This window comes from Astatotilapia calliptera, chromosome 12, assembly GCF_900246225.1.
Source record: "Astatotilapia calliptera chromosome 12, fAstCal1.2, whole genome shotgun sequence".
In the NCBI taxonomy this organism is placed as follows: Eukaryota; Metazoa; Chordata; class Actinopteri; order Cichliformes; family Cichlidae; genus Astatotilapia; species Astatotilapia calliptera.
The window spans coordinates 24,362,039-24,500,775 of NC_039313.1; the positions used below are offsets into that span (position 1 = coordinate 24,362,039).

Here is a 138,737-nt window from a genome sequence, read left to right on the forward strand (position 1 = left end):
ACGTCAGCCACCCAGGCAGCATAAGACACACCGAGGTCCCCCACCTTGAACTGGAACACTCCCTTCCCTCTCATTGGGGCCAGATCACCGGTCACAGTCTTAAGTTGCACGTTAGTCGGTTGTACAGCAGCTCCGGTTGGGACAATATCGGGTCGGACCAGCGTTGCATTGGATCCCGTGTCCAGCAGGGCCGTACAGGACACCCCCGCAATCGTCACTGGAACATGGCAAAAGCCGCCAACCTGGGTCCAGCCCACAGTGATGGCCGCACCGGGTGGAGGTGGCGGTGGTGTGGGGATGTCGTTCTCCCAGGCCCGTGTACTCCCGCCTACACGGGCCCGTGGGCGTTTCCCTGAACCGCTGCAAGCTTGGGGCACTGCCTGATGAGGTGTCCGACTTGTCCACATCCCCAGCAGCTCTGAGGTCGGCGGTGTGGGCCAGCCCGAGGGGAAGGCGACTGCAGCGAAGCTGTCTGCACCAAACTGCACAGGCCCGCTGGCGTCTCCATCTGTTCCACAGGTGCTGACACAGCCCTCACCACGTGTGCGTCGTCAGCGCCCCCAGAGGATCCTGCAAGCATCTCCCTCTCCAACGCTAGCTCCAGGGCTGCACTGAGTGTGGCCAGCCGAGCAAGCTGAGTTTGCATGCGGAGCTCTTTAGGGCTCAGGGCCTGCAGGAACTGGTCCCGAGCTAACTCCGCCTGCACTGATGGTGGCATGCTGTCATACGCCCTCCGGCAAAGGCACTCGACTTCATGGGCCAAAATGCGGAGGGGCTCACCTGGCAATCTGCGTCTGTTGTGGAACTCCGACCTCAGCAGCACTGGTTGGTTATACTGCCCGAAGCGCCTCTGAAGTGCTCCGACCAGAGCATTATAATCTCCCCTCTGCTCCTCGGTCAGCAGCAGCAGGCATGCAGCTGCATCCTCACACAGGCACAAAGCCAATTGGAGAGCTTTATGTTCCTCAGACCAGCCAGCTGCAACAGCTAACAGCTCGAACTGTGCGATAAACACTTCCCATGGCGTCTTGCCGCTGAACTTAGGCGTTTTCATATTCGCTGCAGCTTGCTGGGCGCCGCCATGTTTGTTTACATCACGTGACGGCGCGCCAAGCGAGGTCGACTCCTTCCCGCCGGAATCGCGGCCGCTGTGCGAACAGTTCCCGAGCCTAGTCAAACCTGGAGAAAATCCAGCCTCGGCAGACAGCCGCAGCGCCGTTTCCCTCACTCCATGGGCGGGCGAGCGCGGACGAACCTCCCTCTCCTCCCTCTCCTCCGTCTCCTTCTTAATCCTGCCCGGCAACATCCTCGTCTCGTAACGGCAAGCGTCGCCGGCAACAGGGTCTCGGGCGTTCTGGGGTTCTTTTTTCTTTCTTCACTTCTGACACCAATGTAACGTTCACAAGAACCAGACGGTTGGGTCTCAGTTTGTCCGTTTATTCGGCACATAAGCCAGCGGGTTGTTAACTCAGGGGGAAGCGCTCTCGAACTACACCTCTCTTCAGCCTGGCACCCACACAGAACAACCAGGTCCCCCCACCCCTTCCTGTACACCACCCTCACTACTTCCTGCAGCCCAACCAAACATGAATCTTAAAGGAACAACAACAGTGTGCAGAGAAAACCAACATGTCACTGTCCAGTAACACTTAACCATCGTTACAATATATTAGGGGTGCAACGATATTCGTATTGATATTGAACCGTTCGATACAGTGCTTTCGGTTCGGTACGCATATGTATCGAACAATACAACATTTGTAATTTATTTTATCAATTTTCCTTCTGACGATGCTGTCTGTGTTGAGCGCTCAGTGAATCTGTGTTCGACTACTCCGCCTAGGCTGCACTGTAGAGCGCAGATCCACTGAGCGCTCAACACAGACAGCATAGTCAGAAGGAAGAGCGCAGGGCAAGCTAGCGAGACAGAAGTTAAGCTCTCCTTGCAAGATGGACCTCCCCCACTCTCATTCAGATCTGGCGTTTGGAATTATTTTGGTTTTCATGTGACGTATGACCCTGAAGGTAAGCGAGTCATGGACTAAAGTAAAACAGTATGTTGGATGTGCCATGCAATGCTCAATTACATTGGTGTGAACTAGTGTGTTAGCGCAGTTAGCTCGTTAACGTGTTGGCCGTCTAGCCCCATGCACGGAGCGATCGGCGGTAGCTCGTTAACGGAGATTTGCCGTGTTGTGGCGTTAAGGTCATTTCAACGAGATTAACCTGAAAGCACTAGTGGGAACACAACGAATATGACTGCACATTTATGCCGACATCATCCTAGTGCAAAGACAAGTGGAAGCAGAAAAAAAAAAGCAAGCATGCTACTAACTTTAGCCGAGTCATTTAGACAGCTGTTAGCACATGATTCTCCTTATGCTGCTGAGAATATAGCCCAGAAGAAGCGGATAGTATCGCTTTTATTTTGGAAAGAGCCATTTCTCTGTAATAAACTCTCTTTTCCAAAGATGAGTGATTCCTCAATCAGATACAGGGCTCGCAATATTGCTAGCCCGACGTCCCGGAGCTAGCGATTTTTTTCAGTCGGGCTACCAAAATCTTTCTCTTCCCTGCCCGTCGGGCTATTGTAGGAAGGAAAAATATATGTCAACGCTTTTGCATTCTTTCGGAAATGTAGCTGGGTAATTATGTCATTGGCATCGGTGAGCCACTGTCAATATGTGACATATGCTTTCACTTTGCAATCGTGCGAACTGTGTATAGAGAGCGACAGCACTGATCTGTGAGTGATGATAATTTGTGCACCAATTCCTCTGACATCGTCTTATTAATCGTTAGCTTACTATGCAAACATGACAAGTGAAATCTCCCGCAGCTTACACATGTGAGAGGTTGATCGCGCAGAGAATCGCTGAGCTTATGTGAGTGCGTGTGTAAAAGCATTTCAGTTCTGCTGAGCCAAATAAGACAGGTCATGGTGAAGAAGTGACAGCCAAAGAAAAGCTTACCACAAAACGGAGAAGTTATGACAAATCAGACTATAAGGCAAAAAGAAAGTGCAGCTTTATGGTTTCATGGACAAAAGAATTTCTGTGGCTGCAATATGATGAGCTAAATAACCAGGGCTGCACATAAGTGGTCCGCAGGTGCGCATTCGCTGTCAAAATAAAAAACACGCACAAGGGTTAGGGTTAAATTTAAAAACTGTACTTTTGAGTTAAAATATATATTTATAATTTTAATAAATGACAAATTAAAAATGCATGAACATTTTTTTGTATCGAAAAAATATCGAACCGTGACACCAAAGTATCGAACCGAACCGAACCGTGAATTTTGTGTATCGTTGCACCCCTAATATATATATATATATAAAAAAAGAAATTGTTTTGAACTGAATTATGAAATCTACTTAAATATGAACACCCTTTTCTAAGGCGCTTTCCCAAAGTTGCAAATTGTTTTACAGCTTCATAAAAAGTATATTTGAATAAAGCAGTGTTGTGTTTAGGCATCAGCCATTAGTTTAATGCATTTTAAAAGGTTAAAACATACAAAATTATGGCAAAGATGGAAAAGCAGTAGTTTCTGATGACTGACGTCACTTGTCGTCAGTTGTGTTCGTCATTTGTTTTTGTTAATGGTCGGCTGCTTTTTTTCTTTATATCGTGAGACAAGAAATGATGGTCCAGTGTATCCTATGTGAGAGAAAGTGATAAAGGGAACACTGAAGTGGCTTTCCTCAACATTTAGAGGGAATTTAACCAGGAATTGGTGTTATCAGCAAACTTAGCAGGCTGAATAAATACAGAGACCCACATATCCGGTATTTATTGTGTGCTATGGACTACTTTAAATCAAAATCGTTGAAAAGAAACTGGCAGCTCAAACATGTGGTCCATTTCAGTGATTCAAATTAGCAGAGATTAGGACTGGCATGTAGCGACTAGCTGCAGCTTCCTGTGTTGGGAAATCTGTCACTTATGTCTATAACGTTAAGCCATAGCGTATCCACTATGGCTTGAGTACACAGTGGATAATTATTATGAAGGGGGAAACTATCCATAGAGGGCCAAACCATTTTTTTGCACTAGACTGTAAACAAGCTTTTTAATGATATAAAGTTAACATTTTTACACTGGACTGTATGGGGACTGACTGGATTGAAGGCTGAAGCGCCTGTATGATGGTGTGGCAGTGAGTGGGGAGGGCTAGACTTCTGGAAGCCATTTGGAGTTGCTAAATACTTTCCTAGCTCAAAATAGTTTTTTTTTTTGGGTGGTCCAGCATGTTCTGACCAGGCAGCACATAAACAGGCAGGGTGGGACACAGTCATTTCCCATTGTTAAGCCGTTTCGCTCAATGCTGCTGTGTTGCAGTCTTCATTTCCTGCCTATCAGACAGGAACATGCAGGGTAGCCTAAATCTCACATTTTCTCCACTTATAAGTGAATGAAGAACTGTTGGCGTGGGTCAGGTATCAGATCCTTTTGGCAGGGTTGAAATCCATCTCTTTGCTTTCAGGGCAATCACCCATTACACCGCGTCTTGTTTCTTCGACAGAGGATTGGAATACATGCAGTTGCACATGGATTTCCTAATACACTCCATACATTTCATTTCACTCTGATACTACTGGTTCTGAAGAGCAGTGATCCTCAACCTGGTGGCTCCTTGGTGATGATGAAATCCTGTTATGTCTAGATAATCGGTCCACAGGCAGTGGGGCAGTCTGGCAGTTTATTTTCCAGTCTACAGCCTAAAACATCAAGAGAGAACTGAATCATGCACAGTGAAGACATAAGTAGTCAGATTTTAGCTGAAGAGGCAGTGCAGTATTAAATTATAAACAAATCATCCAACTAACAACTAACATTGTTTGTATAAGTGTTAAGTTTTTATTTAAAAACATCTCTGGTGGTCAGGGCCAGGAAGCTGGTAATGATACCACATAATGAGTTTGAAAAACATTTTTAGCCTTTGCACTGCATCACACAGTCTCCATGTATGAAGTGCTTTGGTTGCTCCAGTGGAGTAGGAAATGCGCTATATAAAAACCATTTACAATTTACCTTTGCTAGTCAAGGTAAGAACTGGCGAGGAGGAGCCCGTGCTGTGTAAGATTCCAGTCTGTAGTTAAATTGGCTGATGCAGTCCTCTGGCTGGCTCAGTCGGACTCATCCAAAACCCTGAGCCAAGTTTCTCACTATGTGTGCCTCTCTTTTGTGAATGGGCGGCAGCTCCCTCTGCAGGGGGCCTGGCTGCTGTTGCTGCATGGGACATCCCGTAATGCAAGCCACTCTCATCACAAGTTCCCAAGGGTCAGACCTCAAACCTCTGACTACCTAATATTTTGGTGTCTGCTCTTTGCTGTCTAAATTGAGTTGGAAATTTTTTTTCTCCGCCAAGTTTCCGAGGGCCCTGTATGGTGAGTTTATCTTACTGTATGGCTTTCTTATCATTTCTTTATTTTTTAATATTCTTTCCTTGTTTGGTTTTTACAGGACACAGTATGAGGCACATTTTCTTTTCTTTTAACGAGGATCTGATCTGTTTTCTCCCTTTCAAGGATAAATCTGTTTTTTTTGTTTCTTCACTTTCAACTTTCTCTCTCTTATCTCTCAGTATTTCTACTTGCAACATGAGGCCGCTGCTGTTTGGGATTCTGCCAATCAAGGAGAACTCTTTTGGCTCTCTATCTAGTGTAACTGTTGCACTCTGTCTTTTAACCCTCCTCCTGATGGTTATCTGGGGTCAAAAGAGTAAGAGATCCTTCTTCCACTTCCATCTTGACTCCCAGCTGGACCACACAAAATATCCCCCACCTCCTGGCCCCAAACCGTGGCCCCTTGTCGGGAATCTGCTCCAGGTCGGGGATCAGATTCATCTCTCTCTAACTGGGTTGAGGCTTCAGTATGGAGACATCTTCAAGGTACATATAGTTATATATAGTTTTTGTATTATTAGTTTCAGATCAACAGAGTGAGCATGAGTTAATTTATTTGTTTGTGTCATGAATCCAGCTCCGCCTTGGCTCTTTGACTGTTGTCGTTCTGAGTGGGTACAACACCATCAGGCAGGCTCTGGTTCGACACGGGGAAGCTTTTGCGGGGCGACCTAACCTTTTCATCTTCTCTGCTATAGCCAATGGGACCAGCATGACTTTCAATGAGAACTACGGACCTGTGTGGCTGCTCCATAAGAAGCTGTGTAAGAATGCCCTCAGGTCTTTCTCCCAGGCTGAGCCAAGGGGTTTTGGTGCCACCTGCCTCTTAGAGGAGCACATATGTGCAGAGGCTGCAGGGATGGTGCAGGTGATTCGAGAAAAAGCTGCAAAAGAAGAAACAGAGGGTATAGACCCAGCAACGACCTTGGTAACCTCAGTGGCAAATGTCATTTGTGCGCTTTGTTTTGGGAAACGGTATGACTACAGTGATAAGGAGTTTCTCACTATTGTTGATGTCAACAACGAGGTCCTGAAGCTCTTTGCAGCGGGGAACCTGGCTGATTTTTTCCCTGTGTTTCGCTACTTTCCGAGTCCATCTCTGAGAAAGATAGTCCAGTACGTTCGCAGGATGAACAGATTCATGGAGCGGAACATTGAGGAACACATTGACACCTTTGATAAGGTAATTAAGTATGCAGACTTACATGTAGGCAAGAATTTAGTTTAAATGGGGGAAAATGACAGTACAATCTATGCCATATAATCACTGTTTGCTTAAGTTCTATTTATTTCATTTTTGCACATGACTTACTGACATAAACTTCAGTTTCATAATAATCAGCAACTAGGCTTCTTAATGATTTGTGAATATTGCATTTTATTTATATTTTTTTTATATTATCTTAACTTTAACTGATCTTTTGCACAGTGACCTTTAATAGATGTCGCCACAGCCTTATGTTGTAAATAATGTGTCTATTGGTGTTGTTTTCTTTAGATCTGTGCCACTAATTTGCATCCCGGCTCTTTAATATGACATTGAACTCATACATTGGTAGCTATGATCGTAACTGTAGCCAAAAAAATAACTAACAAGTTCCATGTGATGGACCTTTTTTGTTCTTGTGGAGAGATGGCTAAAATGTTCGCACGCACTCTAATTAGGAATTAGCAACTCTACTGGAAGACACGCGTCTTACCACAATTGATTACTGTCCCTTCCCTAATTACTTTTAAGGTTTAAAGCAAGCTGGCAGTTAAAGTAGATAACTTTATATTTGAGCAGTGACAGCTGCTTGATGTTGGAAGGAGTAAAGTTATCTGTGTTCGCAGAACCGTATCCGGGACATTACAGACGCTCTAATTGCACTTTGTGAAGAAAGAGAAGAAAGCAAGGATACTTCGATGCTCTCTAACGACCAGATCATTCACACTGTCATAGACATCTTTGGAGCAGGTTAGGCAAACTACAAATTTCATATTATGATGCTTTTACGCTTGTATTATGCCAGTAATAAATCCTAATGGTGATAATGAATTTTCCCCCTTTTTTGTGGTTTTCCAAAGGATTCGACACCATCATCGCTGGTTTGCAGTGGAGCCTGTTGTACCTCATCAAGTTTCCTGACATCCAGGATAAAATAAACCAGGAAATAGGTGATGCCTTATGCTCCAATAAAACAAACTCATATGCTGTACAGTGTGCTCGGCTCTTCACCAAAGTCACCCATTGTTAGAAACTGGTAAATACACAGCTTACAGAGAATTCAGGGTATGCTAAATAGGAAAGTCCTCTCTTGTTCCTGCTCTGATGACGGACTCATAATCATTCTGTTTCTCATAGACCAAAAATAGGAGGTTGCTCCTTAATCGTTTTAAGTCCCACATCACTGATGAGCATAAGTCAGTAGTAAATGTAGTTCTTATCTATTAAAATATTCACCACAAATGGGATTCACACAGTTTACAAGAAACGGGTGGAAATGCACCTCTCATTAGCAGCTATGCACAGGCCATACATGAGCATGCAGCCGTCTGTGATGTCTGCAGTATCAGGGAGAATCCTTATTAAAAAGACTGAACAACGGCCAACCGAGCACGCTTTTTGGAGAGACAGAATCAGACCAGAGAAACTCACAAAAGATCAGTCCAATTTGCTGACGCTTTTTGAAGTGGGCTCAGAGAACTGGTGCTGTCTGTTCTGAGGCACGTTGTATTTTCACAGAGGGCGAGATGAAGCGAGAGAGAGAGAGACAGAGAGAACTAAGAGGAGGCAGGATGAATCAGAACAGGAGAGGGGTTAGAGGGTTCCCCGGAGACACAAAGGCGCTGACACGCAAGGCAGTGAACAGACATAGTCTGACATTATTCCCTTTTTCATCTCTTACATTTCATTTAATTAAGAGGCTTTAATTCTGTTGTTTACAGTACGGAAAGCCTTATTAGTGGAGCAATATTTGTAAAGTGGGGCGATCGTGGCTCAAGAGTTAGGAGTTCGCCTTGTAATCGGAAGGTTGCCGGTTCGAGCCCCGGCTTGGACAGTCTCGGTCGTTGTGTCCTTGGGCAAGACACTTCACCCGTTGCCTACTGGTGGTGGTCAGAGGGCCCGGTGGCGCCAGTGTCCGGCAGCCTCGCCTCTGTCAGTGCGCCCCAGGGTGGCTGTGGCTGCAATGTAGCTTGCCATCACCAGTGTGTGAATGTGTGTGTGAATGGGTGGATGACTGGATATGTAAAGTGCTTTGGGGTCCTTAGGGACTAGAAAAGCGCTATATAAATACAGGCCATTTACCATCTAAAGGATCAGCATATTTTAAATTGTAATTTTTTATGATGCACATGTGCATAAAGTTTTTACAAACTGAAAGAAAGCAAACCACAGCCTGGAAATCAGTTTATGTTAAGTTTAAATTAAAAAAAAAAAAAAAAAGACATATTATTAGAATACAAGAATAAAAATGAAAATAAAAATGTAAATAACGTTAACAAAATTGCAAGTTTATCACAACTTATGTCACATTTTTTTAGACCCAAAAGATGAGATTCAGATTATGTTTTATTATTTATCATTATTTTTTTAAGATGAGCATATCGGCAAACTCCAGCTGCCCAGGTTTTCCAACAAAGCCAAGATGCCTTTCACAGAGGCCTTCATATATGAAGTGTTTCGTCATGCTTCATATGTCCCTTTTACCATACCACACTGGTAAGACCTAAAGTTTTGACAGCAGTAAATTTGTTTTTTCAGCATGTAGATTGTTTTTTTTATCACTTTCCTCTGATTATATTTTTCCTCTCCAGCACCACGAGAGACATCACATTTAATGGGTATTTCATTCCCAAAGACACATGCGTCTTCATTAATCAATATCAAGTCAACCATGATACGTGAGTAGCCGAAAGCAGTAAAAATCTACTTTGTCTCGTTCTTTTTATCTTTTAAGACTATGGATTTTTTTTAACATTTTTGTTTATTTGTTAAAATGTTCATTCTTTCCCAGTGATCTTTGGGGCGATCCTGAGACATTTCGTCCACAGCGTTTCTTGAATCCATGTGGACTCCTGAACAAAGAGCTGACAGAGAAAGTCCAGATCTTCGGCATGGGAAAAAGACGCTGTCTTGGCGATGAATTTGCACGTTTGGAGATGTTTGTGTTTCTTACCACGCTTCTTCATGGGCTACGTATTGAAAATGTTCCAGGGCAGGAGCTGGATCTCAGCACTGATTTTGGTCTAACTATGAAACCACGTCCATATAGGATTACCATTTCCCAGAGATTTTAGACCGTCTGAAAACTCAAATGATGATCTTTCGGATGTTTTGGAATGTCACAGTGGAAATTAATTGTAGTTATTACTATTTTGTGCTCAGTTTGGCAAATGTGGTCAAAGCACAGACACAAAGATAAATATACACAAAGCGAACATGAGGTCATTTTACAGCATTCAGTCCATCTGCCTGCTACATTAGTATCTTAAGTGACTGGTCACAGTTTAAAACGGAGGAATGAGGATGAGTGTCACTGGCAGCAGGGTAAGCCACAATGACTTCATTAATAGTTTTGTAAATAGAAATAGAATAGACACTTTTAGCTGTTGTTAAACTTTTGTTTGTGAACATTTGATGAGTGCCTTCTTTTGGAAACTATGAAGGACAGACTTCAGCTGATAGCTCTTAATGAACTGTTTCACCTGAATATTACAAGTTGAATAACTTATTCTTATTGTAAATACCTGACCTCTATACGTCATGTTGAGGTAAAATAATATCACATAAAAAAAGTGTGCTATATAAACTACAAACATACTAACAAATATTCAAATTATCTCAAAGCACTAATACCACTAGGTTTAAGGCAGTTATTGTTTATAATGTATGCATAAAATGTTAACTTTTGGACTATTTTTGAAAGAAAAAGTAGAGCTGATGTTGGAAATTGTTTTTTTTTAAAGCATATACAGCCTACAGTTAGCCTCTTTCTATAGTAATTATAGAAAGAGTAAAACTGAGTCACATAAAACAGCTGCAGACAGTGGCTTTGTATAAAACATGCAATCTGAAAACAATAATGTGCCTGTGCTTGTGTAGTAATGTTTACTGGCTTTCTGTCTGTACCTTCACACTGTTCTGAGTGACTCATGGATGATGATGGCAGTGAGGCTGACTCTGAAGTGAGTAGGGGAGGACTAGCTCAGAAGGGTGCCTCCAAAACACAAAAACGAAAAAAACAATCTTATCTACCTAGATAGATATGTTAAGTACAGAAAACCAAGCTATGGAAATGTATTAAGTAAAGTAGAATGCAAGCATTTTAACCCTATTTTAATTTTTTAATAGATTATTTTAATAATAAATATTAACTAAGGATACATATTAAATAATAAATATTGTTTTCGTCACGAGATCTGTGTCACAGTGCCGTATTTTTATATTCCGTAGATTTTTGTGTACAAGTGGACAAATTTTCTTTGATACATTAACAGATTTTAACATTTCCTACAATTCCCCTGACCTTTGAACTAAAGCTTTAATTTTACAAACTCATCGGTATAACTCTTGTCAACAACAGTGTAACATTGCGTGCTATTGCATGTCTATTCACAGCCACTGAACTCACTGGCCACACACAAACACGTGCAAACTGAATGACCTACTGATTTCTATTCACATCTTCATTTACACATGGAGCCTTTTATTGTGGGGGCCCGTTTCTATACATTCATTAAGAAACCACACGCAATCCTCACAGCAACTGTCAGTAACTGCACTGTGATGTCTGTCCAACTAATTATGGCTAAATTAATATGTGAACATCTCTAACAATCTTTACTCATAACTTTATTCACTATTACGACGCAGAACGGTTCAAACATCTTCCTCTTCCACGCTCTGCCCAGATCTCAGTTTCATGATCACCTGGAAAAAAATACATTCACATTATTTTATGGTTTAATTCTAAATAGAAATGCACATATTTGAATAGCTGACTGTGAAAGTGGCATGCACCTCTTTCAGCTGGGCAATCTCTTTGCTTTCCACATTTCTCTGAGCGTTGTTGGTTATGGCCTTCACTCTTGTTGCATAACTGCAAAGTTCAGAGAGTTCAAGTGTTATTCTGTTGAGTTTTTTAGTGCTAAAATACAATAAAACACTGTTTTTTCTCTCTCTGTTACATAAGAGATGTGAGCGTCTCGTCAAGATTGTATTCTGTAGGAGAGGTGTTGACGATCATCAGAGTTTTAGCATTTCCACCCAAAGAGTCTTGCATCACCTGAGAGAGATGAAACACATTTTGGTTGAACTGCTTGTCTACGTTGGAGTTCAGAATTGAAAAACTAGAATACTGCCTTTTTAATTTATTACCTGTGTTAGCTTGCTATTCCTGTATGGCACATGGGGCAGTTCAGCAGATAAAGCTGAGATCACATCACCCAGTGCACTCAAAGACTTGTTAATGGAGTTTGCCTCCTGCACAGAGGAGAACATGGAAGAATTTAAAGAAGTCATGACAAATCTTTCAACCACTCACTGACCCATGAAACAAGATAGGAGCAGACCTTCAGCTGGTGGTCCTTGGCACCTGTTTTGGCTGCTCGCTCACTGCCTGCCAGGTCTACAAGGCTCAGCTTCCCACTGCTTACACTCCCATTTGTCAGATTCCTGCTCTCCAACATGATGCCAACAATAAGATGAGAGCGGGAACTCTCCACGTTCATCTCTTAAAAAATGACAAAAATACAACAGGACAAAGAAAGATGGATTTTTATATATTTCTGGTATTTTAAGAAGTGCGACTTCAGAAGATGCTGATTAATAATCAGTCCTCAGATTCTCTCTCTCTCTCTCTCTCTCTCTCTCTCTCTCTCTCTCTCTCTCTCTCTCTCTCTCTATATATATATATATATATATATATATATATATATATATATATATATATATATATATATATATATATATATATATATATAAGGTTTAGCATCAGCATATTGTTGCTCTGCTGCTTTCCAGATCTGTAATGATGTACCTAAATGCCACCCCACTGCTATAACTGTAACTAACACGATTAATCCAAACCAATTAGCAGGGCCCTATTTGAGGCTTTTGCACGGCATCAAGAGCTCACTGGTGGCAGAGATGTGTCGGTTTGCGCAGGCCTGCTGGAACAGAGCGTAGAGCTCCTGGGCACTGGAAGCCTCTTTTGTCTCTGCTCCTTGGGCGAACACAACTCCCTTTCTGTTCCTCTTGATCTCCACCCGCCTGGCCTGGCCATGGGATTGAGTGTGTACGTGGGCCTCACCAGCCTGGCTCGCAAAGAGGTCCTGCAGCCTGTCATTGTAGAGCTCCAGCATATAGGCTGAAACCTAAAAGGAAGCACAGTAACCAGGAAGAGAGGAACAAAGGGAAGCAACGTCTTTTCTCTCCCAAACATGGTTTGTTTATATGCTGGTGAAATAATGTCTGCTACCTTAAAACTGAATTTAGAGCTGTTCTCGCGCATGATATCAAACATGGCATTGAAAGCTCTCGGGATGATCCCGGGATTCTTCTGTTCCTTGTCCCCAACCATAGTGAAGGTCTTCCCTGAGCCCGTCTGGCCATATGCAAAGACACAAACGTTGTAACCGTCGATAGCTAACTGGATCAGCCTGTGGGGAAAAACATTTTCTTCAGCTGAAAGCATCAAAATATATGGAAGGCTTGATGTCAAGTTACCTCAGGAGCTACCTCACTGTTTCTACTTTTCCATCAACTCTTGAAATCTGTTTTTGAACATAATTTGCTCCCTTTCAATGCTACTAAATAGCCATAACATTACACAGCAGCAGAATCCCAAACTGAGCGAAACAGTCTACAGAGGTGGCACAGCAGCATGAGCAAATGCAGCATCAGCTGTCGTCTGTGTACTGGCAATGAAGGAATTTTATTTTGTCTAACGCATAAGAGCTCCCACTCATCACAAATCCCAATTTAACCCAAGCTTGAGTGCCTCCATGCAGCACATGTTAGGTAACTGTAGCTTTGGTTAGCCTGAGCTGGTACCTTAAAATAGTAGAAGCTACTTTTTAGATTCACAGAGGTTGCTATGATACAAATCTGGGACTCCCTGTGTCTGTTATGTCACATTGAATAAACGGGGCCGGGCCCCTCACCTGCTGGTGTCATGAAACAAGTCTTCCTGAGAGGCTTCAGCACTGAACACCTTGTCAAACTGAAACTCCCTTGGTCCACGAGGGGTTTCTACGGTGACAGAGTATTCATCTATTTTTTCCACAACGATGGCGCCACCCTGCGCAGCTTCGGCTCGGCTCGCAGGGCGAATCCGACAAAACACTCTAATTTTACCTGAAGAAACATGTTTTTCTTTTTAGTTTAGGTCGAAACTAAAATGCGCTACATGCAGTACAGACACACATGCATACCTTTCATATCTTCAACCATATTGTAATATTTTTTCCTCAGGGTCCTTTCTGAAGTGTAGTTCTCAATTATTTTCTTTTTCTCTTCTTTTTCTTGCTTCAGCTTGAAAAAAAAAACCATGATGATAAGGGAAGAGTTATCATAGTGAGGAATGCTTTACATAAAATCAAGTATTTACAGCACTTTGTGCTAAAATATTCTATAATCAATGTTTAGAATAACAATGGGGCTGCTTTGGTACCCTGTTGGACTGTTGATTTATAATATAAGTGATACCTAATGAGTAGCATGTATCTGTAAAAGCTCACTGTGGACAGATTAATGCCTCTGTCTGTGGTTTCTGTAGTGTTTGGGTGGACAGATCTGACCTGATGTGGTAAAAAACTAACCTGATCCTGCAGCAATAGAAGCTGCTGACCGGCACTCTTAACTCCACCCGTGGTTTGGCTTGCCTCCTGACCCAGGATATCCTCCAGTTCTGAAACTGCACAGTCTGAGTGGAGATGGAAAATAAAAGAGTGATATGTAAAAGACTAATTACTTACTACTAGTTACTAATATATTATGACAATGAGATGTACATTTTTGTTATATAAAAGAAGTGAAGAATGTATGTGATGTGACTATATGAATTCATTTACTATTACTGGCTGGAGCCAACATATTCAGGAAATATAAGATGTATTTACCATTCATCACAGGGCTCTCTCCATTTTTAATGCAGCCTAAAGCGATTTGACAGACCTCAATTTCCTTCACTGTTTCTTGCAATAGAGACAGATTTGAGTTGTATTTCTCTGACCTGTAAAATATAAGAAAACCTTTAAAGTAAAGTGTGTAACTTAACTTAAACCTCCTGACTACCCGCAATGCAAATTTGTCCTCTGTAGAGCACCTTTCTAAACCTGAATATCACCCATGCACTGCATACTAAAGAATTGCCTCCTTTTGGTATCTACAGAGGACATTTAGGGTTTTCCAATGATACCAGATGTGAAGGGGTGGAGCTTTGGGAACTTTAGTTTTTTCATTAAGGAACATGGCGGCCATCGCTGCAAGCACATTTTATGGGAAGAAGAAAAGTAAGTGCATAAAACTTCTTATTGAGCAATTTTTAGCTATAAATGTTGTTAACATATTTTAAATAAGTCTCTTAATAACACATTAAAACATAGTATGCTTAATTCTAACTTCATTTTAGTATAGTATTGAAGTGTTTAACAAATGGCCTCCGTAGTGGACATTTGTAGTCATTTCCTCCATTTTGTTCTGTTTTTTTAAATGACCAGAAAAGGAGTCCTTTTTAGAAGCAGAAAGAAATTTATTGCAGTTTGATGAGGGAAACCCAGATCTTGAGTTGTCTGGTGAAGAAGATCATAGGGAATAAGCCCTTGAAGAAGAAAGATGGAGGAGCATCAGGGATGGTACTCAGACCTGAACTTGCTGTCATTAAGTGGTTGGACAACAAGACAGTTGTCATGGCATCCTCTGCCTATGGCAATCAACCTCAGGACAGACGCACCAGATGGTCTAAGAAAAGCAAAAGGTTTGTCCATGTGCCAAGGCCACTGGAAATTGCTGAGTAGGCTATACTACCAATATAGGTGACGTGGACCTTGTTGCAGAATGTTGAGTTTCTACAGGATGGTCTCTCGCACTCAGAAATTGACAGTATGTGCAGTTCTCTACTTTTTGATCTGGCAATCACCAACTCGTGGCTTCAGTATAGCAATGACTTGCAGTTTTGGGGGAAGAAACCACTACAGTTCCTTGAGTTCAAACTTCTCCTTGGTGAAGAGTTGAAGCAAATATTTGCCATCAAAGTTCATTTTTACATGTTTGGCCTTCCAATGTCCTCTGCAGTGGACATGTGATATCTAAAAATATTTTAACTTTTTTTTCCCAAAAAATTATTTCAGTCTTCTAATTGCCTTACAAACATTGGGGGATTTAAAAAAAATTGATTGGACAACACTTTTTTTCCTGGTAGTCAGGAGGTTAACCTGATATTTTGAAATTAAGCAGTTATTACAACCATTAAGAAATCATTTTTTCCCTTTTCTTTCTTTTTTTTGTTTGTTTGTTTGTTTGTTTGTTTTTTTCAATTTCTAACCCCTCTTTGTCAGTGGCATCCTCTCTGTCATTGCTTTCTTCTTGAACATTCTTGAGTCGGTCCAGTTTGTTTCTGGCTGAGGCCAGAGCAACCCGATTGTCCTCAATCATCTGGTCTAACAGGGCTCTGGTTTCAGGCACTGCACTGCAGATTTCATGAGCCTAAAGAAAGAGAAATTGATGCAACAGCCTAAATAAATCGGGGAGGAAAAGAGATGATTTTTCTTTGATTTTGTTGCTGGCAGTTGATTTTCCACATAGTTTAATATTAACTAATGTGTGAGCAGCACCTTGTGTATGACGAGGGAAAGCAGAACGCCGCAGGGTGGCTGAGGCACCGGAGGAATGGGGCTTCTCTCTGCCTCCAGCAGTTCGGTGATCTCCCTCTCCCTCTGGTACAGGCTCTCCTTTAGTTCCTCTAGACGAGCTTTAGCGCCCTCCAGTGGTTTATCAGAATCACTGCAGTCCTTCATTAAAAAAGTGGGTTAGTCCACCAAACATAAATCAAAACAAAACAGAAAAAGCAACACTCTAAACTTTTCTTCTTATTGTACTTTTCATGCTTTATCCTTTATTTGAGAAACAAGCTGTCACAACAACAAATTCAAACCCACCCTTGTTTGTTGCTGTGCTGACAGTCCTTCAATCTCCAGGTTTTCACCTTCCCCTGTGGTTTCCTGCTGCTCCTGTGTGGAGACCACCAACATTTCTTGGACTTTTCCTATTTCTTGTCGGGCCATCTGTAGCTCCTGCAATGCTGCTTAAGGCAAAATGGTATGAATAATTTGTTAGGCACAAACATTTGGTGTTTCACAGACTTTAACATCATGGCAGATAAACTCACTGGAGGCCTGCTGACTGTGCAGGGCATCCAGTCTGTTGGAGAACAGTTCCAGCATTTTGCTCTAATTGAAAGAAAAGAAGAAAATCTATGTGATTATATTGTTAAAATAGACTCAATGTTCTTCTCAAATATAGCCACAAGAGTGTGCTCTCATTCAGAAGATCAATGATTGATGTAAGAGGCCATGAAGTCTGCCAGACTGCTATGCAACCTTTTCTCTGTGCCACTGCAGGGCCTCTTCCATGCTCCTCTTCCTCTCAGCTCTCTGCTCCTTCAGCAACAGCTCGTTTTGAGCTTTCAGGGTCTGCAGGAAACAGGAACACGAATGCATGTAAATATGCATCCGGCCACTCAATATTTCAGATGTGGATTACAAGGAATATGAACTGGAAAATTAAAAGTAGAAATGTACCACAACAAATTTGCAGTAAAATGAGCAAGATTAAAACAATAGCGGTGTTCATGTACGGCAAATAGGAGAAAGACTGCGACCTCAACTTTAGCCTCCCAGTTGGCTTTCTTCTTCTCCACCTTCTCCTGGTAGATGTCCAGGATTTTTCGCAGAGTGTTTAACTTGTTCTGATAGTGAGATCTGATCTTCTGCACGGTACAATCCTGATGAGAGAGGACCGTTGTCAGTACTGTTTTGTTTTAGTAGACTCCCTCACACAGACACTCACACACATCATCACCTGGTTCTCCTGCATTGTCATCTGGAAGTTCTCTTCCAGCTCCTGGACCATTTCCAGATGCCTTTTACTCATGCTTTCCATGTCCTTGGCTATCTGTTTTTACAGCGCACAGTCACTAACAGATATCAGATAGACACAAAAATGCATCCTGGTATCATGATCCTGATCAAATGCCTTCGAGGGCAACAGTGGCACAATCAAGGCAGCCATGTGAGTGTGAATGAGAGCAAAACAACAGTGTCTGACAGTGTCTTCATTGTGTGTTTGCATGCCCGCAACCAGCCAAAGCACTAAGTAAAAGGTCTGAAGAAATATTTATCATCCACTGAGAAAGAAGAATAAGCTACTTTGTCTTTTTTGACCATGCTAACATGCATCACAGGCTGATTGAGATTAGGATGTTAATTTTTGGTTTTTCTTCTTCTTTTTGCTATTTCACTTTGGAGTTGCCCAAGCAGGTCATCTGTTTCCATCTGCAGGTTCAAACAAACTAATTATATCCTTTCTTACTTTGTCCCTGAATCATCCAACCTGAGCTGTCTCTGTAACACATTAATCCGTGATACCTCCACTAGTGTAAAACTGGTTCTACTTCAAATAAAACTCCACTGGTCTGCACGACTGTCCTGTGATGATCCTCATTGTTTTACCTGAGCAATGCAGAGTTCAGCAGACTCATAGGGGATGTAGATCTTGCCACCTGGTGACTGCCCAACTTGATCTGCATCACTCCTGCCTGGCAGCTGAGATTCTGATGAGCCTGCAGAAAGAGCATGCTGCAAATGACTGTTTATTACAGAGAATGGGGCTTAGTTAAAGTGATAATTAGTAGCAAACCTATCTCTCTAGTGCCATGCACAAGGAGCATGATTTTAAATCTGTACACAGGTAAAGTTCTCAATGTATACTTGGAAATCATGTTAAAATGATGACTAAGCTTGTAAAAGCAAACGCACAAACTAGATAGACTGCATTGATCTACCTGTCTGCCAGTTCATGTTGGGCAATCAGCATGTGGCACATAAAACTTCACTGAAACAGTTTCTAAAAAGGGATCAACAATGCAGCCATGAATAATCTGCTTGTATTCCTATGTTAACTTGTGCTCTCTTTGTCCATTTATGTATATTCTATAGATAGCCAATTTAAGGTCTGCCTAGAGAATGAATTACAAATCAAATTAGGACATGAATGCAGGGGTGTGTCGCAAGATTCACAATTCATACTCCTCCCTGTATTAAAACTAACAATAATAAAAAGTAACTTTTCCACACTCCACCACACCCACTGTCACACTCGTCTCACAGCAGAGAAAGAAACTAAATTGCAAATTTAAAGTACTATTAAATTAACATATATGTTTTTGCTCTGAATCTGTGGTTCCCAACCATTTTGTCCTTTGATTCCTTAAAATGAAAGTGTTTTTTGTATTTTTCGCATGTATTTCTGTTTTTTTGTACTTAGCTGTTTTTTTTATTATTATTCCTGTCTCAGCATATCAGATATGATTTAGCTTTTGAGGTTTTCTGGCCTTAGTTTGGGATTTATAAAACCTAGCTACTCCTCATCCAAATGCAACAGTGAGATGCTGCTTTAACACTGATGCTTTAGAAATTTAATAATGTTGTGCACTATAAAACACGGTCACCTTCACCAGCACTTTTATTATTGCTACTTTACGTATTTTTTTTTAATTTTTTCGTGATTTGTCACAGACTGTTTTACATTGTTGCATTTTTTACTTTTACTTCAACGCAATTACTGTGTAAGCAGAAACTGAACACCCATACTGCAGGGGAAACACACACACACACTATAACCCCCATTTCCTCTCATACAATATCCTTTGTAGGATATTGTAGGTAGTGCACTTTTCTTTTCTTTTTCTTTTTTTTTACAGCACCTTGGTTGACCTCTTGTCCATTGTGTTTCCTTCGGCTGGCAGTGATCCAGCGCCTGAACGCGGCCCACCTCTTCATCCAAAGAGTTTGGGGATGAGCAACAGCTTGAACAGTTAAACACATGTTTTTGGAGAGTTGCAATCAAAACTGAATAGATATGAAAAAGCAGAAGGCACAGGTTCTGTAAGCACATATTGTCTATTGGAAGCTTTTTTTGTAATCCCTGTGTAAACATAAACAGTTTCCCTATTTTTTTTAAGTCGCTTAAGTGAAGAAAATTGTAAATTTTCACCCAACTATCTAATTATATTTATATAATTTATATATTTATATATACAATTTTCTTTGGATACACCTTCTCATTTAATGGTTTTACTTTATTTTCATGACTCTTTCACTGAAGGTACAAAACTATGAATGAACACATATGGAAATATGTAGTAAATAAAAGCATGTGAAATAACCCAAAACTAAGTTTTATATTCACTCTATGGTCCATTTCATCCCAAACCATCTCCACTGGGTTTAGGTCAGGGGACTGTGGAGGCCAAGCCATCTGGTGCAGCACTCCATCTCTCTCCTTCTTGGTCAAATAGGCCTTACACTGCCTGGAGGTGTGTTTGGGGTCTTTGTCCTGCTGAAAAATAATTGATGATCCAACTAAATGCAAACTTCCGCAGGATGCAGTGGTAGCCATGCTGATTCAGTGTGCCTTCAATTTTGAATAAATCCCCAACAGTGTCACCAGCAAATCACCACCACACTATCACACCTCCTCCTCCATGCTTCATGGTGGGAACCAGAGACTGTCCATTCACCTTTTCTGCCTCGCACAAAGACATGGCAGGACACTTTTCCTTAGTAGTGGTTTCTTAGCAGCTATTTGACCATAAAGGCCTCATTCACACAGTCTCGTCTGAACAGTTGATGTAGAGATGTTTTGCAATTTCTGAGACTGGTAACTCGGATGAATTTATCTTCAGCAGAAGAGGTGACCCTTGGTCTTCCTTTTTAGGGGCGGTCCTTGCGTGAGCAATTTTCCAGACTGACCGACCTTCAGTTCTTAAAGTAATGATGGACTGTCGTTTTTCTATACTTAGCTGATTGGTTCTTGTTATTATATGAATTCTAAGAGTTGTCAAATAGGGCTGTCAGGTGTGTACCAACCTGACTTCTGCACTACACAACTGATCTCCCAGCCGAAATTAAGAGGGCAAGAAATTCCACAAATGAACCCTGACAAGGCACACCTGTGAAGTGAAAACCATTTCAGGTGACTACATCATGAAGCTGCACAAGGGTTTGCAGAGCTGTCAGCAAAGCAAAGAGTGGTGACTTTCACAAATATGAAATATTAATCTGATTAATATTTAGAGTTATTAATCAGATTTCTTTCCGACGTAGTTTCATAGATCTTGCTTCATATATTTGACGTCTATAGTTAGTTAGTATATACACTTTACAAAGTAGTAAAAAATAAAGAAAAACATTCAATGACAAGGTGTGTCCAGATTTTTGACTGGTATTGTATGTATATATAGAATTAAATAGTAATGATACTTTACAGGTGGAAGCTTGTGAAATACTTTCATTGTTTGCTTGTCTACTTTTTTTTTTTTACCCAGCTTGCTTGTAGACCCACATAGCAAGCAGGTCTGGCCCAGATCTGGTATCAAGCTGGCACTGCTGGCTGACTTCTGGCATGATAAGACATATGTCACCCAGATATGGGCCAGGCCTGCCATAGATGGCACTGTCGATGTGATGGCATGCCATATCTGGCTCGATTGTGATTTGGTTTATGTGGCCGGGCTCATAGAGAACAGGTCTTCCCTGGATCCAGCATCAAGCTGGCACTTCTGACTGACCGGTGTCGTGGCAGAGTGTATGTCAACCAGATGTGGGCCAGGTCTGGCAATGATGGCACTATTTATGTTCCTATTTTCCTATTTTAGTTAGAAGACCCAAATGCCATGTTGCAATACTATACTGCTATGGTAGCCAACGTTTCAAATGCAGATTTGACAGGTTTGTGAGTGTACGCTTTATCCAAAACCTAGTGACGGTTTACTCGTCATTGCCTGTAGGTGGCTGTAGCTCAGGAGGTAGAGCAGGTCACCTACTAATTGGAAGGTTAGAGGTTCGATCCCTAGTTCCTCCAGTCTGCATGTCGTGAATGTGTATGAATGTAGTTAGGAAGCACTCGTTTTAGAGAAAGTGTGTAAATGTGGCATGTTGTATAAAACACACTGAGTAATCTGGGAGCATATAAAAGCATCAGGCACTGTCTGAACAGAGTTTCATCATGTTACTTTCGCACTATTATATTCCGGCACATGTTGTTATTACATGGCTTGCAGCTCGTGGCTGCACACAACTTACACATGGCCCACATACCGCAAAGAATGACGGCCGTTTGGTGGCCCAGATCAGGTTTGCCAGAGGTAATCCACACATGGGCCAGCACAGGACCACCAGTGTGTCTGCAACTGGCCTTGTGCTGGCCCATGTACTGTCAACATATATATATAAAAGGTAGCATAGAAAGGTTTAAAATATTATGTCACATTTGAACTCTGACCTCTCGTTCAAGCTCAATGCATTGATCTCAAGGTCAAAGTGATAATACAGTAATGCCATAAAGAGCATTTAAAAATGTTTCTTACTGTCATTGTTTGCATTGACAGCGTATATGCATTTATGGAATAATATATGGGGATTCTTAATATAACATTACTTTGGACCTTGGGCCTTTTCTTCAAGGTCAAATAAGGTTAAACCTCAATAAAATGTATTTTATTTTTTTCTTGAATGCTTAAAATTCTACTGCATCGGTTTGTATTGGGAGCATTCAGATTATGATACTGATATATGGGGATTCTTACTGTCACATTTCAGCTGGTATCCAAATATCATGTGACATTTGACCTCTGACCTCACTTTTGCATTTCACATCTGACTTTTTTTCAAGTTGGGCCCAACATGTTAACTATCTTTACACAATGTATTGTCAAGAGAATGAGCTGCCTAGATAGAAAAAAAATGAAGGCCTCTTGTTCTCCAGCCACCTCCTCCAGCTTATCCCAGGGAACACCAAGGCATTCCCAGGCCAGCCGAGTGGAGGAGTAGTGACTCTACTCTAAGGGAGCGTCCACCCATACAATACTATTGTCCTACAAGTAAATACTGCTCAGAGTGAGCTAACCTGGTTGAGGTTTGTACTCTCATGGCGCCTCTTTTTTATAACGCATTTATGATCATGTTATTGCACTTACATGGAAGGACTCTTGGGAAAAAGAAAACACATAAATCACTTGGAAACATTTCCATTTTATTTCTAAGATTCCAAACATGTCTTACATTTTTATGTTGAGTGATTCATGGTATTCAGTTTAATGTCTATTTACATTTCTGAAGGCTGCAATCAAAAAGTAGATTATAACACAATTAATATGTTCTAGTTAACTAAAAACTTAGTTCTGGCTTACTTTCTCTCTCAGTTCGAAGCTTTGCCACTCACACCCTAATCAAAAATATTCCACAAGTTGGCCCTGTTTGACAGCTTCATCATTCTCCGTGTCATGCCGAACCCATCCCACCCTCTCCCCTCTTTTGTTCCTCGTACAGGAATGTGGGTGTGTTGTAACTTTCCTCACAGAAACACCTTTCAGCAGAGAAACAGAAATTATGTCAGGAATTGGAGAGGAAGTTACTGGAATACAAACACAGTTATCCAGTTGAATGAGTCTAAAAGCAGGCTATAGAAGAGCCCAGCGGTAAAAGGCAGAAAACAGGGCAAAACTGAAAGTCAGCTGGTCTGACCTGCTGTGGTTTTCTCATACTGGTCAAGCTGTGTGTTGTGAATAATCGGGCATGGCCTTTCATCTTGAAGCTCTGGTACACTGCCTGGTAGCTCTTCCAGCATCTGCGCTGCCACAGGGACTTTAGCAACCCTCGAAGACACCACACGGTCCTCGGGGCAAGCAGACCTGAAAGTCGTCTCCCAGGCAACTGAGAGAAACATATTACATATGAACTTTAAATACAGACAGTAAAATGAAAAGATGAGGTATGATCCTTCCCTCCACTGCCAGACTTTTGATGGCTGTAGACAGAGAAAAGGTGAAAGAACAAAAAAGGAGGTGCAGCATGAGGACACACAGCTTTAAGGTACTGATAACATCTTCATGGGATATAAAGACCTTTAAACCCATGAGAATTCAACTGCACATAAAAAATAATTGTGAAAAACACACCTGGTGTGATTTCTATTCAGATGTAGTGGCTACCAGTTATTAATGCAACTGCCATGTAAGTCTGTGTACTTGTCAGTGAGTATGTGTGCTTGCATGTGCTTCGATCTGGTTCCACAGGTTCTCATATCTAGATTTTCAACCAGGTTCTTTTAGGAACAATGTGTTCTGTTTTTTTCAATGCACTGGCTGCTTCAATGCTTTACAAAGGAGGCAGCCAAGCAGCTGAAATATTTAACCCATGTCCAACTTCATCTGTCTGCCCCCAATACCCTCTGTCAGCTCTATTCTTATGTGATATTAGATACAACAACAACAACAACAACAACAAAAAACCCAAGGATGCTGTTTTCACCATGCATACAAATAAAAGCCATTAGTAATGGGACTTTGTTTTTAAACTCACATTGCTTGCCTGCAGGAGCTACAGATCGATGTCTTCCTACTTTCTTTCCCAGGAAGGTCAGTGAATAGGATCCACCCTCAGCTCCGGGAGAGTTCACGTACATTGTGTATATAAATATGTGGTGCAGGTCACTGCTACACTGAAAAAAAAGGCCATGTTGGATTTACTTCATTCAATAGTGGACATTGGTTGCACACAACTGTTTTGCTTTGGCAGAAACAACTGAGTTAAAACAACACAACTTATTCATATTCAATAAACCTGTACATTTTGTGTTGATAAAGCATAATTGAAACATGTTCAGATGAAGTAAGTTGAGCTCTTGGAATATTTTAATCCTTCACAATTTTGTCATTTTATTTCAACACTATTCAATAACTTTTACCCCAATACTACTTGGTCACTTAAATACTACATGTTGTAGCTATGATTTCAAGGCTTGATGCAGAATTTTCTGTACGTTTTTGTCCTTGACAGGTTACACCACAATAAATAGCAACAGCATACATGTGGTGTGTGTGTAGTTGTCTGCCTCTTATGACTCCAGTGATTTTCCTGCAGTTTGAAATCTTGTGCGATCTTGTGAATTTCATGAGTCCAGCAACTAACCACTCTTAAGAGCAAACACTTTGGCGACAGTGAGAAGGAAAAACTCCCTTTTAACAGGAAGAAACCTCCAGCAGAACCAGGCTCAGGGAGGGACGGGGCCATCTGCTGCGACCGGTTGGGGTGAGAGAAGGAAAACAGGATGAAAGACATGCTGTGGAAGAGAGACTGAGGTTAATAACAGGTATGATTCAATGCAGAGAGGTCTATTAACACATAGTGAGTGAGAAAGGTGACTGGAAAGGAAAAACTCAATGCATCATGGGAAACCCGGCAGCCTACGTCTATTGCAGCATAACTAAGGGAGGATTCAGGGTCACCTGGTCCAGCCCTAACTATATGCTTTAGCAAAAAGGAAAGTTTTAAGTCTAATCTTGAAAGTAGAGATAGTGTCTGTCTCCCGAATCCAAACTGGAGGCTGGTTCCACAGAAGAGGGGCCTGAAAACTGAAGGCTCTCCCTCCCATTCTACTTTTAAATACTCTAGGAACAACAAGTAGCCCTGCAGAGCGAGAGCGAAGTGCTCTAATAGGGTGATATGGTACTACAAGGTCATTAAGATAAGATGGGGCCTGATTATTTAAGACAGGGGTGTCAAACTCAAATACACAGTGGGCCAAAATTCAAAACTGGAACAAAGTCGCGGGCTAACGTTAATATTTATTGAAATATATTTATTCCTCCAGATATAAGAATGAATCTTTTCTTATGGACTCAAACACGTTTTGCTGAAAAACTGAATATGGAACAAGCAAAGCTTAATACTAAACAATATATATATATTAGCTGTATAATACCAGTAGGCCAGCTCTAAAAGTAATTTGGTATGGCTTCGCGGGCCAAATGTAATTAGGCTGCGGGCCAAATTTGGCCTGCGGGCCAGAGTTTGACACCTATGATTTAAGACCTTGTATGTGAGGAGCAGGATTTTGAATTCAATTCTGGATTTAACAGGAAGCCAATGAAGGGAAGCCAAAACAGGAGAAATCTGCTCTCTCTTTCTAGTCCCTCTCAGGACTCTTGCTGCAGCATTTTGGATTAGCTGAAGGCTTTTCAGTGAGTTTTTTGGACATCCTGATAATAATGAATTACATTAGTCCAGCCTGGAAGTAATAAATGCATGAACTAGTTTTTCAGCGTCACTCTGTGACAGGATATTTCTAACTTTAGAGATGTTGCGCAAATGGAAGAAAGCAGTCTTACATAATTGTCTAATATGTGCGTTGAAGGACATATCCTGGTCAAAAATGACTCCAGGGTTCCTCACAGCGTTACTGGAGGCCAAGGTAATGCCATCCAGAGTAAGAATCTGGATAGATACCACTCGGCCCTAAAAATTTCTAAGATTTTCAGGGCCGAGTACAGTAACCTCAGTTTTATCTGAATTAAGAAGCAGAAAGTTAGCAGCCATCCAGGTCTTTATGTCTTTAAGACATTCCTGCAGTTTAACAACTTGGTGTGTGTTACCTGGCTTCATGGATAGATAGAGCTGCGTGTCATCTGCATAGCAGTGAAAATTTATGCTATGTCTTCTAATGATGCTGCCGAGGGGAAGCATGTATAATGTAAACAGAATTATAGCACCGAACCCTGTGGAACTCCATAATTAACCTCAGTGTGTGAAGAGGACTCTCCATTTACATGTACAAATTGGAGTCTATTAGATAGATATGATACAAACCACTGCAGCACAGTACCTGTAATACCTACAGCATGTTCTAATCGCTCTAATAGGATATTATGGTCAACAGTATCGAATGCTGCACTGAGGTCTAGCAGGACAAGCACAGAGATGAGTCCACTGTCAGAGGCCATAAGAAGATCATTTGTAACCTTCACTAAAGCTGTTTCTGTGCTGTGATGAGCTCTGAAACCTGACTGAAACCCTTCAAAGAAGCCATTCCTCTGCAGATGATCTGTTAGCTGTGTGACAACTACTCTTTCAAGGATTTTTGATATGAAAGGAAGGTTGGAGATTGGCCTATAATTAGCTAAGACTGCTGGGTCTAGAGATGGCTTTTTGAAGGTTTAACTACAGCCACCTCGAAGGCCTGTGGTACATAGCCGATTATTAGAGATAGGTTGATCATATTTAGGGTCGAAGAATTAATTAATGGCAGGACTTCTTTGAGCAGTTTTGTAGGAATGGGGTCTAAAAGACACATTGATGGTTTGGAGGAAGTAATTATTGAAGTTAACTCAGAAAGATCAATTGGAGAAAAAGAGTCTAACTTAACATCAATGGTACTAAGAGTAACTGTAGATGATATTACATCTGTGGGATGATTATTGGCATTATTTTCTCTAATGATAAGAATTTTATTTGTGAAGAAGTTCATGAAGTCATTACTAGTTAACGTTAAAGGGATGGTTGGCTCAAAACATGACATTTTTGTGTTCAAATTACAAGGTAGCCTTTTTTAATTTAACAACCACCTAATTTATATTTTTCGGTATACCGAAAAAGGTAGAGGCAGCTGCTCGACTTGACTGAGATGGATGCCTTCCTCACACCACGATCCAAAGCACACGAGACTGAAATCCCATGCAGTGTCGCGAGATTAAACATTGATATATTATTGACTTACTTCACTCGAACATGATATGAACAATTTAATCTACCCTCTCTGCATATCATGTAGTTTCTACACTATATAGTTACACTTAACTTTAAATACACGCAAGATGCTTACATAAATCCAAGAGATGGACAATCCCTTTTTTTCAGTGTATTCTTTAGGTTGATCTCTGTTAAGTTGACACATGAGAGTGGACCCGTCTGAAACACACAAAAAGGAAAAATCATGTTGAATTTTGAAAGCTAAAAAAAAAGAACTTATAGACTGAAAATCCTCAAATATTTTGATCTATATCTTGAACTTTCAATCGCGCCCTCAAACTATGTGCAGATGTCTAAATGCCCACTCAGCAGCTTCACTCAAGGAGTGTAATCCTTCAGTCAGCCACTCCAAGCTACTATAAGCTGCAAGCTTCAGAACAGGAAAAACTGAAAATCCCAAACTTTCATTGTGGACCTATTTTTATTTTCAGATTCTCTCATTTCACTGTGCCGTATCAGGACAAATCTTCAGCTTCCTTTACTAAACTTGTGCAAATTTACTATAACAGCATCCACTAAACAGTAAAAATATGCAAATGAATGTATATTTAAATACAAAAAAGTAAAAAAAGAGAGAGAAAAAAGCAGAACTACCTGGTTGTCAGAGCAGCTCAGATCCCTTCGATGTGATTCAGGCCAGGGTGCTGCTGTGCTGATCAGGAGAACGAGATGATCCTGATCTCTTATGGGAACCAAACTCTAAACAGTCTTTAAATATTAAACCTGCAGAGATGGAGTTTCACCGGGTACCAGCTTAAACTCTGCACAGCCAGAGGGTAAAAAGATGCCATAAACAGTCCTCAGGTTTCCCGTGTGTGAGATAGAGATTGTAACTGGATGCTTCCTCATACTAACAGACACATATATAGGTTACACACACACTCTTCACTTGGGCTCTGTTTTTTTCTCTTTCTTTCCTTGGAAACCTACACTTTCCCAAATAAAGTTAATAAAACTGAAAACACACCACCTACAGAAAATAAGAAGAGAATGAAGACAAAATCAGAAATTCTTGCTAATAGAATTTATTTTGTAATAAAATCATATCAGTTGCAGCTGCTAATGTTGTCCTTTTGTCCTTGGCTGAGGGTCTCTGTTACAGTTTCCTTTTTTTTCTTTCTTAGACTGAGAAACTAATTTGGAACATTTGGCCCACAGCTTGAGCATCTGTTTAACACACCTTCCTTAGAGGTAAATCCACCCGTGATACCACTTTAATGAAAATGCAGCTTTGCCTGCTGTTTCCCTTTATTTCTCCACATTCGCAACCCTAACCCTGGATATCAAACTCACCCTTTTTCTCCAGTCTGGAAACTCCAACCAATTAATCACACAAGTCTTTCATCACTGGAAAATATCAGGACATATCGTATATGTAACAGAGGTTTTATTGCATGTCGCCACTAGCCTCTGGGAATTCGATTGTTCCGTCTGATTACAAAGTCTGACGGGGTTAAAATATTGTAATCACTGACAGCATTAACACTCTGTTGAGACATGCAGACTTCAAGGAGTATGACAACCTGACCCTGCTGTCATGACAACACAACACACCTCAGACATCACTCCAAGGCTTAGACTTTGGAGAAATTTTGAGGTCTTGGTTAGCTTGGTTATTCATACAGACAATGTAATGCTGGACTCCCACATAAATACATGACAGTAGTGCTGTCATACTGTTTAACGTCACTTGTTGCAAAGACAAGAGAAAACAGCAGGAACGTCAAAGACAGATATTTGATCTACCAACCAGTAAGACCAGTAGAGGTCCTAACATGTTTGACGCCCTGGACGAACACTCCCTTTGGCGAAACACACACACACACACAAACATATATATGAAGAGAGAGAGAGAGTATGCATAGTATGCAAACACTTAACAAACAGCCATCATAATTCATCATACAATGAGAATAGGACAAATCAACAACTGACAATGGTAAATGGCCTGTATTTATATAGCGCTTTACTAGTCCCTAAGGACCCCAAAGCGCTTTACATATCCAGTCATCCACCCATTCACACACAGGTGATGGCAGCTACATTGTAGCCACAGCCACCCTGGGGCGCACTGACAGAGGCGAGGCTGCCGGACACTGGCGCCACCAGGCCCTCTGACCACCACCAGTAGGCAACGGGTGAAGTGTCTTGCCCAAGGACACAACGACCGAGACTGCCCAAGCCGGGGCTCGAACCGGCAACCTTCCGATTACAAGGCGAACTCCCAACTCTTGAGCCACGATCACCCCGACAATGACTAATTAATATTGTGCTGAACACAGTCCAAAAGATTCAGTAAGCTACATCAGTGTCTGCGGTTTACTATCATAGCCAAGTGGCTAACAAACGTAAACAGAAGTTTTCACTATCCCTACTAATTAGTGTTATCTTGGTGTATCTCTGTTGTGGTCAGTGCTATCCTCTATGCTGTTGCATGCTGGGGCAGCAGGTTGAGGGTCACAGATGGCAACAGACTAAATAAACTGATCCACAAGCCCAGTAATGTTGTAGGGATGGAGCTGGACTCCGTTAGGGTGGTGTCTGAGAGGCAGATGTTGTCCAAGATAAGGACCATCTTGGATAATACCTCCCACCCACTCCATGCCATGCTGGCTACTAACAGGAGCACGTTCAGTGAGAGACTGAGATTACCAAAAAGCACCACTGAATGACACAGGAAATCATTCCTGCCCGTGGCCATCTCCCTGTACAACCTCTCCATCTAATACAATGTCAACACTGCAATAGTTACACCCTTTATCCATACGCTCTTTTCTACTCTATAATGTTCTTGTCAATTTTCTTGATATTTATTTATAATCACCTTTGTTAATCCTTGATATTTATAATTGAGTGATCTGTATATATTGGTACTATTTCTTAAATGTGTAAAATCTGTAACATAATGTATTGTTTGGAGTTTAGCCTGTTACTGTTACTATTTTTACACTTTCTTCTTGGAGCAACTGTAACCCACATAATTTCCTTAGGGATTAATAAAGAATTATGATTATGATTGTTTCAGGATACATGACCTGCCATTATCCAATGACACATCTGCTTATCTGTATCTTTTGCTCATTTCTCCTCCTCTTCTTTTCTCTTTTTTCTAAACTGAGCACCTGATGGCTTTGACCTTTTCTTGTCCATCTCCCATTGGTTTTAATTTTGCACTCCAGTATGAACAAACATCCCCCAACCAGAGGATCACCACAACATAACCTAACAGACCTACACCTTAGTTCACGGATTCACTTTGTCTAGGGTACCGGTCCGTGAGTCGTTTGGTACCGGGCCGCGAGAGTTGAGGCTCAGGCGTGAAATGTATAGTTTTCAGGGTTTTTATCGGTTTTCAGCGTTATTTTGTTATCGTTTTTTATCGTTTACTCGGTTTTCCTGGGTCTTTTCACGTGTGTTATGAATAAATTTTCTTTTTTTCGGTACCGGTACTAGTTTTATTTTGTTGTATTTATCCGCGACACCTTAAAGGCCGGTCCATGAAAATATTGTCGGCCATAAACCGGTCAAAAAAGGTTGGGGACCGCTGGTCTAGGGTGTATTTCTGGGTTTTCGCACAGCCCGAGATTCAAATTATAATTATAATGGGCTTGGATTTACAACATTATGAATGAAATTTGCTCTATTTTTTATTTTGCGGGTTGGTGCTCCAGCCAGCCAGAGAGTCCCCTGCCGCCCAGCCTTCTCCTCCCTGTGCCGCAAGCAGCAACCCAACCCTGAACACACCACTCCCAGATGTCCTACATGTCCACGAGATCACAATTTTTATTAACATTTTTTATACCTGGCACGTGATCGGCAGATGTTTTCAAGTAAGCAACGGGACTGTTTTAAATCTGCAGGAGGATCTGTTGCCAGCTCTCTACTGAATCCGGATGTTGCGTTTAGATTGCAGCTGCCGAGGGCACACAGCAGAGATTCAGCCCAATGGTAGCCGCGGAGGGCGGCGTGGGCTGGACCCGTCACTAGGAGTGGTTTGTGCTCGAGTATAAATACACGCTTTCTGTCACTACAACGCCCCTGGAAACTCGGTGAGACAAACTTCTTCTCTTTAAGGCAACACGGTAAGTCTTTTGACTCCCAGGAAATCTTTGGCGTTGTAGATTCTGAACTCAGCTGAGTTTGGAGCGAGATTTGATGGCTTTTGGTCTCCTCTCCCCGATGAGATCTAAAGTTGCAGCAAGGTATATTGATTGGTGCAACTTACGAGGCGGAGGGGAGTGTGAGGTTAACGTTTGTCTTGACGTGCTCGGCTGTCCCAACTACGTAGAGAAGTCAAATTCTATCATAAAATCAATCGATATAAATAGATATGTTCTATCCCACATTATAATGTATGTCCGTATCAGAGATGAGAGTGGGTGTGGCCAGGGTGTTTGCTACAGATGCTTGTCATTATAGAAAACTGCTTATTGTAAATCAGAGTAGATATCTGGACTTGCACTTGACCTCTCCAACAGCAGATAAAAGAAACCCCTTTTTTTTTTTTTTTAGTTTAATGCTTTAGAACTTAGAAGATTGCCAAAAGAGTCACTACTTTGAGCAACATTTACAAAAAACTTTATTTTTAGATGCTCCACTGTTTCTCACAAGGAGAAACAAAACTTTAAATGCTATGATAAATGTTCATATTTGGATCAAACACTGCTGACTTTCTCCTTCTCCTCCTCTCTTACAGACAGACCACTCCCCACCATGTCTTTCATCCAGGCCTTCTTGGAGCAGAGCGTTTACTTGGGCATGCCCGATGATTCAGTACGTAACACTGTGGTTCCAGTTGCTAAGGCCAAACACCCTGTTTTTCTTTTTTTTCCCCGTCTCTTCCTGTGGTATGCTAGGGTGGAAAAACTGATCTGGCAGTACAGCAGAGTAGAAAATCGCTGCGTAGGAGGTGTCGATATAAAAAGATTGAATGAGTTTAGATGTTGAAGAGAGGAAGGAAATTAACTAAAAAAAAAATGGTGGTAGATTAATTATAGAAACATCATTAAAGTAAAAAGGGGCCTGAACTGTAAAGATTATATGCACAGAGAATGATAACCAGAGAGAGTTTTGGGAATGTATGAGTCACTGAAGCCGGAATTTGAGCTCCTCCCTTTATAAACTCTGCAAACAGAACAAAATGGTACTTCTCCTTTCACCGATTTCTTAAAGTAAGTTTAGAAAAAGTTGCACAAGTTGTAGGATAACAGTTTGGACTCTTTCATTGTTCACTTCAGTCCAAACAGGGCATCTGCCAACATTTTAAAAGCTTTGTGTTGACATCTGAAATAATAAGGGAGGAACCGTAGGGGCTCCTTTTTTTTCTGCCTTAATTTCAAGGATACAGTCACTGGGTTTCAACACTTTTGTAGTTAAAACATTTGAAAAATGCACCCCTGTATCCCACCTTGTACATTCCTCTAAACTGCAGACAAGTATTTACCAAACACAATAATCTGGCACGTTTCAGGCTTTAAAGAATGAAGGAACGGTGAAGCCAGCGCTCAATTTCAACCCTAGTGGAGATGCAGCAGTCTTGGACAAGGCCATCAAGACAAAAGGTGAAGCTGAAATGCATGAGGGACGCTTTGGAGCGTGTGCGAGCATGCTTTGGTGTTGCAATGTGTATCGAAGTGTTAAGTACAGACTTTCTTGTCTTCCTTGTCAAGAATCTTAACACCCTCTGCTGGCCATCATATGTGATTACATTCTGTTCTCTGTGGGATCACACACACCAAACAATGAATGCTGAACAGTCATACTGCTGCAGAATGACAGGAATGCTTGTTTTACTCGCTTGTGCAGGTGTGGATGAGAACACCATTATTGAAATTCTGGTCAAAAGGAGCAACGAGCAGAGGCAGCAGATCAAAGAGGCTTACCAGAAGGCCAACGGCAAGGTAATGACAATTAGACAAACACGATCGGAGCAAGAAGTTCCAAAACTGACAGGAAACATTACTTCCTCTGGATCATACATTTAATCATCCGTTGATACCTCATAGCCTCTGGACACAGCCCTGAAAAATGCTCTGAAGGGAGATCTGGAGGAAGTCGTGTTGGCTCTGTTGAAAACTCCTGCCCAGTATGATGCCCAGCAGCTAAAACTGGCAATGAAGGTACACAAACACACATTACTAAGATGAGCACATTGACAGAAAAAGCTATTAGAGTACTTGACTACATTTGTGTAAATGCTTTCTCTGGTATCACCATGATCTCTTATTGTTGGCACATGATGATATCCACCCACTTAAACATATTAATCCTTTGTTTTTCTAAAGGGAGGTGGCTAAAAGGTGTTTAACTGGTTTTGTGAAGCATTAAGAGACTTTGTCTCAATCCTTCTATCTGTGCATCTCTGCCTCAGGGTCTGGGAACAGACGAGGACACTCTGATTGAGATTTTAGCTTCCCGAACCAACAGGCAGATCGTAGACCTAAAGAAAGTCTACAAGGAAGGTTTGTGCCAAAGTTCAAGCAACAATCTTCAGTTTCCAGAAGCTAAAATTTGAACAACGACACAAGTGTCAGTGGGAAAACTAATTCCACTTTTGCGATTACTTTGCCAAGAATACAAGAAAGAGCTGGAAGAGGACATCAAGTCTGACACTAGTGGAGACTTCAGGACGGCCCTCATTGCACTCTGCAAGGTACTTGAGTGTGTTTTATTTACTGATCTGTTGCAGGATCTCAAAATCATTTATTCTGTCATAGCACCAGGATGCTCTAAGTTCTGAAACAACATAAGACTCCCCACTGAAGCTGGAACACTGAGCTGATTATAAAAAGCAAACTTACTCCCTAGACATGCACACATACAGTCACGTGTACTCTCATTTGGATATCTTACAAACTCAGTTCACATTTTAAAGTTGAAAGCCACATTTTAATTAAATTTTGAGAAATGTGAAGCTTTCTTGGTGAATTCAGTGGCATTAAATAGAACATTGTTTGTGCTTACTGTGCTTTTTCAGCTTTCCAACTCTTAAAAATATCTATGATTTATTAAATTAGCTAATTAGCTAGTTTGATTCCATCAGTACACCAATCAATCTGTTTCTTCATATCGCAGGCTGCCAGGACTGAAGGAGTTTGCGAGCAGCTGGTTGACAGTGATGCCAGGGCTCTGTATGAGGCGGGAGAGGCCAGGAAGGGCACGAACTGCGCTGTCTTTATCGACATCCTAACCAGCAGGAGTGCCATTCATCTCCGTCAAGGTCTGTTTGATGCACCGTTAAGTATATATATTTTTTAAGTCTTATCTTTAACATCTCCTTCTTAGGAATAGCACCTAATCTGTATTCTATTTCAGTGTTTGATAGGTACAAAAAGTACAGCAAAGTGGATGTGGCCAAAGCCCTTGACCTCGAACTGAAGGGAGATATTGAGAATTGCCTCACAGCAGTTGGTAAAGTCAAACCTCTGTTTACGAAACCTCTAAACTCTATTACTTTAGCATTAAATCAGTATATTCTGGATGGACTGGATTAAAACTTTAAAAAAATATATATTCACAGTGAAGTGTGCTGGAAGCAGAACTGCCTTCTTTGCAGAGAAACTCTACTTGGCCATGAAGGTACAGTATATGTGCTGCTACAGGAACAACTGAATATTACAGGGAAAATAATTCACAAGTGGATTAATGTAGAAGTACTCCTTAATTTGGATGATGCCAATTGCCATTTGAAAAAACTGATTGGCTGTCAATGTGGCTCAGGTTTTAGAGCCAGTTGTCTGCTATTTAGTAGGTTGGATGTTCAGTCCCCAGTTTCTGCATCTATATATTGATGTGTCCTTGGGCAAGCTGTTGGTGAACAATGCTGGGCTGCTTTGGATCAGAATTTGCTAACTTTAGATCATTTATGTGAATTAGCCAATCTGCTAAGTCACATAAATAATAAACCACTCAGTCAGTGTCGGAAATAGGCTCCCATGAACTGGAGAAGTGTCCCAGCATGAGAAACTTGAGCCATGGACAAAGGAGTCTTCATGCATTTAATACATTTATCACTGGGTGAATGTCTGAACATAGTAGCATCATAATGCTGAAAAAGGGTATTCCTTTGCCCACTGGAGCTCCTTTTGACATGTTTGATCTGTTTTTACTAAACAAGATAACTAGGTGGATGGTTTTTAAGTTACAAACTGACTTTCATTTAGTCAGTTGCATAGATATAGAGAGTAAATCCCCTATAATTTGTCCAGTTCTTGAAGTTCTGTAGCAAAACAGCTCTTCGCTAAATAGAAATAATAGTCAAATCTAAAACCTTTTACTTTTAAAAATTCCCATTAATCTCATATTTCTGTTATCTTTTCCATATATAATATAATCAATGGTATGTTATAATATAAATGTTTCATGACTGGCTCTTTTCTGCCCTTCAGGGTAAAGGTACCCGCAAGCCTATCTTGACCCGCATCATGGTGAGCCGCTCTGAAATTGACATGAAGCGGATCAAGGAAGACTACAAGAAGAATTATGGCAAAACACTCTACCAGGACATTCTGGTGAGCAAACATCTAAAAGTTAAACCCATTCCAGATGTTCAGTTTTGAATGGATTGTGCATATGACGGTACAAAAATGTCAAAAGAAAACATGTAAAGATTTATGGATTTAAAAAAACAAAAAAAACAAACTTGTATTTTTCCCCATTTAGGATGACACCGCAGATGATTACGAGAAGATTCTGCTCGCTCTCTGTGGGGGTGAAAACTAACAGCCTATCGCTGGGATCAAAGCTCATACAGCAGAATATCCATGCCAGTGTACAACTGTGGAAAATCGCCTGTTATCTCTTAAATACATAATGTGCCTTTTGTGCTTGTGGAGACCTGACAAGACTGTCTTTCTTTGCAAGACGTCATGATAGTTAGATGATATTGGCAATGAGCGAATACTAACCTGGAGTTGGCAGAGCAGATAGGCCGTTTCCTTTCTGAGAAATCCTTTTTATTTCAGCGCAGATCTCATAGCATTATGCCAGAAGATCTATGTTCTAGACAGACTTTGCTTGCACTTACTAGGTTCTATAACTAAAGTCCAAAGAGAAGCTGATGTGATCACAGTGCAGCTCATGTATCCAGATCACCACATGCCAATAGCTTAATGTTACCATTGCTCTTGAAGGAGATTTGATGTTCTGCAAATAAAAGCTTTTTTTACTGAAGTGGTCTTGATTATTTATAAATTCATACAACACATATCAGACATGAGAACAAATAAGTGGTCAAGGTTTACATGCATACATTATGGGTGTGAATGTCTTTGAATTGTTATGTTTCCAGGGTGGAAGGAGTTGTGCTGAAGGTTCTACAATGTCTTTAACTGGACAAAGCCAAGGCCTATTGACTTGATCGTGATTGACAACTAGTAGTTTACTTTTGCCAGCATAAACCAGATTTGTTAGCGCTATTTCTAAAGGGGGGGAAACCCTGATAATTTATCATTTGTTATGAAAATTATACATAAGTACAAGTTATTTGGATATATCAACACTTTACCAAGGTCTGGAAGAAGACCCAAACTGTCACCCACAGATGACAGGAAATTGGTTAGGATGTTTAGGAACCACCAAGGGTCAAGCTTGTCATGAAATGGAAACTGCTGGAATGCCAGCGTCACACTCCTAAGTGAAGTGAGTTTTACATCACCATGAACTACAAGGGTGCCCACCAAAACAACAACCCTTGTTCCAGAATTGACAACCTCGAATGAAATTTGCAGCTTCCCACACGGACGAGCCAAATGTCTTTTGGAGATGTTTTATGATTGGATGAGAAATGAGCTTTCAGGCCATAATTACAAGATATCTGTTTGGAGGAGTAAATGTGAGGATTTCAAACCTAAGAGCATGATGGTGGTGGTGGTGGCATCATGCTCTGATCTAAGTCATTAAATATGTATTCTGTGCAATAAATCCACTTTGTAAAAAGAAAAGTTCAAAGAAATTATTAAAATTTTCATCTAATCTAAAAATTTCACCTAATCTAAAAAAACCCCCCCAAAAAACCAAAAAACTGAATTTCTCGGAGGAACCCAGCCAAGGGATTAATAAAGTTTCATCTAAAAGCCCAAATTACCATGACATACATTTCCATGACATTTTATATGATGTTGCCAAATATTTACACATTGGTAGTATGAGTACAATATGAATACATTTTAAATGAGTCTCTTAAGTCCATATAACGTGTTTTCCCATCATGTGCTATATAGAAATGCTGGTGTTGATTTGAAAACCGAGCCAGATGCAGAAAGCGTGTTCAGCCGTTATGTGATTACTAGATGGGTAGTAATGAAAATATCTTGCGTGGTAATTGTAAAAAACATTTAACCTCCTAAGACCCGAACTCTTGCATGGCATGCATTTTTTATTTTTCTTTGATATTTGGGCATATTGGGGCCCGATGAATGTAAAAACAAAGAATTACCAGATTTTTTTTTTTTTACCTTATTTTTGTTTTTATGAAAAATAAGAGCCACATATGAGGATATTAGTTTAAAATTTTGATAGAACAGTAGCAGTATAATGTCCTCGTAAGTGGATATCAGGCCCTTGTAGAGCAGAATTGAGTATTTTGGTCTAAATAACCCACATATGTGGACGCCAGGTCCTAGGAGGTTAAAAGCCGGTATATATCATTTCACGTCAAAAAAAAAAAAACAAGTTTAAATGATGGAAGAAACTATTCTTGGTTTAGCATCGCAGAAAGGGGGATTGTTTGGCCAGAATCTGGCAACCTCAAAGCTCATCCCGACTGAAAACAAGCGGAGCACCCTCTCCGGTTAGCTGGCACAGAGCTAACTAACTTTCCTTTAAGTATGCTTTAAGATTTTGCTTAGAACAGACGCTGATATTTTTCTAGTTACTTCCGGGTCAAAATAAAATTCCAAAAATAATACTGGACTTCTGATGAAATATGTTTTAAGCTAATCGCTTGAGTACGTTTAGCTTGAGAGCAAGCTAGCTTGCTAACGGTAGCCAGGCAACAAACTTAAATTGTGCACCTGTAGTGAAATGTAAACGATGCAAAGTCGTGTTTGAGTTGTGATGCAGGGTAAACGATGAACCAGATGCAATGACAACAGTACTGAACATGATTAGCACGAGTCATTGACTTTGAGGGGGCTCTCGTTAGCTGGGGCAACGTTGCTGGTAACTGAGCTGGGCAGAGAAGCAATAAAGCAGCAGTGAAGACCCAGCCTTTTAAGGCTGCCTGTATGAGCTGTGGACGTTCACTGTAACAACCTTTAATTTCACACTCTGTCTTTTATTTCAGGCCTGCGCACCTGGAACAACCAGTCCATTTGAGGGAGTCCCCTTTAATCAAAACAATGACGATGACCTGACCAATGGACCAAGCCAGTGTCTGCTCTACCACAGGGTCACGTTTGGGGATAGATCATGAATGACAAACTAGTGTTCTTGGGCCTGCTGTACTTTGTCCAGGGCATTCCCTATGGTCTCCAGTCATCGTTGCTTCCTGTATACCTGCGAGGAGCTGGGCACTCTCTCACACGCATCGGTTTTACCAAGATCCTTTACTTCCCCTGGGTACTCAAAGTCCTCTGGGCGCCTTTGGTGGACCGAGTTGGTACTAAGCGTCGCTGGCTGGTGGGAACAGTCTCTGGCCTTGCTCTAACATGCCTCTCCAGTGCTGCCCTGGCCCCAGAGGCACATATTTGGGGTGTAGCTGGAACCCTGCTGGCAATGAACACCTTGGCCTCTGTTCAGGACATTGCTGTAGATGGAGCTGCAGTGGGGTTGTTAAAAGGACGTGGGGAGCTGGGCCTTGGGAACACAGCACAAGTTGTAGGGTATAAAGCTGGGTCAGTGTTTGCCGGAGGTGGGCTGCTAGCTGTGATTGACGTGGCTGGATGGAGCTGGATGTTTATGCTGCTGACATTTGTGTATGCTGGTGTAGCCCTGTTTGTGTGGGGGGCCCCTGTGTTGGATGATGAGACTGTGAGGGGCCAGCAGGCAGACGGCAGCAAAAAGGGAGGGCAGGGAGCAGATGCTGTACGGCCGTGGAGGGTGTGGAGGAAGCTGCTGGCAGTGCCTGGCACACCTTGGACAGTTCTCTATGTGCTAACATACAAATTGGGTAAGTCTGATTATTATTCAAGCACTGGTTTAAGTTTAGGTAAAGTGATCTGTTGTGATAAATGTTCGCTTATTTTCCAGAAGGGCAATAATGCTCAGTATTTATTGTCAATGTAGTTATAGATTTGTTTTTTAATTGTTCTCTCATAGTGTATGGTTTTTTTTTCTTTTTAAAGCAGAATTTTCCTTTTTTGATATTTTCACTTATACACTTAACTGGCCACTTTATTAGGAATGCCTTGCTAGTACGGCTGCCACAAGCGATTATTTTGATAGTCAACTAGTCACCGATTATTTTTGCAATTAGTCGACTAATCAGATCATGCATCCATTGAACGTAAAACATACAGCTTATTGCACCAGCATGCATCTGCTCTTATATAAATATCATTAGCTTACAGGGCTCTAGACTAACTTTTTGCCATGGGCGTACCGGTACGCCTAACACAAATTTTATAATAATTTATATAATATAATGTGTTTTTCTGGATACACTGTGCTTTTTCAGCATTCAAAGATTGATGACACCGTGTCAGAGCACTGGCTATGAATTTCAGAAGGATCAGGCCTTAACTTAACAGAGAAGTTAGCAATAGTTCTTTTCCTATTACAGCTACATCCACTTCTGTCGTGCCTAGGCTGCTCACTAGGGCTGGGTATCATCACTGATTTCTATAATCCATTCGATTCTGGTTTTCAAAGTCCCGATTCGATTCAACTTAGCCTCAGACAGTCAGAAATATTATAATTCTGATCATTTATCAGTACTGACTTCATCAGAATTGTGAACATCACAGCAGATGCCTTTGTGTGAAAGTAACTGAGAATAAAACACAGAAAAACATGAAGGAGATTTTCCTGGTCTGGCTTTTTATAGCAGATAACCTTAAAAATATTCTACAATGTTCTGCATATAAAGTTTAAATTTCTTCAGTATTGAACAACAGAAAAAATAGGCTTTCTTGTCCGAGGTCATTTAAGTGAAAAAAAAGAAAAGAAAAAGACAGCAGCCGACAGCGCTGTAAACAACGGTAGACTGGTGGGTAATAAGCGAATGAATAATACAGAAAACAGAGATTGGAGACGGGAAACTGTTCTTGAAGTACAGAGAGAGAGAGAGAGAGAGCTAGCTGTGCATGGAGTGTGATTTTAATAGTCGTGGAAGCAAAACAGCAAAATTCATGACGACATTGATCAGCGTGTCCGTCTACGGGCTGCCCGAGAAAGACAAAGTTGATTCTGATGAGTCGGTCCGCTCTGTGTTTACGTCTTTGTGTGGAATCCGTGTACCTGCTCTCATTTGCTGTTTGGTTGTTGTTGAAATGGTTTTGTGAGCTTTAATCTGAGAATCTGGCATTTCTGGCCAAACACAGTTATATTTAAAAGTCTATTCAGGATTTAATGAATTGATATCGCTTTATTCAAGCTACTCACCTCCCACTCCCACCTGCACTTTCAACTGGACCACGGCCAATCAGAGAGGTCCCGCCCCTTACTATCTCTGATTGGTTTAGTCCACGATAGGGGCATAATATGTGTCTGTTGTTGACCACAGGGAAGGTTGCAGATTTTTTTATTTATTTTTTGCTACCCGAACAGTTGGTCGCACAGGTGCAACCAAATGGTTTTTTTTAGTCGCACCACTGAAAAATTTGGTCGTATTTGCAACCAAATTGGTCGCACTCTAGAGCCCTGGCTTCCAACTTGAAGTGTTTAAGGTACATGCTAACTAAAAATAAAGACAAGATGATAGTTTATTAAAGTTTAATGAAATCTGTAGATTGTTTCGGTGGAGTTTAATAAACTCAGTCTCGTCTGCTCCTTGCTATCTAAAATATAACAGGACACCGGAGTATATTCTCAAGCATCTCACACTTCTGATAATCAGTTGTCTGCTTGACGTTTATTCAGCTGTGTAAAAACTATAACTTTATTTCTCAGCCAAACCGATTTACTCAGGAACAAATAAAATACTAAAAAAAAAGCCAAACAGTAACATTTTTAAGTTATCTAAGTGACTTATATTACATGTTTAACCTGAGTAGCGAAAGACAGCAGTGGGTTTGAAAACGATTTGCTGGGAGTCCGGTGTTCTCACCGGCTCTAATGAGCCTTGAACCCCGGCTTGGTGCTGTTCCCAAACCAGGTGCAGATGTTTGCCGTCAGGACGCTCTCGATGGTGCAGGAGTAGAAGTTCTTGAGCACCTTCAGTGGCAGATGGAAGTCTCTAAGTCTTCTGAGGAAGAAGAGACGCTGACGGGCTTTCTTAACCAGGGTGTTGATGTGACAGGACCATGACAGGTCCTGAGTGATGTGGACACCCAGGTATCGGAAACTGTCCACTCTCTCCACTGGCGTGCCACTGATGATGAGGGGTTTGTAATTCCTCGCCTCCTTATACATGCAGTGCTGCCATCTTCTGTTTCAGTCCGTTATTACACTCTTAAATACTACTACTTATTCCTGCGTCTTCTGAGATCTTACAAAGCTTCAAACAACGCGTCGACTATCAAATCAGTCGTCGACTATGTAATCGTTACTAGTCGACTAGTCGTGGCAGCCCTACTTGCTAGTATCAAGTTAGACCTGCTTTGGCCTTTTGGAACTGTCTTAATTCTTCATTGATCTGGTTCATTAAGCTGCTGGAAATATTCCTCAGAGATTTTGGACCATATTAACTTAGTAGCATCACACAATTGCTGCAGATTTGTCAGCTGGACATGCATGATGTGAATCTCCTGTTCTACTACATCCCAAAGGTGCTCTTTTGGACTGTAATCTGGTGACTCTGGAGGGCACTTGAGTACAAAGAACTCCTTGTCATCTTCAAGAAACCAGTGTACCAAAAAGATGAGTTCACTATGGTCATATGGGTATTGACATAGTCAGTGTCAAGGTATTTTAGCCCAGAGAAGTGCTGCTCATTGGATATTTTCCCTTTTCCGACCATTCTCCATAACTTTAGACATGATTGTTTGGAAAAAAAAATCCCTGTAGATAAGCAGCTCCTGAAATACTCAGACCAGCCAGTCTGCCACCAACAACCATGACACATTCAAAGACCCTTAAATTCATTTCTTTCTGTTCACTTCAACTTCAGTAGGCTGACTCGATCATGTCTACAAGCCTAAGTTTATTGTGTTTCTGCCATATGATTGTCTGATTAGATATGTGCTAGTAAACAGTTGAACAGGTGTATCTAACAAAGTGGCCAGCGAGTCTATACTATTGCAGTGTCGGATTATTATATCAAAAAGTTTATGTATGAGTTTAGCAGTTTTCTCAGCCTTTGTATCATGTCAAAGGTAGGAAATACCTCTAACATGGTTTAACATGGTAAAAGTTGCAAGTGGAACCCGGCATGGTGGCACGGTGGTTAGCACTTTTGCCTCACAGCAAGAAGGTCCTGAGTTTAATTCCACCATCAGGTCTTTCTGTGTGGAGTTTGCATGTTCTCCCTGTGTTTGCGTGGGTTCCTCCCACAGTCTAAAGACATGCAATTTAGCTTGATTGAAAGCTCTAAATTGCCCATAGGTGTGAATGTAAGTGCGAATGGTTGTCTGTCTTTGTGTCATCCCCCACCCCCGAACCTAAAAAGGATGAGAATGGATGGATGGGTGCAAGTACAGAAACCCCACCCACCTGCTGCTCAACCTTCTGTTATTGATGAGAGGCCCATAAGCGCAAAGCTTAAAGGGAGGCTTGTTTAAGAGAATGGATGAATTGAGAGGCTGTACCAAGGCCCGGTATAGGATAAATAAGTATTAAACATAGAGCTGTATTTGATTATAATACCAATTTTAGAAATAAAAACACTTGATTTGTTTTTATTTCTTTTCTGTTCAGTCCAGTCTAACTTTCCAGAGGCAATAAAATGCAGAATTTTTAGAAACAAGCCCTTTTTCGTCCCAGTTTGAATTTCTGAAGTCGCTGCTGTGTTGATGTAGGGCCCAAAGATCACCACTAGATGTCTCTGGTGGTGTTTCTGTGAGTACTGCACTCACAAGCGCAGTGAAGAAGTTAGAGAAGTGATCCTTGCAAGGCATGTCCTGCGTGCACATTGGGAAATGGAGACGTTAGACAGATAAAGCAGTTGTTTTTAAAGTCACAGTGACACACATACAAAGTTGAGATGAAAATGCATTCTTAATTGAATGCACAGTTTTGAATTTGAACAAGTTTCTTCCAACAAGAAGCAAAGAAAAAGAAAAGAAAGGGAAAAAAATTAAAGTAGTTTTGAAATAGTTGAGCTTGTGTGTATGGGGGGAGAGAGAGTTGATGTGGCCAGAGTTTGGTGTTTGGTAGCAGAAGGGGATTATGTAAGGATTAGAGTGTCTTTGTGTCTGTGGCATTCAGAACCTGAAATGGAAGATGGCGCATCCTGGTGATGTGTGTTTCTGTGCGTGTGTTTACACTGTGCGTGGGTGGTGGGAATATAATTGTCTCCTCATATTTTCATAGTCTTGAGGTGTGTGTGTGTGTGTGTGTGTGTGTGTGTGTGTGTGTGTGTGTGTGTGTGTGTGTGTCTGTCTGTCTGTTTTGGGAGAGTGTTAAGGGTGGCTCAGTAATCGGATAAGCCCCAGCAGACGATACTACTAGACAAAATATGAAGGCTGGCTGGACCCCCTAATCTGTCTCGGGAGCATCCCCCTCCACACCCCACACTCTCTCCGTTACATAGCACACACACACACACACACACACACACACACACACACACACACACGTGCATGCCATTGGCTGATGCTAATGATAACAGCAATAAATGCCTTTGATATACATTTAAAGTCTTCTCACTTGTTAGGTTTTCATATTGGTTTGATTTAAACATCCCCCTTCTTTGCATTACAAAAAATAAATGGTTGTGTAATATTTTAGATTAGGCCTAGATGTGCCAGCATAATTGCCTATGTGAGACAGTATTGTTTTTGTTCAAGGGCTATGTGGGTATGTTTGTGTGAGACCGGTAATCTGCCTGTCTGAACCCCCAACTTCTCACACTCGCGCGCACACACACACACACACACACACACACACACACACACACACACACACACACACACACACACACACACACACACACACACACACACACATACGAACTTACACCCCTCTCCCTCATCTATCCCTAATGAACTCTGAGTTTGTGCTGCGTCCAACACTGTGGCCAATCATTGGCAGCCTTGTGTATGAACTGTGACCCCTGTGCCATCTGAGGCTACAGGCATGATGGGAGAACTGTCTGGGTAGAGCAATGGACGGAGGGAGCGAGGGGGAGGGAAGCAGACGGAGAAAATGGGGGAAAAAGCCAAAAAAAAAAAGAGACAAACAATGGTGGATATGAGTTCCAAATAAGCTCAGTGTTGGACACAAACATTTTGATGTCCTGCTGTCATCCAATATTCCCATGGTGCATTTGGTCACTTTGGTTGTTAGCAAACTTCCATGAGGTTCCTTTACATCAGTTCATTAAATATCGGATAAGCTGGAATTTGATCCATAGGAAAACACATTTAGCTAAGTCACGATACTACGAGTGCACGTGGCTAAACAAAAGAGTGTTTGGACATCAGTGTGGGTATAAGGCGAACTGATTTATTAGATACTATATGTATGTGAATGTGTTAAAGACACTAAAAGTCAGCTTTCTATCCTTGGAATACAGATGCTTTAGTGTGTATGAATAGATAAATATAGAGGAAGTTAAAATCTGATTGTGTGTCCATATAAGCACTTTTTGCTGTACAAGTGTGCCTGTGCCACCTTTATTTATAATAAGTAGAATTTTTAAATACTAAATAAATACATCAGAGCAGCAATTTGCAGTCCACCACTTGTCAAACAGAGGCCCTGTATGCTTGACAAGTGTGAACCCTGGTGACTTTCTCCAGGAAACAGCTCAGGTGTAAGGATGGATGGATGAACAGTAGAAGTGAAGCTTTGTTCCTGCTTTTAACTTTAGCATTTCCTGCTCAAAAAATGGCTTTGAGGATATATGAATTTAGGAAACATAATATGAGAAACTGCAGCAGTGTACTGTGATACAGCTCATTGGCACCATCAACTAATGCCTCCAGGATAACCACAAAGTTGCATCAATGCCTCAGCAATTTAAAAAATATATAAGGTTTGCAAGGAAAGAATTTAATGCAGCACTGCTGCATTAGATTTAGCTAGCAGATTTAGAGAAAAACTTGGAGAGAGAGTGGGGGTTATTTTCCAGAGGGAAAAGGAAGGCCTGCAGGAAGGGAGGCTGAAGGAGGGGATGAATTAATGAACAACCGCCACATGGCGCCCTGAGAAACGGAGAGCAAAATGGAAAGAGAAATAAACACATTTATCCATGGGTGCATGATCATTTTAGACATTTAAAGATATAAATCCTCCTTTTTACCACATGAACCACAGGTATTTATGATTGATTTGCCTTAATGAACTGAAATCAACATCAGCTGCCTTTATTAATTGACAACTATTGAGGATATTCCCCTGATTGCTTGAAATGCTTTAAAAACCTAAATGGAAACTGTGCAGCTGCCTTAAGATGGAAAGGATGTGCATAGTAATACTGCACTCAGAAAATAAACACAAGTGACAAGCATAAGCAGCCCAGTAATGTAGCAGGTTTGAGTTGGAGTGATGATGTATCGTTCAGTGTTCAGTGTTCGTGAGACCTACGGGCCATGGGGAACATCTGCATCGATCTGCAGGGACTTGTTTGTGTCAATAGCCTAATATACACAGGATTATATGTAATTGTGTTCAGAGAGGGTTCTGTTTACTCTTCTGTCCTGAGGGAACCCAAAGAGCTGAAGGTGTATGTGTGTGTGTTTATACCTATGTTTGTGTGTGTGAGTGTGTGTGTGAGAGAGTGTGTGTAGTGCTTTGCTGAGACATGTAGTATGTATGAACCTGTCTCCTTTTACCTTGCTTTCACCAGGGAGTGATAAAGGGTCACTAAATGTTGACTGTGTGTCCTCGGTGATCTCTCCTGGACCTGCTCTGCCAGCTCTTTTGTTTAAGGTGCAGCATGAATGTCAGCATTTCACCCCAATGTCCTCGTTGACCTTTTCCCCTCATCTCAAGCTTATCTGTCTGTGATCCCTATACGTATAACCAGTTATCCCCCGTCTGCTGCAAACACGCTTATACAGACAACCGAGAGGCTTAACTCTTTCCCCCATAAAGTTGACATTTGATGACCTGCCCTATATCCTTAATGACGCTTCTAGATATTTCTGTATATTTCAATAAATACGTGGTTTAATGACCAATAGTTTTCAGGTTTTTCCAAGGCTAGCCGATGCACTTCTCATGGACACACAGTCATTTTCTATAAGCAGGCCTGACATCTGACAGAAACCTCTCAGTTCAGAAGAGAGCTTCAAAGGTTATTCCTAGTAGACTTTTAAGGGGGTAAAGAGTTAAGGAAAAGTTGACCAGTTCAGTGAGAAAATCTCTGTTATGCATATTTTGGGCCCACTTGTCCTGCTTGATCTGATCACTTTTATCCTATGATGGCATGTTTTTGTCATCTGTTCTCCATCCATAGGGCACATGGGTTCACTGAATGGTTTTGATATCTATCAGAATGATATGAGTCATCAGTGTCATCGATCAATGCCAGGTTTTGTATTTTTGTTATTCGTTTGTGCACTGGCACTTGCTAGCCACCCACCCTGATTCATACTGTGTGCCCCAAAAAACAACAGTGTTACTGCTCCTGATGAAAGAGAGGAAAAGACACACCGGGGAGCTTATTTCCCACTTCCAGCACAAAGAGAAATAACAAAGTATACCAGCAGGAGAGCTTTGTTGTCTGCTGTAATTAACAGAAGTGGACAGATATCAGCTGGACAGCTAAAACAGTATTATGTCATAACATTTGCCTGGCTCTTTTTGATTTCTTCCAACTTCTTTATGTATGTTTAAAGTAGCTCATCTGTCTGTCCTGTACTCTTCACCTACAGTTTTTCTCTCACGGCCACTCACACCAAGAGCTAAAAATTTGAGGAGACATGATAAACTGTCATATGAATGCAATATTGATGGTAATAATTTCATGCTTTGATGAGAAAACAAAACATTCTCTTGCTTATCAAGAGATCGTTGCTTATCCCAGAGATCATTGTCCATCTGCACCACCCTACTATAGGGCACTTTTTAAATTAGTAGAATAAACAGAGCTTCCTTCATGCTGTCACTCTTAATGTTAAATAATGCTGTCTTTCTGCTCTCTCTGTAAACACTTTTCTTTGAGCCTGCCATTCCTCCTCTGTTTCCTCTTCACTAACCTCCTAACATTGTCTCTGTTCATCTGCCCCTCCTCCTCTTCCTCTGTCTCTAGCAGTCTCCATCCCTGTCCTATCTCTCCAGTCATGTTTAACTCATATCATTTTATGTATTTTATGTATTTGCCCTTTTCACCTATTTCTTTCTTCGTCCTTTTTTTCTTTTTTTTGTATTCCTGTTTTCTCTTAGTTTTTCACCTTTTCTTTATTTCTCCCTCCTCACTTTCTTCTTCTCTTGCCATCTCTCTCCTTCAGTCTTGTTCCATTCGTTCTGATTTTCCCTCCACTCTGTTTAATCTTAGCGGATGTTTAATGAAATCCCTGCTGAAATGGACAATTGTTGCTTTGAGAATATTTATAGAAAGGAATAATCAGCCTTGTTTTGTGTGTGTGTGTGTGCGTGCCTGCATGTTACCACCCCTTCCCCCCTTTAAAGAAATAATTAGTTGAAGGCAGGACTGTGAAAGCTCTGAGCTTTGAGCTGAACAACAGACAGACAGGCACAGGAGCGCAGAACCATGGGTAAACAACTCTGGCATCATGGGTACTGCTGCTGCCAGTGTTTACTTTATTATGACTAACATGGTTATTGCTCAGTTGATGCAACTCAGAACAGTTCAGCACAGAGGATGACAGATTAAAATGTGAGTAATGCACAGACATCACCCACGGAGTGCGTGGACTGAAAGGATTTTACTGTTTTTTGTAGAAATTTGCTGCTATACCGTTTAAGTTGCACTTGACCGCTGAAAAAAATGTGCCATACTGTAATAAACAATAAATTCCTGTGTCACTGTTCATGAGTGTAATCTCTATAAGATACCAATGATCAAAACTAATATGATCTCCAGTGTTTTGGTTTTTTTCCTCACGAGGTGCATTAAAGTTCAAGGATTTTAATGTCTGCAGCATCGTTGTTACCACTCATTTACTCAGATTTTCCCTTTTCGCCACCGTTTAATTGCTTTGACTGCAGTAAAATATGGCTTGGGTTTTCTTTGTTTGTTTGGGGGGTTTTTTGTTTTGTTTTTTACAACCAGCACTCAAAAATATTTACTTTATCAGGATGTAGAAAAAGGGAAAGCATCATGTCTTTACATTTGTGTGGCGGGAACCCAAAAACATTCTGCTCTGAATCTGAATTTGCTCCTTGAAGAATTGTCAAAATTGTTCTGAATCCATTCTATAATTAGTCAAACTTTTTTAGATTTATTGTAAAAATAGTTTTGAAATAGTGAGACATTGATTAATTTTTAGTGATGCATCAGTGTAATATTATTTTTCCTTAATTATTATTATTATTTATGCACAAGTTCTGGATATCCTTTGTGAAATTTAAACTTCTGGTTTTATGTGTTGTTAGTACATGTGACTTATTCATTTCAAGTTAGCAATATAAATCAACCACTATTAAAATCTGCACATTTTATGGGGTTTCCCTCCTTTGTGTGATGTAAGAAACCTTTTTAGATTTGCTGCAGTGGCAGTTCTTGGGTCAGTTTCGCATATTTTCTGAAGCACTAAACAACAAATATTTTACAGTCAAACACTTTTGTTTTAGAAGTAATCCTTTCTGACTAAATGACCTTTCAGGACAAGCTCGAACATGGTCATTCCCATCTCTGATAACCATATGCAAATTTCCAGCAGTAAAATATGAGTGACAGAGGAGGGAGACGTGGAGAATCCACGTTTCCTTCCCCGAATTTCCGCAGGCTTGTCACACCGCTGTTTCGGCAGTGACACTCTAATTCCGCTGCTGCACTCCCTACCTAGCTCCTCGGCTTTCTCTTATTATTTTTTTCATTTCAGTCTGTTTCATCTGTCTTTTTCCCCCCCCTCGTTCTCTATTTTTGTTTGTCTCCTGGCTGACTGAGTGAGTGAGTCGTCGGTTGTGTTGTGTCGTATTTGACAGCAGTCTGGGAGCCAAGCTGTCACTCATACAGCTCCTTGGTCCCACTGTCTTTCTGAAGTCAGTCTCCATTAATATAATAATGGCGTATAGTCGGCACCACTGAATATTTTACTGTAATGTTCAGCAGAACATTACCCCCACACTCAATACCACACAGAGAAAGTCTTACTGCCTGACAGAAACTTTTTATTTTGACTGAAAGGTCTTTGTGCGGTCTGTTTCATCTGTGGAAGTTTCTGTGTTTTTGTTGTGTTTTCCTTTTTGTGCTTTAGGAAAAGTGCTAGGCCCCCGTTTGATAAAGTGACTGAGGGTATTCTTTTTCTTGTCAGGCATCTATTATTGACACTTTCCAGGAATAGGCCTGGGTGCGCCACATGTTCCGCATTTGATTCTGCAGTCGTCATCCCAGGAAAACCATGTTTTATTTTTCAGTGTTGCAGGCTAAACAGTTTGATACAGCACCCTCATAATATTTGACTGTGATTGGAATAGGCATGTGTATTCAGAAAGTGTCTCTTATATTTACCGTTGGTGAAAATAGCAATGCTTAGTCAGATGTATACGGTAGATAATGCGTCTTTTACTCATTGTATCCTACAACCCCTAAACCACCACCCTGACCCTTCACCCATTTTAATTCATCATTCATTTGGACGTCTTCTTCTTGTCCACCTCTGTCTACTATCACTGTGTATGCAGGTGAGCAGGGTGCAGTAACCATGTTTCCTCTGTTCCTGTTGGATCACCACATGACTGCCAGGGAGCTCGGCTTCTGGAACGGCGTCATCGCCATGGGTTTCTCCATCTGCGGATCGTCCCTGGGAGGCCTGCTGCTCGCTCAGTTTAGGTAGCCTTCATCAGCACCATCATTTATCACTGGTTTCACCATGGCCTTTCTGTGGCAGAAATATTTTGTGACTCTTTTAAGTGGTCTCACTTTGCAAAACCCTTCAATTTAAGTGGCGTCTTTGGGGGGTGTTTGCCCTTGAAAAATGTGTAAAATGCCTGTGAAAAACTTTAAATTGCATGTTACTAACTCCACATTCTTCATGAAACTGTGTAATAGTCACCTGGGCTTGAAACTAAGATATTTAATCATGAACTAACCTGGCAGGTAGGTTTCTTCAGTTAATCGATTATTTAATATCAAGTGCTAAAGAGTACTGAAAAAAGTCCATCACCATCAATCCAAGAAGACATTGCAAAATCACTTTCTTATAGGTCTATCCATTTCTGTTATATAGTACTGTGCACTTTTTAAAGTGGTCTTGAACAATAGTTCTTTGGGTTTTCTGAAGGTCTATAAAATGTTTCTTGGGACATTGACTGCTTTGTCATTCATTTTCGGTCTCGTCCTTGAACCTGACCATTTTCAGAGTATGTTGTTGGGGTTTCTTATTTTTGTTTAGTTGTTTTTTGTTAAGCCACATAACACTGTCCCCTGAATCATTCATACATAAAAAAGACTCCTTACTCAAGAGATGAACCTGTAATTTTTCTATACATAACAGACAACTGTAGCAAAGAACCAATTTTAAATTGTAGCTTTAGGTACTTTGTTACAAGCAGGCTGTACCAAAAACACATAATTTTTACCCATTTCTTTCTTTGAATCCAAGAATAAACTGCAGAGATAATAGTTTGATAGGCACCAACAAGGCTATTCTGTTGTTTCAAAAATTGGAGGTGAAGATTTGATTTACTCTCTAAACAAAAATCTTAAACTATTACTAATGTAGTCAGAAAATACACAAAAACCACTGTAGATTCAAGTTTAAATTGCATAAAAGAGTTTATTGAAAAGCAGTTCCAATAAACCCAAAGCTCAGACAAAAAAGAGACAAAAATGCCCTGGGGGATGCAAACAGTAGACAAACAAAATCAAACCCTATTAAAGACAGACACACCGGGCGGTAGGAGGGGGGGTCTTAATTTATAGAGAATGGCCTACTGTGCCCTCCCCCTCCTGCCTCCATTCTAGCAGGTATTCAGCTCTAATAAAATGGTACTCTCTCGTTTGTAGTTTATTACTTTTAGCTAGGTCAGACTTCAACGTCATACTATTTGTCAAAACATTCCCCTTTGAAGAACCCATTCCCTTTTGATGTAGCCATGTGTTCTCATGATCACCATCCGATGAGCCCAGGTGTTAGTCTTGTTGGATGGGTTTCACATCTGGTGTCCAAGCATAACGCACACACAAAACAATCACCTCTTTAGTGCAGATACTTGAGCACAACATGTCGCTAACTTGTGCTCTGAACACTATGCATGTTGTGAGAGTACAGTACTGGGCCATTATATGGAAACTAAAGTAAAGTGTCCTATAGTGCTAATCTTTTATAATACTCCAGTATTTATTGTAAATTTATAATGACTTTGAGTATTTCCAGTGTTAATTACTTTTTAGTGTTTACTTCAGTAAAACTGAGACAAAATAATAGTCCAGTAAACACACTAATTAACTAAGGATGGTGAAATAAACAGTAGTAATACTTTTCACAGTATGCAGTGTTGCATAGGCCAGAGTGGTTTCATAACGTGAAATATCAAACAATTCTCAAAGAGCTATTAGCCTTAAAAATTGTGCTTTGTGTGTATGTAGTGAGTCCTTAAAAATTTGAGGAAACTGGTGAAAAAGTTCACTTCACTTGTTTCACCTACTGTTCACTGAAGCTTTATCAGAAAGGGTCTAAGTGGAAGAGTGGCTGTCAAGAAATTACTTACCCACCATTATTCGTCTGTGATTTTGTGTGCACTGACTGTCTCCTTTACTTCTCTATCTCATGTTTTAAGCCTCGTATCACTCTTTATATGGTTTGCAGTAATTTAAGTAAACACTGCCTTGTTTGAGAGCATGGGAACCCTCTCTCTGGAGCGTGGACATGAGCAGCAAATCCATCAGACAAACACTGATGTGTGCAAAGACACAATGCAAACACACACACAAGGACCCCTCAAGTTTGACACAATATCCACCTAGTTTTTTTTAATTGTCACCTTTACAGACAGGTATAAGATGCTAGACTTTCTGCTACAGGTGACAGACAGGTACCTGTTAGAACATTCAATTGTAAATTACAACAGTTTGAGATGAATAAACATTGTCAGGGGTGGGATTACATCAGGGATCTGCTCTTAGCCCTTACTTGTTTCCAATAGTGATGAATAGGTTAACAGAGGAGTCAGGAAGGAAGACTGTGCGCTATGGTCTTTATAGATGGTAATGGTGATCTGTAGTTAGAGTAGGGAAGAGGTGGAAGATAGACTTCAGAGGTAAAAGTATGCTCTGGAGAAAAGAAGAATGAAAGTCAGAAGCAAGACAGAATGCTTATGGAATGGAGAAGGGTAGTAAAGGAGTTTGAATACCTGGAATCAACCGTCCAAAGCAATGGACAGTAGTTCACAAGAGAGGTAAAGAAGAGAGTGCAGGAAAGGTGGGGTGGGTGGAGACGAGTGTTAGTGGTGATGTATGACAGAAGGAAAGTGGCAAGTGAAGGTTTGCAAGATGTTAGCAAGACCATCTATGATGTATGGATTGGAGATGGTGACACTAACAAAAAGAAAGGTGGTAGAGTTGAAGATACTCAGCTTTTCACCGGGAGTGACCAGAATGGATAGGATTAGAAACAAGTACATCAGAGGGACAGCTTAGATGCAGTTTGGAGACAAAAAGGGGCAAGATGGTTTAGGCATGTATAGAGTACAGATACTGGATAAGATTAAGTTGCCTGGCAGGAGGAAAAGAGGAAGACCACAGAGAAGATTTGTGGCTGTGGTGAAGGAGGACATGTGGAGGGTTGGTGTGACAGAAGAGGATGCTAGGAATGGGGTGAGATCAGGTGAGATGGAGGAAGATGATCCACTCTGGTGACTCTTGAAGGGAGGAGCCAAAAAAGTAATCTATAAAACTTTTTAAAGATTCGTAAAGTTATGAGATTTGTTAATTACTGTTTATACCAAAAACCTTTTCAGGAAAAAAAACAAAACCTGTCAATCTTACAATAATAAAAAAAGACAAATTTCCATAGACTCTGGTGTATTTGAATAAACATCTTTTGTGTTAATAATATGATTTTTAAACATTTTCCATGTTAAATACAGATGACATAAAATTGTGCCATTTGCACCTGACCACAGTTATGTAAGATTATTCGATCTGCCTATAGAATCACTTTGTAGGACGGCCCTGCCTATGGCCATTGTGATGCGATGGGAACTGTGACTAACAACAATACCTGGACAGAGGATATTATGTTAGTTCCCACTCCATGCAGTGATGTAGTCTTAATATAAATCCTTATTCTTGCTATTAATTCACATCTTTGCTGATTAGAACATTCTGCACCTATGTGCATAAAGTAATTAGCATATGTTAGATGTACATGGTATAATGACGAGCTAATGGATAAGCAAAGTCTCTGTTGCCCTGTTTTGTTATCTGCGTCAGTGCTGTATGAGTGTGTTTGCTTGCCTGTTTGTTGACATGTATCAGTTGCCATGTGCTCTCTCTTATGTCAGTCTGTTTGTCCTTTTTCTTCCACTTGGATTCCAGGCTTTCTCCACTTGTCAGGTGACACTAGCAAACACAAAGAAAGCCTCCAAAGGCAAAAATTTCTTTTTTTTTTTTTTTTTTAGGGAAAGTGCTTTCAAAAGATGTCATTGTCATACTTTGGCTTTTGATCTTTCACTCTCCCTCTCCATTTCACACCTATGTAACTTGTAAAGGCGGTAAAATCTTCACACCCTCACAACACAGAGAATACTCTCTAAATGTGTTATTTTGCACAAGATAGACAGATTTAGCCTGGAAATTATACCTTTAAATTTGTACAAGCCATCAATTTCATCTTTTTTTCATCTTCAATCTTTTTTTCATTTTGCAAGGTTTTGCACTGACCCAAAATATACTTAGTAAGTATTCTTGGTGATGTTTTAGGTTTAAAACCATTGTACAATAAAATTCAAAGACTGTACATTGGGAAATAAATCACTGGCTTCATCCAGTCTCAAACTGTCTTCCCCTGAAATGTATAGTAGTAATTTATTTGAACTGTGTGTAAAGCTCTGGGTTTGAGCGTGGGGGTTGCACATTCTCCCTGTCCCTGTGTGGGTTCTTTGCAGGTACTGTGGTTCTAGTTTTGTCTCATCCGACCAAAGGATGGCCTCCAGTCTGCATAATCTTTTTCCGGGTTGTCCTTGACATGCTTCACTCTGGCTTGAAAGTGTGTCTTCTGCAAAAGTGATGTTTTTACTGGATTCTCACAGTCCATTCCTGTACAGGTGGAGTGAATATTTCGTATAATCATCTCCTGTTTTGTGAGAATCAAGAATTCTTTTTCTCAAGTATGAACTGTTTTTCTTTTATTTTTGGTATGATGCTTTCTCATGTGACCGCTGAAGATAACCCCTTAGTTTTAACTTGATTTTACAAGCTGTGAGAATTAAAAAGTGAAATCACATCATTGCACAGCAGTGGTTTGTGCCTGTGGGTCTGTTATGACAAATGTGTAGTAGATTCAGTGTTAAAACTAGTTTCTGATTGTACGTACACTCAGCTCCTCCACTTGGTTACTACTTCTCATCACCTGCACGTACACACACATACGCACACACAGAAAGGGCTGTTAGTTAGGCTGGGCTGTTGTTCCTCCTCTAAAAGCTCCGTTGGAAGGTATATCCTCACTACCATCAGAAACGGCTGAGTGGTCAGTGAGTGACCCCCTTTACAACTGCCCCCCTGCAACCTGAGAACGTAGTTATTCTTATCTGGGCCTGGCCCGTGTGAGGTGGCAGCCAGGGAGGTTTCTTTTTCTCACACACACACATCCCTCAGCATCTCTTGAGAGCGCGTGATATGAAAGGCTGTCATTGAGAAGGGAGGCAAAGGAGCAACAGAGAGAAGAATGTCTTTAGCATGTGAATGATGCAGGATTGGTTTTCCAGTAGAGAGGTAAGGAAACGCTGGGTGCAGGGGGAAGAGAGAGCCAGATAAAGATACAGGGAAGAGTGAAAGAAGAAAGAGGGGGGGTCTTGAACAGAAATAAAAATACATTTAAATTAAAAGAGTTTATGGCATCAACTTGGGTTTTAGGTTTTGAGATGTTTTGAAACGCACAGGTTTTAATCCATTAATCATGTAATCAAATAACTTATCAATATAGTCGATAGCTCCGCTGGAAAATATAATCACGACAGCCCTGGTACAGATCTATTTGGGAACCATTATTTCTCCTCGTTTCCGGTCACATTTATACTGGCAGACATGTTTAAAGAGTCTGTCTGAATATGAAAGATAAATTCAGATTTTCTTACCTAACTAAATCAGATAACCTGTTTTGTGTGTCCCTTTCTTTCTCACAACCTTTTTTTAAAACACATAAATAATTACATGCAAAAAAACCCCATAAACACACACACAGTCCCTTGAGTGGCAGGTATCCTCTGAGTGATTGGCATTGTTAATCCCTGATGTCACACAACAGTGTGAGTGCGTGTGTGTGTTTTTATGTATGTTAACAGTGATTAATTATCTTTCTCATGCTGGGGATCTCCTTAGGTTATTGATTACGTCATGAACCAGACCCACAGGGGGATGATTTTCTTGCACTAACAGGGAATCAATTAGTGTCTGGGGACTTGTTTACTTATGCACGTGCACGTATGTAACTGTGTGCGCGCGTGCGTCTGTGAAATGCGAAGAAACAAACAAAGTGTCTCTAAATTTAATGATATTAGCTTGGAGTGGCTTTCATCAGGTATCACACTGCTCATCAATACACTTAAAAGTTAGTTAACAGCTCTTTGATGATCTTCTTGTTTGCTGGTTTTTCCTCAGCATCGGGGCCCTGATGCGGCGCGTGTTTGTGTTGCGAACAATCAGCATGGTCTTCCAGAGTTCTCTGCTCACTGTCCTCGAACCATCACCGCTCATGAAAGGTGAGAAGCAAACCCACAATAAGACAATGGTCACAAAGTAAATGATTTCAAAATATTTTAACAAATGCTACAATTCTGGATTATTTAGTCCGGTTTATGTTTGGTGCTCTGATGTAAATATGACAGAAGCGGGCAATGAAAACAAAGAGCTACATGTTTGGTCATCATGTCAATGAGCATATATGCAGTAATCAAATAAACAAGTGTTAATACTCACTGACCCGTATTAACCTAGAATCTTTATATTCTTTGTTTTAAGAATTGTGAATGGCAGTGAATAATATCACACACACACCAAACACAGTGAAGCTACAAAGCCTAACAGTGGCCACAGTTACAGTTTTATCAGCAGGGAATGAAGTCAGCAAAAATAATGCTGTTCAGTGCTTATGGCAGGCTCAGCAAGACACAAGCAATGATAGTCCCCAGGTTTACTGCAATGCTATTGTTTTATGGTATTTCTGCTAGTGCATTTAGGTTCTGGATATGTGTAAAATGAGTGTTAGTTCTGTGGTTAAGCAGCTGATATTTATTTATTTATTTGTTTCTTTGTTTGTTTATAGTGACAGTGACAGGAAAGTAACTTGATATTGAGGTTAAGTAAGACTTCGGTAGCAGGGTTTTACATTAGACATTTGTTGTGACAGGATAAGATGTAAATCTTTCAGTAGATTCATTCAGATATAATGCATTTCCATGTGCACTTGAAGCTGACCTGTAGTCATTGGCCTAACACGTCATCGCTCCAGTCGGATATATAACAAGAGACGTTTAGAAGTAGGGCTTCCAAAACCTTCTTCTTTAAACTGGCAATTTGTATAGTGTGTGGTAGGAGTGACAGGTGGGTCTGAAGTGAGGGGTGCGATTACATCAGGGATGGACCCTGAACCCCTTCTTGTTTCCAGTGGTGATGGACAGGCTAACAGATGAAGTTAGCTGGAGCCTATGGAGAGACTGTGATGTCTCCAAATAACATTGTGCTCTGTAGTGAAAGTAGAGAGCTGATGGATGAGAGCCTGGTTAGGTGGAAGTGTGCTCTGAAGAGAACAGAAGTGAAAGTCAGCAAAAGTAAGACAGAATACATGTGTATGAATGAGAGAGAGAGACAGGTATAATGATTTTAAATATCTCAAGTCAACCCTCCAAAGCAACAGACGGTACAGAAGAAAGGTGAAAAAGAGGGTGCAGGCAGGTTGGAGTGGATGGGGGAAAGTGTCAGGGGTGATTTGTGACAGGTGAGGGCAGCAAGAGGGAAAGGAAAGGCTTGCAACTTGGTAGTGAGTCCTTTTATGATGTGTAGTTTGGAGATGGCGGCCCTGACAGAAAGACAGGTGCCAGGTGCTTAGTGACCAGGATGGACAAGATTAGAAATGAGGATATCAGAGAGACAAGGGTGAGATGGTTTTGGCATGTGCAGAGGAGGGATAGTGGGATTATTGGACAAAGGATGCTGAACATGAAGCTGCCAGGCGGGAAGAAAAGAGGAAGATTCGTGATGTAGTCAAGGAGGACATGCAGAGTGTTGGAGTGACGGAAAAGAATGCAAGGGGTTAGATGGAGGCGAACAATCCTATTGGGATCCCTTAATGGGAGCAACTAAAATAGGAAGATTGGGGAAAAGAGAGTTGTTGAAATCATGAATGACTACAATATAAAATGTTTGAGATTTTGAACACTTTTTGTGTCAGCTGTATGACAAGTGAAGAACCCTTAGAAGGAAAAGTGGGTCAAGTTTGAAAGGTCAAACTTTGGATGTAAAGCCTGGTACTAATGTCACTGGCAGTTTCAAATGCTGTTAGACCTTGTGTTAACCAGTGGCCTATAGTTCAAGCGTTCAGTCTTAATGCATGACGTGGAGGACATCTGTAGGAGAGGTCTCCCTCCAGACAGTTATTCATTTATTAATGTCTGAATGACACATCTGATTGCGCTGAACAGCCGGTCGGGATTCACATTCACACCATTCATCTCCTCCTGAGCCTGTCTCTTACCCTATCAAGCTTCTCCAACTCAAAGTAGAGGCATCTCCCGCCTCCATTTTAAACCCAGAACAAAGATTTCAGGAAAACTTGACTAAAAACCCTCAAAACAGAAAAAAAACATTCAGTTTCAGATTTTTCAATATTACATGATAACCCTCCGCTTCCCGTTCTTCCAGTCTGATCAGTCGGTGTATCTTTTTGACTCCACCAGTCTTATGTCGCTGACTGAAGAGTCTTGCTCGGCAAAAACTCTGGCGGCTTGAGTGAATAATTCAGTGTTAGTGGGAGCAGAGACAGATAGGCTCTGTGGTTCCTCTGTTTCCCCACTAACACTGCTCTGCCACTTCCCCTCAGAGGATACACTACATGTGTTTTGGGGACTGGGACTGAGGGGGGGGAGCTGCACTTCAGCAGATTACCGTTTCTCGCTGCTTTGTCTCTCTGCTTTCACTTTAACATAGAATTGTAAAGTGAGTAGTGTAGCAGAGAAAACAACGTGTAAAGCTGCAAGCTTTCTGCCTGCTTTCAGAAAAGGAACTGCTGGGTTTTCTGTTGTCTTATTGTAGTTAGACTCAGATGCGTCAAGGCTGGTTTTGATCCATTTTACTTGCGTGTGTGTGCTTTCTCAGGTATGGCAGTCTTGAGCATGAGTGTTCAACACTTCCTGGGTGGTCTCATCACCACGCTCACCTTCACTACCATGATGCATTGCACTCAGAGGGCCGAGGAAAGCATTCAGGTAAAAAGGAGTTCTGTCCATTCCCGCCAACAAGCTCATTAACTAGCCCAGGGCTGCTTTCATGTACAAGTTTTGCTCTGTTGTCATCATCTTTTTTAATGTTTATTGCGTTGTGCTTTACTGTTAGGTCTCCTGTGGCTCAACAAGCCAACAATACAGTCTTTTCATTGTTTTCACCCTCTGTCTTCCCCCCCCCCCAACCACCTCTGTTTAGGTTAAATTATGTAATGTTAGCTCATTTCCTTTGGTTGTCAAAGTGATGCTGGAGAGGGAAATCTTTCAGCATTAAGTGCCATACCTTTTGTCACCTGTACCTGTCAGTTTTCATCAGCTGTTTCCACCTGGAAAATGTCAAGTTTCAGCAGCCCCAGTTTCCTTGCATTGCTGGCCCCCTTGCTGACATTGTCCCTCCTACTGCCTGTCTCTTTGTCATTCTCTAGTCTTTTAAACGCTCTCTTTTCCAACTCTGAATTTTTTCCTCTCCTTGCTCATTTTCTCCTCTTTGACATAACTCCTTTTGTCCCCGTCGTATCTGGGCCAGCGTTGCCTGGAGGTGATCGTTTTTCACACAGCCATTCAGACGTCACTCAGTCAATCTCTGAAGGTGACAAATTATCATTTAAATTGCTGTCAGTCCTAAAGTGAAAAAGAAAGATGAAGGGGAAAAAAATCACAAGCTGAAGCACAGACACCAGGATCCAGTTATGAAATTTAACTTAATGAAAGGAGAGAGAACAAGTACAGCATTTCACAAGGAGAGCAGAGGTTAATCTGAGAGATTCTCATGACACAGACTGGCTGTTTTTCTTTGTAGTGTCGGTGTGGGATTTTGGTCTGTGTGTACATACATGAGAGGAGAGCATTAGCTCACCTGCGCTTGGTGTGTAAATGTGTGCGTTACTGAAGGTAGTGCTATCCAGTAACAGAAAACTGATACTGTGAGTGCTTGTTAACGATCCCCAGGAGAAAGAAACCGAATCCGTTAAACAAGTTGCTCAGAATAAAGGCACTTCACTTAACTGTGGTTACACAGGCTCTCAGAGCGCTCTACCTCAGCCTGCAGACCACAGACCCCACTCACCACTCATCAGATTCTGATATGATTTTCAGTCTTTGTTTTTTTCCAGTGAGAAATGCCCTCAGCTGATTTAGTGAGCATGGTCCATTCTCCAAAATCTAAAAAAAAAGTCATAAATAAGAAAAGAAAAGACGGTAGTGAACTGCAGAGTAGAGTAGGGCGATATGGCCAAAAATATTTATCACGATATATATTTGAAAATTTGCGATAACGATATAACTGACGATATAATTGATGCGAGACAAAATACAACTCCACAACATTACTAGCGCAAAAAGACAACCTTCCATTTATTTTCACTTAAACAAGAAGCTGGTTTTTATGTACATTAAAGCTTTATAAAAATGTAACAGTGCAAATGCAAATTCCTTGCTGAAAGTTTAACCAAAAGGCATTTCCAGTAGAAATGGGCTGACATATCCTGAGCATAACCATGTATAATATCCACTGAAGTTAAAAAGAGGTGCTTTGCAACATTAAACTGCAGTGTGCAGTACGTATTTTTCGGACCATAAGGTGCACGGGATTATAAGGCACATTAAGTGAAACAAAGCAGTCAGATAAATCAAACTTTATTAAACTCATTCTTCTTGCTTCCTCCATTTCTGTACCATTGATTCATTAATGTTGAATTCTTTGGCAGCTGCTCTATTCCCATGTTGTTGCAGTATAACTAACCTCGTATTGTGGATGGATTATCTCAGTTGTTCTCCTGACTGAAGTTTGGTCCGTTTACAGCATCCTGCCATGCGATTGCATTTGTCTCTAACTATCAGGAACCTTAACGTTAACTTTTATAAGTGGAAAAGTGTTAGTGTTCGTCCTCCAGCTTCACTGTTTATGTTATGCTAACATAGCTGTGTCGCTAGCGATCACGTAGCACATCATTATATACCAGCTAGCTCAACTTCAGTAACCCTACAAACGTCACTGCTGTTTAGTTTCCTGTCTTCATTTATGTTGGAAGTGAAAGCAGAGCTGTACGTTTGAATTTTTTCAGAAATCAGTCAGAACATGCTATATCATGCTTAGGTAACTAGAGAAACTAGCGAGCTAACTTCCGCTAGCTTCTGCTAACTTCTAACTCCGTTAAATGTAATAAGTTTTGTTTTCATGGATGCCTGGAAGTTAAACTTCATAGTTACACCTGGTAAAGCAGCAATGCTGATCGTTTTATTAAAGATGAAAGAATTTAGACAGTTTTTAACTCTCAGTGATGCTGCAGTGTTGTTTGACCTGAAACATACGGAGTTTAGGACCCAGATTACTCCCAGATTTAAGAGCATCTTAGTCCGACATATACGACAATAACGACGGCCGCTTGCATGTTCTGCAAAAAAATGTGCTTTGTCGTGTATCTGACGGACAAACACCAAACCAGTTCCACATCACTGAAGTTGCACCATTTTTACAAACCAATTCTGGTTCATCTGTTTCACTCAACAATCTGCCATGTGTGAATGAAAACAAAGGCACTGCGCATGCGCATTTTACTCATATTCTGTCGCGATATTTCATTTTCCTATCATTGCCTAACATTATACCGGTATTACCGTGAACGGTATAATATGGCCCAGCCCTACTGCAGAGAATATTAAATGTTTTTGCTTTAACAAAAAACAGAAATCAAAGTGATCCCAGTTAAGGGTTAATCTGCTGATAAATTATTGGACTAACTGTCATGGCTCTGTTCCTACAGTAATACAAATAATTTGCAGGAAACACTTAGTCACTTAGTAAGAAACACTTACGAGTATTTCTTGCAGCACGGGACATTTAAGGGATTGTAATGTTACCCTTGTTTATCTCGTTGACAGTGTGCAAACAAAAGCACAATTCTGAACCCGACAAAGTTGTAAAAACGTCCTATAAAGTTAAGTGTGGTATCTTTTTCCTCTTGTAACACAAAAACTAATTTGTAGATAAAATATTTCTTTGTCAGATAAGATAAGATTTCTTTATTAGCCCCAGAGTTGGGAAATTCACAATTAACAGTGCAGGCTTCTTGTAAATGTATTCTGATTATAGGACTCGAAGCATTTGTTCTAATGAATTCTGCTTTTCTTAATTTTAATTAATGTGCTCAGGTAATGGTCTAGGTGTCACTAGAGTTCCATGTTTGTCAGAGCTACCTGCTGCTCTTGGGCAGAGGGAGGAGGCTTGGGGAGATTAGGTAATCTCTTTCCTTCTTGTTCTCCCTCTCTCACTCCGCTCTTGAAAGCCTAAGGCTGAGATCAGATAGCCTGCTTCACTTGGCCTTTTTCCATCATCTCAGGCCATGATCTCACGCTTTCTCTTCCAGTATTCCAGCATTTCGGATTTTTCTCTTCTTTTGCAGTTTGTTTTTCCCAGAAGTTTTCAGATCAAATCTCTCGCCCTGTTTCTCCCTGTAGTGGTTAATTGTGTTAACCATGTTAATGCCTAAGAGACAGAAGGTGATAAGCTGTGCTGGTGGATAGGATGAAGTCTCACGTTGTTGTTGTTTTTTTTTGTAACTGTGTGGCACTCTACTCCCAATACTGCTATCTCTTTTTACTCACAATGTGTCTTTCTTTCCCAAACTCTCCATTTCCCCTTCTCTCCTCTCACTTCCTTCTACTTTACCTTCCCCTTTTAATCTCTTTTCCCCTCATCCTACCTCTCGGCTGCCAATTCTCCCTGTAGGCGACCCACTACAGTTTCTTGGCTACTCTCGAGGTGCTGGGGAAGCTGATGTTCAGCGCTCTGGCCGGAGGCTTGGTGGATTGGTTTGGTTTCCAAGTTGCCTTCCTCTTCTTCCTCACCCTCTCTGCCGGAACGGCCCTGCACGTGTGGACAGCTACCTTCACCGGTGCTCTTAGGGAACACCAGCAGCCCAAATGAGATCAGGGTGAAACATCCTGGCTTAGGTTCTGAAACAGTGGTGAAATAATTTGAGTATTTGGACTCATTAAAAAGCTCTTGAATCCTGTTAAATGTAACTCACATGACTTCAGAAACTCATTTCAGTTTACGAGATCTTGAATAAGTTTATCTCAGCCATTTTTAATGGAAAATCAGCCATGCTATTTAAGTACTCTGTCACAGAGTTTTTTTCTTGTTGAGTGTTTTCTTAATTGCACATCATGTCCCTGGCAGATTTGCGATATTTTATTTTTGCATATATAAAGTCTTAAAAATACTGGAGTACGGCGAGGCTTGCAGATACTGGGTAGGTAAGGATTAGTGTGTAGAGTTTTCTGAAGGGAGGATGATGAGGTGTGGATAATGTTGGGCAGTTTGGAGTCTAAAAGAATCACTTGGAATCAAAGGGGAAAAAAAATCAAAGCCTTTTATAAAATCATCTGAGCTATTTTAATATTGTCATAAGACAGCAATAAGAGCTGTAGCCAAAAGCAATATTGCTTCTTTGTTATGCTTGTTCGGTCATAATGAACTGTATGTAAATTTGTTAATCATTCTCCTGGGTTGTATGGTTTACAGCTGTAAATGGAAAAAAAAATTGCTACCTCGTATCAACGCTGTATGGTACGATGCACAGGAGGCAAATACAGAGTAGCCAGACTGAGTAGAGCGGCAACACATACAACATGCTATCTAACAATTAACCAATGTAGAGTCATATTTACTGGGACTTTCTCATTAAAAAAAAAAAGAATTAAGAGTTACAGATTTAGTATTTACAGTCAGGGTCGTATATTATGGGGAAATAATGAGGACCATACAGCTCATGTAGCCCAGGAACGTGGATAAACTGTTTGTTACATGGCTGTAATACCCAAACACTTAATATTTTATCGTTTATTTATCCTAAAACTTGGGAAAATACTGTGTCACAGCAGCCAAAACATTAAGCACAACATAGCTTAAATAAAGTAGAATAGCTCTGTGAATAGCACAGTAAGGTAAAATGTTAAATTAAAGCTGAAAGTCTAAATTCAAATCAAATCTGTACTGCTTCGTTAAAAAAAAAAAATCCATTTGTGGACTTTTAGAGTAAAACTGCAAACAAACAACAAAGGGCGTCTCTGTCCAAACACAAGCCGACTGGACTGGACCTGACTGTATTCTGTTTCATTTCTTTGCAGAGTACAATACTCCTTAATACTTCTTTTCTTTTGTTACCAAATACATTCATCCTTCACTTGGCTTCTTGTAGGAAACCTCAGCCTTACACACTGCATGGTGCCATCTCGTCTCACCTTTGAATCGAACTTGTTATTAAAGAAAACTTGAATGACCAACATCACTGGGAAACTGCAGTTCTTGACAACATTGTACTTTTTTTGTGTTTTTTCATGTTAAAAAAATATCAAATGCACAATATTACACGCTCTATATGCTGTAACTCTTTATGGTACTGTATCCTATAGAAAATAATTTTCTCCAGTTATAATATACGAATGAAACAGCAATGTAGAATGTTTTTCTTACAAGGCTCGGTGAGAATAAAAGTAAAATCCTTCACATAGCTGAATGTAATAATAGAAATTAAGTCTTAAAATTCATTGTTGGACAACGATGGACTGGTTTTAAATAAAGGCAGTAACCTCAGCACGTTTATCTAAATAAAAAAAGACTGCTTTCACTCACATGGCACATAAAGGGATGCCATAGCACATCTGTACTCTTTTATCCATGTAGCCAGGTCCGATGACTTGTGGTACGTATAAGCAAAGCATATCTCTTGTCTCTCAGCTACTGTGTTGCCTGAGATTTGCACAAAAATAAAGCTGCTGAGTAAAACGTTGAGTCTATTTTTGTCTTCCTGTTATTGAATTTTATCACGTTTTTATTCTAGAAAAAAAAGGTCCTATGTGGTCTTTGAGGGTACACCTGCCTTTGAAAATCCACTTTTGACTTGTGGCAACCCTGAAAACCACACTGGCTCTCTGTTGTGTCCTAGCTAAGGGCTACAGAAGTCAATAGGCCCCATGTCACATGATCCCCAACCCCATACAGCTTTAATGACACAACAAATGCTATGAAGGAGGATTAAACCAGCTTACATGGCACCTGAATACACCTCCACTTTACACTTCTTCACCCACTGTCGTTATCTGGGCATTTTGTTGTCTTGCGGGATAAAGGGGAGAGTTTCAAGTGAGCCTTATATGTATCTGTTTAGTTAGGTCTCCATAAGCCTTTCCAAAGTTTGCACTTCTCTCCATAAAACAATCCCTTCTTTCCTTTAATTTTTCCTCAGAGATCACTGTAAATGATTTCGTATGAAGAAAGAGGTTTGAAACAACTGCAGGCAAATAATTTGTGAGCTCTATTTTAAAGCCTGTGCAGATGAGAGTAAAGAAAGGTAAGGAAGTGGTCTTGATCCAGCAGTGCTGATGAGAGTGAGACCTCCTACTGCAGTTGCCAGATTGCCACAAACCTCCCTGTGGTGAGAGTGAGCATCTGAGGGCTGACCTCCCTGCCACAGTTGCCCATTGTAGTGACAGACTGGTGGTTTTGATGTGCGTGTTGGTGCACATGTTAACTCCTAACTTTGTGGAATAAAAATCCTGGGAATTGCATAAGAGCTGTTGCCAACTCGACGACAAGATGGCTCAATTCATCAGGCATTTGCTGCACACACAGAGCTGTACCTATTCTTTGAATCAGCAGTGCTTTGTGTTAGTCCATGTGTGGATTTTGTTGAGCTGTTATCACCAGAGATGCATTCCCTATATGGGAAGGTAAGGGTGTTTTGTTTTTTTCCCTTTGCTTTTTATCAGCTGCGATTGTGTTTCGTTCATTAACAATTGGGTTGGGGCACAAGTCTGGTCACATCACCAACTTTATACCTGTATCACACAGGAGGCACAGCAAAAGGAGATGCCCCATTCACGCTGTGCCAAGCCTGATCAGCTAATCACAGTGTCACAAGACTCGCCACAATGACACCGAGACAATAGGAAACACGGAAATAATAAGGCGGATTTTATGCGCTGCCTAGAACGGAGAGAGTTCGCTGACAGTCACATCTCCTGCCTGGTAGAGTTACCTCTGGGGAGAGAGCGAGGGAGGCAGAGAATGCAACATGTTTTAATCTCGGCAAACAAAGGTGTTGTATCGCTTTTTTCTCCCTCGCTTTTGTGTCCGAGTGCTTCGGGGGGAGAGAGGTGTTGGCTTTTGGTGCTGCTTTTGTCCTGCGGTTGGCAGAATGGTCTTCTGGGAAACCTGAGTGGGCAGGTGGAGGAGCGATCAGCAGCATCAAGTGTCACAGTGTTTCCTCCACCGGTGTTTACTTTTTGTTTATTTGGAGAAAGAGAGTCACGGACACCTCTCTCTCCCTCTCTGTCTCCTTCTCCTCTCACTTCCAAGCTCATCTCTCCTTCCCACCGCTTTGTCTTTAGTCTTTGTATTCCTCTTCTGCCATCTCGACTAACTTCACTCTAGGACATTTTTTGATGGGATACACAAAGATTTCAGACACTTCCTGTTACCTGAAATAACCAAAGAAAGATTAGGGAAATAAATACCATCTGACCATTTAAAATGCATCTAATGTTGATGGTATAACCAAAATGCCAGCATATTAGTCTTCAAGGTATTATATGTGTTACAGAATACTATGTTTGCCTTCTGTCCCCAAGCATTTATAGGCAAGCTTTTATTCTAATGGTTATGAATGCGAAGGCCAGTTACTGTCCTGTTGGAGCACTTTAAAAACATATCATATTATCATATGGATATCTGTACTAATGGAAATTAAACTTATCAACCCAAACAATCAGTGTGAAAAATTATGTGGGAAATTTCATGCAGCAGTTCAAAATGATACTCAGTTTGTATGCCCCCTCATGCTTGAATGCATGCCTAACAAAGTCTGAGCATGACCCTAATGAGACGACGGATGGTGTCCTGGGTGATCTCCTCTCAGGTCCGGACCAGATCATCACTCCTGGACAGTCTGATGTGCAACCTGGAGGCACTGGATGGATCAAAACATAATGTCCCGGAGGTGTTTTGTTGGATTTAGGTCAGGTGAGCGAGGGGACCATTCTGTGATATCAAATCCTTCATCCCCCAGGAACTGCCTGTGTATTCTCGCCACATGAGGCCATACATTGTTGTGCACCAAGAGGAACCCAGGGCTCACTGCACCAGTGTAGGGTCTGACAGTGGGTCCAAAGATTTCATCCCGATACCTAATGGCAGTCATGGTGCTGTTACCTAACCTATAGAGGTCTGTGTGGCCCTCCATGGACATACCTCTCCAGATCCTCACTGACCCAACACCCAGGGCTGAACAATGATACAGGCAGCATAACGTTCTCGACAGCTTCTTCAGACACTTTGGCATCTGTCACACGCTAGGTTTGACTTGCTTACATCGGTTAAATGCATAAGGTGCCAGTAGTGGACCTGCCAATTGTGGTATTCTATGGCAAATACCAGTCGGGCTCCACATTGTCAGGCAGCGAGCACAGGGACCACTAAAATATGTCGGGCCTTCTTGCCAATCTGAGGTGCTTAGCAGGCTCTGGCAGCTGTTTCTCCTTGCATAAAGGAGCAGATGGCCAAATCCAGCTCTTCTAGAGTAACTACCTGTCTGCTGGAATGTCCTCCATGTTTGTGAGACTGTGCTGGGAGATACAGCAAATGTGGCAATCATTTGTATTGATGTCCCATCCTGGAGGAGTTGGACTACATGTGCAACCCCTGTAGGGTCCAAGTATCGCCTCATTTTACCAGTAGTGACACTGGCCCTAGCCAAATGCAAAAATAGTGAAAAACAGTAAGAATAGGTGAAGTGGGTAAAAATGTCCAAATCATCTGAAACTGATCAACAGCTTACTCTGCTACTTAACAGACCAGATCAATATCCCAGAGGTTTAACTGACTCGATGCTGCACTCTGATTAAAAAGAGTCTGAAGTGTCTAAATGTGAAGGGAGTAAATGCACAATCAGTAAGAAGTCTGACCATATACTGGAATACAGGAGAGCAACCCTACTTCTTGATTTGTGTCACCAACAATACATTTCCCAGTTTATGGTCTTTGTTGCTGGTTTCAAGTTTTCTTCAGTTCTTCAGTATTGCACAGAGTTTGATTGATTGATTGAATCTTTATTTTGAACATGTTGAAAAAGTATAACAACATAGAATTAAAAGAGACAAATAAACAAAGCAAAACAAAAGGAAAACGAGCAACCACAACTCCAAATAACTTTCATGTTCAAAAAGGAGCAGGAAGAAGCATAAGCTTATTTAATCCCACCCCTTTTCCACTATCTAGTAATCAATAGACTACGGAAATACTTCCTTGCAATTTCATTATGTCATGTGTATTTTTTTTTATTCTTTTTTATATATATATACATATATGTTTCTATCTATCCATACATACGTATATACACATACGCACATATACACATTTTCAATAACCCCATTAACACCTCAAAGGATTCACAATCTACAAATATATATATACCCATACCAACATACCCGTGCACCCGCACACACATAAAAATATTAGACAAGAACACCCTATCAAATCTCTACCTCTTCCCTGTACCCTGTAAAAACCATATCCTTAAACCGCTTTTTAAACTGCGCCATGCTCGGACATTGCTTCATATCTTTACTTAGTCTGTTCCACAGTTCATTTTGTATAGACTTGAAGTAGACTGAACACTGTTGTATTATAAAGACTATGAGATAAATGACATGAAAATATTTCACTCAATGTCATTTTTGAATGTTTCTGCATTTCAGCGACAGATCGCAAAAAGTTACTAAGACCAACAGTTTCAATTGCACAGGTCAATTTATGGGAGGCAACTACAGCAACTACACTATTATTTGGGGAGGAAAGTTTTAAATCGGTGAGGTTTGGCTGGACTAAATGTAAGTAGTCATTTCTATTTAATGTCAGGTTCTGTGAAGATGGAAAAAGATTTTCAATGTATTTTTATCAATTTATGACAGTTGACCACATTGCATGTAATTGCCTGATAGCAGACTGATTGCAGAATCTGTGTTGATGCACCAAAGCTGCCCTGAAGACATTAACTGACTGTTAGTGACCTAAGACCATGTTTCCCATCTTTGACGCATCCAATTCAAAAGCAAATTTGCAAATTCATTGCACAAGTTCACAATAATTTTTATTGTTCCCTGGTCAAAAACAATACAACAATAAAATTTTCTGTAAGAAACCCAGACAGACTGGTAGTCTTAAAATAAACCTTCAGTACTATATAATAAAAACAACCTCGTATGCAATGTCCTCTGTTTGCCTAAAACACTGCCGTTCCAACAATTCAAAGAGAAACCCTAACACACTCATAGGTTTTACAGGTTTAAGCACATTAGATATGTTGCAGTATTAATGTTCAAACTTCCAGGTGAAAGGCAATAGGAAAAAAAAGCAGAAGTGGAGCAGAAAGAGATTATCTGAAATGAGATATCCAGTGACTGAAGTGCTAAGAATGTGCAACAAATTAGTCTGATAATGCTGGCATAATATTACCTTATCACCTTACCCGAAAACACACATTCAACAAAAACTTTTTCCTGTGAAATGGCAAATGATCCATCTTTACTCTTTACTCTGTCTAATAAATAGGTATTGTATATTTTGGTAGGGGTTTTTTTTTTTTTTTAGCACATAGACATATTCAATGGGAGTTTAGTAATTTAGGTAAAAAGGAATCCAGTGATCTTCGTTCAGATGGTGCTACTGTGGGTTCCTTTTTGCTTTAACTTGAGTTTGCTGTGTTCAGAAATTCTCCTTCAGTTCTATTGAAAACTATTATTTTATGTTTTCAAAATTGAAACAATTTGTCTCATACACATACCAAATTTGTAAAACACAGCCAGCACATGACCATCTATCTTATTCTGTCATTTCAGGGTTTCTCATAATCGTGTTTTGGAGAATTTTCTTTTGGGGGAATTAACAGAAATTCAATGCAATTCATCAAAACACACACGCACATGCACATAGACACACACATAATCCCCTTAACTTAATTGAGAAACAGCCATTTTCCATTTTGATGAAAGCCTGAGTAGAGTTTTCAATTAGTTGCTTCTGAAGTGCTACGAGTTCACCTTCTGAGCAGCCGTCTGAGCAGTAACAACAAGCCCAACCTAAATGAATAACTTAATGTAGGGATAAACTGTATGTTGTGCTCCCATCTTATTATTAATACACAGCTAATTTTCATTCAGGATCTCTGCTCCCTGCCAACATAATCATAGTAGTCTATTTTTAGGAGCGGGGTTTTAATTGGCATGAATATTCCAATGAGAGACAATGAAGCGCGTGCTGAAGGCGGCAGTGTAAACAGGCATTGAAAGCACAAGACACCGAATTTCACAGACAACATTAGCAAGCCACACACCAAGTGTGTCTTACTCATAGGGTGAGAGGTGAAGTACAGCCTGATCGGGTTTTGAGTCTGTCGCACCCATACTCAGTTGGGTTGGTTAACCCAAGAAAATATCCCCAACACCATTACACCACCGGCCTTTGAACCCTTGATAGAAGGCAGGATATATATATATATATGTATATATATATATATATATATATATATATATATATATATATATATATATATATATACATTTATTCATAGATTCTTTGTAAACCCTAGACATGGATGTATGGGTATATCAGCAGTTTACTCAGAGCATCTTGTCTGATACTAACAACCATGCCCCATTCAAAGTCCCTTAAATCACCTTTCTTTCTAGTTCCAAGTTTAAACTTCATGTAATCGTCTTGATCAGAGCTGCATGTCAAAATCTATGTTGATGCTGCAATGTGATTATTATTATTCATTAGCTCAAATGAACAGAAGAACAGGTATCATTATTAAAAAGCAAAAATATTTGAGGATTCAGAAAAGCAAGCTGTGAGTAGCATCATAGCATGTTATTATCAGTATCATAGCTAGACTAGTTAATAGTTTGCATACCAACAGAAGACCAGTGTTGCTAATTAATTGCAAAAACAGTTTCCATAGCCGTGTACACCTATTAATACAAACCAACTGAGACACTGTCTTACACTTCAGGTAACTGAAAGGCTAAATGTCCTATGGTAAGAAGGTACTGATCGTAGTGTATTCATCGAGACATCAGACACATCCTGCTTCTTGTTCCTCCTGTCCATTCTCCCGATCCTGATAAGACTGGCACTCAAACATGTATTGATGGATTTGAAAAGTTTATATTTTCAGTCAAGAATAAAAAAAATTATATCTTTTGGTAAGTTTGGCTGACAATTTACCATTGGAGCCTGCTTGGTTTTAAGCATCTGGTCCTGTTTGTGGAAGCCAGGTGAGCAGCAGCCAACCAGAGGAAACTGATGTTACAGCAAAGGGGTGGTATAAAAAGGCATGAGCTCACTGAATGATCTGAACTTTTTTTCTCAAAGTTTGATGCGCATGTGTTTTATCACAGCTGTATTTCCTGCAATGCAGCTTTTGACGTTTAACAAATGAAAGATTTGCTCAGACTCAGAATAATTTCTCCTCAGTTGAATCCAGTGATCGTAGCATTTCCTCCACACTATTCTGATTTTACCGTGATTCTTTTTTAATGAAATTAAATAAATAAATGAAAAAATAACATTTAAAAATGAAATAATCTAAACCACATGTGTGAGAGTTTGAAGTGATTGGAGCTGCTCTGTGGCGAAACAGCCTCTGCTATCCAGTCGCTCGGTGACGGGCTGGGATGTGACAAGCTGCCAGCTCATATGGTGCCTAGCCTGAGTCACTTAGCTCTGGTCTGCCTAGACCCCTTCATCCTATACTCTTCCACGTCTTCACTATCTCTCTCTCTCCCACCACACACATACACAGCATCCTCTTCCCCAGCCTCATTTGAACCATTAGAGCCAGGACAGGAGAAGCCTCATTCTTGTGCACACACCCCACTTTTTCTCTTTCATTTTCTGTCATCTATTTTCTGACGCCTTTGGTACACTCCACCATCTCACTACTCTCACATGTGGACAACCCATGGAGACTAACTCCTGACCTGATGATGGAGCCTTTCTAGGTCGTCTGTCTGTCCATCCATCCAAATGTTGTCTCTACAATGTCGTGGTGAGTGATGGCTTAGGAGCATCACTGTAACTGCCCAGTTATTTGTGATGTCATAGTGTTATAAATTCAGCAGAAAGGCAAACTAGTAGTGCTTTTTAAATATATGATTAAAAGAAGGGTTTATGTTGATGGAAACGTAAAGTTGAACTGAGCCAAAATTGAAGGCAAAACTTTTCAGGCTTCTATTATCTAGCTTTGGTGAGCCTGTTAAAATCATAGTCTCAGTTTCCCATTCTTAACTGACAGGAGAGTCACTCGGTGTGGTCTTCTACTGCCGCAGCACATCTGCTTCAAGGTTTCACGTGTTGTGTGTTCAGAGATTCTCTTCTGCATACCTTGGTTGTAATGAATTTGAGTTACTAGTGACATCAACAAGGCATTTTCACCTTAGAGATGGTTGTGTGGGAAAATCTCAGCAGATCAGCAGTTTCCAAAATACTCAGCTAATGAATACGTGAGATAACCATGCCATGTTCAAATTCACTTGACTCACCTTTCTTCCTTTTTTGCTGATTTGGCTCAGTTTGAAATTCAGCAAGTGATCTTTGTCATGTCTACACACCTAAATGCATTTAGATGCAGCTATATCAGCTGATTCTGTTATTTGTTTTAAATTGCTGCTGAAAACTTATTTTACAGGTTAGCTTTAGCCCTTTATTTTTGGCTATAGTTTGCAACTATTTGCCTGTATGTGTGCGTGTATGTTGTAATGAATGTCTGACTGTATGGTTGATTATGTGTCTATATGTATGAGCATGTGTTTTTTGAGTAATCCTATACAATGAAAGTTATTATTATTATGCAATTGGCTGATTCGATTATTTACGTTAACGAGCAGCTAAAATTTGAAAATTTTTGTCCCCATCCTGAAAACGTGACTCGATGAAAGAAGCTGGTTAGGGCATCTGGTTAAGATGCCTCCTGGGCACCTCCCTTTGGAGATTTTCCACGCACCCCTAACTGGTATGAAAGCCTGCAGTAGACCCAGAACGGGAGAGAGAGAGATATCTTATCTGGCCTGGGAATGCTATGGGATCCTCCTCTGGAGGAACTGGAAGTGCAACCAGCAAGAAGGACATGTGGAACACCCTGCTTAGCCTGCTGCCACTGTGGCTTCACTTTGAATAAATGGAAGACAATGCATGGATAAAATGTCCATTCATTCTTAAAATAATATTCCACATTTCCTTTTGGTCTCGTATTGGACAGAATTCCAAGTCTTTTTGATGAACAACCTGTGTTTGATCTGTTCATCCACAACAACATCGCCTTTATTTGTCACTCTACACTTTTTACACTGCAGGACAAGCTGCACTTGACTATTTTTCCTCCACCTGTTATCTGCAATGACACAACATTAACACTATTGTGTGAACAACAGCAACAAGGCAAAATCAGACACACAAAATACAGTTAACTCTTGTTTTCTTTTAATGGATTTTATGCTTCTATCTATTTGCTTTATGATATAACCACTAAGAATCTGAAGCATTGACAAATTAAGACAAATTAAGAGCATGAGTCAGATATGTGTAAGTTTTAATTAAGCACAATTAACCATAACACCTCCTCCAGCTTGTCCGGGGGAACGCCAAAGCATCCCCTGGCCAGGCGAGAGATGTAATCTCTCCAGTGTGTTCCCCCAGACAAGATGGAGGATGGATGGATGGATGGATGGATAACACAGAACACCAAGCCTATTTTTAATCAACTAGGATAGGCCATTTAACATTTTTTCATTGCAGACATTAATATCTGCATCTTCATCTTTTTTCAATTTTCAGCATCTGCTATTTCCTGCACATGACTTGGATGTAATAAAGTGATAGAGTGAAGGATTGGTGGAGAACCATGGATTAGAAAAAGGAAGAAAATAAAGGCTAAAGGATAGAGGGGGAGGTACAGGACCATTACTGGGCTCTCTGGCATCATCAGGGATTCAGCCTTGGGTCAGAGCTACTAATGAATGTCTCTCTGCCATGCTCTCAATCTTCCCCAATCTCACATACACAACAATCATATTCAAAATGCACACTACATGTACAGTTACGCATTCATGCACGCTTGAGTGCTTTGAGCCATACAAGCAGACACATGTGAAAACCCAAGTGCACAACTACGTACACAGACACACTCACAGCTGAGCCGCCATGTCCAATCCAATAAGGTTTTCACACAGTGTTAAAAAAAACAAATAGCTGAATTTATGCTTCCTTCTGGGGTCTCAAACTGTTTCCATCTTAATTCTGGTGCAAAGCCATTTGTTGCGTACATGTTATTTTCTTGCATCGAAATCTCTTCAGTAACACAGCACAGGCCTGTTCATCCCATTTTCCTGTTGCTTCATGGAGAAACTAATCTTGTATTATCATTCATGTAAGTCTCGATGTGTCATCTGCAAGACAAAAGAAAAACAGTTTAGTCACCTATATCTCCATGTACCTTGAAAGCCACACCACTTGTGCATCTCTGCAGTCTTTCAGGGAAAAAGGGCTTACAGTGCCACGCTGCTGAGAAAAGCCAACTCATCCCCACCAGCATTTGTTGTGCTCCCCTTAATCTAATTCAACAGCTAGAACCACTGTGACAGCAGCTTCTTGCTTCAAGCACTAAATTATAGTCTTGCAGGGAAACGGCAGCAAAAATAAAGATGATATGGAGAATAAGCAAGAGTGGAGACAGAGCAACAGAGAAGATAATGCACGCGGATAAATTAAGATGGATGTGGGATAGAGAGAAACAGGGGCAAGTATACAACAGAGCAGGGGTGTATCTGGTGGGACCGTCAGAGAGACAGTGCATGGATTGATGTAGACAGCTGGACATGGGGTTTTTAATCTGTCTAAATAGGATCTGCCCAATGCAGGTTTTTCTCCCAAACAGCAGGCCCAGCACTGGGTTTGCGACAGCCAGACAACAACTCTCAGAAATGACACCACTGTTCTGCGTGTATGTATGTGTGCGACTGTGAGAGTGTGAAAGTAAACAAAATATATTTATGTGAAGAAGATGAGGGAGAGAAGCAAACGGTAAGACAGGCAGTCAAAATGCCTGCAAGTCTTGCTGACAAAAGTGTCACATAAACTTTGTAATTTTCATTTCGAGTTTCTACCTGATGCCAAACATTTGGTGATGCAGATTCATGGAGCTAATTTCAGTTGATGTCTGTGATGTAACGTAGATACAGCAGTGAAGATTCCAACTAAAAGCAAAGCAAATATCAGTTGAGTTTCCAGAAAGTCTGCAAAAGAAATTGTGCATTAATATGTGATTCTATCTACTGTCATTATGCATATAATTTGTCTAACTCCCTAGAATTAATGAAATAATACTCGAGCCAGGTGACAATACTAAGGAATAAGAGAGTGCAAGAAGATGCGATAATGACACGATGTAATAGGTGTCTGAAGTTGCAAAGGTCAATAGCCATGCTATTATTATCCCAAAGAAAACTCTGCTTCCAAACCTCCAAGTTTTTCATAGGTGAAAAACAGACTGCAGAAAATGAATATCATCATACTTCGTAGATATCTGTACTCAGAATCCTTTTTAGGGTGGACAGAAACTGGAAGAGATAACTGTGGCCACCATGACTTCATCCTCTGGTTAGTTCTGTTGTGAAACCTCAAGCTAAGAATTAAATTCTGGTTTGATGACAGGAGCACAGCACTTCACTGGTGGGTCACTTGTCAGTCAAGCATACCCTGCTTTATCCTTTTTTTATGACTACAGTGGAGAGTATAATTTATAAAAATACATTCAGTTTTCATTTTATTAGACTTGAAACAAGTTGCTGAGATATAAACTCCATCAGAAAAGTGCTTAATGCAGTCACAGAGTGAGAAAACTAACGGCTTTTTGGAAGCTTGACCCATTGTTCATAAACAGTAGTAGTGTTCTGTCAGGGGAAGCAAGGCAGCAGTGCTTGTCCAGTGAGATCAAAAAATAGGCATCGAGTAAAACATGCCAGCGTTCTGTCATAAAGCTTCTTGCTTGTTTGCATAAATCCTTGAAATTAGTGCCATCTTAAAGCTCCAGTTGTCTGTAGAAGCAGGTTTGCCACTGGAATCTACAGTTTCTGTTATTTTCATGGGCGTGTCCCTGTCCTATTACCAGAGGCTGAAGCTTGTCAAACTGAGAGGCCAGCTGCTGTTTCTGGCTGTTTGTATACACACGTGAGGCCAGTACAGGAATTATGTTGCCAGTAGTACATTTCTATGGATTGAGTTGTTTACATAATGTGGCACTACTGCTATTGCTAAAGTACCACTTCAAAAAGAAGGGAAAAAAAATGGGACTTTGGAGATTTGTACTGCAAGTCTATGCTGCTTGGTGAAACACATTATTACAACACTATAAGCTACTCTTAATCGTCATTGTATACAACCACAAAAACAAAATACAAGTTGACATTGCATTACCAGCTGCTGTTTTGTCCAAAAGTGGCTTATTAGTCCTGTGCAGGGCTTTTTGCAGCCCAGCAAAAAAATACAACAACAACAAAACAGAGAGAAATCATAAAAAGAAAAAACCTTGGGAGAAGAGGGGATTGAGAAAGAAAACAGAAACACATATACTTGCTAATTTTGTAGAAAAAGAATACAAATATCAGTAAAGAGTTTATTAGAGATTTCTGCCAGCGAATATATAGCTGAGGTTTAATGTGGGTACACGGGTATGTGTGGCACATAGTCGACTGGGTGTGTCAGCCTGCTCTACTGTCAACTCTTTCAGACAGGCTAACAGGCTCTTGGGTTCCAGGACGCAGAGATTGTGATGGGAACACAATTTAATTGGGGTAATCGGCGCGCTTTTAGGGACCTGCTTATTAAGGGAAACCCCTCACACAGACGGGCACCTCAGCAAAGGCAGACAGGCAAGCAAAGTGACAGCTCGGCTTCACCATCCAGTGTCTTTGCCCACATTCCTGCATCAAAGACCCCAAATCAGCGGGCAGGGATGCAGTGTATGATCGCTGATGTGTGTGCCGATGTGTGTATGTGACATCTCTGTAACACTAACAATGTTTAACAGTACTTAAATGTGTCAGTGATACAGTGCCTATGCCTGGAGATGAGAGGGCATAAAAGGTGTGGCGGTCACAGTAAATACAGACCTCCATGAAACGTCCCAACCAAAAATAAATTACATTTTTCTGAACATTGTATTTGGGTTTTTTGCCATGATGCAATAGTTAATATCAAAAATCAACTCAGAGGCTAAAAAAAAAGATTTGTTTAAAATCACAACCTACTAATTAACTTTTGAAACATGTCAGTGTAAATAAGTACCTTCAGTATAAAATCATAAAATCTTAATTCCCATAGACTGAATATGCTTTGGTTTTGTTTTACTAAAAAAAAAAAAATCTCACTGAGCATGCTCAGTTTGACTGAAGCCCAACTGAATCGGCAGACAACAGTTTAATTCATTGTTTAAGGTAACAATAACTGAGATTGTTTTATCTCGTCTCATCCGCATTAACGTAGTCATAAGAGAAAGGGCTGTGAGGATTAGACACTGTCTGACTCTGCCCCCAACACACACTCACCTACAAACTCATGCAACTCACGCAATCCTTTCCCAACACCCCACGTGCGGTCTTTTTCCTCTCCAATATGAACGAATCAGCCTCCATGTTGAAAAGTGTCGATACAGTAATCACATTTAGCATTATTTCAGTCTCCTCATTAGGGACAAACCTTCCTTTTAGTTTTTCATTTCTCTCTCCACATTAAATGTTTCTTTGTTTTTCCTCCCTCCCCGCTCTTCTCCCATTATCCATGCATTCCACATTAAAACTCTTTAGCGAGGTGGGAATCCAGTTTTCTGAATCCCATTTCCTGTCCTAACTCCCTCAACCCAACACAAAAGGGCTTTTATTTTATGCTGTGTTTTCGGTGGTCTTAGAGATGTTGCCCCATCCTGACTGAGGGTCAACACATATTGTTTATGAAAAACAAAAGGATGATGACGTGATGTCATGTCTAGACTCAATGCAAATGAACAAGGTTCTTAAAAAAAAATCTTGCAAGCTTGCGTACAGTATTTTCAAACCCATGTGATCACACACACACACACACACACACACACACACACACGGATATCTAATAAACCACACGCACACACACATACACACAGTAGCAGACAAAGTGGGAATGATTATGGTAATGATAATAATCATGGCTGTCATCACCGTCTCCTCCACCATGTTAAAAATTAATCTGAGTTAACGGTAATCCATGTCTCCTCATTAGATTACTGGTGTGGGGAGTGGAGACTCACAGGCCATCTGTACATCATTAACAGAGTCTCAGTGACAGCTCTCTCCTCTACTACTACCTTCCTCCATCTCTCTCATCCATCCCTTCATCTCACTCTGCGTTCCTGTTTGTCCATCTCATCCTGTACCACTGTCACTCGTTCTCCTCTTCCACTCCCTCATTATTCAGTGTGTCAGTCTATGTGTGTGTCACGTTCACAAATCAAACCCAGTGACAGAGAGGATTTAAAAGCCACACTGATGTGAGACTGTTTCTCGATCTCGCAGGGGTGTCATCATCAGCCAGCCTCATTATCAGCCCATGATGATGATGATGATGATGATTATTATTATTACTATTATTAAAACACATCTCTGTTAAGTCACTGGACACTGTTGCATCTGATGCTCCTGCTCTTACTCTCCTTCCTACACACATCACTGGTGAAACAAGTCCAAGCAAAGCTTTGATTCATGATAAAGGTCAAAGGTCAAGGTCAGCGCTGTTTGGAAGTGGACAGGGGTTTTTCTCAGAGACAATTTACTGATGGCTTTAATCTCCAGGAAAAGGTGATCTTTTTACATAACCGACTGGCTCCTCAGCTGCAAAAAAAGAGAAAATTTTGACACGTCCATCATCGAATGGTGTTGCTCATGTCACCGGAACAAGTACAGACAGGCAGAAAAAGAGAAACAGAGGAAGATGCTGCAAGACATATACAAAAAATGTCAATGACATTGAAAATGACATTGAATGGTGTTGAAATCTAGGCAATTCGCATATTTTATTTATTTTTGTAATGTTTGGCTGACCACATCAGGCCGTCAGAATATATATATATACATACATATATATATATATATATATATATATATATATATATATATATATATATATATATATGTAAAAAGACGTTTTTGGCCAGATAGTGGTTGACTACCCTGGAAGCTTCAAAGTATTGAACATTTCCCCAGAGGCTAACTCATCAGTAATGGGCTCCCAGATCAATCTCTCATGATGAATGCAAAACAACCATCATTTGCTAGTTAACTTGTGTGACTGTCTCTCTTTAAAGGCAGACATCTGCTGTGTAGCAACTAAGAAATTACTGTAGCTAGCCAAGAGCGAGTAAAAACCCCTTAACAGCAGTGTATCTTTAAAATATAGTTAAATGCATTAAAAAACACTATGAGTCTTGTTACATACAAGGAAAACTGAAGCAGCTGTTTCCCATGTATTCCCTCACAAAATTGAGGTGATTGAAGTATCTTTATAACACCTAAAATATTGTTAAATTCTTTAACAGAATTAGTGACTGCAGACTAGACAGATTCATAATTAAGCAAAAGAAAGTGGTGATGAGGATACACAGTGCAGTAAATGACTCCAAGGCTCTTGATAATTGATAACATCTGTACTTTCATTTCATTGCGGGGCAAGTCTCCTCTGCGGTCTGTCCTGCTGTGGGCAAACATTCTCCACAGTCTACTTATTTCCAGTCAGACATGCTTACTACAGGACAATGCCGAGGTTACACCAGTGAAGTGTTTTCTGTGAAGACTCGTGGAAATCACTCCCCCGGTTGTTTCCTGCCTGAGCTTTTGAACTGTCAAGACTCCCAAATCAAAGCATAATCTCACACAGCACAATGCGAAGCAGCCACTGAATGAAATCGACAGCAGAGTCCGTAAGACTCAGGTGTGGTTTCACATCGCTTTAACCTCAGCCGGTTCCCCGGCTATCTCATCTCGACAGGCGTTTGGGACGAGAAGCTCATCAACTTTTCCTGTGACATCTGCCAGTGAGGAAACTGTGAAAACAAACGGAGAAGTTCAGCTGCTTCTGCTGCAAGATCTTTTGTCTCTGTCAGCACAAATCTGTGGATTTTTTTTCTGCTAACTTTATGTTCAGCTTTTATTCTTGTTTCAAGGTGGAGCTCACAGCATTTGTGAGTGTGCACTCATGAGTGCGTGTGTTTGTGTATGTGTGTGTGTATATTGACAGATGGCTGTCATTGTGTGAGACCCGGTGTGCACATTCATATAATAGAGGCAGAGAAACATAGTAAACATATGTAGTGGACAGCAGGGTTCACTGACTGGAACTAAAGGATGCATGTTCAAAACACACGGCACACACACTTTGATTGCATCAATTATATCCACGCTCTGCAATATTTCAGCTGCATGTGCAATGCAGGTTGTGTGGCTTGTGTGTAACATGAGTAGCAGATAATCTGTATTTTTTGTAGGTTTTGTTTTGTAAATGAAAGCGAGATGAAGAGAATATCAGGGAAAAGACTGATACACCACTATTATGTATCAAAAAGTGACACAGCTGAGGAAATCTTTAAAACCACGAGGAAAGGAAACAAACTGAGAAGTCACCAAAGAAGTCTCTGGACCAACTAGCTTTTTGTATTTATGTATGTGCGTATGCGTGTGGAGGCCTCACCACTCCACTGGCCCTGCGCAGCAGCCTAACCGTTCCTGACAGCCAGTGGCTCATTAGAGCTGCTGTTCTGTGGTCCTACCTCCATCCGCCTGCTCCCAGTTTCCTGGACCCAGCCCGCAAAAAAAACAATAGGTGTGTGTGTGTGTGTGTGTGTGTGTGTGTGTGTGTGTGTGTGTGTGTGTGTGTGTGTGTCAGCTGGCTGTGCTCAGGCTTGAACCAGGACAGGCACAGGGGGCAGTGGGGAAGAGCGAGAGAGGGGGGGAGTCAAGGCCTATTCACAGGCACAAAGACATAATTAACCAAATTGGCAAATGGTTCGAGAAACTGTCTCTTGAACATTGTGTGCTAGCCTTCTGTTGCTATAGCAACTCTAAATTTGCGTCTACGTTTGTGTGTGTGTGTGTGTGTGTGTGTGCGCGCGCGCACGCGTGGGAGTTTGTTCAATGTCCACATTAAAAGTCACAAATGATTATCAATCACGTCTTCCAAGACCACACACGCATATTAATCATCCAAAAATGCTTCGGTTTAATGCTGCAAAATCATTTTTCTGACAAAAATCTAGTATGTTTTTTAAAGACTTCCCCTGTAAAGATTTTTAAAGATTACCCGATAAAGAATATATAAAAGTATTAAACAAACAGATGTGCTGAAAGCGTGTCTGTTTTTCTGTCTGCCTGCTTCATCCCTGTCATTAGAATGATGACGGAAAAGGCGGCAGCGTCACTCACGCTCTCACACATCTTCATCACAGGTGTGTGCGTGCGTGTCTGTGTGTCAGTCAGCTGACTCTTCCCCAGTTCGTCAATAAAACATTGATCACAATGACAGTGGGGCAGACATCAAGGACAAACTGTCCACTGATCAATGGATGCACGGCTGCTCTGTGCGTTTGTGTAAGTGCGTGCTGAAAGCTTTCCTACCACAGAAGATAACATTTCATATTCACACTGAAGCTGCATAAGAAATCGCTGTATCTATCAAATATAAATTTCACGGCTGTACAAAAGTTGGAAGTTAAGGATTTGTTCTTCAGAGCTGCACTAAATTTAATCCATAGAAAGTTGCTCTTCTTCAGAGTTACAGTAAGGTTGCAAGGTTTGTTTGTTTGTTTTTGTAAACTTGTCTTCCTCCCGACGACTCCAGCCCCGTTTTGAGGTTAGTTTCTGTAAAGTTGTGCCTTTTGGCACCAAGCAGCATTGTGGTTTGGGAGCTCGAAGCTTGGTTAAAGATAAACTTCAGGTCTGACTGAAGAGTTCACTCTTTCTCGCTCTCTTCCCCTCCCCTCTGTCTCTCTCCCTCTCTGTTTCTTCCCCTCCCATCCCTCGTTCGGCCCCCAGAGTCACAACAAGAAGCAGCAAACAGCTTGTGCATCCCTCGTACCAGGAGAAAATGCCCCATTTTCGTCTGTTTGAATCTGACATTTTTGGCACATTAAATATTGGACATTAATAAATTAAACGTAATGAACTTACATGAAAGAAGAAAAAAGTCCGTTGGTACAATGCAAGAAAGTATAAAAGGCAAGAGTGCAAAAGAAAGAAGCACAACAACAACAAAAAAGAAGGCTCAAACTTTTTTCTTTAATTCCAATTAGCTATTGCCTTCTGCAGCCATTGGAGATTATTTTTCATGTTCATTTATTCAAACAAATATTGAATAATTTATCGTGGAGGGAATAACAACATGAGAAATCACAAGCACTCAGTGCCAATGTAGGGAAAGAGGTCTGTCTATGAGGAGTGTGGCTGATGAGCGCGCTTAATAAGTGCAACTTATTGGTCATTTAATCTAATTAGACCTCCGCTGGGTGTTTTGTAACATTGAAATAATCATAACTGCTTGAAGATGCAGCTGATGCAGCTGATCCGTGACCAACAACAGCATCGATTTACTATTTAGTTAAACTTATTGGAAATTATGAACTACTGTGCTTTGATCAGTCATTACAGACTATTACCTTCCGTATCACTGATGGCATATTTACTGTAACGTTGACAGACTGCAGCCCATTATGTGTGGCAAGGGGCATGTGTTTCTAACACCTGTGTCTACTTTCTGGTGCGTGGTTCGGTCTCATTTGCGTCAGTGTGCGGATGTGTGTCAGTGGTCGGTACACAGTATGTAGGTCAGGGTAAGTGAAACCAGGGTCACACCCGACTATTTTGTTGCATAATACATTGACTTCCAAAGATCCCATAGCACTCGTCTCTGTGTTGCCTGCCGGTCCAGCTGCTGGGATCCCTGCAAAACTCCTGCTGTTGTGGTTTCAACCCTCGTGGCTAACAAGGACTTAATTATTGAAATTATTCAGCAAAAATTATGCTTTCAATTACCAGTTTTTACTACTATTACTTATTACTTCACTGTTTCCAAGTTTATAACCAAACGGATTGTTTTCTGATGACCGCCTCACACACTGCAGCACTCTGTTTTAAGGTTTAATCAAGTTTAACGCTACTGAAAATTTTCCGGATTAGAAAAACATAGTTAAGGTTATTGAACAACTTCGGCTAATAAAAGATGCTGATTTGAAACCGCCATGTTAAAGTCGAGGGGAGTAAAAGAAAACAAAAAACGGAAACAGTCACATTCTCTTAGTTTCTTTAAACATGTCGATGTCAATAACCATTTAAGAACATGAATGGATTGCAGGGAAACTGCAGTTTAGTAGTTTGGTAGCTTGGATGGTGATTTTTGCATCACCAAAATCATAGAGGGTGTTTGGTATATAATGGTAAATTGAGACGTTCAGACAAGCTTGTGCTTAAGGCGTAGCTAGGATTAGCATATGGCATACAGTTAAAGCGCCTGGTCTTGGTCACTAACCAGTTATTAAACCCAAAAATGAATCATTAAGACTAAAAAGTGCCAGTGTGGCTATGCTGAATAGCCACTTTGCATTAGTATTTTGTAATGTGCAGTGCTTGTAAGAAGAAGAAAAAAAGTACAGGCTTCTAAAAAACTTGCAAGGATTTAAAAAGACAGCAAAAAAAGACAGTTGCAGATCAGCTTTTTTGCCCATAGAACCTGTTTTAGGAGTTTGAAGCACTAACAGACTGGCCAAAAACTCAAAGAAAATAAATAAACAATGACATGGATGGTGACCTGCTCTTGCTTTTGCACATTGCAAATTGTATGCTCAAGGTATATTTGAATTGGGGTGCTAAAGCCCCAATTTTTACTTTTTGCATTGGCAATGAAGGCTTAAGTCATGTGGTATAAATCTTTGAATGTTGTTCCCAGGGCACTGCTTATTTTCACGTCCAGTGTTCTGCTTACATTGTTGATCATTCGCAGGTGTATAGAATCTAGAATCTGTTTCTAGTTCTCACGAAATAAACGGCACATAGCGTCATTATTTGTTACCACAACACATTGCCCTTTAACAATGAATAAAAACAGCAGACCCTCTCTATTTTGCATTTTTTTAAGACCGGTGTTTTCCCAGATGAGTATGCAGTACCATGATTTACAGCACCTTGTTAAAGTGAATAGGTGTGAGCTTCTTGGGTAATTTGTGAATTGTACATGGCAGCACCTATGAGCCTGTGTAGGCACCTCAGGACCAATTATCTCTTCCTCTCATCGTCCCATCTAAGCAAAAGACCCCATTAGAGGTCCATAAAGATATCACAGACAGACTAGAGACCAATTATGAGTCCCTGAACTAATAACAGGTACACCAAGTGACAATATGGACATCCAGTCTACATCTTTCTCTCATAACAGCTTGTGAGAGAGTAAGAAATTGTGACAAACAAATTCCCACGGCCCTTTCTTCACTGCTACACTGCTACACCTGTAGAAAGGCATAGATAGTTTGACTGACAGATCAATAGTGTTTCTGTGCATTTCCCTGTGATTAACGGACATTTTATCGTCATTAATCACTAACATTTCTTAGATTTTTATATCAAAAAAAATGCTGTGAAATTATTTTCTCCTGATGTTTTTTTTAGAAGTTTTAGATGCATCCCATGAATTTAATCACATTCCCAAAGCCAGCTGTGAGTGATTTTTATTTATGCTCAAGCATATCTGCGCCAAAAAGTGGATGCCAAAAGTGGCACCAGTATCCTGAATCTCCTACCCGCACCCAGTTACTCTGTCCAAACCTCCCTCTCACCCTCTGATGGATTGGCCATCTAGAGAGGGTAAGTCCAGGTCGGGTGCTCATCAATGAAAGAGCCATGAGACTCCGGTACAGCGATGAAACCAGAGGGGGAGGAGAACGGAGGGAGACGAATGGCAGCGATGGAGAAGAGGAGGAGACGGAGGGGGGGGAATGGACTTCAAAAAACAACAACGGCAAGAAAACAAACAACAGGGGGAAAAAAACAAGTGAGAGAAAAGAGAGAGGCGCAGAAGAAGCTCAGAAGCACCCAAGGTCCTCGAACTAATTAAGATGATTTGCATTTATTTATGAGGTTTAATGAGCAGCTTTTCAATGGTTTGTTTTCCCCTAATATGAATATTTCCTTTTCATTATGTTACATAGATGGAAAAACTCATTCTTTCCAATAATCACATCCTGCCCTTTCAGTATCTGTAGATACCGTAGCCATTAAATGTGTGTGCATTTATTTCCTACTCATAAACTTCTATCTATCTTGTAAGTAAATAAAACCTTGGAAGAATAACAACACAGGACATGGTACCCATGTTACATGTCACTATTTAGTACTCTTTTACTTGTTCCATCAGAATTCAGAGGGTAAGTAGCAGCCAGGTGCTGCTAAATCAAATGCACTAAATTAACTGATGATCACCAGTAAGTATAATTATCCATAAAAGCAGGTAATTGGACTTTAAACTTTGTTACTCTGGAGCCAAAATTCCCTCACAGTGATGTGAGAGACTGATAAAGTCATACAGAAAATAACAACTTCAAGTTATTGTTATTTCCTTATTAAATTTCGACAAGCTCCTGGGTGTACTAACACAGTACTGCTATCTGGCTCTGTCCCCAGGTGCTTTAAACAGGGGGTTATTCAACCTCTGCTGAAAAAGCCTAACCTGGATCCAACACTTCAGTCAAGCTACAGGCCCATCTCAAAACTTCCTTTTATCTCAAAAATCCTAGAAAAAGTTGTTTGGCTACAAGTAAAGAAAGCGCTGGAGAAGCATAACATTCTTGATAAATTTCAATCGGGTTTCAGAAAATTACACTCTACAGAAACAGCTCTGCTGAAAGTCACAAATGACCTCTTGATGGCTGCAGACAGGGGTGATTGCTCAGTCCTGGTTCTTCTGGACCTTAGCTCAGCTTTTGATACCGTTGACCATCAGATCTTAATCGATCGCTTAAACTGCACGGTAGGGATATCAGGATCTGTTCTAAAGTGGTTCACCTCATTTCTGGAAGATAGGACGCTTTTAGTTTCAGTGGGAAACTTCCAATCAGACGTGGCTAAGCTTCTATGTGGAGTTCCACAAGGTTCGGTTCTAAGCCCCCTATTATTTTCACTATATATTCTTCCCTTAGGCCGGATCATTAGCGGTTTCAAAAATATTTCCTATCATTTATATGCGGACGACATCCAATTATACATTTCTTTTAAATCTTGGGAATTAGACAAGCTATCCACTCTTATGGACTGTCTTAAGGAAATCAATCTTTGGATGACAAACAATTTTCTGCAGTTGAACGCAGACAAGACCGAGTGCTTAATCCTAGCCCCGGAGAATATCAAGCCACAGATTAGTCAACATCTGGGTGCTTTTTCATCGTCGATAAAAGCCACTGCCCGGAATCTTGGGATAATTTTCGACCAATCTTTGTCCTTTGATGCCCATGTTAAATCCGTGACCCGCTCTTGCTTTTTTCACTTAAGAAATATTGCCAAACTCAGGACTATTGTCTCCACAACCGAACTGGAGATGCTTGTCCACGCCTTTATCTCCTCCCGGCTGGATTATTGTAATGCACTCTTTTCCTGCGTTTCTAAGGCCTCACTAAATCGGCTCCAAGCGGTTCAGAATGCTGCAGCAAGGCTTTTGACCCATAGCAACAAATTTTCCCATATCACTCCTATACTAAAATCCCTGCATTGGCTTCCGGTTGAGTATAGATATAAGTTTAAAATCCTCACCTTTACGTTTATGTCTCTACAAGGTGGGGCCCCCATCTATATCTCGGAGCTTCTCCAGCCCTATTCTCCAAAGCGAACTCTTAGATCCACTGATAGCGGTCGTCTATCTATCCCACGGACTCGTCTGAAAACAAAGGGGGATCACGCATTTCAAACCCTGGCTCCTATACTGTGGAACGGTTTACCCCCCCCACTACGCACCATCGACACGGTGGCTTCTTTCAAAAAACAGCTTAAAACTCATCTGTTTAGACAGGCATTTGGGAAATGTTAATGCGTAACATGTTGTTTTATTTTATATTTATATTATACTATTGCTTGTTTGATATGCTTTTATGCTTTCTTTATGTTGCTATATTGTTTGTTTGACATGTTTTCCTGTGAAGCACTTTGTAACAGCGTTTTGTCTTAAAAAGTGCTATATAAATAAATTTTACTTACTTACTTACTTACTACAGTACTTCTCCTTGTCATCTCTTTGTTCAACAGTGAAATATCTGGATACTACAATCACCAATAGGTTGTGTGCACAAACTCATATTTTTCATGGTATAGACAGTATGTGATTATGTACAATTGTGGCAAAGGTTTGCATACACTTAATGTTGGCATGAATCTGCACTATTTCTTTGAACTATTGTTTGTTGTTAGAGACCCAGCTTTTCAGCAAAGTCCAAAAAATGCCAATTCGGTTGAGGTCAGAGTTTTGGGAACTCCATTCCAGAAGGTTAATCTGCCATTTCTAAACAACTGCAGATTCCAGGACCATGAGCTTAAATAATTGTACGTAAGTAAAAGTTATTCAGATGTGTCACCACGTTTCCAAAGACTGGAAGAAGATCCGAGATGAGTGAATATTGGTTATGATGTTCAGTAGCAGCCCAGGAACCATCAAGGCTCATGTCTGCCACAAACTGGACACTGCTGGAACACCAACACCATTATCCACAGTGAAGCCAGTTTTACAATGCTATGGACTGAGAGGGTACCAAGCAAGCATGGAAGCTCTGCTCCAAAATCAACACCTTCAAGCTTGACTGAAATTTGCAGCTGTCCACAAGTTTTATTGTCAGATAAAACAAAGCCGTTTGTTTGGAAGAGTAAAGGTGAGGATTTCAAAACTAAGAAAACTGTACCAACTGTCAAGCATGGTGGTGGTAGCATCATGCTCTGGGACTATTTTACTCCCAGTTGTACTTGTTTCACAAAGTGGCTGGAATAATGAAGAAGGACTGCCTCCAAATTCTTCAACTTCACCTCAAAACAAACTTAAACTTGGACAGATGGGTGTTCCAGCAGGACAATGATCCCAAACACATCAAAGCTGGTTTTGGATAAAGCATGCTAACATTAACCTTCTGGAATGGTGTTAAGAAGGCCCTGACCTCAACCCTATAGAAAATGTGCGAACAGTGCTTAAAAACTGGGTCTGTACCAATTGAAATGAACTCTACCAAAGGAAATTTTAATTAAATATTAACTGGTGTGTATGTGTATATTTAAACCTATACTTATACTTTATCTCTGTGTGGATAATGAGCTTTTTTTAATTTTTTTTCCTTTTTTTTTCAGAATTTTAACTCTTTGTGGTCGACAATCATTCAATCATCACTGAAAAAGAATATTTCAAAGAAATCATTAAAGCCTCAAGAGTACGATGACATCCATGCCAGTGATGAGTTCATGTAAACTGTAAGGTGCCACCAACAGTTAAAAGTTGCACTTTGGTGTGTTTTGTATAGATGTAAGAATACAATTTTGTATCGACACCAACTTTCCATTAATCCAAAATGTATAGAATCTGGATGTTCTGTACAGTGTTTGCATATGCCTTGATTTTTGATGAAATGTTAACAAAAACAACTGTACTTACGTTCATGGTCTTTGGCATCACACTGATGAGTTATTGACTTTTCATCCAGGACCATCATCAGAGTGATACGACTGCTATCTGCAGAACTAATAACATTAGTGCCACTCTTCTGTCTATTTTGTGTTTATTGCCTGTCTGTAAATGATCAGCACACTAACAAGAATCATCCATCTCCTTTAAATCCTGTACTCTTTTTATTTCACTTTTTGGGTTTACATATAGGACACTGGCTCCACAAATTCATCTGACTCTTTATGTCAGGACGGATTGATCGTTTCCAGCAACATTATAATCGCCACAAAAACAGGAGACAAAATCAATGAGCAATTCCCATCAGATGTTAATCACAATCCTGTTTACTTCCTGCCGTACAGAGGCACAAATCTCTGATCTTCATTAACAAAAGTCACATTATCTAGCCATACTGACCTGTACACTGGATTTCACTGGGAGACCCTGTGGCGGCGCTCAGGAATATGAATCAATGAATGAGAATTAATCCACAGTAACACTACTGAATGTGTATTCTGCAGCATGGTTGTGGATGCATGTGTCTTCTCCTCAGAGCTCAACCCTGCTGGCCTGCCCAACAGTCCCCATGACCATATGGCTGACTGTAATTATACATAATGTACTTCTCCATCAGGTTGGGCCTGATCTGGAGACTATATGTTGGTGAATGTGAGCTGATACCGTGTGTCTGTTTTAGTGGGTATGGTTATACAGGTGATCCCTCAGTTCATATACGTGGGTGCATAAATGTGATTTGTGCTGTTTCTTATGGTTTATATTCTCTGTAGGGGTTAATTAAAGAGAAAAACATAGTTACTATATAACCTAATCTTAACTGTCAGTATGATTAGGGTGGAGAATTGTTGGCGGATGTTACAAAAACATGTCGTATTCCATGTTTGCACTTTTAGAAAGATTTATGGAAAATGCTTTATTTGAAAGTGATTAGTTACTTAACTGCAAGGTAACGTTATTGTTTTGTGCGTGTCAGAACAAAGCTCGTGAAAATCCAGAGACTTGCTCAGTGAGTTTGGGTGTTTTTCTCAATCCTGACAGTTTTTGTTCAGAAAGTTAAAATAGGTGCATCTGGTGAGTTCACACATTGTGAATTTTAAATTATAACCGTCTCTGAATGTTTGACGGGATCCCTACCAATATTCCTCCTTTTCCAGCACTCTACTGTAAGCTTATGAATAAAATGTTGATTTGAATAAAATTAAGAAAATATGATTCAGTTACTAGGGAAATTTTTTTTTTCAAAAACTCAGTCATAACAATTTCTAGTTACCACTTTTCTTATGTCACTTGTGAGAGTTATATACATTAAATGAATAGCTTATTTGTAAGGAAGTGGTCTGATGAGTCAAAAAATGCTTTATGTAAAGATAAAACCAAACTGGCCATATTTAGTCCTGTTTGGACTTTATGATATCTGTCAGTTATAACAGTTAGAAACTAACCAAAAATCTTAAATTTATAGGTCATTGTTGTAATTAAACAATTATTTTTGTTAACTGTCACTTAATCAGCCTTGTATCAGTGCACTTTTTATTTTTATTTTTATTTTTTGAATTGATGTTGGTACTTTAAGGCCGTCATATTTACCAAGACTAGACAGCAGTTAACTTACGTTGAAAGAAAGACCCAGTGCATGAATAGAAAGGAGAAGGTGGCTCCTAAGGATGAAGGGGCGGCCTAAGAAGACAACTGAGTTGTGGAGAATATTTTGAAAACCGCCCCTGCTTTCTAAAACACACCCACCTCAGACACCGTGCTCTCATACTGCTCTCCTGTGTGTTTTATCAACATATATGTGTGCACAAGCAAGTATGAGTGTGTCTATGTTATGTATGAGTGCATAAATTTCATAAGACTCTGCGTGTGTCCATACTGCGTCTATGCCTTTGATGTGATTTATTCTGTAGCCTCTTCTTTCTGTGCGTGTGTGTGTGTGTGTGTGTGTGTGTGTGTGTGTGTGTGTGTGTGTGTGTGAGGGTGATGAGTTGTGACAGGTGTTGTGGCCGCTAGTGCTGCAGGAGAAGGCGGAGGAGGAAGAGGGGAGGGAGTAAACGAGAGCAACACAGATGATTATTTAATTACCGTCTAATACTGTGTACCCCTCCTCCTCCTGCTCCTCCTCCTCTCTCTCTCGCTCTCTCTCTCTCTCTCTTCCCTTCTCTCCCCATTCTCCTTGTCCCCCTCCCTCTAACCCACACACACACACACACACACACACACACACACACACACACACACACACACACACACACACACACACACACACACACACATCACTTCATCCACTCCCCCTTTTCATCCTTTCTTTATTAATGAACAATCCGGGCCTTTCTACAAATCCACTAGGGCTTACTGTACCCCCACCCCCCAGATACTCTGTGTATGTGTGTGTGAGAGAGTTGGCTTCTCCCTTTGGAGGATACCCCCCCCCCTCCCCCAACCCATACACACACACATCCCCCACAACACGCGCAAATACACAACACGCACACATGCACACACAAATTTCCAAACTAATCAGCGCATTCATTGATTCTAACTCTTTCTTGTGTGTGCGTGTGTGTGCGTGTGTGTGCGTGTGTGTGCGTGTGTGTGCGTGTGTGCGTGTGTGTTTAGGGCATTAACATATTTTATTCATTCATTTGTAAAAGAAAGCATTTGCATGTACATGTGTGCATGCTGTTATCTGCAGGTTCAGTATAATGCTCTTTTGCGTGTGTGTGTGTGTGTGTGTGTGTGTGTGTGTGTGTGTGTGTGTGTGTGTGCACTTTACATGCTCAGGTCCCTGTCTAATGACTGTATGATGACAGTGACCTGAGTACCTAATGTTACGTGTGTGTTGTGTCTCTACAGCCCAATTATGTGCTCCTTATAGCACACAGACATCCAGTACAATAGTCTGGTGAGTGCGTCCTGTGGCAGCAGGTCCTGCCAGTCTCCACAGTAACAACAGGGATGGGAGTCAGTGTGAGAGCAGAAAAGAAAAGACAGTGGGTCACGAAAGAGAAGAGTATCACCTTTCAAACACATTGATACACTATACTGCAGCATAAAACAGATAGACATGGAATATGGAAACTTGTAAACACACTACCAGAAACATATTAAACATATCATGCAGTTGTTTCAATATTCATCTCAACAATGATTTGAATATTCTCCTCCTACTCTGGCCTAAATTTCAGGAAATCTCTGTCTCTGTTGATATGAGTTCAACAAGAATGGCATCTATTCATATTTTAAAAAATAATAAATAATACAAATGATAAAGAATTGAGCCTAGAATAGCATAGACACCAAGGAATATACCTACGTTTTTTAAATAATAGAAATCACATCAGATAACGATGAAATCAAAGGTCATGTTCTTTTGATTGTGGATTACGTTTTTGTATTATCAATCATTTGGGCAAACTGCTTTTATAAAACAGTATAACTGCTATTATTTCTTCTTGTAATGGACTGAAAACCACATTAATCTGAATTTTTATGGGTTGATAACAGGTCAGTTTATTTTAACCCCAGTTATTCGTTGATAAAATGTGCATAACATATCATAATGGAATCGTAGCTACATATAAATACACTGGTAATACACTGGCTATTACTAAATATTGGCCCATATAATTCCTTTGTAATCATATAATGTGTGTATAAGACATAAAAATTGTAATTGTGGTGTTGCATTTCACCCTTCAGAGAGGGTTTGTCAGAAGAAAAAGGGGTCACTTTATCCTTTGATAAAACATTTCTATCTTGATGGAAGTAGTCTCCTCTAGGATGTCAACGCGCCCGTCCTTAGGGCTGAATGGTTTGATGGGTATGAAAATGATGTGAATCATATGCTGCAGCCTTCACAGGCAGATCTCAGTGTAAATGAATACCTGCAGCTATTCATTTACACTGAGATCTGACAATCTGAAGACTCTAGGTTGATTTCTTTTGGCAGACTGATGTTCATCACTCCAGCTCCAGAGACTTAAAGAATCAATGCCAAGCTTCACCAAAGCTGTCCTGACAATAGATGATGGCACAATATGGTGCATTTCCTTTTTCCTTTAATTTGTCACCTGTCTTTATATTAGGCAGAAGCATTAATATGTGGTAGCCAGTTCAGTCGCGCTGTTATATAATAATAAAGCGAGACAATGTCAAAGTATTTTAAAGCTGCTTCTCATATCTAGTCTAAATTAGCAGTGCTAGTATTCGATCACCACAGCTGAAGCTTTAAAGGTTTGCACTAAAACCCTTTTGCTGTCCAGCGCTCATCCTCTGCCTCTTCTCACCCTTCCACCATCTTTCTCCCACCTCTCCTCACTCTTTTCACTTCACTTTTCTGACCCCTGTCTTCCTCACCTCACCTCTCACCTCCCTGCTACATCTCCACACCTCTCCTCCTCACCGCAGCACTCTGAGCGTGCCTCTCACTTCCCCTCGCCTCCCTCCCTCTCCTGCACTTCCTCTTCATCTCACCTCCTCTCTTCTCTATCTTCCCATCTTCTTCTTCCCTTATCTCCCTTGTTAATAATTCAACAGCAGTGCACACATGAGTGGTCATCGCCCGAACTTCACAAAAGGGATCTGGAGGACAAATGAACCATAAGGGTGGCGGAATTAAAAACTTCCCCACGGCTCCACTACAGGGCCGGAGGAATCTGCCGCCTGCCTGGCTAACGCCCGTCTGTGCATCCTTTCCCTCTCTTCCCCCCACTAAATGTTAGCGCTCCTCTTTCATTGTGTTGTGGGAGAGAAGGACGCGGTTGGCTTTAAATGCTAAGTATGCCCTGAGTTTGGAGTTTGGGAGCGGGGACCGCCCAGTGACATTTTGTCTTTTCACACAGCTTGTTCTCCCATTAGAAACCTGCAGATGCACGACTTTGTGTTGATGAGGATGCACCCATTTGTGGTTCTCAAAAGACATTCGCATGCAAGCATATAAAAAGAAAATGTAAATTATAGATAACACATTCCACGACACGTATTCATGTGAATATAGCAGCTAATGAATACGTGAGATACCCTTTATACCTTCCAACCCACAGGGAATAAAAGAGAGGAATATTTCCTTTATTTATTAGTTATTTCATTTTATTCCCTAGCATATGGCTGTATTATAAACCTGGATAAGCCAGGTTTTGATAGGCTCCTTTACCACACATTCAGATAAATAAAAAGTATAAATATAAAGCTTTATGTTGATGAACTGGTGGTTAGATCAAACACTTTATGCTATCAATATTCAGTGAAAACTATTTGCTGATAAATGCTGTGATGACTGATGTCTTTATTAGTCATACAGAAAAGCACTGATTTGCACATTTTGAATAAAATGACATGGTACAGGTGAAGATTTGCCATGTTGCTGTGGGTCAGTATAAACGATCACTGAGGAGTCTGAGGATTTGCTGAAAAAGATACTTTTTGTTTGATGAGATAAAAAAAAAGGTGCAGAAAACCTTCTGAAAGGCCATGTATGCTTGTTTAAAAACACATGTTTCAGAGTTGAGTCGTATGTCCTTTTCTCACTCACCCAACCGTTCTCAACTGGTTCTGCCAGATTCTTCCTGTTAAAAGGGAGTTTTTCCTTCCTACTGTTGTAAAGAGCTTGCTCAACATGGCATCATCTGACTGTTTCTGTTTATATATTTGGCCTCACCTAAAGGTGACTGTTGCTGTGAACTGGTGCTATATAAATAAAACTGAATAAAATTTAAACTGAATAGTCTTCACAGACTTACTACACGGACAAATCATTACCAGTGTAGTAAAACATAAGGTAATGTATTACACATTAGTCATTACTCTTTGAAAGTAATGCATTATTTCACTTAAGGCCATTACACATTGGGCTTGTTGTGAAAAAGTGACATGAAATAAGAACTTTCCAGATCCATGTAACATATAAATTAACCAAACGTGTTGTGTTTTTGTGGAAAATGTCCTTAAAAAATGTACCGTTAAAAAACCGAAGTCGGTCCTGATTCTAAACAAGAAAAGGAAGAAATTCTGGGTTCATCCAATTCTCTAGAGCAGGCAGCAGCAGCAGGGAGGATTTGATGGTTTGATTCAGGAGTGGAATCACGGCTGCTTTGGTACATATTTCAGGATGTCAGTGGGGAAGTTTGAGCTCTTGTTGGCAACGATTGGACCACATCTGAGGAGTCATTTCCGAGATTTCCGAATGACCCGGAGCAGCTTGTAGCTGTGCATCTGACGTAAAATAGTATAATTTTACTATTTCCGTGTCATTTTATATTCAGCACGAGCACATTTTGAGCTTCAAGTTGTAGTTGTTGTTTGTTGTCAAATAAAGTAGTCTGATTGGTCAGATCTGTTTGTTGAAAAAAAATCCCCAAAATTGAGCTTGGTCTGAAAAACTAAATGCTGTAAATTCATTCCACAGAATTACACAGTTAGTGTGAACAACGTCAGAAAAATATTTTTAACTGGTGAAATATTTGCACGGATTTTACGAGTCTGGTGTGTAAAGGCCTTTTTTTACACCCTTGAGAAGATGATTCGTTATACTCCTCCTCATTCCATTGCTTTACTCTAACAAAGCCTGACATGCTCTGTCAAATAATTACCAATTAACAATAGAAACCTTAGCCTAGAGTCCCACGAACCAACACAAATCCCTATCCTAATGAGGACACATAGAAGCTCTTTTGTTTAGTCTTTAAGTACTAACTCAAAGCCAACAGCACAGTTAAAGCCCAGCCCAAACAGAACTTTACTGCAGCTCTGCTCACAGAAAGAGATACAGGTAGAAATGAAGACTTCAGCATCACAAGCATGGCTTCTCATTCTGCGTCTGTCACCTGTGGAGGATCAGGATCTGGCTGGCTGTGGTCGGCATACACTCAGCTTGAAAGGTTTGGGGAGTTTTTCCACCAGCAGCTTTGTGTTAGCATGCTGTCTTTTCTTGGAAAGAGTCAGTGTCAGCAGTCGATTCTGTGAGTGCAATTTTCAGTTTAAAGTAACATCTTACTTACATTTCTCAAAAGTTGTAGCTCTCCCCTGCCATTATCCTCCCTGCTCTACAAGAACCAGCTGATCTTAACTTTACCCGTTTTTGTTCAAATTTCATCTTATCCTTCATCTTGTGCAAAAGTCAATTCTCAATATATCCTGAATTTATCAGCTGAAGAACGCCTGTATGTGAGCTACATACCCAGAACAACAGACAAGGAAACAGTTACTATCTTTTTATTTATGTATCTGTCTGATCTGTGCCCTTTTGTTCAGTCCTGAATAAACTCACTCTAACATGCTACCTGACACCTTTAGTAAACCTTCACCACACTAATCCAACAGCTTTTTTCCAGTTTCATTTCCACACTCAGCCGGCGAATGATTCTTCTTTACTGGTAGAACAAACAGACTCGACACATATCTAAAAAGTTGCTAGAAACACCAAGCACAAACATGTCCACCTCAACTCATTCTGATGAAGGCATGTTCTCAGATGTAAGAGCTCAACAGCTTACATCTGCAACAGAGCTAGAGCTTAAATTAGACCCTGACAAGCATTTTTATGGCAGTGAGAGCTGTGCTAGAGGCGTTATGTTTCCTGGTTGTTCATCCATCCTTCACATTCTCTTGAACATGATATCGCAGTAATGCCTTGAGGGAATGTGACAAAATGTGGCACCAAATTAATCTGAACTCAGGGATGATTAATTTGAATTTGGTAGTCAAAGGTCAAGAAAGGAGTAAAGATGATTAAAAGTGATGACATTTGGTTCCAGAAAGTCCAAAGTTATTTTTACTCTATCAGGACCACTTCAGTCCAGTAGAATTATTCCATCTGCAGATATATTTTCCATATACATGTGGAAAGCCTGAGGTGGTGGAGAGCACCCCCCACCCCACCCCACCCCAACACGCACATACATCAAAAGCCTGAGGCAAGGAGAACAGCAGCTAGACCACCCTTGGGAGGTCTAGCAGGCATCAGTGACAGTAGACATGACACTGATTAGGTGGACACAGCATGAAAAAAGGAGCTGGGATAAAGGCAGGTTTCAAAGTGGCTTGCAGAGAAAGCAGCAAGCATAAACAGGGTAAACTGGCATAAATAGCGCCCTCTGTTTGCCAATTGCCAACTGAATGCTTACACTATGCTTCACTTCTCAGATATACCCCCCACACATGCATGTCATTGTATTTCCCAGAGTTCAGATCTGTCTTCTTAATAGATCTGCAGGGTTTTTTTCTAGAGTTTTTTTTTGTCTTTTTTTTTTCTTTTTGAAAATCAGTGTGTAATCAAGTGATGAGATGTATGGAGGCTGTTCAAAGTTTCGACTCTTCTTCCAGACATGACAACATGAGGGAAAAGTACGACTGCAGAGACTCCTGCCTGTGAGCATGTAAAGACACAAAACACCCAAACAACTGTTTTATTAGAAACATGGAAGCCAGTCTAATGGAAACTGATCAAATGACTTGATTTAAACTCCTGTTTGTTTTATCATCTCAGGTCATTTTCTTTCAGTGAGCAGGATCGTGGATATTACACAGGAACAAGTCTGTGTTTTCTTTTGCTGCATTTTTTTCAGGGGGGGCTTGTTGTACATAAACAGAACAAGTAAGGGGAAAAAATGAGTGACGCACTGAATGTCACTTGAGGAAGGAAGAGGAAGAGGTGTGACTTGTCCCAACATCCTTTGCATTTTACCACTGCAACAGTCTTGTCAGTCACAGAGTGAACAAGGAGGCATATGTCACCGCATTGTCGCTATGGCAATGACAAGCGCACTGATGACTCACTGTGACACATGGAAATACAACAAACAGACTGCTGGCCTACACACACATACAAACTGAGTCAGTGTAGCGAGGCAAGATCACGGCAGACAACACACACAAAAACAACACTGTAGCTTCTGCACAACAAAATGCGTGCACATACACAGACCTATACTTGTACACATTAGTGAGACAACAACAAAACGATGATGCATTCAGCCTTGTTATACAAAACTGACAATGTTACGATGGGAGAAGAGTCTCGAACTGGTCACATTGGGAACTGTTGTGTGACATCATATAACGGCGTAGACTGGAAACGTGGGGAAACTGCATTTTCTAATCGTTCGAATGATTCATAGATGCATTTGTGCACACACCTGCACAAATATCCACACACAGAAGTAGTTCATTTTTAATGCTACTGTTAGTCTTTTCTAACAGTGGCATTAATTTATCTAACAAGTATCAAGTATTTATATTTTTGTTTAACTTAACTAACTGGATTTTTTTCCCATTGCTTACATTTTTTTCCTAGTTCACCCCACATGAGCGATGGAATGAACTGAGCTGCCTCAACACAACCAGAAATCAGCACAATTTGTTTGACATTTAAGGAAATGTGCGTATTTGCTTTTTGATTCTAAGCTGTGATAAAATGAATCCACTATAGCTAAATTCGCCTGCTCACAAAATAGCACATTAATAGTCATGTCTTTGCAGACAGAGCCAAGCTGTCATTCCACAAGCTTTAAATCAACACTCATGATTCTGATTCCTGAGAAGTCTGCTCTATGCCACCCAAATGACCGCCACCCCAGAGCATTCGCTCCTCTCATCGTAACTTCTGAGTAGCTGGTCCTGCAAAACATTACGTGCAGCTATGTCGTCCCGCTTGATCACTTGTTTACCACAGTGTAAACTGGGCGGGTGGATGGCATACTTACGTATGCCATCGCACACTGATGTCACGATGCTATTCGCTGATTTTTGCTCGACCTGATTGTTGAGCTGATACAGCTCGATCGCAGCAAACCCCGCTGAAATTGACACTTCCCCAGTGTATAGTTCAGTATGGCTGCACTGAGTCATCTAGCTCCAGTTGCATCATGATGTTTTCTGATGACAGAACATTGGTGGGCCGCAACAAAGATCAAAAAGGTTACAAAGTAATACGTGATTACTAAATGTGAAGCAAAATTTCACCTTGCTTTACTCACGTGAATTCAGTTGTCACAGTCTATGGGGGAATTCAGCTTACGGGGTTTTTTTAGCAATGCAGCCTGAAGCAAAATTTTCACCAAAACTGAAACATTTTAACCCACATAAATGCAGATTTGCGTCAATTCAACTTTATGCTGCACACAAACTTCAAATCATATTTGCTGTGAGAGCACCCTAATCAGTTTTCTCTAACCTAAGGGAAAATGGGGCCATCCGTGCCCCATAAATGATGAAGATTGGCATTTCTAAGATGGGCAAAGCCACAAAAGAGGTTAGTGGATATGCACCAGTTTCCCTACATAAAGTCAAAAAAGGTGTTGGGTAAAACCTTTTGCTAAGTTAATATTCATTTTATTTTATCAGACCCACACATACCAAACCGAACTAAACATACCTCACTGTACTGTACTTACTTTTTGTACTTCACATTGAATACTCGCACATCTGTGCACGTTTAATACCTACTTGTAATATACCAGAAACATTCGTATTAATACTTATGTCATTTTATATTTATATTTATGGTTGTATTTATATCTCTGTATTTATCTATTTATATCTCTATTACTGCACTTCATTTATTACGATTGCTTTGTTGTCTATTGTATGTATGCTGCTTTGACAACTCAATTTCCCTCTGGGATTAATAAAGTTTCTCTGATTCTCATTCTGAAACCAGACTGGTGACGCTCATTTGGACAAATTTAAACCAAAACAACAGTGCCAAGATCCTCTAAAGTGGGTGATCTTCTTCCTGCGCCATAGTCCATGGGAATCATGGGAGTGTAATCCACCTCAGTGTAACCCAGCCACCAGTTTTACTCCACAAGTTTGACTCAAACAGCTCCTGTAGACAGGTGTGTTTTCTTATTCTGGGGTACAATAAAGCCCTCTTTCACTTTTAGATACCCTCTTTCTCTGAGACACAGCTGACCAATAAACAGTGCAAGTTATCATGTGGGTTTATACTAATGCATTTTACTCTGCTTGGATTTTTCTGCGTGTGAAAGGAAACCAAACCAATGAGACAAGACTTCAACATTGAAAAGTCATGAACTGATCTGGATCAAATAACTGTTGGTGGGAAAACACTCATAGTATAAATTTAAGGATTGACAGTCAAACAGTTTTTACTCCTCTCGTATAATCCCAGACATATGGTTAATATAATGCACCTTACTAATTCCACTCTAAACAATCTGATTTCAGAGTGTGCGTTACAGTCTACTGTGCTGTGCAAAGTTCATCAGCTACACTAATGCTTACATAAATATCTTGTGCAACCTATTTACAACCGTCTGTCCTATATTGCGATGTGGTCCGTGAAGAATCACATGTGGACAAAAAATGTTGAATTTTATTTTGATTTACAGAAAATTTGGATGAACGGTAATATGACAAACAGAACGTCTCTGCACCTGGCCAAGAAATAGTCCAGTGCATTGCTACCACAAGTAGCTACCTGGCTATTACGGGCTACTGTAGGTGTTTTCTTCTGTTTACGATCTTTATTGCTAAGAGAAGCTAACTCTCCTTGTTGTGGCTATTAAACAGACATATACACTATTAGTGTTAAGCTGGGGTCTCTAGCAAGAGCACAACGAATCTCAATTTGTGCAATATCTGTTCAACTACTCAGTTAATCATGTTTGATTTGGCAAAGTTAGCTTTACATCAACAAAACAATTTCATAAAATCAGTACTGTTTATCTGTAACAAATAGATAGCTATGTATGCAGCTATGTTTAATAAGCAAACCTTTATAGGTTGATAAAAACTTCAGATCTAGGTGCTATTTTATTCTCTACAGAAGACCTCTGTTGACACAAATTAGCTGAATATAAAGCATTTTTAAGAGAAAGGATGGGAAACACAAACAAATGTTTGATACTCTTTCCTTTACACAAACAAAAATCAGCACTGGCTAAGAGAGATTAAAGTGAATCGATAAAACCGTAATTTTCCTCGTTTTTGTCCCTGTAAAAAGGGTGTATGCAAAAGCAATGCCAGCCTGTGTGCATGGAAGCAATTTTTCACAATATTTGGCAGCTGCTGGTCTGACAATAATCACAGGGGTAATCTAAGACAAGACACCTGCCCTATTGTGAGGTGTAGAAGAGCAAAATTACTGCTAGTTTTCACCACTTCCTTAGTGGAAGTACACTGACAAAAAAATCACTTCATTGTCCATTTGGATGGAAAATAACTCTTTTGTAATCTTTTCTCAGAAAAGGTGTTTTTACTGTACATGAGTAAATCAGGCATAATAACTGCTCAGGCAAGAGGGGAAGAGTCAGGGTTACAGCTGCTAAGGAGCTGTTTTTCCAGGTTCATTTCAAATATATACTTCATGTTTGCATCCATGGGTGAGCGTGTGTGGTCTGGGAGCCCAGCTGTAGTGAGGCTAGACAGTCGTAAAGCGTTGCCTTCTGCCCTAAAGATACGCAGCGCCATCTAAAATGAGCAACCAGACTGAAGAAGGAGGGAAGGTTAGAGAAGAGAGAATTACAAATTCTGATAATAAGACCATGATATTTACAATCTACTTTAATTAATAATAATAATGGATTGGATTTATATAGCACTTTCCAAGGCACCCAAAGCACTTTACAATGCCACTATTCATTCACTCTCACATTCACACACTGGTGGAGGCAAGCTACGGTTGTAGCCACAGCTGCCCTGGGGCAGAGTGACAGAAGCCATATTGCGCCATCGGCCAGTAGGCGATGTCTTGCCCAAGGACACAAAGACAAGGACAGAGAGCCCGGGGATCGAACCAGCAACCTTCCGGTTACAGATGCGCTTTCCAACACCCTGAGCCACGGTCGCACACCCAGTTGTCACAATTGTAGTTCTGACATGCTTTTTCTACAATATTTCTCACGTCCTTACACTCTCTGTGTGTTTATACCACTCTGAATTTAGTCCTTAGGTCATGATCGGGGCAGGAGCTTGCCCCTCCCAGAGCCTGGTTCTGCTGGAGGTTTCTTCCTGTTCAAAGGGAAATTTTCCTTCCCACTGTCACCAAGTGCTTGCTTACAGGAGGTAGTCTGACAGTTGGGGTTTCTTTGTATTATTGCAGCGTCTTGCAGTGACTGCTGTTGTGATTTGGTGTTATACAATTAAGACTAAATTGAATTGAATTAAATGTTTGGTTTAGAGTTTGTACTTTTGACCTCAAACATAAAAATCTAGAGGAATCAGGAGTCGCACAAATCTGGATAACTGTGACATTCATCTGTGCCCACATGACTATTCTTTTTTTATGGGCATGAGGCTGAATTTTACTGTGTTCACACTGTCAGAAGTGTTCTCAGGAAACTTGGTAGCTAGATGCAATGCTCATGATTACCCTCTCTAGCATTACAAGGACTTTAGTAGGTCATTTCAGTTTGATGGTCAGCTGTATTAGTGTAACCCACAGAGGAGCCAAATCAAATGGGCAAAAAGATTTGAGTACTGAGGCAGAGACAGAAGGGGAAATGCACCATCTTGAAAGGCAACACAACTAGGGAAACTGTGGTGTTCCTGTGGTGTCTGCTCTGTTGTTAACTGAAGCAGCCTGGTCTGAAAATAAATGTGCTACAGCTCATTGTGCATCCAAAGTAAACCAGGAACAATGTCGGCAGAGGGTCATTTAAGACATCTCCCTCGGTGGATATGCCAAACAGTAGTATGGTAGCTGCTCTAAACACCAGTGAAGTCTGTTGTAGTCTGTAATGGTGTGGTGTGAAGTGTGAAGTCTTCTACCTTTTCAGTGGAGGTGGAGACATTCATTCATAAATCATAGCCATGCTGGCAGAAAAGACTAAAAGTGGCCAGACCAAATGCTCACCTCTTAATACTATAAGAAGTTGTTACAAGGTAACATGTAACAAAAACTTGCATCCAGAGGTGAAATGAACAAACAATGTTGTTGAATTTTGTAAAGACAAACCCACAATTGAGAATTTAAAAGATATTAAAAAGTTACCAGTAACACACAGACAGAAATGTAACAGGCTGTTCTTGTGATTTCTCATCACTAGCTGATGCTAGCCCTTAAATGGCTAGTCTAGCAAGCCATTACATTAAATGATTCATTTTTTTGCTACTTTTTGGAACACACAAAACATTTTACTGAAGGCTGGCACTGCCTTTTCTGTAGGAAGACATTCAATGGAAAGTTATCTACAGTCTCACAACTAATCAGTCTGTGCAGATGAATGGTGAAGGTGATTAGGTCATCTTGCACAGTAGCCCAGATTTGCAGAGTTAATAATAGAGTTAACATGACTTTTAATCACCTTTTAGACACGCACTCCTTTGCATTAATCAGCATTTTGGCTCATGTCTGAATAAGCAATCTGATCACCTTTCCATAAAATAAAGATGGCGATCTTTGATGCCAGTGAGTTCCAGGCATCATTGACTACAAAGAACTCTGAGCAAGCATTAAACATTAATTAAGGATCACATTTACTTTATTTTTAATTTATCCAATTATGTTTAAGGCACTGAGGGTGAGGGACTGTGTTAAAAGAATCAGTAGCTAATATAATATTTTTGTTCATTCCAGTACCATGGTATACATTATGAAAGGTTTGCCACGGTTTCAACATTTCTAGACCCAGCTATGCATCTGAATGAGAGGAACATTAATTTAAAAGTGACTATGATAAAGGCATTACTTTAAGCCACCAATACATCCACGCCTGAAAGGGGCTTTGGAGCCACAATAGCTGCATTTATGGAAAAATGCCGGGTTGAAATAAAACTGTAAATCCACTTTAACTTTCAGGCAGACAAATATACTGTGGTTCAAAGGGAAGCCTCATTTAAATTGTATGATGTCTAAGTACAGTAAGACCTACTGTGGCTCAGAGAGAGATGATGATGGAGGGAGAGTAGTGAGTGTGCAAGGGAGGTTCACATACTATAAGAGCATATGAATGAACTTTACATGTAGGTTTGTCTAGACACCAGGACACCCCTGTACACAAACGGAGCACTTTACACAAAAGACCACACGTCTCATATAAAATAAAATAAAAAGGCTTTCTAACAAGAAGGAAGAGGAGAGAAACCACAGTAGCATTTGTTTGATAAACTCTTAGATCCTCTTTATATTACTGACATCTCTGGTGTTATTACAGTAGTAATTTCATGACCATAACAGCTCAGTCATTTATTACTCACGTGACTGCTGCTCTGAACCTCTGAAGGCACTGAGGCATTAGCAGTAGATCCTCAAGTAGATCATAGATGCTCAGTCAATTGAGAAGTGGGGATTGCAAAGATCAAGTCAAAACCTTAAACTCTCATCATGTTACACAGTTTTTACATTTGTTAAATGGCACGCATTTTTTACAAATGAGGCCACAGCCACCATGAAAAGTTGTGGCTGGTCTGCAGTTATGTTGAAGTAAGTGGTGCGAGACAACATAATGTCCACATGAATGCCAGAACCCTGGGTTATTCCCAGCAGTAGAAAAGTGCAGTAGTGCAAGCTGCTTTTATCGCTTGCACTGTTGTCGTTTCAAATGTTGTCTTTTCCTAATCACTGCATAAGGGGAGATGTCCTGACCTGGCCTGACACAGTCATCATGTCATCACAATTTGTCCCTCGTCAACATGTCTCAGATCCTAACCCATTGTAATTTTTCCTACCTCCAGCACATCAGCTTCAAGAACTGCCTGTTTATTCAATACATAATGTACCCTGCTCCTTGGCAGACGCGACTGCAATGAGGTCAACAAACTTGTTCACCTGTCAGGGTTACAGAAGGACAAAATGACGTGCAAGTGCTGCTGTGACAACCCAGGCTTTCACTTGGATGATGAAGCTCTGTTCTCATTCATCTTGATTCCAATTCAAGTCCAGTTGTTCATCAATATTAAGATGGATAGTTGGACCGCTATAACTTTTCAACATGAAGGGCATCTTAATTACTGGAAGAAAAATGTTTTTGACGTGAAACAAATAGTTTTTATTACTTGTACTCAAATCGCTTTTAGATCGAATGTATTTTTTAATGGTAAATGGCAGTTATTTCACTTAATTCATGTTTAAATAATAAATAAACACTTAACTTGAAAAAACAGTCAAATGTTTCACCACATGAGTTTCCTCCTTTCAAGATTAATGAGTATGATATACGTTTTGTCACCACTTACTTCAACAGTAAAAGAAATGTATAGCCAGTAAATTAAGTAAGTCATTATAGAAGACATGAATATTCACTGACTCTGTTCTCACAGCAACAGAATCCGTCATTTAAGGAAAGTCCCTCCTTCCTCAAACAAATGCAGAAGTTCATGTGGCAAAAAAGGGGGAAGGGTAGGAAAGGCACCTACGTTCATAAACAGTCTGCGGTGAGAAGGTCCCACCCACACAGTTTACAGACTGTGAATGTTGGGGTTGCTGGATAGGTTAACAAAACATTGGAGTCCTATGAGTACAGCACCTTCTGTACCTTACTCTGCGTCCACTCAGGAAGCAGTTTGCTCATTGTGCATCGTTTTGAAGCTGGCGATTGGTCCATAGACAGTATAAAACATGGATTTACCTATCATGACCTATCTTGGTTGCAAAAAACAGATGTGACAAATCATGCAGGTCTGACTGTGAAACGCACTCACGGGCTAACAATTTGAGACCAACAAGTCGTCAGCCAATGACCGTTTTGTTTGCTAGCACAGATAATCTTTTGACACACGGTATGACCAAGATTTACAGAATAGACTTATTTTTCTAATTAGCATGACCCAAAACAAGGGACTGAGCCCATGAATGCATTAGGAGAGTGTTTACACTGTTAGGTCAGTACCAAAAGCTGTTTTAGACTTCGATAGGAATAGAAGTCTTTGAAACCACAGCTATCGCCATTTTGTGGCCTACAGAAACATTGTGGGTTTAAAGCACTTGAGTATTGGCTTCATTTTTTTGATTAATCTCGCGTTCTGTGAGTTGGTCACAGGCTAATGGTTCCAGGCTCCGGTTACGTAGGTTACTCTCTAAAAAGTATCTGTTATCAGCTCATAATTGGTAATCACTCAACTCAAATGCGAGAAAAGTTTTGCTTGCGACCCACTATCTTTTTGTTTCCTCTGGGGTTTTTTTTTTTTTATCTGAAGTCACTCAAAATGACAAAAGGGTAATTTTTTGTTGTCTGGTTACCATGTCACAGTAAGTCGCTTCCTCTGTGGACACATGTTAACACTCTAAGGGCTAAGTCATCATCTGTGCTAACCCTAACCCTAGTCCCACCTTCACTTTGGGGGAGCAGCACCAACTCTTGCTAGCAAAAAATTCTTTGCAATATCAAACTAAAACCAATACCTGAATCCCAAATATCTATTGAGATTACACAAGATATAACACAAATTGATTTTTTTTAATGTATTGTTCTACATGGTTTAACAATAACGTTATCACATCTTAAAGTATGAACCTAAATTATCACTGAGTGAGTACAGAAAGCAGCTTTTTGTTAGTAAGCTATGTCCTCCTGGTGATGAGGGTGGCAGATTGAAAAATGCCTGCATGCGTCTTTCTGAAGGGCAGCTAAAAATTTCATCATGTTGTTTAATCTGGGTTTGTTTTTCTTGGTTATATTTAGATGTCTTTACTTGTTTACGCTTGAAAAAGCAATTTTTAATTTGAGACTCCAGGCATTATTTGACTACTAGCTCGAAGATTTAGGGTATTTCATCCTGTAGAGCTCAATTAGTACATTTAAAAAAGAATTATCAGTTATAATAAATATTTTCTCACTTAGCAACTAAAGAACCCGAATCATGGTGAGATGATGTGTTTGCACTGAGAGTAAGACTGATTTAAACGGCAGGCTTAAATTGCAGATTGTGTCGTAATTGTTTGTGCATTTTGGGGTTGTGCTCACGCATGCCTGCGTGTGTGTGCGAGTGTGTGCTCCCCGTACTGTGATTGAAGTTATCCATTATTGATGATGTCCTGATGAGATCAATCAAGCCAGAGTTTTCTCGTCTTTTGGCTGCTGAAGCTGATAATGCCGTTATGACATACTAATCGTCATGTCATGAATATTTAAATCACAAGGAACACACATTCCATATTCATGACTCTTCTCTGTTTTTTGTCTAGTTTTTTTTACTTTAATTTTTCCCCCCGTCTGGAGTCACCCCCCATCATGCTTTTCTCTCTTAATTCATTTTAGACTGTATTTATAAAACAGTCACTGTCGCCATCTCGTTTGCTGTGAATCTAATCTCTAACATTGAAAATCATTCCCACAGAAGATACCAGATCTGTAATTTTACGCCTGCGCTCCGTTTTCCGGCTGTGACCAGAAGTCCACAGAGATCCATAGCACATTTCGGTTTCCTCTCCATCTCGTCTGTTCTCCACTGCATTGTTGTTTTATTTACCTCAGAGACAAACACCATATTTATTCATGACTCCTCACAAAATGCTGGTAAAATAAACATTTGTTTTCTCCTAATGAAAAGCGTGTTTCGGAAATGAGTTGTTTTGTTTTGGGCTCGACCCCAAACAACTTGCTCTCGATACAACAAATATGTATGAAAATAAAAAGGCAATAATGCAATTGGTTACAGCGTAAATGCATTTGTTCCAGCAACTATCCTGCGGAGGCAGGCAGATCAGTAATAATTCATAAACAAAAGAGCTAACTGTGTTCATAATTCATAAGAAGAGAAACATATACACCCCAGTCATTGCTGTGGCTTACTGGGCCAGTGTGCAGTAGAACAGAAAATGCTTGGATGCGTTGAACTTAAAGGTTCGAAGAGCAGCATCAGGAATTCAAAATTCAAAAGTGCACAATGACCAATTATCAAAAGTTACACTTAAAAAACGATTTAAATCCAATGGACTTTTGTGCAGTTTCCTAAGCTGACCACAATACAGACACAAAGTGAGAGTTGCAGTACTCACATGTGTGTGTGTGTGTGTGTGTGTGTGTGTGTGTGTGTGTGTGTGTGTGTGTGTGTGTGTGTGTGTGTGTGTGTGTGTGTGTGTGTGTGTCTCCGTCTGTGCTGGTTGGCATGAATGTTTCAGTGCTTAAATGGAGGCAGACATATTGAATCTTCACTTATCCTTGGGAGAGGCCTCTGGCACACACACACACGCACGCATGCACACACACCCACACACACAAGCGAGGCTAGGAAGTGGTGTGTGGGAATATTCATACAGCATTAAAAAATAATGGATTGAGACACACCAAATATGGCATATGTGAATACATGTGTGGCTGTGAGTAATTTGCAGTAAAACACAAATTTCATCTTATTTCATAAGATTTTTTTTATTTTCTATACAGGAAAACATTTTCATTCTTGCACTGAAACCCTTTCATTTTATTAGGTGGAAGGACTTATTTTGTAGAGTTGATTTCCTCATAGACATTAAGTGAGCTCTTCTAGACCGGATGCATATGGATGGATGGATGGATGGATGGATGGATGGATGGATAGATAGATAGATAGATAGATAGATAGATAGATAGATAGATAGATAGATAGATAGATAGATAGATAGATAGATAGATAGATAGATAGATAGATAGATAGATAGATAGATAGATAGATAGATAGACCGACCACTGCTTCCTTTTTTTTCAGATAGGTAGAAAATATGAAGGATCTTCATAAGTTTATGGTCAAAACTTCTTTGTTTAGACTACACCTTTTGGTGTATGGCTTCCCTGCTTTGTTTATATGTGTTATGTATAAGTACTCACCGTTAAGTGCATGTCTTAAACTACAGAAGCATGCTCTCATTGGCAATTTGGGGGAGGAAAAGATCTAGAAGCATCGTTCTCTTAACAACCTTGTCTAGACCTCTGCTCTCAATGTACATTACAAGTGGCCTTTATTCACACACACAGAGGCACACACACACAAACTTACTCACTGACTTTAATAGCTATGGTGTGTTTTTGTAAGTTGTATAGGTTGCCTCGAGCGCTGAAGCCCACAGACAGGCAGGTCTGATGGAAGGATGGATGGACAAGAGGCATTAAATTACATGCTGACTGACCACAGAGGTGAAGACTCAAGCCCCAGGCCTAAAAGCTGTCTTCCTCTCTTTGTCCATTGCCTTCCCCTCTGTCTCTTCATCCATTTTCTTCAAACTCTTTTCCACCTAAATCCTTTTTATCTTTAACAAACCCCTCTCACTCTTTATGCTCATTTGAATGCCTATAACATTGATTCCTCCTGTGAAAGCTCAATTGTACATTTATAATCATGTACGCTTTTTTATTTCTTTGTTGGGCATGTTGTGTGGTCCATTTGGGGGGGAATTGTGTGGCTCTGCAGAAAGGGCAAATGGATATTTCTGGATGAATACATGCAATGCATGTAACTCCTGCATGTGCTGTCTGTCGGCAATGATGATTGCAAATCTACAACCATAATTTTTCTCACAACAAGGCACACTAAGGAACAATTAACAGTTTGATAGTTAACAGAAGATAAAATTATTGTTGTCTATAACATGATGTTCTAACACACACACACGGTTCACCTGCTCATTATTGCAAATATCTAATCAGCCAATCATATGGCAGCAACTAAGTACATTTATGCATGTAGACGTAGTGATTGATTGATTGATTGGTAATTTATTTCAACATGTGAACAATATACAAGTACATTTAGAAAAGAAATAAGAGAGGAAAAAAATACTATACAAATTACATACAAAAAACCATTCTGATTAATTTACATGTTGAAAGGGAGTGGGAAGAAGTATACACTTATTTAATCCCACCCCTTTGCCATAAATTATCAGTGAATATTTAGTCAGCTTCCTTACTGATATAATTTGTAATGAAAATAGTGAACAGATTTCTGATAGTGAAGACAACCAGCTAAAGTTCAAACCGAGCAGATGACTTTGAGCTGTCATGGTTGTTGTTTCCAGACAGAGTGGACTGAGTATTTCAGAAACTGCTAAACTACTGTCATTTTCCCACAACACCATAAAGTTTGTCAGAGAATGGTCTAAAAAACATAAAATATCTAGTGAGGGGCAGTTCTCTGAGTAAAAACGCTTTGCTCATGTCTGACATCAGAAAAGAATGGCCAAACTGCTTTGAGCTGACAGGACGGCAACAGTAACTCAAACTGGAAAAAAAGTTGCCAGATCTGGTGACTCTCAATTTCTATTGCGACTGTTAGACGTTAGGTTCAGAATTCATTTATGACCCGCAGCTTTCATGTCAAACTGTTCAGGATAACACACCATGTCACAAAGCTCAAATCATCTGAAAATGATTTCTTCAACGAGTTCAATGAGTTCACTGTAATTCAAATGTCCTCGTCACCAGATCTCAATCCTATACAGGATGCTCTGCCACTCTGTTCTATTGCCACTAGGATATAGTGGACCAGAGGATTTACATGAGCCATGTGCAGCTAATAAACTCTGAATTCTCAAAAAATACAATATGGATATATGGGTAGAATATCACGTCATTATTCAGACTTTTGTTAGATATGGGTACATGAACCCAAACTCAACTCCAGAACCTTAATTTGTATAACTTTCATATATGAATATGCAACTGAAAAGTGTTACATGCACTTACTACTAAAGAAGATGATGCAATGATGATGATGATGTGAGAAGCTGGTTAAACAGAGCTTATTTCATACGTGGACCCGTGAATCTGGTTCTCTTTTCGATTTAGAATCATCAGTTTCTTACTAACAGTTCCTCCTGACTTTTCATTCTGCCGCTGCACTGGCTGCAAAGATACACAACTATTATCGTAACATGCACAGACACACATTCTTCTCTATCACTCACAAACACACACACGCACACTTTCCCTCACACCATCACCCCCTACTCTTGATAGGCCAGAGGGGGTTCCATTAGCTCCCACCACCTGCTGTGATACACCCACTCATCCTTTCTCCCCACACACACACACACACACACACACACACAACGCACACTTGCATGCACTTGTGTAGAAATGTACAGTCCTTACTGGCCCATTATTTCTTTTCTTATGTGCATAGCAGCTATGAATTCATTACAAATTGTGATTAAATGTAACAACAGGTTTTTAAAAAGTGCAGCCATATGAGGAAAGACTGCTCCTTTACAAAAATTGTAAATCTTTTTATGGTAAAATGTTATAAGATCTAAGTAGAAATATTAGCAGTAAAATGTAAAAAATGATTAGGAAATTATTCTTTAACCATTAAAATATTGATATAATTACCTGCAAAGAATATCCAGTGTTGTCAGTCTACCACACTACTGACTGCTAATGATCTAGTTGATGGTCTTTATGAATACTCAGCTTGCGAAGATTAATAGTGCTGTAGTGGGCAGGGTTTACATGGCTCTACTGTCAGAATATTAGAGTACTGTACTTAATAAGTATGTACTTAATAAGTATATATATATATATATATACACATACATATATAAAACTAATGTTTTTGTGCTTTTCTTCTTGTTTCTGTTTATCACGTCATCTCTCACTCCATTTCTTCCTCACTGTTCTCCTCCACATCATTCCCATATTTCGCTTCTCCATATCCCGTCCTTTCCTCCCTCCCTGCTTCCCTCTCATGCCCCTCCTCAGCTCGGTAGCCATGCTGAAGACGGGGCGATGCGCTGCAATTACTCTAATTGGTTGTGACTTCTTCATTTACATGACAAGTGCGCAGCAGTCCTGGGAACCAACGGCCTGCTTTCTGCACCCTTCTCCAGCTCTGGTCAGCCTGGGCCTGAGGTCCCCTGGGTTTGGTGGTGGGGGGGGACCACTATGAGGAGCAATGGTGGGAGACAAAGAGGTGGGTGGTGGTGGGGGTTTCTGGCATTACATGGTTTATGATTCTCCTCATGGGTCTAGAGAGTCTGAAGGACCCAGACTCACAGGAATGGATATATTAGAGGGGAGTCTGCAGTAGAGAGCCAGAAGTTCAGCATCCTACAGAGTAGCTCTGGGAGCAGATGAGAAGCAGCTGAAAGTTTAAGTCTAGAACTAAAAAAGCTCTCGGAGATAAAATAACAATCGGAGCCAGAGATGTCCTGACATCCCCGAGGAGGTCTTGGAAGAAGTTTGCACTGGGAGTGACAACATTCGGGGGGTTAAGGGGTGATGGGATTTTGGATGGACGCTTCAGAACAATATTGTCTGCTTCTCAACATTCCTCCTGCTCATCGTCACGGCGACGCTGCTACTGCGGCCACCACCCCTAACAAGGCAGCGATCTCAAACAGTGAAACTACTCATTAGCGTGGCCGGGGTGCATATGTGTGTGCGCGCACGAGTGTGTGTGTGTGCTGTACTGTTAGTTTAAGTATTATGAGTGTACTCAGCTGAGCTATTCTTATGGTAATTCAGGAGTTAGGTATTCATTCGGTGGGCGGCTCTAATGTTTGCTTTGCGGATAAAAAGGGGCTTTTATTGCCAGATGAAGTTCACTTGTCAAGACTAATCTCATTTAAACAGCTATTCTGCAGGCCAGAGAGGGCAACACAAACTATTACTCAACAAGCTGGTGGTATTGAGCTTGGTGCTGTTTATTTATGAAGCACTGAAGAGAGCAGGCACATTTCTTTTAATTGATCTGGAGGAAGAGCGTGCCTCTGAAGGATGGGTTTACATTTTTCAGCCTGTCCTAAAGCAAAATTCAGGTGTTCATATATAAAATTATCATGGGGTTTAGTTCCTTAAATGATGGTGAGCTGACGAAAGAAGCAAAAATTTGAGTGATTTTTTTTTTTTAAACCAGTTGAGTCTTTCATTTAAAAAAAGAAAAAGTAAAAGTGGGCTTGTGGGTAACCGGTGAGCGATTTAGGATAAATATTATATCAAACAATTAGAGCTGGGCGATAGAACGATAACGATATGTATCGCGATATAACTTTTACTCGATAGAGAAATTAAGCTATCGCGATAGACCTCGTCGCTCTTGTCCTCTTAAAAAAAAAAAAAAAAAAAAGATCAGCCAATCCAAATTAAGTAGCGCAGAGCCGAACCAATCACAGCCGCAGCGTCACGTCGCGTGACTTGTTACGTACAGCACAAGTGCCAAACCGCACGTGTGTTTGTTTGGGAAGCAGCCAGCGGGTAATGGAGGAAATGAGTGTGCCGACTAGAAAAATCAACCGAGCGTGACCGAAGAGAAAACAGATGATGGTTCCAACGCCGGAGAGATTGTCAAACGGAAGAGCCATAGAAGTTCCGTAGTGTGAAGGTATTTCGGCTATTTCAAGTCTGACAAAAAACAGAGTAGCGTGCACTGTAAATTGTGCCGAAAGCAAGTCTGGAAATACAATAAACTGGTGCATGCGTCACACTGTGCGCCACGTTATTGTTTCGGTGAAATGAATTTCTACAATACTGTTACTGTTAATTCTACTCTCTGCAGTGTTTAAATGCTTACATATACACACAGTTACTGTCCCTCCACACTTACGACTCGGTTCTGCTTCTATGCCCCAGCTTTGTTTACTTTTTCCCACCAAGGCTTCTAGACTTCTGATTGGCCAACATTTCTGCACGGTTAGGAATCTAGCGCCACCTGCTGCTTTGGCATGTTCATAGCAGCGTTTTCCTTCATTTCTGCCTTTATGTGTGGACGGGATTATTTTTTAAAACGAAAACGGAAAATCTCCGTTTTCAAAAATACCTGTGTACGTGTGGACGTAGCCTCAGTCTCTGACTGGAAGCGCTAATTCGTCATTCGGCTTTTGTCAGACTAAAGTAACTGTTAAAACTGTTTGAAAAGCTCAGCTATACAACAAGGAGAGATTGAGAATTTCCTTTTAATTCTCAGTTTATTTGATATTGACAAAAGTTAGTCAGTTTTGTCTGTTCTTCTGTAACACAAACTAAGATTTATTTTTAGAATTAATATTTTGTTTCTAAGTGGAATTGACAATTTAGTCTGTTTCGTTTGTTCTATTTTGAAACTTAAACGCTTTAGCGGCTGCCTTTTGTGTAGTTTGCAATATTTGCCTTTATTTATCTGAAAAAGTCTCATGTTCCTTAAGTACATCTACCCTGTTGAACTTATTATGGGAAATAAATATTTAAATAAAAACAAGCTGCTGATTATTTCACATTTTACTTGTGAGCAACGGCACATTTAAATCTTACAAATATAGTTATTTGGCTTATATCGTGATAGATATCGTTATCGCCTGAAATGAAAAAAACATATCGTGATATGAAAAAATCTCATATCGCCCAGCTCTACAAACAATATTACCCTAAATTAAGCTACAGCCTCTGTGATGTGAAATAAAGTGACCTGAAGTTACTGTATTCAACAATAAAGTGTTTACCTAGGCTTAAATTTCAGTGTAACAGCTATTCAAAAGTGCACTGTGTTCCCTGCTCTTCATGCAGTCCAGGCAAAACTGTGACGATGCTTCTCTCTGTCTTCCCCTCATTACTGCGCATTTGTTCCAGACAGTAAAGGTTGCCAGCTAATGAGCAAATGAGAGTAAAAGCACTGCAGCTTTTTGAATTTATTAGAATCCAATCCAACTTTATTTATAAAGCACTTTAAAATAGCCAGCACAGGGCCAAAGTGTTGTACAGTAAATAAGTGAAGAACAATAGATAACACAAAATAGCAAAAAATATAAACTAAATAAAACACATAATACATAAAGTTGGATTGAATTATGAAAAACGTAAAAAAGTTAAAAACAAACTCTGTAAGCAAAAATTGCCATACTATTCAACGACAAACACGGCAGACTAGAACCCCGTTTTTAGAAATCTAGTAAAACGCCGTGTACAGCGTGAATAAAAGCGGCCCCATCTCAGCATTAATCCTGCAAGCTGAAAAAGGATACTTGCTGTGTGCGTTTAACTGAAGTGCAAAGTGACAAGTTAGGAGCGAGAGCCATCTCACTGTTACCGCAAACCCGGTGCGTCACTGCACCTACGCCAAAGGACAGCGGCTTTTACAAAACGACAGCATTTGATGCCCTGGGAATGAGAACAGGTCGAACTGTTTTGCCTCTCCCTATGAGTGATATAGCTTATACCAAACTCAACAGAGCTTAAGGGGAAACAACCAGCAGCTAAAGTCAGTGTTGTCAGTCTTGACCCCTGCTGACCTCAATGGGGACACTTTTGCTACTGAGAGCTTAAACAATGGAGATCTCCCTTCAGGGGTTAGAAAGAGGAGAACAAGTGACAATGATGGGCAGTAAAACACGTCTTAGGCTGGATTCTCCATTTCTGTGATGGTTGTATTCACTTTCAAACTGTGAGGTAAGTTGAACAGAGCAAAATGGAAAATGAATCCAGTGTGTTTCCAAACATTGTCATGGTCATAGTCTTAGTTGTCTGCTAAGGTTATTGACCTATACAAGAAGGTGGAGCGACATGAAACAAATGATTTTCTGCACAGGACAGGGAGACTAATGTGCAACAGGAATTGTACCTGCAGTGAGGAAACTTACGTTTATGATTGCATTGTAGTTTCCCACGTGATGAATATCTAATTAAACTTTTTTCAGTATACATTTGGAAATCCAATTAGTTCACACAGAACCAGTGCGTTAGTCTCCCAAGGTGACAACAGATTAAAATAGATTCAACTTCAAATCATCCTTTAAAAGGATCATTAGGCTACTCTATTGCTGTCAGATCAAGCTCTCTGATTCCAGGCATTAAAAGAAACACTATTACCACAAGCAGTACTGGTACCAATTATCTACTTTGTGCTTTGATGAGGGGTTTTTGTTGTTGTTGTTCCGATATTCATATCTCAAATTCGTGTCAAATAACTAAGCATCCATTTTTTTGCAAAACGAATACACAGCAGTATTTTTTAAATGGATGGATTTAAAAATTGATGCAATTGCTCAGCAGCTATTGCAGTTAAATTAAAGCAGCAATTAAAGCTGACAGTTTGCACTTGATTGTTTCATTTTAATTTGTGGCGTCACCAAAATTTCTGTCCCTAACTGTAACTGTATGTCAAACCATGGTAATAAAATCTCCTGGATACTGTAGCTCTCCTTTAAAGGCAGGTTTTTATCAGTGCCTCACTTTATTCATATCCTCACAGTCTGCTCTTCAGCACAAGAGGAAGGTACACGTTTTTCTATCCAGAGCTAAACGAGATTCTAGCTGTTCCCTGAATTTACAGGGTGAGCTGCAACATGAACGCATGAGTATTTATACATAATTAGCTATAATTATATATTTGTGTTGCCTAGCTTGTACGGCTCACCCCTACCTATTAGCTTAAATCATCATCTAATTGGTAGAGGTGAGCAAGACATTTCCTTTTGAAATAGAGTAGAGGTTTTTGGCTCACTTCACCTACACGTATCTGTTTTTCTGTTTTTATCTAAGAATTCAAAATATTAAAGTGAAGTGAGATGTGCAATGCATGCTTTTGCACTCCTGTAGAGATGGGCCTTTTTAAACAACAGACAGGGACGTTTAACAGCACTTAGTGCTGCTTTAAAGATTTTTCCACAAATCTCAAACAGTCCAGACCATCCGTCCATCCAGGATCACAGCAGTCTGAACAACAAGTACTCACTGCACTGTAAAAAATGCTGCGAATGCGATATAAATCCTCGCTTGGACAGATATAAATATTTAGACTAATGTAACTGGTAATATTTATGTTGGTGTCATTTCTGGCCACCAGATTTGGATAAGCTAAATGAACTGCAACAAAGAAATTGTTTTAATGGGCAGCAGAGATTTTTTTTTCATCCAGAATGTCTTTTCTTAAATGACAGTCTGATTTTTTTCTTTTTAAATCATGCATTTTTAAAATTTTGCCTGAAAACAGGATACTTTGCAAATTTCCAATTTATCTTAAATCATTTCTAACTTGTCTCACTTGTTACCTTCATTTTCAATTGTGTTGGTAAGTTTAGGCATCAGAACCAACTGGTTGTGGTGTTACAGTGATTTTAGTTCTGCACGTTCTGCATACACACACCCAGCTGATAGTCATTGTTTAGCTTTAAAACGTAACTACAGGAGCGTATGCACAACTTGTACAAATGGCCTTTTTTGTGAGCAGTTTTGAATTTTTTTATGTAAAGCATTCAGATTGTATGTTTTAGATGAAAATATATTCAGGTATTTTTGTGTACTGGCATAGCATTTCCTGAGTTACGCTAGAAAACAAAACAATTTTGCTCAGATCTCCATTCCTCTCCTTTACACATATAAACTTTGGGACCAGTAAATACTGTCATCATCAGAGGTTTCATGCCACAGATCACCTCTGTTAGTTGCTGTCTGCGTGTAACTGTGACCTGCTTACGAGGAGTTTGGAGTGTTGCTCTGAGCTTGCATCACTCAGACCTGCAACTGTATTTGCATGGCTTCCTCACTTTGAGCTAATGCAGCTATCAAAGAGACCCCCTGAAAAACATGCTGCTTCTTGCTCGTGAGCTTGCGTGTGGATTCACTCGAACAATTGAGCCAAACCTACGGGCTTATCTGTTTCTGGCTGCGCAGACGCCAACTCACAATAAAGTTTTTCACAAGAAAACGCTCTCCTTCTTTACTTCCTCCCCTTTACCTTGCCTCAAGGAAGTCGTGCTTTGGCAGCTGTAAATGCCAGTATCACTATAATATAAAAGAGTGATTGTTTCTTTATTCTCTGGGGCCTTTGAGTCCTGCTGAGATAGTATGCTAGGTGTGTTCTCAGAAAAAACTGTGCGTCCATCCATGTGTGTGTGCGTGTGTGTTTTCTCAGCAATGCTTTTGTTGACTGTGTGAAACAGACACTTTTTAAAGCTGCCTTTTGAAGTTGTAGATCCTCAGAGAGAGAAGAGCAGCGAGACAGAGAGCTTGCAGATAGTGACAAAGCAAAAGGTAGCAGGCGTGTAACAGGACAGGACACACAACCTCGCAAGACATGTGATCACCGATACACACATTTACTCCCAGCTTCTCAGCAGACTGCCAGATTCCCCGCTGAACAAGCCAACGATGAAACCCAAAGCTAACGTGTGTGTTCTCTTTCTGACCACAGCTGCTCCGCTCTCACGCTCCCTGAGGTGTGTCCCTCACACACACATACACAAACACACACATACGCTCAGACACACATGCAGAGAAACACACAGGAGCGCGCAGCGTGCAGGGACGAGATAGTGACTGAAGATACAGAAACACACAGAATTTTATAAGCAGAGGGAGAGGGCTTTTCTTTTTTCTTCTTGTCACCGCTCTCATCATCGTATCATTCAGAGCCAGGTCACGACCAGAGAGGCATCAAAGATGAACTCCCAGTGAAGCCACAGAAGAAGAGAGAGAAAGGGAGGAAGAGGTCATGACCACAGTGGCACAGAAATGAACCCTAGACTGGGATCAGGAGACCAAGAAAAAGAAGAGTTAAATGGAGGTGTGTTGCTAACAAATTAGCTTTGGCTAGTCTTTAGAGATTGGCCTTTTTGATTGGTTCTTTTGGTCTCTTTGGCACACAGCAATTAGGAACCACACAACCCCTGCTCTCCACAGAGACAAAAAGCTGGAGACGCCACTTCTGCTCTGCCATGCTGACTGAATCCTGGACAGTTTTTGGTGGGGGGGAAAGAAATAAACACACATTTTCATGGTTTATGGATAGAAACAGAAGGAGGTATGGAAGAAGATCCTCTACAGGACAGAATGGGATCGAATGCATCATGGTTTTTGCACATGTTAGATGGCGAGAGATGGTTTGAATGCATATAATATGTGCCTAATGTCAGATATTTTTATTCACTGTAGACTCCAGTCATGCAGGCTTGGCTTTATCTGCGAATAAATGTTTACACTCAGGACAGGACACTCTCCTGGTGTTATTGACCAATCACATGGTGTTATTCACCAATAACACCAGGAAACCAGTGTTTTTGGATGAAGATGGATGTAGTCAAGCTTGATCAAATAAGAATAAATATGAAATAAAAGAGACAGTGGAAGTTGTGTAGAGTAGCTGGTGAGCAGGTGGAGGGCACCAAACAAAGATTTCAGAGCTCTGCATTTGATTGGCGGCTGGTGTGAGCATTTCAGACTGATATTTTTGGTGTGAAACGTATGCTGCTCTTTGTTGAAGGTGACCATGGCCTTTGCATGTGTGTGTGCAAGAATGTGTGTGTGTGTGTGTGTGTGTGTGTGTGTGTGTGTGTGTGTGTGTGTGTGTGTGTGTGTGTGTGTGTGTGTGTGTGTGTGTGTGTGTGTTGAATTTCTTGCTCATTTCCAGTCATAGCAACTGCAGGGCATCACTGTGTGGTTTCCGTAGGGTGTCCTCCTGTCCTCCCCTCTCTTCACCCACACCACCCCTAAGCCAGTCTGACATATTCACTGTCCTGTTTTCATGAGCATGCTATACGTGGGTCTTCGGACTGGACAATTCTTTTTAATTGAGCTTAAAACGCAGCTTGAATGAATTAAAATTACAATCCATGATGACGTGATTTAAAACAGTTTGCTTTATCAGGAGTTTCACAGCTGGTTTATCCATGAAATGAATCTTCTGACTGGTTTGGCTTGGAAAAAAAAACCCTGCATCTTCTATCCTGTTCTGCACCCAGAGATGGAGACATCCATCCCCCAGTACTCCTTCCAAGGTAGGGAGGAGTGTAAAGTTCCCAGAGGCGAATAAAAGACAGGAAGGGCAAAGCTGCCACACCACACTCTAGTAAGGTTCTCCAGGACTGGTAAGTCTCAGATGGGATCCCACAACTACTTCTGTAAGTACCTGATGTCTATCCATCAGTATTTGGAAAAAATTGCTGGACTGACAAAAACTGCAGTTCTTTTAACGGTCGCACCCAAATATGTCAGTCAGCCGAAAGACTCTGGATGCCCAAAACCAGCAGAAATAAGCATCCTTGCAGCCAAGTACAGAAAAGAGCTTCTGTAATAATTCTCCAGGGAGTGCATATTTTTACAACTTATTCATTTAAACATTTTCAAGGCTTAAAGTCAAGGGCTCTGCTTAGTGTGACATTTAGATGCCGACACATGTGGCTGGAGCTGGCTTCTCAGTAGGTGACCTTTTTATCTATCTAAGGCCAGCACTTTGCATACATGGGAATGGATAATTGGACAGATAGCTAAAACCTTGTGATAGTTAGCTTCAGACACGCTACTGCTCCTATGACAAAATCATTAGTAGGTATCAGTAGCTATTGTACAGTGTAGCGCAGCTACTGTACAGTATCTAATGGTTATTTACTTAGTTACAGCTGAACAGATTTGCAGCGTTAATCTTGGTAAAGGAAAATGAAGCACATTAAATACTTTAAAATTTGTTATCTTATATTTAAATGATAATAATAGACACACATCCAGACAGAAAATAAAATCTGCAAAAATACAATGTACAGTTTTAAAATGAAGGAATTTTAATTATTTTTAAATTGGGTTTTTTTTAATCATACATAGAATTTTACCATTTACCATCTGTAAAAACAAACACACACTTAAACAAAAAACATGTAATGGCAGAAAATTACCAGCACATTCGGTGTTTTTTCTGAGCAGTTTTTGTTTTCAGTTGTAGCATGGCCTGGGTCCGTGTGCTCCTGTGTAACAGCTGCACTTTTATTTGCTTGCTATAACAACACGTGACGCAGGACAACAGTTTACCTCCTGAATGTGATTTGATTTGTGTTAATTTGATCATTTTCTTTGTAAAAATGAACATCTTTTCCTCTTGTAGTTCACATTCAAAAATCTCCAATGTGCTGCTGTCTTGATATGTACTTTCACTGTAAGTTCTTAACTTGAATATGTAGCTCAGTAACTGGTTTGAAGGTGATACAAAACAAGCTGAGCAATCCGCTTGGGCCAATTAAATTTTCTCATTATCACATCATTTTACTCGCTTCCTCCCAATTCTCCCCTTCGCTTCCTCTTTCCACTATCTACTTCTCCACACGCGCAGAAAGTTACAGAGAAAGTTCGCACAACTCCTGTGGATTGGGTGGCTTTTTATTGTGTTCTTTATTCATGTGTTATTTGTTTATGTGGATTAATAATTAAAAATTTAGTGCATTTTACAAAGGTTCAAGTCTGCAGATAATGATTCCTCTCCATTCTCTCCCAATGGGTTGTGTTTGTAATTTTCTTGAATATAAAAGTTGCATAATTCATGTGTATCGGCGGGCTACATCTATTAATTATGTCAGTCTTTTAGGTGCTCGCATCTTTACTGCATCTTTTTTTCCCTTTCATTCTTTCTCTCTTGTCCTCTACATCCCTCTTTTGTGATTCACTGCAGTAATAACAACTTTTGGAGTATTTCCCCCCCCCTCTTTCTGTCTCTCTTATTACTCAGTTCATGAGGGTCAAATGGACTGTGTTCAAGTTTCATCTAGAAAAAGATAAAAAGAAAGAGCGGAAAAAAGGAAAAAGTTTGCAGTGCTGCTGTGATGTAAATGCCCTTATTTAGTAATTTATAGAAGAGGGAATTGAGCACAACTCTGTGGAGATTCATAAACTATTGATGTGTCTAATCTTTTAGATCCTGCCAACACGATGATCATGATCTGTGTTAGCGTAAGATGCTTCAGCCCCCCCACCCACCACCCTCTGCCTCTCATTCTTCTCTCTCCCTGCCCCATAACTCTTAATTCTGTCACTTTCGCTCCGACTCGCTTTGTTTCCACTTTTACTCAAAATAATTAACTTTTTCATTGTGATGTGGTAATGACAACAGCCAGGTCTTGAATACCTTATTGCACTACGTGTCTCTGGCCAACGTTTGGCATTAAAAACGTGAAAAGGTTTTTCTTTTTGAATCTTATGTATGTACACTCAAAGACCAATTCATCAGCTCATTAACACAACTCAATCAGCTAATTACAAAGCAGCAACTCAGTGCATTTAGGCTTGTTGACGTGATCAAGATGACCCGCTAAAGTTCAAACTGAGCATCAGAATGGGGAAGAACGGTGATACTACAGGGAGTGCAGAATTATTAGGCAAGTTGTATTTTTGAGGAATAATGTTATTATTGAACAACAACCATGTTCTCAATGAACCCAAAAACTCATTAATATCAAAGCTGAATGTTTTTGGAAGTAGTTTTTAGTTTGTTTTTAGTTTTAGCTATTTTAGGGGGATATCTGTGTGTGCAGGTGACTATTACTGTGCATAATTATTAGGCAACTCAACAAAAAACAAATATATACCCATTTCAATTATTTATTTTTACCAGTGAAACCAATATAACATCTCCACATTCACAAATATACATTTCTGACATTCAAAAACAAAACAAAAACAAATCAGCGACCAATATAGCCACCTTTCTTTGCAAGGACACTCAAAAGCCTGCCATCCATGGATTCTGTCAGTGTTTTGATCTGTTCACCATCAACATTGCGTGCAGCAGCAACCACAGCCTCCCAGACACTGTTCAGAGAGGTGTACTGTTTTCCCTCCTTGTAAATCTCACATTTGATGATGGACCACAGGTTCTCAATGGGGTTCAGATCCGCTGAACAAGGTGGCCATGTCATTAGTTTGTCTTCTTTTATACCCTTTCTTGCCAGCCACGCTGTGGAGTACTTGGATGCGTGTGATGGAGCATTGTCCTGCATGAAAATCATGTTTTTCTTGAAGGATGCAGACTTCTTCCTGTACCACTGCTTGAAGAAGGTGTCTTCCAGGAACTGGCAGTAGGACTGGGAGTTGAGCTTGAGGAGAAGCTGCATTCAGCTTTTATGCTCCTTATATCTGGAACAAACTCCCAGAAAGCCTCAGATCAGCTGAAACACTCAGTTTATTTAAATCCAGGTTGAAGACTCACCTATTCTCAGCTGCATTTGAATAAAGCACCAAATCCACACTTTTAAGCTTAAATTTCAAAACTTACATTTAACTACTGATTTTATCTACTGTTCTGATTTTATCTGTTTTGATTTTATATACTGTTTTGTTTGTTTGTTTGTTTGTTAATTAGTTAGTTTGTTTGTTTGCTTGTTTTAATCAATTTTAAATCATGCTTTTTATTTGTTTTTGTTTCTAATGTCTCTGTAAAGCACTTTGAATCACCTTGTTGTTGAATTGTGCTATACAAATAAACTTGCCTTGCCTTGCTTTGCCTTGACTCCATCCTCAACCCGAAAAGGCCCCACAAGCTCATCTTTGATGATACCAGCCCAAACCAGTACTCCACCTCCACCTTGCTGGCGTCTGAGTCGGACTGGAGCTCTCTGCCCTTTACCAATCCGGCCACGGGCCCATCCATCTGGCCCATCAAGACTCACTCTCATTTCATCAGTCATCAGTCTGAAATATGGTCAAACTGGTGACAAGTGGCATCTTGGCAGCTGCACGCTTGACTTTTCTCAGTTCATGGGCAGTTATTTTGCGCCTTGGTTTTTCCACACGCTTCTTGCGACCCTGTTGACTATTTTGAATGAAACGCTTTATTGTTCTTCTTTTGACCCATTTTGCCAAAGGAAAGGACGTTGCCTAATAATTATGCACACCTGATATAGGGTGTTGATGTCATTAGACCACACCCCTTCTCATTACAGAGATGCACATCACCTAATATGCTTAATTGGTAGTAGGCTTTCGAGCCTATACAGCTTGGAGTAGGACAACATGCATGAAGAGGATGATGTGGACAAAATACTCATTTGCCTAATAATTCTGCACTCCCTGTAGTGACTTTGAACGTGGCATGGTTGCTTGTGCCGGACAGGCTGATCTGAGTGTTTCAGAAACTGCTGATTTGCTGGGAGTTTCTCACACAACCATCTCTAGAAAGGATGGTCTGAAAAAGACACAAATTCGTATTAGCGGTAGTTCTCTGGGAGAAAATGCCATGTTGATGCCAGAAGTCAGAGCAGAATAGAAAGGGTGGTTGAAGCTGATAGGATGACAAAATTAAGTCACATAACTACTTGTTATATCAAAGGTATGCAGAGGAGCATCTCTGAATGCTATGTCAAACACGGCAGGGGGCTACAGCAGCAGAAGCGCATGCCAGGCGTCACTCCTGTAGCAAAGAACAGGAAATTGAGGCTATAATGAACACAGGCTCAGTAAAATAGAAGACCTTTGGATTGCAGCGAAAGACATCATGGATGTACTGCCAAAAAATCTGCAGCGACTGTGTGATGCTGTCATGTCATTAAGGACTCTGAGCACCTTGTGCTTGTTCAGCACCTTTTTTAATCTGTGCCTTTAAGCATTATAAGGAAGTTCTCAAGTGTACTAACACAGTGTAACTAACAAAGCAGGCGATGAGTATATGTTTGTATTGTTTTAAACCTATTAAAAGTCTTTTAAGCCACTTGTCTTGGAGTCATTTCTTTGAACATGTAACATTTCAACAGTAGATTTTTCCTTTTGCAGATGTGTAAATGATAGTCATGATGTATGTCAGCTCTCAGCTTGAATGATCTCTGACATTCAACACATCACCTCTGGCCTTATCTCACCCTGTATACAGTCTAACTGAGACATGACTACTTGTAAACATGTACTACTTAGTGTGAATGCAGGCAGAGCACTAACCATATTTGTTTTATTATTTGTTTGTTTTGTTTTGTAATACAATATGAAACCAGCAGTTTGTGTAGACAAAAAAAAAAAACATCTTTTCCATCATGTGCACATCTCAATAAGCTTCACTCCTCGCATATTAAATTCCTTTCCATCCATCACTTGAAATAATGGGTGGTATAATCAGACGCAGTTAACAAAAGCAACAGCAGGAATAGGAATAGAAATCTATGCACATCTAAATAATACAACCATCAGTATATGCCAAATCTCTCAGGCTACAATCTCCCCCCTAAGGGTGCATGCCTGGAGCTGATTTGTATACAAAACAAATCTAATGTATGCTTTCAACACATATTTAACATATGCCACTCACTGATAAATTATTCAAGAAAAGAGGCTTACATTTTTAATCGTCAGCATTTCGTCTTCCCAGTAAGTGATGAGGAAATGGGAGGACAATGGGTCTGTAGAGAGAAATGAAAATATTTTGTTGACATAATTGAATGTAAAAGTGACACTAACATAAAATAATGTGCTGTTTGTTTACTTCTCATCTATCTATCTATCTATCTATCTATCTATTAGGGCTGCCACAAACGATTATTTTGATAGTCGACTAGTCACCGATTATTTTTGCAATTAGTCGACTAATCAGATCATGCATCCATTGGATGTAAAACCTACAGCTTATTGCACCAGCATGCATCTGCTCTTATATAACTATCATTAGCTTACAGCTTTAAGTGTTTAAGGTATGTGCTAACTAAAAATAAAGACAAGAGGATAGTTTATTAAATTTTAATGACATTTGCAGATTGTTTCGGTGGATTTTAATAAACTCAGCCGTCTGTTCCTTGCTATCTAAATTATAACAGGACACCGGAGTATATTCTCACGCATCTCACACTTCTGATAATCAGTTGTCTGCTTGACATTTATTCAGCTGTGTAAAAACTATAACTTTAATCTCAGCCAAACCGATTTACTCAGGAATAAATAAAATACTAAAAAAAAGCCAAACAGTAACATTTTTAAGTTATCTAAGTGACTTATATTACATGTTTAACCTGAGTAGCGAAAGACGGCGGTGGGTTTGAAAACGATTTGCCGGGAGTCCGGTGTTCTCACCGGCTCTAGTGAGCCTTGAACCCTGGCTAACTATCGAGTTGGTGAGACGTCTGTTACCCACAAAACGTCGGAGCACTTTTGAAAATATGTGGTGTCTTGATAAACTGAGCAGATATTTGAAGTTTACACAGCTACATTCTTGCCTGAAAATATGTTAAACCTTTATTTTGTGACCCAGAAAGAATAATATGTGTAATATAAAAACTAACTAGCTGCCGCCATTGTTGACAACTGAGTAGGGCCGCGCTACGAATTCTGGGACACTGCTTCTTCTTCTTCGAGGTTTAACGGCAGCTGGCATCCTTGTACATGCATTGCTGCCATCTTCTGTTTCAGTCCGTTATTACACTCTTAAATACTACTACTCATTCCTGCGTCTTTTGGGATCTTACAAAGCTTCAAACGACGAGTCGACTATTAAATTCATTGTCAACGATTTTAATAGTCGACGTAATCGTGACTAGTCGACTAATCGCCTCTGTCAATGCGCCCCAGGGTGGCTGTGGCTACATTGTAGCTTGCCATCACCAGTGTGTGAATGTGTGTGTGAATGGGTGGATGACAGGTTGTGTAAAGCGCTTTGGGGTCCTTAGGGACTAGAAAAGCGCTATACAAATACAGGCCATTTACCATTTACCATTACCATTTAATCGTGGCAGCCCTACTATCTATCTATCTATCTATTAGGGGTGCAACAATACTCGTATCGATATTGAACCGTTCGATACAGTGCTTTCGGTTTGGTACGCATATGTATCGAACAATACAAAATTATTTATTTATTTTATTAACTTTTCTTCTGACGATGCTGTCTGTGTTGAGCGCACAGCAGATCTGCGTTCGACTACTCCGCCTAGGTTGCACTGTCAAGTGCAGATCCACTGAGCGCAGCGCAAGCTAGCAAGACAGAAGCTAAGCTCGTTGCAACATGGCAACTGCCTCAATGCTACCCGAAATTGAACCTCCCCCACCCTCATTCAGATCTGGCGTTTGCAACTATCTTGGTTTTCATGTGAAGCATGACCCTGAAGTTAAGCGCGTCATGGACAAAAGTAAAACAGTATGTCCGATGTGCCACGCAATGCTCAATTAGTGGGAACTAGTGTGTTAGCGCAGTTAGCTTGTTAACATGTTGACACCGTCTAGCCCCACGCACGGGACGATCTGCGGTAACTCGTTAACGGAGATTTGCCGCGTTATGGCGTTAATGTTATTTTAACGAGATTAACGCTGACAGCACTAGTGGGAACACAACAAATATGACTACACATTTACGCCGACATCATCCTAGTGCAAAGACAAGTGGAAGCAGACAAAAACAACAAGCACGCATGCTACAAACTTTACCCGAGTCATTTAGACAGCCGATAGCACATGGTTCTCCTTATGGGGACCTGATATGTTTAATATGCTGCTGAGAATATAGCCCAGAAGAAGCGTATAGTATAGCTTTTATTTTGGAAAGAGCCATTCCTCTGTAATAGACTCTCTTTTCCAAAGATGAGTAATTCCTCAATCAGATAGATTTTTTTTATTATTATTATTTTGTTGTTTTAGCAACATTAAATTTAAAAACTGTACTAAAATATATTATATTAAAATATATATTTATAATTTTAATAAATGACAAATTAAAAAGGCATGAACATATTTTTGTATCGAAAAAATATCGAACCGTAACACCAAAGTATCGAATCGAACCGTGAATTTTGTGTATCGTTGCACCCCTACTAACTAACTAACTAACTATCTATCTATCTATCTATCTATCTATCTATCTATCTATCTATCTATCTATCTATCTATCTATCTCACCTCTACATGCAGAAATTCACCCCAGTATTGTAAACATACAAACAGAGCAGAGAGCAAACCAGCAGTTAATTTTTCTCCAAAAGTCTATATACAGAGACCACTGCGAAAGATCTCCCCCCAGCATAAAAATACATGCACGGGGGGTCCGTACAAGTTGGCAACCCACATCTGCGCACTGACTAACACGTGAACTCACCCAGAAGTTGAACCATGAAGGTTAGTTGTGTTCAGGGGGTGATTTGTGACACACAGATGATTCATAATGCAGCCATGCAAACTGTTGTTCAACATAATAAGTATTCAGATGCATGGCCAAAAATAAACACAGGCAGACAGACTTGGAACCAAAAGGACACACAGAAGCAAGTAAATTTCTATGCGTAAGTACATAAACAAAGGCAAACACATGAACACACACACACAAAAACACACCTGCTCTCTTGCAGGAAAGTCCAGCTTGAAAATGCTGTCAGTCCATCTTGCTTTGAGATGTAACTGAGTGTTTCAGTGGCTTTTGTCTTTGCCACATGCCTGTTGGCACAAATGTGAGCACACGTGTAGTCGCTGTCTGTCTTTACCCTCAAGAGTCTTTGGCATGTTTCATGCTTCTGTCATGATTAAGGACAAAGACACCTGATATGTCTTGACCTGATAGTATTCTCGTCACATGAACGAGCGGGATACCCGAGAACACAACTTTATGATGAGCAAAGAAATACATTTATGCAAGTCAAATATTATGCAACATAGACAGGATATGGGGAGTCATATAAAAGGATAAACATTAGGCACTGAATTGTTTTTCACGGAGCAAATTTCTTCACTTATGTCAGCCAATTAAACATTTGGCTTTGGCAACTGTCACCATAAGTTTAACATGAGCACAGCCCTTCTGTAAACTTAACCTATAGCCCAAACGTGTTCCACGGAGGTTCCAGACAGAGGTTACATAATCATTCATCATTTTTGGTCTTTTTCAAAGCCTCTGACAAACAATGTGTTTTTTGTCTTTCATGCTGGGGAACAGTAAGCAACTCATTGGCCTACTGCCCCGAAGCCATCAAGGTCAAAAAAGTCAGAGCGAGATCTGCTCGGCACACTGCAACAGCAAATCAACATGGCACGGAAATTTAGAGAAGAGCAACAAAAGAACTAATAATGGCCCTTTCCCCACAATAACCTTTCCTCCCGCCTTTGTTCTTTTTACCCACACTCTTCTTGTCCCTTCATAATTTTCTCTTTCACTAAATGCTTGTCAGGTCTCTCACGCCTTCCCTTGCTTTTCTGTCCCTCTCTGTCTGTCTCTCTCTTTCCCCTCTCTCTGGGTAAGAATAAGGAGCAGCACTGCTATTCAGACCAGTAATTACATTTCTGTCCTTTGTTGGAGCCGAGTGTTATTTTCCATTAATGGTTGGACATATTATATAAGCAAGTCTTTATGGAAGTGATAATGGTCAGGGACAGAGGAGATGGTGAGCAGGCGAGTGTATCAGTGTTGCTGTTTTTCACAGAAGGGGCACAGCGGAGCTTTCATTAATCCTTCAAGAGTGCACACCTAACCCTGCTGTAAATGAACACACACGTACGTACAGCTCGACTGGGATGAAGTGACACACGCGTACGTACACAACACAGCTACACTCGCATATTCACATATGTGGTTGGCCGCCACAAACATCAGCCATCACCAACCTCACTCCCCATTCAGAAAAGCAGAGAAATAGGCCATGGTGATACGCTGATGCAGAGGTTATGCCCACTTTCACGATATAATTAATTCATCTGTTGTTTGCAAAATGCTGTATAAAATATAGATGGTCTGAGTTTGGCTTTAATGTTTCATACAACCCCGAATGAGAGAGCAGAAAGGCTGGGAAAAATGGCCCTTACTGCACACTCTGTTAAATCATACTGGATGGATGGATGGATGTTAGCCACAGCAATTATCTGACCAATAATATGTAGTTTTACTAGTAGCTTTTTGAGTTTTGTGAGTTGGAGTGCTGGAAATTTTGCTCAGAGATTCTGGTCCATATTGACATAACAGCTTCAATCCACGATTTTAACATAGATTTGTCCATGATGTGACTTTCCCTTTCCACCACATCCCAAAGGTCCTCTATTGGGTTCAGGTTTGGTGACCATATTAATACACTGAACTCGTTGTCACATTCAAGAAACCAGTTTAAACTTTTGATACAAGGCAGAATGGATGTTTTCATGTTGTTGACTTCAAGTTTTGACCCTTAATGCAGCAGAAATCGAGACTCATCAGACAATGAGATGTCAGTCTGGAAGAGGAGATGTCCATGAAGTTTTCCAGTTTGTCTCAGTATATTATAAAGGAGCTCTGGCTCAGACGAGATGGCAATGTTTCTGGATCAAGTTTCTGAATTTGTGGATGCTACAGTCAACTGTGTTCACAGACAGTGATTTCTGGAAATATTCTTCAGCCCATGCAGTGATTCCCATGATAGAATCATGTCTGATTTTTGTCCTTACACAGAGATTTCCTCTTCTGATTCTCTGAATCGTTTTATCATATGTACTATAGATGATGAGATAATCAAAGTCATATTTTTACATGCGGTAACATTATTCCAAAACTGATTTTTGCAGACTGGTGAGACTCCCAATTCTTTCCTGCCTCTACATAGTTCTTTTTGTGCCAAATCATAATACTGATTAGTTGCCAATTAATCTATATTTAGTTGTTCCTCCAGCTGTTTTAGTTCCACTCATTTTTCTAGCCTTTAGTTGCCCCATCACAGCTTTTCTAAGACATGCTGCTACCATCATATACAAAATGAGGAAACTTTTTTTTTCTGAAATAATAAAATGTTTCATTTTAAGCTTTTAATCTGTTTTTTAATGTGTTATTGTGATTAAAATATGTTTTTGTAAGATTTACAAATAACTGCATTCTATGTTGGCTAAAGTTTTTACTACTATGTACAGTAGTAAAAACTGTACCCAACCATCTCAAAGGTTACTACAGATGAATAACGCTGATGATGTTAATAGCTAGATTTTGTGTTCTAACCTCTTCAGCATACTTCTTTAAGATTATGTTCTTCTACTTGTATTTTTGTAGTCTGGAATTGAAATTGTACTTAATAATGTTTCGCACAGCATCAGTATGTGTTATTATTGAGTTTGGCTGCATAAATAAATAGCTGACATGCAGCATTTTGTTTCACTACAAAGCACAACTGGTGTTTTCTTTCTTATTAGTTACCAAAAGTCTATCTTCTACATGATAAAGGTGGAAAGCTGGGATTTATGGCTCGTTCATGAATCAATCTTTATGGATTGTCTACAGCTGTTGTTTTCTCGTGAGGGCTGAGCGTGAAGAAATCAATGCGCTTTTATAGAAAGTAAAACATAGTCCGGATCATGTATTATCACTTTGTCTTCTATAGCTGACAACTCAATCTCTTTAAAAGAAGAAAAAAAAACAGCATATCTTGGACACCTTTCATTTTCACTTCACTATAAGTGAACACTAGCAGTGTTGAATTCAAAACAACAAATTAAAAATGATAATAATATAATTGTGCCCAGCTGGGAAAAAAATAAACATACATAGCAACACACAACACACCCATGTAGCATCACTTTTACCTACTAGAACACAACATGATGGAAAGTGACAGCATTGCTTCAGGCAACATCAGCGATAGAGAGAAGACAGAAATGGAAAAATGGAAGGGGAAGCAGAGGATACGCAGAGCTATAGTGTTATATCAGTGTACATAAAAATGCACATACCTATAAACCATCCCGCAGCTAGACACGAGTCTGCTAGTCTGACATGTTTTTATTTAGAGATGATCACAGTGCTGGAGAAAACAACTGGGAATACCACACAGGTGGGTTTTTGTAGGTTGAGGTCCAACACTGGCTGATAACGTGAATGTATGACCTTGGGCAGAGCATTAGACCCCATGTTTGCAGTGTTAAGTTAATCTAACAGACTATCGCCCCATGAATATATAAATGGTATCTATCCTCTTATTCAGCTCTTAGCAAAAAAAATGTAATAAATTAATTTTCCACAATGTCGCATCATTATTATTATCATTGAATAGTTACCGAGCAGTTTAATTGCTCCTGAGTGTGTGTAAATAAAAATGTAGTGATCCTTACTGTCTATCACTATAATGCATGAGGTAAGCAAGAAATGACTAAAGTTCAGTTTAATATGTAGCGTTGCTTTAAGGCTTGCTGAGGGTCTCAGCAAGGAAAGCAAACGAATCAGGAAGACATCGGTGACCTTTTGGTAAACCTTGTAGTAGACACACACATTAACACTCAAGTTTCCAAAAGAGGGGAAAAAGCATCCCATATTATACTCTGAAAGTCAAGTTGTTTGATCTCGTATCAAGACGATGCAGGTGATTGAGTACATTGCGCTGAGAAGGATCTAACCCTGGTGTCCTTCAGCCCGCTATTCTTACATGTGCCTGCAAAGGTAATATTGCAGAGTAATCACAACAACATGTCTCCCACATAATGCCCTATAATGAGATTTCCAGTCGCACGTCCATTGATTTCAGCCTATCTCGACCCTCTCAGACAGAAAGAGGGTGAAATTGGTTTTGGCACCAAGAGGTACTGAAAAAGACTCCGAGAAAGAGGAACGAGAGAAAAGGCAAAGTCGCCGGACAGTCGGTCCTTCATTTTTGATATTTTTTTAGCAGTGAGGTGGTGGAAGATCATTGCAGAGTGATAGGATGAGATCTGTGTTAGGTGTGTAGAGAAAATGTTTATGAGTTTATGAGTTTGTGTATATATATATATATATATATATATATATATATATATATATATATATATATATATATATATATATATATATATATATATATATATATATCATCTGCCCATGTGTCGATGGCAAATGCACAAGCAGCCATGCATATAGATGTGTGCATTCATGCACGTGTTTACATTGTGTGACAAAATGTGTGTAAATCCAAAGCTAAATGATGTCAGAATCTTGAAGCGAGGATGTCTACATGTTATAAAGACCTGTAATTAGCGGATACAGTGAATCATTATCAAGATGACACTTATGAAAGAAACCAATTTGTGTGTCATCTTGTCGTACATGACCCTTTTTTAGTGTGTTTGTGTGCGTGCGTGTGCAACTGTATACATGTCTGTCTCCCAGTATTTGTCATGTTAGGCAAGAGTTGACGTTGCCAGCAGGTTTTCTCATTAGTGAAAAACGAAAGCTCTTTCGTGCTTTTAACCCACGAGAGTTGAGAGATAAAGGAAGAAAGACAGAATGACAGACAGGGGCTGGGAGGGGGATTATGGAGAAAGAGGCTGTGATTGACTCGCCGAGCAACTTAATAAGTTTTTAAATGAGAGACAAAAGAAAAACAGGATTGAGAGAAAACAAAAAGCTGCGCTCGTGAGGTCGAGCCGAAAGGAGGCAGACAGCGCAGACAAGAGGCATGACATTATTTATGGGCTGGGAGTAAGGTGAACATGAAGCTACTTCACAGACTGGAGATGTCTTCTAAAAAGCCATGTGAAGGTTCGCTTTTTCTCCCACTCTAAGTTTCTCCAAACACTCATGAATGCTGACAATGCACAAGCACAGCCCACACACGCACCTTTAATCCCATTCATCTATCAATATTTCAGCGTGGCAGAGGATGGACACGATTGTTACCAAGCAGACTGAAAAACAATCACAAGTAAAATTATGAGAATCAGCAAGAAATTACAAGTTACAAGAAAAACTGAGAAGAGGAGGGATAACGTGTTTCAGTGGAGTCGTGTCGCTTGTACCACCACTGCACCCATCGCCCCCATTGGTCTGGCATCGGGAAACAGAGGGCTGGCAGGGCTGGATGGAGGGACTGAATCGGTATCCAGGGAGAAAGGGTGGGAGGGGGGGGGGGGGGGTCACATCTGGACCACAGACTGAGCGAGAGGAAGAGCAGGATGAGGAGGAGGAGGGGTGGAACATAGACTCAGCTTAATGAATCACTGCCCTAACAAACACACATGCAGTCGTGTTTCCACCACTTCAGAGGACACGGACTTAAATGCACTCCCCGGAGACGTTTCCTAAGCGCGAGCATAACTACTGCTTTCCAAACCCTTACCCATTAATTCTAGATGTAACCTTTAAATCAGACGTTCACTGTTACATTTAACAGTTTAAATTATGAGGGCTCGCTTTTTATCCCAAAAGAGAGGCAGGTCCCAACGCTGTGGCTGTGTAAACAGCTTTACTCACCTACAACATGAGTAATACACATGCCCTTCCCCGGATGCTGCATGTTTCACCCTGCAGCATCCACTGCTGTACAGCTGCCTCCCCCACAACCCCCTTCTGCTTTTTAAAACAATCTAACACCGACATAGTTGCAGTGTTTTCCTCTCACATAGACACTCAGATAGCCATACGCACACCGTAACCAATTTTATTTCCATTCATTATTTTGGAGATTTAACACCAAGCCAACTCAACAAAGGAGAACGTCACAGAACACCACATTAACACGCTCTTTCATCAGCACTACATTTGCATCTATGCACAGCTGAAAATTTTAGATCAATTTAAAGGAGCGCCCCGTGGTCATGTTTGCCCTGTCGTAAATATCAACTCCCAGCTAATGGCATTTACAATGACATTTCTACCACTCTGCTTTTTTTCTTCTTCTTCTACTTCACAGATGGCATTAATGTCTTTAGTAATGCCCGGCGTGCTACGAAGCTTCTCTGTAAGAACTTTGCCCCTCAGCTTTTTCCCTGCGTTTGTGTTTCCGTGTGCTTTTCCACGGATATGGAAGCACACATTCCACAGTGAGGCAGTCAATGGAGCTCCAGCGTGGTGCGGTGATTATGCTGGTCAATGTGCTCCGCTGTGTGACTGCATGCCCCCAAGACTGAGGCTGAGTCTAGACACGAGTCAGCCAAGCCGCCCTGCTGACCTATATCCTACAGTTACACAAAGTGAGAGACATAGGGAAACGGGGAGAGAGAGAGAGAGAGAGAGGGAGAGAGGCGAAGTGCAGGGGAGTAGAGAGAGAGAGGGAGAGGGATGATGGGAGACAAGGAGAGAGGATGTAGAAAGTGAAAGGGTGCAATAAAGTGAGAGAGCAAATTCAGAAGAGAGGGGGGGTGGAATGAGGAGCACGCGAGACAGCGAGCAAGCAAAGATGCAGACAGGAAAAAGGGGGATGGAGAGGGGGGAAAGAGGAAGAGCGAGGGAGCGATGCGTCTATGGATAATTCAGAATGAGTTAAAAGGGAGAAGAGATAGGAGGAGAGGAGAGATTGGAAGTGGCAGCCACTAAAGCAAAGAGAGAGCGACGGCTAAGTACAGCATGTAAAGCAAAAGAAACAGAGGAGAGAGCACTGAAAAAATCCCAAGAGATGGACACCAACCACATTAAACCATCACCATGATATCAGCACTGAAAAGATACAAAACTTGCACTGGGATATTGTCCCAGCCCATCTTCAATATGACTCCTAGTCTTTAGAATCCAAATAACATTTTTCAAAAATTTGCCATTGCACCTTAAACTCAATTAACGTGTTATTAAATTGCAGCGCGGTGTACATGTATGACTTACAGTTCTATTGTTAAAGCTCTCAAAGTTTCCAGTAGCATCAGTGATTTGATATACACAATCCTGTCATTTGAGCTGCAGCAGTCGTCCTTTTGTTACAGTACACATGTACACATCGAGATTCAGTAAAGCCATTCTGAAGTAACTCAGTGTTTACCATCTCAACCATGAAGCTCAATGGACAACTCATCATCTATGTCCTTCCAATTTTTTTCTTTCTCTTTTTCCCATTACTCTTCCTCCCAGAATGAGAGACTGAATAGGCCCAGACAGAAGAGGACAAAGACTTAACATGTTTTTCTCTCTTTTCTTCTGCGCATTGAGAGGATGAGCTGGACTGTACTAATAGTCTTTGTGTGTGTGAATGGGACAGAGGGCTTTTTGTGTGTGTGTTCCAGACAGCGGCGCATAAGGCAGGACTTAAGTAGATGTTCGCCAAAGCGTGCGTAATGCCAGGGAAATATCAACTAATCCCTACACTCTTCTACCCTTTACCCCTCCCTCAACATCCATTCTTCTCCTCCTCCTACTCATCATCAGCATCATCACCGTCATCACCATACTGTGCCGCTACATTAAACCATTTAAAATAATATTTACAAATATGATTTGTTTTTTTATCTTAAATGAAGAATTCAAAATTCAGAGATGAACATTCAGGCATGGAAGCCCACTGTACTGTACTCTCCCTGTCACACACACATAAACGCACACACACAGGATGCACTCCATGGGGGATTGTTGTTGTTTCTTAATCCTGGCGGATTAAAAGACTAACAGACTCATTTTACCTCAGCCCAAACAAAGAGAGATGTCAAATCATCCACCCAACGCTAAAGGTGACGACTGTATTAACATGATGAAGCAGCGTGTGTGTACTCGTGTATGTTGGTAGGGGGTAGGGTGTGGTGGCAGGGAGTTATCTGGCCTTTATTGCTACTAGGGGGGAAAAAAAGGGAAAGGGTGAAAATCACAACTACTGTTGTGAACGTTCATGATCTTACTCAGACACATTGTCGGTTTCTGTTTTTCCACACTGAAACACAACACGGCAAAATGCGTCCACACGCATCAGGCCGCAGTCCCGAAGCTTGTGCCAGCACTCAGATTGCATAGGATGTCATTAGCCAATGTGCTAACTCCAATATTCTCACAGAGCCGTGAATGTAAACTGCTTAAAGACGTAATCGTATATACCCTGTGGGACACAGTGCGTTCTGTCAAACAGTGGTGCTGCAGAGTATCCACTAATCCACATGCTAGACTCCAGATTAACAGGAGGGGATGGGGATGTGGGCAAGGGAGGGGTTAAAAACATGCCGGCCAGACCCACTCCCACCCCAACCACATCATCGCGCACATACACACACACACACATAATCATTCCCCCTCCCCTTCAGATTATATTATGCTTAGTGCTGCCCCTGTGCGACAGACAGTAAGAGGATCTCTGGATGGCGTCCCTCTGGGCTCCGTTATTGGTCTTCTGGAAGAGCCCCCCGTGGATTGGACACCTATAGACAGGAAAGGGTTCAGAGGTCAAGGAGTAGGAGTTGGAAAGGTTTAAAATGAGGTGGTTATAAAAGATACATCTGTTTGTTTTGATGAGTGGGATTACTGTAAATCAATCCAGTGATGTCTCATGAGAGCAAGGTAGAAAAAGAAAAGCTTCAAATTCACTAAAGCATGACATGTCAGGAGAAAGGGTATGAAATCTGATTATAATGCAGCGTCACACACACACACACATATGAAACAACACACGACGTGATCTTTGATTGTTCTGGAAGGTGTAATTTGCACACGCTCGCTAAAATCTGACACGCACATTTGACTTGGTCCTCTTCAATAAAGACTAATGTCGGGGAGTGTTCCTCTTTAGGCCGACCCGTCTTTCACAAACCATCTGTGAATATTAACCGGAGAGGCTGATTTGGAAAGCTGTTTCTGTATCCTCGGCTGGTTTGTATCATTACATACTGCTTCAGAAAATCAACATAACTATCAAGTAGCCTTGAACATGAAAGCCTCACACAGTCCGCGTTTGCAATTTCCTCCCCATTTCAACGTCAACATTTATTAAGCTCTCCCAGAGAAATCAACGACGACTAAATTATTTTGAGAGAGAGCCTCGGGCTACAGAGGCATATTCGATATGCCTAACGAAAAAAATATATATTTAAATATATATGTATATTAAGAGGAACAAGGATAGAGGAGAGAAGGGGGAAATGAGTGACTCAAAGTAAAACTAGATTTAATATCTTAATGGCTTTGTGTGGAAAAAAAAACAGATAATAGAGAAATCCAATTAAAATCAGATGATTGGCACTGTGAGGTAGAGACATGAAACTGTTTGTCTGAACCACTGGCTCTATATAAAGCTTTGATTAGATGATGCTCGTAATAGTAGCAGCCAGACTAATAGGTTGTATATTTTTAACGCTGATATACCACAGGCTCTGAACACTTAACACAGATATATAACACTAGTATTAAAAAAGAGAAAAAAAAGAAGAGGGAAGCAGGCAAAGTGGCTGAACAGTGGAGTAACTCATTACAGAACGATGTGAGCGTAAAGTTTCAGATTTGCATGAAGACTCAAAATTGTACTGTACCGTATCCAGAGTGTGTGTCACAGGAGTGTGTGTGTCTGTGTGCGCAGTGGGTAAGCGTTTCCCCTAATGCCTCTCAAGGTGACTTGGCCTTCCTCCTTCAGGGCTTTCCTTTCAATTCTTTTTGGGATTGAAATTATGATGAAGTAATTTTTCTACAGAAATTGCCTATGTCACTTGTGGTATCTCTCGGCAAATTTCTCAAGTGTATTTTCAATCTCTCCCTCTCTCTCTGTCCTCTTCTTCCATCTCTCATCTCTCCCTTTTTCTTTGGCTTTCCTTCTCTTTTCTCCGAGCTCTCACTTGACATGTCAATGTGTCAATGTCACATTACACTGAGGAAATATGTGTGAAACAATTTCGTGCATGGGCTAATGGAAAAAAAACAAACAAGCTCTTTATTTTGCACCAGCAAAACAGCCTCGCATGACAGTATACATTTATGATCACATAGTGCAGATGTGTGTATCTGTGTGAGTCCCTGCAGAGAAGGATGTGTTATAATAAAACAAGACACTTAGGAGCGCACTGCTAGTGTAGCTGCGCACACTCACTCAAGCTGCAGACCCACATGCTCATACATGCACATGCATATATAGTTTTACAGGGGAAAAAAAATCACCTGCTTGTTTCAGGGGAAAATAAGAGGCAGTGTGGAACATGTCGTCAGATTGAGAGGGAGATTCCTCAGAGACCTGTGGCCTAATTTCTTATTTTCAAGAGGAAACTTATCTAATTATATATAAGTTAACTTCCTAGTGGTCGATTCAAGGGCAGCACTGAATGAACAGCCTTAACAGAATGAAGGATATCACCTCTAGCTCTTTCCTGGCTGGTCGTTTTCTCTCGTATTTCTCCACCGGTGTCTTGTTCACACATGATGTGCTCTGTTTTGGTGTCGTTGCGCGTGTGCATAGACACCGACAACATCACCTCAGCACAGGAGGCAGCGTGTTAAAATCCTCTGATGATGGTTAACCACTGCGATGCATTTAGTGACATTTTGTGAAGGACGTATAAAAAGCTTAAGTAGGATTTGCGTGTTACTTTAATG

The 138,737-nt window shown here is 40.5% G+C and overlaps 4 protein-coding genes across 7 annotated transcripts; 3 read left to right on the plus strand and 1 right to left on the minus strand.

The window, feature by feature from the left end:
• Positions 1 to 5,472: 5,472 nt before the first annotated feature.
• Positions 5,473 to 10,768, plus strand: cyp1d1 (cytochrome P450, family 1, subfamily D, polypeptide 1). Of its 2 annotated transcripts, XM_026188685.1 has the most exons (8): positions 5,473 to 5,896; positions 5,988 to 6,021; positions 6,109 to 6,593; positions 7,244 to 7,367; positions 7,478 to 7,567; positions 8,990 to 9,113; positions 9,209 to 9,295; positions 9,409 to 10,768. In XM_026188685.1, exons 1-8 carry the CDS (start codon positions 5,477 to 5,479, stop codon positions 9,689 to 9,691), a joined length of 1,647 nt encoding a protein of 548 aa, XP_026044470.1. In that variant the 5' UTR covers positions 5,473 to 5,476; the 3' UTR covers positions 9,692 to 10,768. The 2 variants fall into 2 exon arrangements, with proteins under 2 accessions (XP_026044470.1, XP_026044469.1); XM_026188684.1 differs by having other exon boundaries at positions 5,988 to 6,593.
• A 91-nt stretch (positions 10,769 to 10,859) lies between these two features.
• On the minus strand, positions 10,860 to 13,847 carry kifl (kinesin family-like). Its single transcript, XM_026187032.1, has 9 exons — positions 13,829 to 13,847; positions 13,559 to 13,751; positions 12,874 to 13,054; positions 12,532 to 12,769; positions 11,966 to 12,126; positions 11,772 to 11,876; positions 11,582 to 11,679; positions 11,415 to 11,493; positions 10,860 to 11,324 (listed from the first exon to the last, which is right to left on the minus strand). Exons 1-9 carry the CDS (start codon positions 13,845 to 13,847, stop codon positions 11,274 to 11,276), a joined length of 1,125 nt encoding a protein of 374 aa, XP_026042817.1. The 3' UTR covers positions 10,860 to 11,273.
• Positions 13,848 to 31,255: 17,408 nt separating this feature from the next.
• anxa1a (annexin A1a) lies at positions 31,256 to 36,430 on the plus strand. The gene is made up of 12 exons (XM_026188192.1): positions 31,256 to 31,341; positions 31,956 to 32,032; positions 32,730 to 32,820; positions 33,065 to 33,159; positions 33,265 to 33,378; positions 33,630 to 33,720; positions 33,832 to 33,911; positions 34,334 to 34,478; positions 34,574 to 34,669; positions 34,779 to 34,837; positions 35,647 to 35,769; positions 35,921 to 36,430. The coding sequence occupies exons 2-12, from the start codon at positions 31,973 to 31,975 to the stop codon at positions 35,978 to 35,980; spliced, it is 1,014 nt and encodes a 337-aa protein (XP_026043977.1). The 5' UTR covers positions 31,256 to 31,341; positions 31,956 to 31,972; the 3' UTR covers positions 35,981 to 36,430.
• Positions 36,431 to 37,969: 1,539 nt separating this feature from the next.
• mfsd3 (major facilitator superfamily domain containing 3) lies at positions 37,970 to 89,153 on the plus strand. 3 transcript variants are annotated; one of them, XM_026186813.1, is made up of 6 exons: positions 37,970 to 38,083; positions 38,544 to 39,368; positions 50,273 to 50,420; positions 56,412 to 56,512; positions 59,124 to 59,233; positions 88,739 to 89,153. In XM_026186813.1, the coding sequence occupies exons 2-6, from the start codon at positions 38,669 to 38,671 to the stop codon at positions 88,853 to 88,855; spliced, it is 1,176 nt and encodes a 391-aa protein (XP_026042598.1). In that variant the 5' UTR covers positions 37,970 to 38,083; positions 38,544 to 38,668; the 3' UTR covers positions 88,856 to 89,153. The 3 variants fall into 3 exon arrangements, with proteins under 3 accessions (XP_026042598.1, XP_026042596.1, XP_026042597.1); XM_026186811.1 differs by lacking the exon at positions 88,739 to 89,153 and adding an exon at positions 62,976 to 63,271; XM_026186812.1 differs by lacking the exon at positions 88,739 to 89,153 and adding an exon at positions 62,976 to 63,271 and having other exon boundaries at positions 37,973 to 38,048.
• Positions 89,154 to 138,737: the final 49,584 nt, after the last annotated feature.

Excerpts from the sequence above, each read along its gene's own strand:
- cyp1d1 (XM_026188684.1), top strand. The coding sequence starts at position 5,477 with ATGAGGCACATTTTCTTTTCTTTTAACGAGGATCTGATCTGTTTTCTC. Across the intron at positions 6,594-7,243 it reads ACATTGACACCTTTGATAAG|AACCGTATCCGGGACATTAC; the intron begins GTAATTAAGTAT and ends CTGTGTTCGCAG. Across the intron at positions 7,568-8,989 it reads TAAAATAAACCAGGAAATAG|ATGAGCATATCGGCAAACTC; the intron begins GTGATGCCTTAT and ends TATTTTTTTAAG.
- kifl (XM_026187032.1), bottom strand. Across the intron at positions 12,770-12,873 it reads GCTCTAAATTCAGTTTTAAG|GTTTCAGCCTATATGCTGGA; the intron begins GTAGCAGACATT and ends GCTTCCTTTTAG. Across the intron at positions 11,325-11,414 it reads AGATTGCCCAGCTGAAAGAG|GTGATCATGAAACTGAGATC; the intron begins GTGCATGCCACT and ends ATTTTTTTCCAG.
- anxa1a (XM_026188192.1), top strand. The coding sequence starts at position 31,973 with ATGTCTTTCATCCAGGCCTTCTTGGAGCAGAGCGTTTACTTGGGCATG. Across the intron at positions 32,033-32,729 it reads TGGGCATGCCCGATGATTCA|GCTTTAAAGAATGAAGGAAC; the intron begins GTACGTAACACT and ends GGCACGTTTCAG. Across the intron at positions 33,912-34,333 it reads CCCTCATTGCACTCTGCAAG|GCTGCCAGGACTGAAGGAGT; the intron begins GTACTTGAGTGT and ends TTCATATCGCAG.
- mfsd3 (XM_026186811.1), top strand. The coding sequence starts at position 38,669 with ATGAATGACAAACTAGTGTTCTTGGGCCTGCTGTACTTTGTCCAGGGC. Across the intron at positions 56,513-59,123 it reads ACCATCACCGCTCATGAAAG|GTATGGCAGTCTTGAGCATG; the intron begins GTGAGAAGCAAA and ends GTGCTTTCTCAG. Across the intron at positions 59,234-62,975 it reads GGGCCGAGGAAAGCATTCAG|GCGACCCACTACAGTTTCTT; the intron begins GTAAAAAGGAGT and ends TTCTCCCTGTAG.